General features: G+C 43.2%; 15 protein-coding genes across 21 annotated transcripts; 10 read left to right on the forward strand and 5 right to left on the reverse strand.

Moving 5' to 3' along the window:
* On the forward strand, positions 7329-11508 carry LOC110430688 (probable E3 ubiquitin-protein ligase XBOS36). Its single transcript, XM_021448495.1, has 8 exons — positions 7329-7550; positions 7641-7898; positions 9512-9571; positions 9794-9865; positions 10008-10372; positions 10499-10642; positions 10741-10847; positions 10927-11508. The coding sequence occupies exons 2-8, from the start codon at positions 7722-7724 to the stop codon at positions 11220-11222; spliced, it is 1221 nt and encodes a 406-aa protein (XP_021304170.1). The 5' UTR covers positions 7329-7550; positions 7641-7721; the 3' UTR covers positions 11223-11508.
* Positions 22453-25231, forward strand: LOC8068374 (V-type proton ATPase subunit e1). The gene is made up of 3 exons (XM_002436351.2): positions 22453-22707; positions 23951-23998; positions 24928-25231. The coding sequence occupies exons 1-3, from the start codon at positions 22610-22612 to the stop codon at positions 24989-24991; spliced, it is 210 nt and encodes a 69-aa protein (XP_002436396.1). The 5' UTR covers positions 22453-22609; the 3' UTR covers positions 24992-25231.
* LOC8069047 lies at positions 25856-27579 on the forward strand. Its single transcript, XM_002436352.2, has one exon. The coding sequence runs from the start codon at positions 25871-25873 to the stop codon at positions 27209-27211; it is 1341 nt and encodes a 446-aa protein (XP_002436397.2). The 5' UTR covers positions 25856-25870; the 3' UTR covers positions 27212-27579.
* On the forward strand, positions 35535-37632 carry LOC8069048 (short-chain dehydrogenase TIC 32, chloroplastic). The gene is made up of 5 exons (XM_002436353.2): positions 35535-36143; positions 36255-36497; positions 36583-36752; positions 36874-36920; positions 37059-37632. The coding sequence occupies exons 1-5, from the start codon at positions 35788-35790 to the stop codon at positions 37323-37325; spliced, it is 1083 nt and encodes a 360-aa protein (XP_002436398.1). The 5' UTR covers positions 35535-35787; the 3' UTR covers positions 37326-37632.
* On the reverse strand, positions 39392-41927 carry LOC8069049 (BTB/POZ domain-containing protein At3g05675). Its single transcript, XM_002437699.2, has 2 exons — positions 41634-41927; positions 39392-40934 (listed from the first exon to the last, which is right to left on the reverse strand). The coding sequence occupies exon 2, from the start codon at positions 40871-40873 to the stop codon at positions 39575-39577; it is 1299 nt and encodes a 432-aa protein (XP_002437744.1). The 5' UTR covers positions 40874-40934; positions 41634-41927; the 3' UTR covers positions 39392-39574.
* Positions 42803-46161, reverse strand: LOC8068375. The gene is made up of 5 exons (XM_002437700.2): positions 45762-46161; positions 44454-44659; positions 44124-44222; positions 43710-43783; positions 42803-43322 (listed from the first exon to the last, which is right to left on the reverse strand). The coding sequence occupies exons 1-5, from the start codon at positions 46057-46059 to the stop codon at positions 43106-43108; spliced, it is 894 nt and encodes a 297-aa protein (XP_002437745.1). The 5' UTR covers positions 46060-46161; the 3' UTR covers positions 42803-43105.
* Positions 46204-49673, forward strand: LOC8068376 (pentatricopeptide repeat-containing protein At1g60770). Of its 2 annotated transcripts, XM_021449464.1 has the most exons (3): positions 46204-46559; positions 47882-49276; positions 49420-49673. In XM_021449464.1, exons 1-2 carry the CDS (start codon positions 46344-46346, stop codon positions 49274-49276), a joined length of 1611 nt encoding a protein of 536 aa, XP_021305139.1. In that variant the 5' UTR covers positions 46204-46343; the 3' UTR covers positions 49420-49673. The 2 variants fall into 2 exon arrangements, with proteins under 2 accessions (XP_021305139.1, XP_002436399.1); XM_002436354.2 differs by having other exon boundaries at positions 47882-49668.
* Positions 59126-65319, forward strand: LOC110430709 (SPX domain-containing membrane protein Os06g0129400). Of its 3 annotated transcripts, XM_021448560.1 has the most exons (12): positions 59126-59290; positions 60722-60796; positions 61158-61278; positions 61350-61399; positions 61716-62027; positions 62166-62270; positions 62394-62851; positions 63270-63571; positions 63721-63905; positions 64227-64417; positions 64615-64748; positions 64830-65298. In XM_021448560.1, the coding sequence occupies exons 4-12, from the start codon at positions 61397-61399 to the stop codon at positions 65066-65068; spliced, it is 1929 nt and encodes a 642-aa protein (XP_021304235.1). In that variant the 5' UTR covers positions 59126-59290; positions 60722-60796; positions 61158-61278; positions 61350-61396; the 3' UTR covers positions 65069-65298. The 3 variants fall into 3 exon arrangements, with proteins under 3 accessions (XP_021304235.1, XP_021304233.1, XP_021304234.1); XM_021448558.1 differs by lacking the exon at positions 61350-61399 and having other exon boundaries at positions 59130-59290; positions 64830-65319; XM_021448559.1 differs by lacking the exons at positions 59126-59290; positions 61350-61399 and adding an exon at positions 59340-60587.
* LOC8069050 (UV-stimulated scaffold protein A homolog) lies at positions 66598-69294 on the forward strand. Its single transcript, XM_021448557.1, has 2 exons — positions 66598-67000; positions 67094-69294. Exons 1-2 carry the CDS (start codon positions 66728-66730, stop codon positions 68951-68953), a joined length of 2133 nt encoding a protein of 710 aa, XP_021304232.1. The 5' UTR covers positions 66598-66727; the 3' UTR covers positions 68954-69294.
* LOC8069051 (nudix hydrolase 14, chloroplastic) lies at positions 72284-74795 on the reverse strand. The gene is made up of 7 exons (XM_002437701.2): positions 74485-74795; positions 74289-74394; positions 74118-74195; positions 73485-73577; positions 73309-73401; positions 72997-73095; positions 72284-72664 (listed from the first exon to the last, which is right to left on the reverse strand). Exons 1-7 carry the CDS (start codon positions 74736-74738, stop codon positions 72419-72421), a joined length of 969 nt encoding a protein of 322 aa, XP_002437746.1. The 5' UTR covers positions 74739-74795; the 3' UTR covers positions 72284-72418.
* Positions 76530-78036, forward strand: LOC8068377 (protein FAM133). The gene is made up of 5 exons (XM_002436356.2): positions 76530-76807; positions 76931-77016; positions 77119-77318; positions 77421-77547; positions 77629-78036. The coding sequence occupies exons 1-5, from the start codon at positions 76636-76638 to the stop codon at positions 77764-77766; spliced, it is 723 nt and encodes a 240-aa protein (XP_002436401.1). The 5' UTR covers positions 76530-76635; the 3' UTR covers positions 77767-78036.
* LOC8069052 (cytochrome P450 704C1) lies at positions 78156-86405 on the reverse strand. 3 transcript variants are annotated; one of them, XM_021450240.1, is made up of 10 exons: positions 85934-86405; positions 85450-85665; positions 84719-85003; positions 84286-84624; positions 83630-83821; positions 80774-80989; positions 80354-80635; positions 79547-79885; positions 78737-78937; positions 78156-78371 (listed from the first exon to the last, which is right to left on the reverse strand). In XM_021450240.1, the coding sequence occupies exons 1-10, from the start codon at positions 86288-86290 to the stop codon at positions 78186-78188; spliced, it is 2613 nt and encodes an 870-aa protein (XP_021305915.1). In that variant the 5' UTR covers positions 86291-86405; the 3' UTR covers positions 78156-78185. The 3 variants fall into 3 exon arrangements, with proteins under 3 accessions (XP_021305915.1, XP_002437747.2, XP_021305916.1); XM_002437702.2 differs by having other exon boundaries at positions 83630-83830; positions 85934-86398; XM_021450241.1 differs by lacking the exons at positions 78156-78371; positions 78737-78937; positions 79547-79885; positions 80354-80635; positions 80774-80989 and adding an exon at positions 82779-83198 and having other exon boundaries at positions 83630-83830; positions 85934-86369.
* LOC8068379 (cytochrome P450 704C1) lies at positions 94497-97970 on the reverse strand. Its single transcript, XM_002437704.2, has 6 exons — positions 97549-97970; positions 97065-97280; positions 96321-96605; positions 95875-96213; positions 95221-95421; positions 94497-94782 (listed from the first exon to the last, which is right to left on the reverse strand). Exons 1-6 carry the CDS (start codon positions 97909-97911, stop codon positions 94597-94599), a joined length of 1590 nt encoding a protein of 529 aa, XP_002437749.1. The 5' UTR covers positions 97912-97970; the 3' UTR covers positions 94497-94596.
* LOC8068380 (probable aldo-keto reductase 2) lies at positions 102080-104432 on the forward strand. Of its 2 annotated transcripts, none has more exons than XM_002436357.2 (5): positions 102080-102427; positions 102521-102721; positions 103199-103371; positions 103456-103558; positions 103727-104432. In XM_002436357.2, exons 1-5 carry the CDS (start codon positions 102203-102205, stop codon positions 104063-104065), a joined length of 1041 nt encoding a protein of 346 aa, XP_002436402.1. In that variant the 5' UTR covers positions 102080-102202; the 3' UTR covers positions 104066-104432. The 2 variants fall into 2 exon arrangements, with proteins under 2 accessions (XP_002436402.1, XP_021304994.1); XM_021449319.1 differs by having other exon boundaries at positions 103977-104432.
* On the forward strand, positions 106248-109021 carry LOC8069053 (probable aldo-keto reductase 2). The gene is made up of 5 exons (XM_002436358.2): positions 106248-106586; positions 106693-106893; positions 107603-107775; positions 107866-107968; positions 108284-109021. Exons 1-5 carry the CDS (start codon positions 106362-106364, stop codon positions 108620-108622), a joined length of 1041 nt encoding a protein of 346 aa, XP_002436403.1. The 5' UTR covers positions 106248-106361; the 3' UTR covers positions 108623-109021.

Consider the following 122536-nt stretch of genomic DNA (forward strand, 5'->3'; position numbering starts at 1 on the left):
TTTATTTGGATCAAAGAGCTAAAAGGTGGATATGGACTGACAGTTTTATCTACAATGCCCTTCACCATTTTAGAGAGAGAGGACATGGTAAAATTGTCTTTAGCAATCTATTAGGCTAGAGGCATGGTAAAATTGTGGGATGGTAAAATTGTCTTTAGAAAGGACATGGTAAAATGTGGGATGGTAAAATTGTCTTTAGCAATCTATTAGCTGAGCTAAGGTAGGTAGCTAAATGATAGCCAACAATTAGCTAGGCTTGTTTGGATCCATCTTCGGCTAGCGATACTGTTCGCTGATTTGTTGCGAGAGAAAACACTGTTGAATGGCTGGTAGCGAACAGGCTAACGATAAAAAAAAAAGAAAAGAAAACGGACATGTTAGTTGTTAAATTTGCCAAGTGGTCAAAAGCGAGAGAATGCTATAGTGAATTAGCTTCATGCAGGCACGAATTCATGCAGAGTTGTTATACCCGATTTAGAGTTAATGGTAGGGGGGTTACATATGTTTACATAGATATTAGATTAGGAAGGTGACCTGCACAATTGCGCTGACTACTATATATCCTTTAATTTTTTTTATACAACTTAGCTTGGATTCTTGCCATCCGCTTTATCTTAATGTCCTACTCTAAAGCCAAAGCTTTCATTAGAGTTTTGTACGTAGTCACCAAAACTAGTTGTTCCACCATGAGTGATCTGCGTGCTTTTATCTCTGTCTATTACTAGGAGCATACTCCGCGCGTTGCTATGGAAATTACGGATTAGTGAATTGTATAGTATGATGATGTGGACTATACTTATTTATCTTGCTGGTGTAGACATTACAGATGTCATATGTGCTATTGAATTTTAGTTGTATATATGTGGTAGTTGTAACACCCAAAAATTTGTCTTCTTTTAAATAGATGAATTTGAATTAATTAAGTAATTTTTGAAGCATTGCAATATAGAAAAATAATAATTTTTGGGAAACTAAAATTTAATATAAGTTTAGGAAAATATGTTGATGCACTCATGCTGTACCATTTCATTTTCTGTGATGAATTTATGCAAAGAAAATTTATTCAAGCTCATTTCGAAAAGGGATTTGGAAAATTGTTTTGAAAAAAGAAGAAGAAAGAGCCTTCTCTCTCACCCACCCTCGGCCTTTCGGCCCAACTCCTCCCCCGCGCCCCCTTCTCTCTTTGGGCCTGGTCCAGCCAGCCACCCCCTTCCCCCCCTCTCTCTCTCCCGCTGACAGGCCGGGCCCGCCTGTCAACTTCATCCTCTTCAACCGCCCCCTCCCACTCCTTCGCTCACAGCGGAACCGCCGGCCGCATCCCCGCTCCCACATTCTCCAATTCCCCCCCACGTCTTGGCCCTTTTGGACGCGCCCAAGCTAGTGTCGCTGCTCCCACTCCTCACTTCACCCCTCCCCACCTCTGTTTCCACGCGCAAGCACCAAGAACCGTCGCCGGAGCACCGCCGCGATCCTCCGCGCGCTAACGGGCCAAACCGAGCCATCCCCACCCTAATTAATCGCGCTGGTGAGCTCCATTTTCTTCTCCGTGCGCTTCCCGATCAATTTTCACGTGATTTGGTGCCCTCTACCGTGCTAGCCGCGTGCTCCGACGTGCTCCATGGCCGCCGGCCATGGAGCGTGCTGCGCGAGCCCTTCCCATGCCACACAAAGGACAGGAACGAACTCCCCTCGCTCTCCTCTTTCTCCCGGAGTTTTCGGTTTGGGTTTTGGTGCTCCGTAGCGTCGTAACCGCCGACTCTGGTGAGCTTCACATCGCCGGCAATGGTGGGCCGCCGTCTCCTCTCCCCCCTCCGGCGGCCGCGCCCTTCCTTCTCTCTCTCTTCTTCATCTTGTAATCCTGGTCGTCCATCTCTAATTCGATGGTGAGAAACTCCCGATACCCCTTCGGGGTCTGATTTGTTAAAGAGACCCCCAACTTCTTACTAATCGCGCCCGCAGTCCTCGGCCGACTCCAATTTCAGATTAAAAATTGATTTAAATTTCATTTTCGACTTCAACTTAATTACAGTTTTGCCACTGCATTAATTTGTCCATAGAATCGTCGTTCCGATTTGACCCGTTCAAATTGCGTTAGATTCGTATTTGAATTCTCTACGTGTTGGTACCACTGTTACTGCAGTTTGAAACTTTTTATTTTTAGGCTTAGGTTTAATTAATTAAATTGCTATAGAAAATCGCATTAAATTCGTAACTTGGTCGTTTTAGCTTCAATTTTTGTGATCTTCGTATCCATGTGATCGTAGCAAGACGTAGGTTCTGTTTTTAAACTTTTCATTTTGTTTTTGTTCTGTTGGTGTACTATTCTAATTAAGGATTGTTTGCTTGTATGTTTGAACCTGGATGTGTGTTGTTATGTGGTGCCGAACGAGCGCAGACAGTGACTTGTCAGTGGGTGATCCGTTTTACTCCGAGGAGCAGCAGGACCAGCAGCAGTTTCCCTTCACCGAAGGCAAGTATAATATGGGTTCTCCTTGTAAACCTACTCATCTAATTAGTTATGCATCTGCATGTGTCTAATTTTGATAGCCCTAAGAATATCCTTGCTACCTGACTTTATATTAATGACACCAATGGGTAGATTGTATGTGGGTAGCTTTGCTAGTGCTCTAACTAATTGAGACTTCACTACCATTTTGACTTTACTAAATACTGATGTAAACTGGTATGAAGATACATGATGGGTAAAGGGCTATGGTGCAAATGACTTCGGTCAGGTTGACCTAGACCCTCCGTAAGGACTTCTCTGTAAGCGACTATCCGGGATATACAGTGCAACCTTGATGGTTATATGGCTCTAAGTTTAGCTCAGTAGTAGGATCTCATCTAACTAGTTAGAGGTTACCCGAAATGGCGCAAGAGGGGCTTGCCACTTTGGGTATAGAACTGCTTCTGTTCCTATGTGTATAGTCGTGATGGAAATGTGGATAGGGTGTTCTCTATATCTACCTGCCGAGGAAACCTCGCGGCCCTAACTGGTTAGACGAGGTCTATGGAAGGCTTCATAGTGTTCCCTGCCTGTTCACCCTAACAGTGTTAGTGGGTCTTGCAAACCCCGGGCATATGGGTAACACGACTTGCGGGAAAAGTGCACACCTCTGCGCAAAGTTTGATCAAACTGGTATACTAGCCGTGCTCTCGGACATGAGCGCCCTTGGACCCTTACGGAATAGTTGGGTGTGGATGGTTATGGTGGATGACTTATGAAATTATGACACATTAATTGCGATGATTAATATGGTTTAACCGTGATGGTAATGGTATTAACCGTGAAGGTTAACAATGTTATTATCATGTAATCATATGGTTAATCGGGGCTTAAGCAAAACTTATGACCATTGAAGGTTAAAACATTGACCAACTAAAATGCTAACTGCAGTAGCCAGTGTCTGACCTTTTTGAGCCACATAAAATCTTGTGTTATGCTTACGGAGTATGAGATGTACTCACGCTTGTCTCTGTATTTCTTTTTGGATAAAAATCTCAGATGGATAATAGATGACAGCTACTATAAGGAATTTCCAGAGAACTTCTAGGTTGGCGATCCACCAGTCGGTCGTCCTGTGTTGGAGCTACCAAGCTAGAGTTAGATATGTGTTTTATTTCCGCTTGTTGCCAGACTTTGATATTCGTTGTTGTAATAATCGCGTTGTAAGACTCTTGTGATGATAATTCTGTAATTTGTCGACTTATGTACGCGGCTATTCCTGAAGCGCACATGAGGTTTATTGTACTCAAATTTATCTTTAAATTTGGGTTTAGGGTTATTGAGGTTTTACTTAGTGGATTGCATATTGAGATAAATAGTTATTGAGGTTTTACTTAGTGGATTTTAATTCAATATGGTAGTGCATTGCTTAGGTGGATAGCTTGTATGCTTAGAGAAATAGTTAGTGGAGTTTAGGATTATAAGAGTTATAGATTGGTTAACGCCATGACTTCAAGCTATATATATATGAGCGGCTCATATGAGCCCAAGCTTGCTACAAAAACTCATGTTATCTTGCATTGTATAATTCACATTTAATTTACATCCCACTTTGTTCTTTAAGGGCTCTGTCATGTTTTCTTTTGTCCCAGATATCAAAGTTTTTCCATTAGCTCTATATATCATGCCTTCATTAGTTTCCATTTAGCTACTAGTCCTATCTTATGAATTTTCTATGCTTACTTTCTCATATTGATATTGTTTAGTTTTTCAACCACTTTTATGTGAAAAGATATTTCGAAATGCAACTTTTACTAGTACACAGAGGTAGTATACAGAAAGACGGTTTGGCGAACCGCCAACGCTGGTGGCCCGTGGAAATAAATTTTTCCACAGGCGGATAATTGAGAACCGTATGTAGAAAATAGATTTCCACAAGCGGTTCTCTTAGCCAACTGCATGTAGAAATATTTTTCTAGAAAATACGAAATCGGTTTTTAAAAATAGAAAAAAAATAATCCCAGAGAAGGCTCATTGGCGGTTCTCTTAAGGAAATCATATTTCTACGAGTGGTTTTCTTAAGGAACCGCATGTAGAAATCATGTATTTCTACAAATGGTTTTGTTAGAAAACCGCTATAAAAAATTGATTTTTACAGGCGGTTTTTGAGTCGGATCCGCTGATTTTTTTCACAGGTATTTTTTAATTGAAACCGCCTGTAAAAATATTCACCGCCAGCATAGAGCGGTTTTGTACTAGTGTTTTTTTATGAAACAAAAGAATACTTCGAAATGCAACTTTGAATCACATTTTATTCCAAGACAAAGATTCAATCACTTGACCTAACATAAAGAGGCTATATTTGTAATGATCACTAGTACACAGAGGTACTATACAGGCGGTTTGCTACTCTTTTCCAGAGGCGGATTGGCGAACCACCTGTGCTGGGTGCCTGTGGAAATAATTTTTTCCACAGGCAGATAATGTGGAACCGCCTGTAGAAATCTATTTCTACAAGCAGTTCAGTTATACCACCCGTCTGTAGAAATATTTTTATAGAAAATGCAAAACCGGCCTTTAAAAATAGAAAAAAAGATTTTAATTATAGAGAAGGCCCACTCGCTAATCGCCCGCCTGTTGCAAGTCACGCATTTTTTCGCGTAAAATCATGCGCTTCGCGGCAGGTGGGATTCAAACCTGAGACCTTGTCCTTACGCGTAGCCTTCTCTATCACTCCACCTATCACTTAGTTGTGTCTATATTAGAGTTTAGTTCCCCACATATTATCCTAAACCGAGCATATATATATTGATTATTTGAGGCCATAAATGGATTTCAATGGAAAAGTTGTTAACTATAAAGTTTCACAACATTTCAAGATCTACAACTTTTGTATTGGTAGTTTCTCCATCCGAGGTCATTTACAAAATTTGAAATTCAAATTTGAGAAATTCAAACGTAGTTTTCGATGATAAGATGATTTCAAATGAAAAACTTATCAACTACAAAGTTTCTTAACTTTTTGAGATCTACAACTTTCGTTTTGACGGTTTTTCCAAACAAGGTCATTTCAAAAGCTCAAAAATTTCAATTTTAAATTATTTCTATAAGCGGTTTTCTTAAGAAGCTGCCTGTAGAAATACATGATTTCTACAGGCGGTTTTGTTAGGAAAATCGCCTGTGAAAATTGATTTTCACAGGCGGTTTTTTAGTCGGGCAAGCCGATTTATTTCCACAAACGTTGTTTAATTCAAACCGCCTATAAAAATTATATTCCACCGCCAGCGTAGTGCTTCTTTGTAGTAGTGGATAGAATGTGTTGGTAATAGTGAAATAGAATGTTTCCTCAAAAAATAGTGAAATATAATGAAAGGTATATTTTCGGGTTATTAATTCCTTGCGTATGGCAGCAATGGATCATGTAGAAATGCAATCGTTATTTCTCCAGTCAACGTGGTAATTTCCAAGCCTTGAGAATTAACGCGATGATTTTTTGTTGGCCAAATAAAGAAGATAATAATATATGCTCACGTTTCATTTGAACAACATGATTTGACGTAGATCTTCAAATACGATAAAAAATTGGTGGTTTGGGTTCATATTCGAAATAAAGTGCCACGATATATAGTATTTCAGTAATTGTACCATCGTCACTGATATGTTTTTAAAGTAAAAAGTGATGGTCAAAATGTGTAACCAGATCGAGTGAATAAACTTTGATCACATCTAAAATTTGTTTGTACAGTAGATAGGGTACAACAAGAATGTTTTTTATTCATATGTTCTCTGTTAAGGTAAGGGGATGTTTGGTTGGAGGTGATAAAATTTAATGGATAATGTAGTATTTTCGTTTTATTTAATAATTAGTGTCCAATAATAAACTAATTATGCTCAAAAAATTTGTCTCGCAAATTATTCTCTATCTGTATTTTTAATTTTGTAAATAGATTATATATTTAGAACTTAATGCATGTATCCAAACATTTGATGTGATGAGTGAGAAAAAAATCAGCCCTAATGAAACAAGGAGTTATGTCTCTCGTACATTGGGACGCACAGAGAGTATACATGACTTCTCTTCACGTTAGCCCAAAAGTTTTCTGTCTCTGTTTTATTTTTTCCCCACATGCACATGTACTGGCTAGTACTGTTGAGCTGGCCATCATCAGAGGTGTCATATCCATTGCGAAAACCGCTTGCACGATCGATGCATTTCGTTTAACATCACGTCCATATCAAAATTAACCCACCGCTTCCTCCATACACACATTTATAATCAGCAAATCCACAAGGGCGTTCCTGCAAAACGGACCACACACTTTTCTAGTCAATACTGTACACACTAGTTACCTAATGCCTGCCTGCCCAGCTAATTGATGTAATCTCATATAAGTAGTATTCACCCAGAGAGCTAGACGAAAGAGGTTAGATAGATGACGAGAGGGAAAACCTCTCATCTCAGCCATTGCATTAGCCCTTGTTTAGTTCACAAGGTTTTTAGTTTTTGGCTACTGTAGCACTTTCGTTTTTATTTGATAAACATTGTCCAATCAAAGAGTAACTAGGCTTAAAAGATTCATCTCACAAATTACAGATAAACTGTGTAATTAGTTTTTATTTTAATCTATATTTAATGCTTCATGCATGTGACCAAAGATTCGATGTGACGGAGAATCTTCAAATTTTTTACGAACTAAACAAGGCCTAGTGGTCAGTCTAGAGAGAGTTTTTTTTTAAAATAATTTATAAGACAAATCTTTCAAATCTGGTTAATTTATAATTAAATATTAATTATTAAATAAAACAAAAAAACTACAATATCTATTAAATTTTATTAGCTCCCAGCAAACAACCCTTTAGCCAGTGTCGTATTCGTATAAGACCACCAGAGCCAGAGGGCAGGGCAGAGGGGCAGGGGGAGGCTAGCTGCCGAGCGGAGGCGTGTAGTGTACTAGTGTAGGCGTAGCTCAACAGATCGAATCGCCGCCAGGCCAGCATCTAGAGTAGCTCGCTAGCTTTTTGCCAACGCCCCGGCCGGCTCTGCTGCTCCTCGTCCTCGATCACGTTTGCAGCGTGATCGTCGAGCGCCTCCCCTTGCAACAAGGCAAGCTACTCCTACTCGATCGCTAGCTAGCTAGTTGCTGCAACTACTCGAGCTATCTACTCCTAGCTAACTGCCCAGCCGCGCCAGCAGGTACGGTAGAAGAAGAGGTAGCTCACGGGCGGCCGGCCGGCGGCGGCGGCGGCGCGCGGGAACGCATATATATATATATATATGGGCAACGCGCTGGGGTGCACGGGGCTCGGCGAGCGGCTGGCGGCCGCCGCGAGGGACGGCGACGCGGCGGAGGTGCGGCGGCTGCTGGAAGCCAACCCGGGGCTCGCCCGCTGCGCCGCCTTCGGCAGCCTCAACTCGCCGCTCCACCTCGCCGCCGCCAAAGGCCACCACGAGGTACGTGCCGACGGTGCCGTACGCCGGAGATGCAGCTGTTGTTCGTGCTTTTTTTTTTCTAAACACTTATTTTAAGCTGTTTTTCCCCCTTTCATAAAAATATAAATAGGGATAAAGTCGAAGAAAGTAGGTTATTGCACTCTTTCATTTCTCTCTCATCTATGCATTGAATTAGTTTATCAAACATTTTTTTCAAAACAGCTCAGCTTTATTTAGAAAGTTGCTCATTAAACTATTTGTAGAAAAACAGTTTTATTAATAAAGTTGAGCTATACTAAACAAGTCAACACACTCTATCTCTGATTTTTTTAATTTTTTTTACTACTACTAGTATATATATATATATATATATATATATATATATATATATATATATATATATATTATAGTTTTGCAAAACATCTGGTAGCAAAGTAAACATCATAGATTGTTTATTGTTTTTAATCTTTGTTCACCGATCTTGCTTTTATATTGATTGGTTAGTGCGTGCAACTTCTAGTAATAGGGACAAAAGAAAAAGGCAGTGTTTAGCAGTTTGAGCTTTAGCTAAATCAATACGCCACGTCTTGAGCTTGAGGAAGCGTAAACACAAAGATAGAGTGTATGAGCGTTATTAGAGCATATCCCTGACAATCTTTCCTTGTCTAAATTGACTTTTAGGTACGCTGCTTCTTCCTGCATGCATCTCATCAAATGTTCCGTGTGTGTGTGTGTGTTATATTTTTTAAAAAATATAAGCATCAGTTTATTTCCGCTGAAAAAACGTTGAAAGAAATCTCGCTCCTAAAAGAGGACTTATATTCTCTTGTCAATCAAACTTTTTGAGGTAAATTCGTGAGGTGACACCAGACCTAAAAATCTTTCCAAAACCATATATAGCCACACATCCAAGATCAAAAGATTATTTCGTTATATTAGCATGTGACAAACCAAGGTACAACCCGTGACGTGTTTTTATTACGAAGATGTAACGTTGAGCAAGTGGCCTACTAATGCGGATTACTATTTCTACACGTTGTTGTCGCCTGGTGAGCGATGACGATTGGTAATAGTAGATCCAGCCTTTTTGTTTGTTTGATTGACTCGCTCATCATTTTCGTCCTTACAAGTTGATTATTTATATCTATATAGGGTGGCACGCAGAATTAATAACTTGGACAGTGACACAAATCTACCACCACACGTATTTTTCCTTGCAGGGAATTTGAAAGGCCTGGCCTCGTTTCCAAATAAATGCTTTGAAATCTCCTCATGTTGCAAACATTTGCCCACGCCGGTGGGCAACAAAATTAATGGAAAAAAAAATAAACCGAAATGGTTTTAGTTCTTGGGTACACTCAAAATATCACACTCGTTCGAGGAAAAAAAACGCATCAGTAGACAATCAAAGCAAAAAGGACGTGCGTGACATTTTCAGACACAATTAGTCAGCTGACGTTGATCAAAGTCCCTACGAAAAGAAAAAAAATCGCTGCCAAAACGGTTGGGGCGACGACGTATAGTACCCTCCAGCTGAGCATCAACAATCAGGCCCCTGTTGTCTTGTAAAATTGTGATTCATTCGTTCGTTCGTCTTAATCCAACTTCTGTATTTAACAATGTTCTATCACCAGATTGCAGCGTTGCTGCTGGAGAACGGAGCCGACGTGAATGCCAGGAATATTTACGGTCAGGTAATTCAATTAAACCGCTCTGATCTAGCCAACGCCATTCGTTATCTTAATCCGTAATGAAAGATCGCACGGCTCGACAGTCCGAGTCTAAGTTGACCGTTGACGTTTCGAGCCGTGCAATTTTAGCTCTGCCGAACATTGCCCTCGTTCGGTTTACGGATGTGTTTAAATTCTGTCAGCCTCATGTTTTTGACTCAAAAAAACACGTGGATCAAATTGCAGACGGCGTTGATGCAGGCCTGCCGGTTCGGCCACTGGGAGGTGGTTCAGACGCTGCTGGTTTTCAGATGCAACGTGAGTGAATGCAGCACAGTGCTGCTGACAATGCTAGATTTTGATCGCTGAAATTTGCAATGCTATAGGTAGATTTGTGTGGTCACAACTAACTGATGGTGGTTTGACTTGGACACGTACGTACGGGGGGCCGGCTGAATAGGTGTCCAAGGTGGACAGCCTGAGCAGCCGGACGGCGCTGCACCTGGCGGCGGCAGGCGGCCACGTCAAGTGCGCGCGCCTGCTGCTGGCCGGCGCCGGCGGGAACAAGCTCGTGAACAGGGCGGCCAGCGGCGGCGTGACGGCGCTCCACCTGGCGGCGCTGCACGGGCACGCCGACTGCGTGCACCTGCTGATCGACGAGCGCGCCGACGTCGCCGCGCCCACGCTGCCCTGCGCCGCGTCGCCCATGGCGTCCATCGGAGCCGGGAGCACGCCGCTGCACTACGCCGCCGCCGGCGGCGAGGTCAAGTGCTGCCAGATCCTCGTGTCGCGAGGAGCCGACAGGACCGCCGTCAACTGCAACGGGTAATAATATGATTGGATTCTTTTCTTTCTCGTCCGTCCGTCCATGTCGGCGGCGGCCAGTCAGGCAGGCGGTCACCGTCCTCCTCCCATAGTCCCATGACGCTCGGATTATTCTCGGCTAGTCAGGTGGCTCCCCGTGGACGTGGCTAGAACGTGGGGGTGCCACTGGCTGGAGCACGTCCTGTCCCCCAAGTCTCACCTGCCCATCCCCAAGTTCCCGCCGTCCGCCTACCTCTCGTCGCCGCTCGCCAGCCTGCTCACCATCGCAAGGTATAGTCACGAGCTGTGGAAATTGGAAAAAAAGGCAACTTCGTTCTGATCTGACCGCGGATGGATGGTTTGGTACTTGGTTGGTGAACCACGAGCAGGGACTGCGGCCTGGTTCTCAACACGACGCCGCCGGAGGTCCTGGACGACGACGGCGGCGACGCCTGCGCAGTCTGCCTCGAAAGACCCTGCACCGTCGCAGCCGAAGGTTCCTTCGTTAGTCTCTAGTTAGTTACTGTACAAATCACTGCTTGGAGATGCTAATCTTGTTCGTTGGTTCATCACAGTGTGCGGGCACGAGCTGTGCGTCAAGTGCGCGCTGGACCTGTGCTCGGTGATCAAGTCCTACGACGTGCCGGGGATCGCCGGCACCATCCCGTGCCCGCTCTGCCGGAGCGGCATCGCCTCGTTCAGGAGACGGGCGGCGGACGAGGACGAGCCTGACGTGAACGCCGGCGGTGGCCGACGTCGCGGCGCCGGCGGCGACCATCAGGCGTCGTCCAGCCCGGAGAAGAAACGGAGCACGGATTCGGACCAGGAAATCCTCCCCCTCTTCTTTACTCCTCCCGCCGTCCTGTCCTGACCGGCATGCATTTACAAGATGCAGAGAAGCTACTTCGTCAGTAGAAATCTGCAGGGTGCAGTGCAGCATGGGTAGATATAAATTTACACAGCAGAGACACACAGATTGTTTGGTTCTGTTTGTTGATGCTTGCAGACGGCATCGGTGGATGTTTATTTTATTTTTATGGTGGTTCACATCACATGGCATTAGCTAGTGTAACATATTGGTTTGTTGTAAAAAGAAGGAAAAACATTCTTTTGCTGTAAAAAAAATGGGGTTGGTTGGTTTCGGGCGTTTTGACTCATGATCCTTTGCTGCACTCCGAATAGCACTTTTAATTTAAGGACGAATTGGTGGAATGGGTACAGGATTTGTCAACTGTATAATGTGAATGAAACTTTCATTATATATACCTATATATAAACTCTGCTTGATGCAAGCAAGCCAAATTTTACAAGCACTGTTGGAGTGCAGTGTGAAGGTAAAGGTTAACATCCCAATTCAGGTAAAAGGAGATATGGTTTGAGGATTTCTTTTCTTTTTCTTTGAGAGAGACAGTGTGTGGCTTGGGAGAAGCAGAGCACAAGCATGTATTGGACTATAGGAGTACAGTACAGGTGCCTCCTCTTTGTTAATGATGAGATTGACGTTCAGCAGAAAATCGCAAATCTGAAACTGAATCTTAGCACTAGAGCCTGCTTCAGCATTAGAGTTGTGTCACCAGCTCTTCAGCAGGTTCGGCCTGCAGGAGATCAAGCCAAGTCCTGAGGTCGCGGTCTTCGCCCAATGGTGCCACAGGGTACAGACGATTACAGGTGGGGACTTGCATAAGTGGTTCAAAACTGAGATACACATGTGGTGCCATGCATGCCGGTGCCAAGGGTCTGGTGGCTTTAGAAACCAATAATAGGGTTATGGTCATTCATGATATAAAAAAACATAAAAGTAAGCTAAAACTGCGACTGCAAGGGCAGATGCAACAAACTTCATTCTCTTCCTAATACAATGAACACAGTTCTCCTGCGTATTCAAGAAAAAAAAAGTAGCATTTTGGAATATAGCAACAGCTACACGGAAGTGGCGCTGAGCCGATATCGTGGCCCTGCCAATTTTGCAGGTTGTGTTTGCAAATTTTTTGGAAGTGTAAGACTGCAATAACATCTGCAGTTCACAAACTCAACTACACAATTTATATCCGTAGTATATGACTGCAACTGCAATAGGTTGTCGCTGAACTGTAAGACCCATAGGAACCGCCTCAAGCTCCACCAAAGAGATCCGCAGTGAGAGAACTAGCAAAGGTGTCGGCTGCTGGTTGTGGTGGTGGCTACTGAGAAAAGTGTACAAACCGAGGGACAAACTACTGTGGTTTGTGGCTGTCCAAAAGGCTGAGGCTGAGGGCCAAACTGCTTCTGCCACTGTGTGGTGCTGAGAAGTGAGGACGAAGACTGACCCCAGGGTGGTACTGACCACCATATATATCTGAGGCAAAACCTTGTCCATACATGTTTCGCTACTCGGTCTGTCCCCGAGCTACAAGTGTCTCAAAGTCTGGGAACTGCTCAGGCTCACTCTATATATGTCTGTCTCCTCCTCTGAGCTTGCCGGAAACACATCTAAACTAACATGCATCTTAAGCTCCTTTAGGTGTCTCATGTTCTCTCGGATCCTATGTGAATCGTTCTTTCTTGCTTGTCTCTCCTTGTGCACCTTCTCATGTGTGCTCTCTTGCACATAGAGAAAAATGGTCTTCAGAACTTTACGATGGACGAGGTGTCATGGTTCCTATCTGACCTAAACTTTGGAGAGTCCCACGCACCTGCTGAGGTGCTAGCTGCTATTATGCCTGTTGCTGTGGGTGCTGGTGCCTGCTGCTGTTGGCTCACCATTGGGAGCTGGAGGTGGAGGTATAGTGGGATTCTTGGTTGGCAATAATAGAGGCTTATGCTTGACATCATTCAGAATGATCCCTATCAGATCCTCTGCCACATTCTCTAACATGATCATGATGTAAGGTGCCGAGCCACAAAAGTTATGAGGGCTCTTTGATATGATCTTGATCTCCTCCCACACAAAGTCAAATACACTAAAAGGTGAGGCGCCCTCCCTCATCCTAGCAAGCAAATTTCTGATGTAGTTGGATACATGAGTATCATATATCTCTCTCTCTCTCTTTCTCTCGCTCTAAGATAAATTGTCTTCAACATCCTATTCGGAGTGGAGAAGTAAGTGTACAATACATCTACATTCCCAAAGTTTCCTTGATTTGCAGCATCATACATGAACTTGGTCCTTGATGCATCTAACGCATGCTCGCTGTGAATCCGAGGACAACTCAAGTCATTGCCACTAAAGCCAAGCACCTCAGCAAACATCTCATATGTAATGGAGTAATCTTGTCCTTCAAGTCTTCAATGCAGCTCCCAATTTCTTTGTCTTCATCAAAGAAAGCAGTAGCGAAGAACTGGGCTATCAATCCAAAAGTGTCTAGGTATTTACAAACCTGGCCTATTACCGCAATTGCACGTTGATAGGGAGCCTAGACAGACAAGCGTGAGTGAGCCCAACACCTTGCTAGAAAATCCTGCAACGTGCCTCTATTCCTTGGTCGCTACCCTAACCCTAGTGTCATTCTCCCCACAAATCCTTCGCACAAGTGACTTTTCTACAAAGAACGATAACTAGGCAAACTTGTTAGAATTAAAGGGGGCCCTAATAAGTACTACTTCTAACTTATGATTTAGCAAACCTAGGGTGAACGAGAGCTACTCAACCTAGTGATCAAGAACAACTAAGATATATCACTAGAAAAGTGAAACAACTAGCAAGGCAAACAGCCTAGAAAGACAAGTCCTACTCTTTCTACACCAAGGATTGAATTACACAACTGTAAAGCACAAGTGTAGAATGAGCAAAGCACACAAAAGAGGATGGAACAAGATATATCCTCATGGTTTAGTGATCCGACTTGCCGGCCACCTACGTCCATATTGAGGCAAGTCCAAGGATCATCGCTCCTGCAAACTGATCATAGATCAGTTGGTTGTTCCTTGTGGCGGAACTTTTAAGTCCTCGATTTGGCATAGGTGATTGTATTTTTCTAGATTTATTTCAGGATTTAACGGTGCTATGCTTTTAGTGGTAGGCGTCATCTCTGTCGACAGCGAGGCATCTGTGGTGACTTCGTGAATCTCGAGATCTGTCGCTTAGTTCTTCAGAGGTGCTCACAGAGGTAGGGTTTGCATGGTGTGTTCATAGGGGTGAGTGTACGTGTGTATTGTGGGCATGTACATTATACTGCGTAATTCTAAAGAATGATCGTTGCTCCTCCAAAAGCACAACAACCTTCAAGGCTGCCTCTAGCATGAGCACTTGTGTATGAGGCGGCTCGATCACAAGTTTCTCCAACAAGCCTCGATATCCACTATAGTGTTTATCCGCCTCTCCATCAACAATGAACCCATAGCCCCTCACAAACTCCAATCGAGTGCTTCACAGAATCACCGTCGCTCCAAGTTGTCTAGGTGGTAGCAACCACCAACAGCAACAAGAAATCTGCGGGGACACAAACCACTATTGTCACTCCAATCTTACAACAATGCAGTCTCTAGTAATAAAATGTGAGTGGAGAGGTTTCTTGAGCTCTAATGAGCATGGGGTCAATTAGGAGTGCCAAGAGAGCTTACATGTCCGACCACACCCTCTATTTATAAGCCAACTCAAGAAACTAGTCATTATCCACTTAATGGGCAGTCTTCATACTCACCAAAGGTCTCCAATGGTAGCACCAGATCCCCAAATGGTCATTAACAACTGTGTCAAAATCTAGCCATTAGGGTATCTAAACTCCGATGACCACCAAACAATTCTGGTGTGATCTCAAGCCAACTTTGCACGCAAAATAACCTCTCTAGGATTTTTACGGTACCTTTAGTCTCTAGTGTCCTACGTTGGAGGGTTTTGGTGCTCCTTTTGAGACTATGCCAGTGCTACTATTATATGGGATGTTTGGTTGGGGTTGTTAAAGTTTAATAGGTACTATAACATTTTCGTTTTATTTGACAAAATTATTGTCCAATAATGGACTAATTAGGCTCAAAAGATTCGTCTCACAAATTACTCTTTAACTATATTTTTAGTTTTATAAATAGTCTACACTTAGTACTTCATACATGTGTCTAAATATTCGATGTGACGGACGGTAAACTTTAACTCGTGAAACCAAACACCCCCTTAACGAGCATGGAAAGGTGAGGTTCACACTCATAACACCGTGCTACTGCCCTAGAACGTGCAATTAACTTTTATTTTCGTCTATATTTAATACTCTATGCATGTGCCACAAGATTTGATGTGACGAAAAATCTTGAAAAGTTTTTGGTTTTTAAGGTGAACTAAACAAGGTCTGATTATAATTGTTATTATTCCATAAAACGTAAACAAGGCCTGATTATAATAGGATTGTTATATTCCATAAAACGTACGTTCTCGATCGATATGCAGAATCCGAATCGGAAGAATTTGACGTCGTATTGGCCCTTATACAACAAATATATACAGAGATATATACTAGGGCATTAGCACGGCACGTTTACTCGTATTAGGACCGTACCGGCAAATGCAAATATATCTGGCCCTGGCCTGTAGTGCTGTGCAGACTGCAGACACAAATTGCTCGCTAGCAACAACGTAATTAATATCATCGTTGCACCATGGCAACGACGCCGCCACCGACGAAGCCGGTGGCGGTGACGACAACGATCGGGCAGTCGCTCATGTCCCGTCCTAAGAAGTGGGTCTTTGCTATCTTGATCCAGCTTCCTCCCGTCGTCGTCAACGCCGCGTGTGTCTTGTACGCTTTCCCCGGCGGTCCGTCCTTCTTCGTCAGCGTGCCATGGCGGCTGGCGCTGGTGCTCGCCTGCTGCGCCTACCTGAACGTGCCCTTGCTCGTCAGCTCCTACGCGGACCTATATGGGGTGCAAAGGGTAACTTTTAGGTGCACTTCCAAACCTTTTTGATTCAAATATTTGTACTACTTTTTAAGTTTTTGAAAGAAGTAGTATAAATATTTGAACTAAAGAGGTTTAGATTTAGAGGTGCACCTAATCATCACTCATTTGCACCCTAGACCTAGACCTGTACCTGCCGCGCACGCCGGTGGCCGTCGTCAAGAAGAAGACCAACGTAGGCATGTGCGTCGGTGCGGCCGCTATGGGCGTGGCTTGTGTCGCCATGGTCCTCCACGTCAAGGACACCCGTGTCTTGGCGGCCTGCACCGCCGTCGTCGCCACCATCATCGTCGGCCTTGTCTTCTTTTGGGTGTGGCTCTATCGTACCTACAGCGGCGACGACACATCGTTGGATCCGACTCCGAGTGGCGATGTTGCACGTCGTCTGCCCGTCTAATAATTAAATGGGTGATGATATATAGGGTTTGTTTGGCACAACTCAACTTCATTAGTAAAACTGTTTTTTTAGAAAATAGCTTTATGAGTGATTTTCTAGATAAAGCTGAGTTGTTTTGAAAAAAGTATTTAGCAAAATAGTTTCACCAACTACTTTATGCATAGTTGAGAGAGAGAAATGAGAGAGAAAACTGCAATAAGCTACTTTTTTTTCAGCTTCAGCCCAACTTATGTCTTTGTGAGAGGGGGACAGCTTCAACTATGAAACTGTTTTGAAAGTGTTTTGCAAAAAAACATCTTACGATAGCTCATGAAACTGTTATGAGCTGTACAATGTCTCGATCATTGCACTTTTACGGATAATAAGTTGGTTTATACTAATCGACAAGTTATTTCAAGCATATATATAGTCCAACAATTGCTTATAATTTTTAGTCGAGGGCACGTATCAACACTGCCTCTGTTTTGGACATGGAGTACCTTTAGTTAGTATTAAAAACAAATACTCCCTTTATACCCATAAAAGAAGTCGTTTAGAACAACGATATAGTCTCTAAAGGCTAACTTTAACTCTTTATTTTTATAAAAAATATTTATCAAAAAGTGGTATATGTATACTTTTATGAAAGTATTTTTCAAGCAAAATCTATTTATATGGTTTTCATATTTCTAAATTCAACAACTTAAAAGTTATTTATGATTTATAATCTTAATATTTGACCCACACTTTGTCCAAAACGACTTTTTTATGGGTACAGAGAGTATGCAGCAGACATTTACGATTACTATATATCCATCGTGGACTTTCCTGCATGTACACCGACCAGGTCCCACACGCCAGCCTCAGCGGCGGCCACATATATCCAGGTAGCTGCATGGAAGGCACCCCGTTTTGACTAACGCACTACCTTCCTTTTCCAGCCGCTATTCCTATTCCTCGTCGCGACGCGGGAAAAGCCCCCGCGCGCCCATCACGACCTGGTCGTACCGAACCGAGCTCGCTGGTCGACATCATCGACGGCAAAAATTCCACCGGTTTTCCACGGCTAGTCGTCGTCTCCGATCCTCCTTTGATCCATCCGTCATGTGCGGCCGTACGTGCGCCCTCACCGTGACGCAGCGCTGGCGCCCCACGACGACAAGGGCATCCCGACGACGGCGGACGCGGCCGCGGACGACGGCCCGGACACCGGGATGCCCATCGCCACGCGGCACCAGCCCTGCTGCACCGGCGTCGTCGAGGCCGCGGCGGCCGGCACTGTCGGAGCTGCACCTGCTGCAGCCGTCGTCACCGGCGCGTCGTCGTCGCGGAGGCCGAGCACGCGCACGGCGAGGTGCACGACGCCGTGGCCCCACGCGGGCGTGCCCGCCGCCGGTGCGCCCCCGCCCGCGGCGCGGCGCGGGCAGCGCAGCGAGTAGCTGAGGCGGCGGAGCGCGCGCGGCGGGCGGAGGCCGTCGAGCACGTCGGCCGCGGGGATGCCGCACCAGCCCAGCGGCGTGGCGCCGACGAGCCTGCAGGCGGGCTCGGACAGCACGGAGACGTGGACGTGGGCGCGGCCCTCCAGGAAGCCCGCGCCCACGGGGACGACGAGCGTGTCGCCCCACGCGTGCTCGCCGCCGCCGCCGCTCCCCGCCGCCACCGCCGTGCTGCAGGCCGAGCCGGGCGCGTCCGACGACGACACGGTCACGTACGGCCGCAGCCGGCGCGGCAGCGGCGAGTAGGACGGCGGCAGGCGCAGCGAGTCCGCCGACAGGACCGTCACCTCCAGCGCGACGCCATCCAAGTACCCGCCGCCGCTGCCGTCGACTCCGCCGCCGTTCTTGGTGGGCCGCAGGAACCGCAGCGACGACGACATGGCCTCGTCGATCGTTGCGGGATCAGCAGCAGCGGGCGGTCCGGCAAGCGGTAAAGCGGGCGGGTGGCCTCGCGTGGCGGTTTATACGGGTGCATGGCGTGGAGAGGAGAGGGTGGGAAATTATGAGGGAGGCGGGAGGAGGACGAGGAGCAGCTTCGTTGGCCCTCTCTTGCATGGGGGGCGCGCGCGAAGCCGCACAGAAGGTTAGGGTAGGGAGGTTAAACTAGCTAGGTGCCGGGGGGCGGGAGAAGACGCTTGGCGCGCGTTAGTTCTTGGCGTCTTCGCGGAATGAGATCGAGCTCGATCCGGACGATGGCGATGGCGACGGCGACAGAAACCTTTCTTCTTCTCTAAATTCTAATTCGTTTTCTTCTCTCGGGAGGAAGAAGAGGTCTACTACTCTAACCAATGAATTGACTGAATCAGTTCTCGACGCCTTGTCGTAATAAAATAAAAGTTTTTGAATTCGCCTTGTCCGGGCGGCGGACGGTACGGTGCATTATTGCGACTTGGAATTAATTGGAATTCAAAATTCAAATCAAACCGTCGGAATTGAATTCAAAACAGGAACGTGCGTAGGAGTAGTGCGCAGCCTCTGGGGCGGGAAAACGTGTATGTACAGTACAGGGTCGGCAAAATATTATAACTAATCCTCGTGGATTTGGAACCTACGTATTGACTTGTGCTGTACATGTGACTGCTGTTTAATTTGACGCCTCACAGCGACGTACACGTCCTACCTAGTTCAAAAGTCAAAGTCAAAACCACTCTATGCAGTAGTATAGTGTACACGTACGTAGATAGAAAAAACTAAAATAAGCGGTAAATAAACGTGACGGCGGGTCAAAAACTAATTTTTCCCGAAAGGTCGATGTAAAACATTACTTTCGAATAGACGAAGAGGGCAAGTTTTAATTTGTTTGTTGATATATATTGTTGATTACGTGATTCTCGTGGTTACATCAGCAGCAGCAGGACGTGTGGCAGGCATTAGGAACACTGCACATAGGTAGTAGGTGGGGTCAGTGGTTACACACTAACACACCTGACCAAGCTAATCATGTGAGGTGGTGGATATTTAGTATTGGGAAAACTCCATGATTTCTCTTGCGTATCGTTTTAATTAGGCCTTGTTTAGTTCACCGCAAAACACAAAAGACCTTTCAAGATTTCTCGTCATTTCGACTCTTGCGGTACATGTATGGAGCATTAAATATAGATGAAAATAAAAATTAATTGTACAATTTACCTATAAATCGTGAGACGAATCTTTTAAGCCTATTTGGACAATGTTTGTCAAATAAAAACGAAAGTGCTAGGGTGTCAAAATTCAAAAAAAAAAGATCTAAACAAGACCTTATTTTCCAAAAAATTTTTTAAGATTCTTCATCACATCGAATCTTTAGACGCTTACATTGTACATTAAATATAAATAAAATAAATAACTAATTACACAGTTTGTCTGTAAATCTTTTAAGCCGTCCATGATTGGATAATAATTAACAAATACAAACGAAAATGCTACAGTAGCCAAAACTAAAATTTTTCCCTAACTAAATAAGGCCTTAGTTAAGGATGGAGATGGTCCTCCAAATGGATATCCGCGGTTATTTTTTAGTCTAACTAAATGAACTAGATGAAAAAAAATAAAGAAAAAAATTGTATATTTAGTTCATTAAATTAGACTAGAGAAGAACCGAGGGTATCTATTTAGAGCACCGTCTCTATCTTTATTCTTAGTAGTGGCAGTATGCATGATTATTAGCACCAAAAAGGTGTTTAAAAAATGTAACGTAAAACGACCTGCTGTTCCATTTAAACCCACCAATATTGTTAGCCTTGCGGTGGCACATTGGCATCTCACAAGACCCAACTAGTCATTACTCTCTCCATTACATATATTATATATAAGACATTTTGGCTTTCTATATTATATTTTTTGTTACAAGCCTCAAAGGATTTCCCGTGCTTTTATGTACCTCTTCTTCCTCACACATGAGGGATCATAATCCACAAATACAACTAGCCGCATTTTGGAAGGCCTAGGACAAACTGGTTGTTGATGGGTTGTCAAGACTATGTATATGTTTGTGTAGTATTTAGGTATAGTCATGTCCTTTCGTGATTGAATAAAGTGATCCACTAGTTTTCTTATTTTCTTTATTTTTTCTCACTACCGGGCAAATGTTTGTTAGGTAACATTGCAAAAATTTCCAACACCTATACTTGGAGGAAAACATATATGAATATATGAGCTACCCTAACCAATTAGCAATAACTACAAGTATTAGAGGTTGGAGCTTTCAACCTTGTACCTTGATGTCTAAAGGAGATTAGAGTTGAAGAGTCCTTCCCTGTTCTTTCACAGATCATTGTCATGGCCACAATGTCATACTTGGTCTCAACACTACCTCTTGCTACACATTAATAAATTTATCTCTGAAGATAGCATAGAAGGAGCATGTGAGAGCATATTCAATGGCAAAAGGGCCAATGGAAATGAGTGGGCGAGGTGGTGAAAGGACTTATGGTTCTATCCCACATTGAAGATTTAGTGATTGATGGAGTTGGATCCCAATCAAACCGTCAAATGGGTCGAATGATTTGTCATAAGTCCATTCGGCTAAAGTTTAACACCTCTCTTTACCTTTGTTTTTAGGAAGAAAGCAAAGTATTTTTATTTGGTTTCTAAAGTGGAGTGGGAAACCAGATTTAGAGAAGTTGGAAAGATGTTGTATTGTTGATATATGCCTCTTAGCTTCAAAGACCTACAATTTTCTTGAAAATGTCGTCCTTGACACAAACAATGCTCATGACAAAGTTTTTTGTTTCTGTATTTTAATTCATTTTTCACAAAAGTAATCTTAAAAAATGAGAGTAAGACATAGCCTTTTGAATTATCAAAGATTTAAATTCTGCTACTTCAATTGGCAAATTTTTCCTTTCTAAATTGCTGAAGATTGTTTTCCACGACGCGCATCTTAGAAATCATAAAATTTCCTGATGGAGTTCGAATGTTAATAAAATATATGAAAATTATAGACTTTGTATCTTACAACATTTTTGTTTGAAGCTATCGTGAGGCCAAACATAAGCGACATAACATTCTTTAAATCTAAACATTGTAACAATTGCCATGACACTAAGATGGGTTAAAATGAAAATTTGTGATCTACATATGTACTCCATGTGTTTAAATTATAAGTCATTCTATTTTTTTAAGTACATAGTTTTTGCACAGTGTATATCTAGGTACATAGTAAAAGGTATGTACTTAGAGAAAACAAAATGGCTTATAATTTCGAACCAAGGGAGTATGTCTCACTGATCTCTATAGTTTTTAGATATTTTTTGTCTACATACGTGATAACATGAAAAAAAATACCTTTTTGTTTGAAATTGCTCTATGTAAGGAGTAAATAAATCTGCCTACCCACATAAAATCCCAAATTTAAAAGTGAAAGAGCTTGACGATATTTACAGCTTTTTTAGGTTATCAGCTTCTCATTTCAACCCAACATTGTGCCAAAATTATTAAATACAACATTCAAATGTACAAATACGGACCTTACCATCATATTAACAATTTAGAAACCAAGATACCTTTAACGAGAAGGTTGTGAGCTTCAAAGCTATATATATATGACCGTGCTCTATAATTTCATATAAATTTTATTTCTATGTATCCCATTTGAAAACTTTTTGATTTTTATGAGACACGACGCGTAGAAAAGTGAAAATATTTTTAACTGAACTGGTGGAACAAAAATCTTGCCATTTATACTATACAGCATTTACTCGAACAGTTGTTACTACAAAAACTAATTATGAAATATAAAAATAAAATATATTTTTTTAGAGAAAATAAATAAATAAATATACTGCAACAAAAAGTGAGACCGTCCCCGGCCCATAGCCCATTCTGCGTTGCCGCTCCAAGCCCAGGAATCAGTATCTCTTTGCAAGAGTCCATCTCGAGCCCGGAAGCACGCACGTGACGTGGCTGGCAGCAACTCCCTCCACCATCTCCTTCCCCTGCAGCACCTGTCGCGTCTCCCTCCCCGACCGAGCGATCCAGCGAGAGGGAGCGAGAAGCAGCAGCAGCCGCCGGAGGAGCTCGCCGAGGCCGCCGCCGAAGACGACCATGGGGTTCTGGGTTACCACGCTCATCTTCCTCCTCGCCGGCGTCGCCGCATCCCTCTTCACGCTCCTCTGCTGCAACCGCGGGCCCTCCACAAACCTGTACGCCCCGCTTCCCCCCCTCCCTCCCCTTCGATTTGATGCAGCCGGTCAGTGATCCGGTGTGGTGCGCTTGTGGGCTTGGAATTAGGCATGAGGATTTGGGACTTGGGACCCCGCGTGCGAGATTTGGCGGGTTTGACCGCAGATCGATCGATTGCGGTGATGTTGGGTTAGGGATCACGATCTAGATTTGGGTATTGGCTTAGTTTTGGAGAAGATTTTTCTTTATGAGATCCGGTGACTAGCCTTCTGTTGCAATCAAGCTGATTGGACTCAGGTTGTAGGAGCTGTAGATGGGGAAAAAGCCCCAAACATTGTTCTAGCAGACCTACACTTGTTCTACGTTAGCTTGTAATTCGTCACGTACTAGTATTTAAGTTAGCGTCCAAGTTTGAAGCTAGGTTTTTGTTACTCATGCACATTTTAGTTACATTGCTAAGATAAATTATAGGACTGCTATAAGAAGGTTATGCATACATGTCACTGCAGATGAATATTGCTGGCACAATTTGATGTGCACAAATATGTTAGGCTAGTTGGTTCAGTCTTGAAAGGTTAATGCCAGCTCTTCTGAAATTCGGCATGGAAGAGCCTTGGCTAAACTTGAATGCGTTAACTCTGAATACAGAGCACATTTTAGCCACTTGTACATGCAACTAGTACATGGGAACAATGGCACTTCATGCATTTTGAGATCTAAGTGGGAACATGGGGCTTAAAAGTGGCACATTATGTACATGAATCACAGATCTTAGAACAGCATCAATGGCTAGAGTAATAGGTGTGTGCTTTTATAGTTTTTCACAAGTTATGTTCTGCTTTTTCCGCCCCTTAAAATTGGTAACAGAAAATTCTCCTCACTATATAGATTTAGGATGTGAAGGGGAAGAACTGTAGCCTCTTAAGTTTGTGTGGCTGCTTTAAATCACTGTAACAGTTGCACTTATGTGCTTTCATGGATATTATATAACCCATTTCAGCTTCTTAGTTATGAACTTATTATTTGCAAATATACACCATTTGTTATTCTTATGTTCTTTCTTTGAGATCTTTTACTTATTTTCAGCAATCATCCTCGAACTTTTCTGTTACTATCTGGCTATTATTATCTTTGTCTTGCAACAATTTTGGGATGTTTCAGAAATGACAAGTTATGAGTGTCCTTATTTGTAACTGTTGACTAAATTATAAATGCCTGAAACTATAGCATATTGATTCAAGTTCTCTGACTTATTTTGTGCAGATTCCATTTGACCTTGGTGACTACAGCTGTAATTTGTTGTTGGATGATGTAAGTTCCTATCCATGCTTTATTTTACTTCATAAAGTTGTCTGGCTGTTGAGGTTACTGACAGCTCAAAAAGTATCTGAAAATTGGGCGCATGTGAATATTTAGGCCGCTTACATATATGAAGTAATGAATAGCAAACGTACTGAGCCAAACTGACGTCTTATGGTTAATAGCCTATTTTCGAAAGGATCCTATATGAACTAAACAGTGTTTTGTAAGGCCAACAGCAAAACTGGGCAAATATGATGGGATGGTCACTAATGTCCCAGTAATATACAGTTAATCCTTTTTAAATTAAAAAAAATGCATAATTTCATCATGCTGTTGATTTGGTAAACAATCTTTCAACTAGTTTTTGTACTATAAGTGTGCCCACTTTAAAATTCTATTGATCATGCAAATACAATCATAATGAAAAGTTTGTTATGCATTCAACATTCATTTTTTTACAGAGTAACTGTTTCTTAATTAACTAGACGAAGGATGTGGTGGAAGTGCTAGAAACTGGAGACATAGTTCACATTTTCGGACTGCACCTTTTTATCTGAGTGTTTTTGTCCCTGCTTTCCAGGGGGGTATGTGTAGTACTCCATTCCAAACTATATGACGTTTTGGCTTTTTTAGATACATAGCTTTTGCTATGCATTTAGATATACACTATGTCTAGATATATAGGAAAAACAATGTATGCAGAAAAGCCAAAACATCTTATAATTTGAACGGATAATCATCTATATTAGTTGGAAAGATGGAAATGACATCAAAAGGATGTGTAGAAGTTTCTTGAAAAATTTCCCAAAAGATGACACATGTTTTCTGCTACTTATACCTTCATCCCTGTATCATTCAGTTTTTTGCTCAATAAACACTCTAGTGGTATTGCGGCTCCTGCATTCTTTCGCTAATTATGTACTAATGTTTCTCTGTAGGTATGCAATCGTTTACCTTGCTCAGATGAAGCCATTGATCAACCCCATCCTGAGCGGAGAGTGAGCTCTGTCTCTTCATTAAACAGAATGAAAGCTAGACCTGCTGTACCATTATTCAGTCTGTGAACTTTCTATTCATTTTGGCGCACCTGATGAAATAAATAAACTGCCATGAGTTTTTTTGCTACTCTGCACTCCAGACATTGAGGAGGCTCGCTGTGATTAGTGTATGCAATTGTATGATATACGCAATAATAAATATCTATGTGTCGCTCCTGTGCTTTTATTGGAATGTTTTTTGTCACGTGATTGTCTGCTTGAATTGGAATTGGGAACATAAAACGATGTAGCACGATTTGCTGTTTCAGTGGGTGATTTTGACTTTTGAGCTAAACATTTGTTGGTGGCACTGGTACACTGCTAATGTCTGCTACTTTCATGATTGAAAGTTGAAAGTACACCTGCAAAAGATGTATTGTTTGATTGACGTTTAACGATGACTTGATCCACGTTTTCCACATTTTTTTTTCTAAAGCTTCATGGCCCAGCTGCGACTTGGCGCTTCGAACAATAGAGTTGCCATGCGATAGTACGTTAATACCAATCGCATCTGCACATGGTCTTCACAGAAGTTTGTTTATTTATTTATTCTTGTTAAAAACTGTTAAGCTTTTTGAGGAAAACTGCCGAGTTTTCTCTCGAGCTATATAGAAGTGACATGCGATTAATACCAATCACAGATTCACTTTATATGGAGCGAATTTCATGATATAACAAATCAAGCGGCATATAACTTAGCAAGAAGAGAGATGCAGTCAAAGTAAAATTGTATTTGGGACGATAAGCCTTTCGTTTTATCCTTGATCTTCTTGTGAACGATTGAATAAAGTCAGCCATATTGTTTCTATAAAAAAAAAAACCAATCACGGATTCACCTCTGCACATGCGCCTTGACACAAGCAGCCCAGATCTGAAGCCCACAGGTTTTTGGCCCAAAGCCCATCCAAGCCTTTTTGTCCATCTCCCACTCCACTCTCCTGTGCTTGCTGCAGCGTCCCTGCTTTCTCCTTCGACCCACCACTCAGTCAGATCCAGTGATCCACCCACCTACCAGCTCCGGCCGCCGGCGATGGCCGTGTCCTTGCCCTTCCCCGTCCCGATCCCGCCGGCGCTCCTCCACGCGGCCGCGGCGCTCGCGCTCGCCGTCGCCGCCCACTTCCTCCACCTCCCCTCCCTCTTCCTCTACGCCCTCCACACCTACATCCACCCGGACGCCGTCCCCTCCAACACCCCGCGCGCCGTCCTCCGCCCGCCGGGCTCCAACGCCGGCCCCACCCAGGGTTCCTCCAAGCGCGGCGCCGCCAAGGACAAGGACCCGTTCGACGCCACCTCCGCGCAGCTCTACCGCCTCCGCCTCTCCCACGCCACGCTCGCCACCCGCCCGCACTTCGCTGCCTACCACCTCGCGCTCCTCCTCCCGCTCGCGCTCCTGCCGCCCGCGCTCCTGCTCCCGGCCGCCACCGCGGCCTCCCCGCTCGCGCCGCTCGTCCCCGCGGCCTACCTCTTCGTCGCGCTCCTCCGCCACGTCGTCGTCCCGTCGCCGCGCCCCGCGCTGCTCGCCGCCGCGCTCGGCGCGCTCCTCGTCACCACCCTGCTCTCCTCCAGCCCCTTCGCCGGCGCGCTCGCGTCGCTCGCCGCGCTCCCGGCCGCGCGGTTCGCGCGCGCGTTCTGGCTCGGCACCGACCAGCCCCGCACTGCGCTCGCTGTGCTCTCATCGTCTGCGCCGGCGCGACTCATCCTCCACCTTGCCGTCCTCGTCTCCTCTGTGGCCACGATCCTACGGTGCTGCGGGTTCGTGCATAGCGCGGAGCAGGAGGCGACGCTGCTCGCCGCCGCGGCTGGGCTGCAGCTGCTGGCGGCGCGGCCGGCCGTGCAGATGTACCTCAATGAGGCTGTGTTCTGCTGGTACCAGCGTCTGCATGCGAGCCGCGCGCCGGACACCGAGTACGGCCGGGCCAAGGTTTTCTTGCACAACCACCACCTCTGCGCCGTGGCCACGCAGCTTGTTGCGCCGCCACTGCTCGTGCTGTCGCTGCTCGCATTGTGGCGGGTGCAAGGGAAGGACTTCTTTGAGGGCGTGGAGGGTCTGTACTGGCTTGTTGGATGGTCTGTTGCCATGAAGGAGGCGGCATTGCTTGCGGCCCGGTGGGTCGTGGCTGTATGGTCGGCGGCGACGGTGATCACGCTCGTGTGCTACAAACGTGGATGGTTATTCGTCTTGTGATCGATCCTTTCTTCGTTTGTTCCCTGCCTGCGTGATTGGTTCATATGGAGACTGGAGTTGTGTACTTGTGTTTGATAGAGCGAGATCCCAACCTGGATCTCTGGAGTTTTGGTACCACGCACAAGTTTTTTGTGTGCACTGTTTTGTTGCAAGAGAAATATTGGATCAAATTCTTTTGATTTGCTTGTGTCTGTTCTTACTGGAGAAACAATTTGAGGTCAGATTTTTTTCTCCCTTTGGGGTGGAGTAATGTAACAGAAAACTGACTGGCCAGTCACCCTGTTGTACCCTTTGATTGATGGATATCAATGAATCATATTCTTCCTTTTTATCATCAGAATGCATATGTTGAAGAATATCATGTCACATATTTATCTATGTGATTTTGACTACTTTGTGTAATTTGCCACTTCGATTTCAAGAAAGAAAGATGCTTTTGTTTTGCATGCTTCAATTAGGTATGTTGCGACTGCATCTTAATATGTATCCTGATTCTTGAGTGAAACTGTCAACCATATTGATTCAGCCAATGCCACAAGGTAGTCTTATAAAGATTCTTTTTTTGTGAAACCAACACATTATTTGAAATGTCATAATTTAGGACGCTTTGTCATGACTTCTGCACAATTTGTTCAAGTTTTCCAGTTACCTTATTTTGCCCAAATGTTCACATTCGCACCTGTAAAACATTCATGTGAAGAATCAATCTTAGCTTTCTACATATGTGCCTTGTCCTTGCGATCTTATAATATGTAAATGTTTTGAATTTGGTATGAAATTTATGCTCATTCTGATCTTAAAGTTTTGACCATTACCTAAACTCACATTCTAAAATGAAATGATTCATCACTTAATGCTATGCAGTCTCTCTCGTCTCTCCTGTAGTAGTTTTTAACAGCCTTCTTTGGTGGGGAAACAAAAAAAGAGGAAACCAGAAACACTTGTGTTTGCATTGCACAAGTGTTACTTTACTGCCTTCCAGTCTCTCCTTCACATACTTTTGACAAGGTTGATTATGCTTTAACCACCTATTGTGTGCTTACTGAGAGTCTAAGCCTTCATCATCATCTTGCGTCTTTCAGCTGAAAACCATTAAGCATAATCACTTGGCAGTCACATATCATTAGGCTTAGTTTATGGTTTTGCAGGGTGCTGGATGTTGGAGCACTATGTTGATCTACATGTTGTTCTTTGACCTGATCACTTACCTAGTTTCTATGAGCAAAGATTTGAGTTGATCTACATGTGCTTCTTCATGGCAAAAAATGCCTTTCGGTCAGTGCACGCGCCCAACTCTCTTTTGCATTATTACACCATGCATGCTCTTGATCTTAGCCAAAAAGTTCAGGGAAGGGGATCAAAGTATTGTATTGTTATGCCTAAAAGGAACAAGTATGGGGTGCGTGTTTCGATGGAGTCCGCGAAGAATGGTCCAAGGTCCAAGTCTGTATGCACCAAGGAAGAATCTTAGGGGGTGGAGACGAGCATACTATTATTGTATATTTGTATGAGCAAAACTAGAGCTGCTCTGATTTGGAACACACTGTTTCTGCATACTTAGTGGAGAGTGGGGCAGGATTAAGATACAGTCATCGTCACCAGATCATTTGCCATTGGTTTATGTGCGTGTTGGAAGAGCAGGTGACAGCAGGAAAGGAAATCTGATGGAATCCCTTATCCTTGGGGATTGCTGGTGCCATTCGAAGTACACTTCTAGTCCACTATCTCTCTCCTGTTTCAAACTTATGTTGCAATTAGTGTATTGTTAACTGTTATTTTCAGTGAGAGGATCATAAATTAAGTATAAGAGAAGCCGAGATAAGATGCCTGTATAGGAAGATAACTGAAGGAAGCTGATGACAATGATGAAGAAACCAGTATTGATTGATCAAAACCAATTCATCTGGCATGAATTGCCTTGATTTAGATACCCAATCACCCACATGGTTCTTGGTTTTGCATCTAGTATTATTACTGCAAAAAATGATATCTGGCAGGTATCTTACCTTGATTTGTATAATTTGTTTTAGTTGTATAATCTACATGAGAAGATTAATCATGATCAGCACTAATATGTATACAAAAGAAATGCCTATGTGTAAAATTATGTATTTCATCCTGCCGTCAAAATTTAGGATGGGCATGTGTATCTTTACATCCTACAGATTTTTTTTCTTACACAACATGCTGCGTAGCAGAGTAGGTCCTCCGGTAGTCATACTGCTTTCTAGGACCTATAATAATAAATAAAAAATAAAGAAGAGAGGAAGGATTAATTGGACTCTAAACAAGGTGCTAGGATTGAGCAATGATTGCAACAACCATTTGTAGCCAAATTGGGCATCACCTTCATAGCTGATGCAGCATCTATCGCCATTTGCAATTGTTTATCACCTATGGCCTCATGCCAAATCTTAGCACATTTTGTTCTATTTTCTTGGCTTTAGCATAGTAACATAGGAACAAAAGGCAAAACAAGAGTCAAGCGTATTGTTGCTCAGAGGGGATCCATCAAAGTGACACCTTACCAAACCTTTTTGATGCGATTGAGAAATTGGGTGTACTACTTCTACTGTTACTGACCAGAGAGATTATGACATTTTGTTGTAAATAAACTCTAATAGCTCGAGCAGCATTTACAGTCTCATTGACCAGCCTAAAGTACCTGTAAATAAACTGAAAATGACATGGTTTGAAGTTTCAACCAGTTGATAGCAAAGTTGATGGTGCTCTACTTTGCTTCAGGGAAGCTGAGAAAAAAAAAGAACCAAATTATTACAAACCTTATCCTATTACTATTCTGCACCAATAATGGGAATATTATTTTTCATAAAAACCATCTCCTATTAGTGTGGGAGAGATTACCTTTTGCATCAAGAAGATCTTCATGGGACCCTCTTCCAGAAAAGACTCCAATGAATCACAAGACAAGAGAAAATGGAGGATCACCTTGTACACTTCATTCCAATCTCTCTTTTATCTAGAAGGTTTTTTTTGTGCAGAATCAAATACCTGATTTTTTATGTACAGTATATAACTGCATGATTTTCACATGATGTTCCTTTTAAGTATCTTGTAATACCCTTCTACTGGTCATCATGATCTTGTACAACAATAAACATCACCTGGAAAATCAAGCTAAGGGAGATTAAAGAGAAAGTACATAAACAACACAACAAAATCATTGAGCAACTAACTTCTTTTTGTTACTACTGCAACCACGCACCCTCTCTTACATATATAAAAACATATTAAAAAAAAGAAACCACGCAGACTCACAAAAACAATTCCAAGAAAATCTCTGCGCAGATCCAAAGCCCCCACCACAACTTCTATTCTTGAGGCGCAGTCTCCATCAGCTTTTTTTTTTTGCCATCTTTTTCATGGCCGTTTGAATTTGTTTTGGCAAATGTGACCTGCTCCTCTTTGCTTCCCAGTCTTGGAGCTCGCTGCTTGCTCCCCACCCACCACCACTGGGCTCTTTCAAATTTTAAATTCGATTAATTTGAAAGCCCAACTGAAATCAAGCCCACCGGCCACGATTATCTAAGGACATCTCTTTCAGTTCGGCAGGACCTTTTAAATTTCCAGACTCATTATTTTGAAATGATAGGAATCCTTTTAGGTCAACAGAATTTCTTTTTAGGTTTGGTCTTTAAGTTAGCATATTAATAAGAAGAGAAATTTTGAAGTACAACAGGGAAAGCGTTTCTTTAATTAGAACAGTGAGCATTGAGCACATAGTAATTGCTCACGAATAGGGCTTTCCTAAGCCTGACTCCTTGTTTCTTCAGTTAGCTAGTTGATTAGAGCCAATTCACTTGCTAATGTAAAGGGCTCAAAAGACATTCTGGCTTGAACATACTCGAAGAGAAGGAATCAGTTCACAAATATCACAAGATGATGTAGCCAGTGCTACCAAGAGCACATCCACTTGAGTAACAAAACACACGACATATATAAAGAACATTATTGCCAATTGTAAAGGTAGAAGTTCATCCATGAGAGGCAGAAAAATGCATGCCGTCGCCTCTAGATTACGGCACGCCTAAATCAATAGGTCCTTTAGGTCGTCGCTCTTCTGTAATCGTGCCTAGAACTGGAGCCTGCATATTCCCTAAACACAATCGAGTGATAAATAAACTTTTTCGTTTGTAATTATCAAAAACAACATAATTTCTTGTGAGATGAGATGGCCAATACAGTGTGAATAATGAAAGCCTCTCTTTTCAAATTGAAATTACGATTTTGCCCCAATGTTTAGACCACCGATTAAACAAAAGTCATCTATATTTATTTTGTTGGAATGTGATTTTAGACCAACATATTAATTTGGCACGTTATGTTATTAGGTCGACTAAATTAATAATGTCTATTTGTTAGATAACCATTTGTCGCGATCGGTGGTAACATTAAGTCCACTAGGTAGATAGATGGTGAACGGGTCCTATCGGCTGGTCTATTATAGTGCAGAGGATATAGATCAGAGAAGGTCATATGTACCACACGTAGAAGATTGGATGACTTTTCTAACACACATGTTTGTATTTTGTGCAAATTATTCTTTCTATATATCTGTAGGAAAAAAAAGAATCCACTACGATGACTTCTTGTCATTCTACATATAGATATATCTACTATAATTACATCTTGAATGCATTTGTGGATATACATGTAATGACGGATATAAAAATTTATCGAAGAGGGAGGATCAAGTCATCTTCAACCTCTAAACCCCTTCGTCCTACCGCTCCCCTGTCCCACCACCACTAGACCATTCCCGCATATGTACACCCAAATCGATAAATATATGCTTACACATATGTCAGTGTCTGTATTCTAAAAATGATAATAAAAATTGTTAGAGTAATTGGGCCAGGCCCATTTTTCTATTCTAATAATTCAATAAACCTCAAAGGCCCACAATTAGTGTTAGGTGCAAAAGTGATTAGTACCAAATGGATTAATCACTAACAAGGCAATCAACTTAAATAGTGAGCCTTGGGATGCTCCAATAGACAAGTTGAGGAGGAGAACCGGAAAGCCACACGCGCGCCACCGCCCGCGTGCGCGACGGGCCGTGGGCTGGCCTTGGCCTTGGGGGAGGTTGAACGTACCTACGCCACCAACGACAACACCGCAGGAGGCGGTAACGACATCAACATGCCTGGTGGCTCACTATCCGCGGGTACCGGAAGTGCCACGCTAGGGTATAATGCCAATACTCTCTATGCGCTTTATTTTGTTTGTCTTGCTGAAAGTAGTAACAGTATCAAATATGAAGCTGTCACTTGCATGATACTTGTATTAGTATATTGGTTATCGTTTTTATGGAATAATACATGGTGTAAAATGACTAAATATCCAACAAAAACAAGTCTAATCATATATCATTAATAGATATAGTGCGAAAATGGTATTAGGGAAGAGTAGGCAGTAGTGGGGCGGGGCCGGGCCACGAGCACGCGCGGCACGATCACGATCAGTTGAACCCCGGGCACACGTACGTACAGCTCGTGTGGTGGATGATGAATGCATGACCCGCGCCAGTTGCGCACACGCGGCGATCAACAACACGACAGGCATGTGGATTATCGGAGGCATATGTATGGAGCACGCACGGGTGGAACACGAGACAAAAACACGCCGGGCCGGGTCGCCCGATGATGCGATAATATGCCTGCCTGCCTGCTAGCAGCTAGTAGCTCGATCTGGATCCCATCCAGAAGGCGACGTCTCGATCGCATGCATGTCCACAAGGGGTCGTCATCGTCGATGCGGCGCCATTATAAGACGACGACCGGCCGATCGATGATCCGATCCCATCATCCATCCATCCATCCATGGATATGATCCCCGGCCCGTCTACGTCTTTTGCATATATTTAGTCTATTCGTTTGAGTTTATTTGTAACCATTCAACGGATATTTTCTCTCGTATTTGTCTTGCGTGCGCGCGTACACTAAACAACATGTAGTACTTTCTCTCGATTAACGACCTGATTACTACAGCATCTATATACACGGTAGCGCTATTCTACACCGCAAGTCAAAATTTAGTAGAAAAAATACTAAACAGTACTGAGCAAACGTTTAATATCATTCATGACTACACTTAGAACCTAAAATACTAAAAAATAATGAAACATAAGTACTGAACAATACTGAATTTTGTTCAATACAATAATTTGGTTTAGAATACTATTCTACACCTAGGATGTAGAATAGCATATACATATATACACACACAACACAATACACATGGAACCAAGAAGACGACATGATCGAGCAACCTCGAGCTTGGCTCGTTCGGTTGCGTTCCTTGCGCGGTGGAATTTGTGTATACGATAAACTGTATTTCTATAGATTTTCTTTTTACTTTATTTATAGATATAGAATTTGTCAATCTATAACGACATTGGACCTATTCACTACGGCTGCAGGGCTTTTAGTTCATGTATAATTACTTGACACAGCATATATAAGAACAAGTCCTTTGTCAATAATCTCAATGTGGCGGCTCATTATCATATACCAAATGTTTATAAAAATAGAGTTTGCATGGGTTTTGTATCTAAAAAATCATGCGTATTAAGCGGTTTGTTTTCATGTTTCAATTTATTTTATAATTTTATAGTATATATAAGAAAAATAAAAAGACATGATTTTTCCCTCCGTCTTTGAAAGCTACCTTCCAATCCAAAAATGGAAACTAGAAGAAGCGGTTTTTTTTTGACGAACCGCATATACAAGGCTGTGTGCCAGTTTGTGCCGCAGGATTCAAAGTTTTTAGATTTTGGGTGTAACTAAACAAGATCCTGCTACCTCCATCCACACACACAAAATATAATTAAAGATTTATACAAGTCAAACTAATGTAACTTTAAATAAATTTATAATAAATAGCATTACTATTTATGTGTCCAATTAAATTTACCATAACTGATATATTTTATAATTAGTTTAATGATGCCATAAATGTTAGTATTTTTATATAATTTTGAACAAACATTAAATCATTTAATTCCTAAAAAGTGATAATTGCATTCTATAGGAAGGAATATCTATCTATCAGTCTGACTAACTATCTCTAAAAGATGAATCAAACACATTATATGGCCAGCGCACACAAAGGTGTATTTTTCTCTAATTTATTCTATCGCCTCTATATCTATATCTATATCTATATCTATATCTATATCTATATCTATATCTATATCTATATCTATATCTATATCTATATCTATATCTATGAGATTTTTTTGAGCCTGTTCGCTTGAGCTTATCAGCCGAATCTACTAGTCATTCAACAATGTTTTTGTCTCACAACAAATCAGCCAACAGTAGCCGAATCTGCTAGTCATTTGATAGTGTTTTTGTCTCACAACAAATCATCCAAGAGTACTTTCTGCCATAGATTATCAGCCAAACGAATAAGACGACGCGTTTGGTGCATAAAGATTTTTTTTTTGTCTGGTGCCTTGTGCATAAAGATGTGTTAAGACATAAGGCCAGTCTCAATGTATAGTTTCATGACACAGTTACCAAGACTATAAACTAGGTAACCGAGCCACATGAGTTTCATGGGGATGAAACTTCTTTCTCATCTGATGAAACTCCTTCATTCAATGACCCTGCCAAGTCAGCAATTGTGCTTATTATGTCACACCCTATTTAATATACATGACACTCTCATGAAACATGCATTGAGACTAGCCTAATAGTTATCTCGATTCTACGGTGTATTGAAACAAAGATTTTTTTTTTTGGGTCTATTACTCTCTTCTGGGTCTATTTGTCTCCCCACTCTCATGTGCATAAAAGTTATAAGTTTTCATGGAGACATGATAAGTTTGAGATAAACACCTTAATTAATTTATTACTGTATCAACAGACCTCACGACCCATGGATCGAGTTAAGAATAGCACGTGTTAAAAAAAAAAAGACATATACTGTAGTAAAGAGCTCGATCGGTTACAATGTATTGAGACGACAGACGACGCATTACCGATGTTTCGTCACAACTCACAACCTATATATCACAACCTACGGATACGATAGCTAGTATATATATAAATAAGAAATAAAGCAAACTTGCTACTAGTATATATATAAAAATAAATAAAGCAAAGATATTGCTAGTGATGGCGAGATGAAGCTTGACGCGCACAGCTCCGTCGCGCGCTGACTGACACGCCCGCGCGCACGCACGCCCGCGCCGCGGCGATGCCACTACTGACAACCCCATTCATGCATGCAACCTCCGATCCTGTATGTATTATTGTTCCCCGTACGTGCCAGCAAATAAACAAACAAACAAACAAACCATTCATTTCTGAGGCTGGAGCCCAGGCCCTCCCTCTCCCTCCCCTCTCTTTCCAGTGCAGCTGCGCTCGCGATCGAGCAAGAAGCGCCACCGCCACCGCCACCGCCACCGCCACTCCACTCCTCTCCCGCTGCTCTATCTATTTATACCCCCTACGTCTCCTACCTCCAGCGTCCACCTTCTCTAGCATATATAGGCGGCATAGCTATCTATATCCTACAGCGGCTGCCTGCTACAGTACCGATCGATCATGCTCACCTCGCTGCGGTACCTGGCCGGCACGGCGGGGCCGAGCGGCTTCGGCTCGCGGACGACGGCCGAGGAGGCCACGGCGGCCGGCCGTGACCTGGCCCACATCACCGCCATCATCACGGGCGCCACGTCGGGGATCGGCGCGGAGACGGCGCGCGTGCTCGCGAGCCGCGGCGCGCGCCTCGTGCTGCCGGCGCGGAGCCTCAAGGCCGCCGAGGAGGCCCGCGCGCGGGTCCGCGCCGACTGCCCGGGCGCCGACGTCACCGTGCTGCCGCTCGACCTCAGCTCGCTCGCCTCCGTGCGCCGCTTCGTCAAGCGGTTCCTCCACCTCGGCCTCCCCCTCAACCTCCTCGTGTATGCTGCTGGCCTGCTCCTCCTCCTCCTCCTCCTCCTGCTGCATCCATCACTAGTCCTCCCCTCCTCCATGGTCGGTCGCCTGCTGCTAACATATATATACACGTGCAGCAACAACGCCGGCAAGTACGCCGACCGCTTCGCCGTGTCGGAGGACGGCGTGGAGATGACCTTCGCCACCAACTACCTAGGCCACTTCCTGCTCACTCGCCTGCTGCTGGACAAGATGGCGGAGACGGCAAGGGACACCGGCGTCGAGGGCCGCATCGTCAACGTCTCCTCCACCATCCACAGCTGGTTCCCCGCCGACGACGACGCGCTCGCCTACCTCGACCGCGTCACCCGCAGGAAGATGTGCGTGCTCTGCTAGCTGCTCTGTTCCCCCGCCATCTGAAGCTAGCTCTGACTCACTCACTCACTGGCCTCACCAATGCAACAGACAGTATGATCCGACGAAGGCGTACGCGCTGTCCAAGCTCGCCAACGTCCTGCACACCAGAGCGCTCGCCGACCGGCTCAAGGAGATGGGCGCCAACGTCACGGCCAACTGCGTCCACCCCGGCATCGTCAGGACCCGTCTCATCCGCGACCGCGACGGACTCATCACCAGTACGCCGCCTTCTCTTCTTCATATGTTTTTTTTTTAACCCCTGATCGAACAGAGCTATTGTTGGTCCGGTTGAGGAAGCTAGACAGACGATCTCATGTCATGCATGCATGCTTACTGCAGACACAGTCTTCTTCTTGGCGTCCAAGCTCCTCAAGACGATTCCACAGGTCAGTGTTCACCACTCGCCTGATGATCAATCCTCTGCCCCCTGTTATATATATGCTGCTCTGCTCTGCTCTGCTCTGTTCTGTTCCATTGGTCTGTCAGAGCTCTGAATGAAATCGAAGCATCGTTCTTTCATTCAGGCGGCCGCGACGACGTGCTACGTGGCGGTGCACCCGGCGGTGGCCGGAGTGTCAGGGAAGTACTTCGCCGACTGCAACGAGGCCTCGCCGTCCAGGCTGGGCGCCAGCAGCGAGGAGGCCTCCAGGCTGTGGACCTTCTCTGAGAACATAACGGCAGAGAAGGTTCAGAAGACGACGAGTAGTGTCCATGTTGTCAGCACTGGATTATTCGGGCTCCAAGCACAGAGCTCGATCGTCCCAAACCGCGCCATGGCCCTTGCAGCGTAGGAGCCTCGAGATCTGCAAGTTTTGATCGCCTCCAGACCACCGATGTGCCCCTGATGAGATCACACATCCTGAAACATGTATGGAGAAAGTAGTATATCAGTCAGTCTCGGAAACCAGAGGAGATAGCAGTAAGCTAGCAATATATAAACATACAGAACAAAATCATAGTAGTATATGCCTTACATAAATATATATACTCCAGTGTAGCTTTATGCCTGCTTGTAAATATATAGCAAGTATATGCTAGTGTGTAATTGGTATTGCCGTCTGCAGCTGCAACAGTTGAAGCATGGGTTTTTCTCCTCCATTTCAGCTTTTGGTTTGAACTGTTCAAGACAAAGATGCACCTCATCAGCACAGTTTTTCCTCCCGTCGTCCATGTGTTGCACTTGCACTAGATTAGATTACACTAGATCAATGTTTTTCAACTCCACTAACCAAGGACAATGATTCCATCCATGGCACTAGATACTCTCCCTTTGGCCCCTTTCAGTAGTGGGCTTCACTATTCGCACGTCGTCATCTCTAATCATGCCTGGCATTAGCATCATATAGATAGCTTGTTTGTAGCTGAAGAAAAAGGGACCATGGATTTGGTTCTCAACCACAACAGGAGCAGTTTGCTGAATTTTCTAACGCGCCATGCACGGCGGCAGCACGCCAGCACGGGTGAAGAAAGGCAGCAGCAGCAGCAGCAGCAGCAAAGGAAGGAAAGAATCAGAAAGAAGGTTAAACATGCATGCTTGCAACTCAAGCTCCACTATAGGTCTGCTGCCAATTTGGCAATAGTTGACTAGGTAGGGGCTCATGGCACTACTCTACTCCTAAGGCGCGATTACTGTTCACACTTGTCAGAAAAGGGAGACCATAAAGAACAGTAGAACACACATGATCTATTAGGTAGAGGATTAAAAAATGATGGGCTGGGAAGACTCATTGTACCTCTAACTAGTTGTTAAACACCCCCTCTTTATGTTCCACTAAGAGGAAAGCCTCTTTCTAGGTAACCCTAACACATCAGGAGATAGAAGAATTAAGCTGGACACTTGCAAGCAAGCAATCATCCCTTGATTCCTTGCATCATAAAAAAGGTCACTTTCTACCAATAAGTACACAACTAAACCTACTAGATGTACTTAAAATCAAGTGATTGGCATGATTTAGGATATCATTAGCACGAGATTGGGCTCATGATGGCTGCGAAAACTGTTGATGATTAGCTGAAAGGCACAGAAGATTCCTGTGCCATAACGGGACAACTTAATAATGCACCGCCTTTCACAGAAGTGCCAAATCCCAAATGGTTCGGTTTGAAATGGCTAATGATGTATGAATGAATAAACAGATCAGTAGCTCTAGCTGGATTAGGATGGACCATAATTTAGTCCCACTATTTGAAATCAAGCAGTTTAATGAAGACAATGATCTCTATCAACTAAAATTCACAACCTATCTGATGGACCACTTTGTTAATTAACCTGTGCAATAGCTCTAAAGAATGACCTCCCTCGTGCTTGGCACGGCACGGCAATCTTATGACAAATTTTGTTTTCTTGCAAGGTGTTATCTGCATCAAAAGAATACATCTTAAAGGGACCGTATTTATTTTCCATTTGAGTAGCAGAGCAGAAGAGTCTAAAACTCCACCAAGAGTAGACTACCGTCAAGGCATCACGGTCATTTTTTTTTTCTGTTGATTCTACCAGTGCCCGTAACTTCATGTTAACGGATCTTCTCAAAAGGAATATAACTGTGCATTAAATTCTTAATGCACATCTATTTTCTAGATGTAACAAGATTAGGCTATTTTCCTTACTGAACATAAGCTGACAGACAGTCTACAGCGCCTGGCTAGTACTTCATGAAGTCCTCCAGGGTCAGTCCATGCTTAAGCAGTTCCAGTAAGAACAGGAGTAAAAGATCTGATTGGAACTGGGAGCTGCACACATGCACCTTCATAAGTTCAGAACCTCTTAACCTAGGTAACGAGGTAAGATAGTGGAAAAAGGATAAACGGTAGTTGCTCCCTGAACTGTACTCTAAAATATCTCAGTAAGTACAAGAAATAGATGAAAGTCAGTTCATATTTCCGAAGAAAATTGAACACTGCAATAAAACTAAAGTTTATAAAACATGAGCAGTTGCTTTACAACATACAACAATGGGAATATAGTTGGCATATACTTGGTACCAACCGGCTAGTTTAGCTGATCAGAGGCTACAACAAAAAGATCAAATTAACAGTAGTTTTACAAGCTAACTGTGGGGTTGCTAGATCCATTTAGTCCTCCCACAAGCCTTCTCTTTGCTGTTTTAGTGCGATAACACCACACCTCAAATGCCTCGGTGAGATCAGGGTACCTGAACTGCTCTGCATTCTTCATCCACTCTGACAGGATATCAGCCTGATCATCAGATGGCAATGCTAACACCATCGAGACTATTGCACTCTCAATATTCTGACACATGTCTGAATCCATCTGCAGAGATGTTTCATCCTTGCTATTTTCATCTAGCAAAGGTTTTGTCATTTGAATATAAGGAAGCCATGTCTTCAAGAGATGAACTCTAGATGATGCTGGGAGAACCACTGTGCCATAGCCAACAGCATCCAGGGCCTTCCCAGTTACTTCGATAAGCTTTGCCTTGACAGCCCACAAGCCTGAGCTATACTTCTTGTCGTGAACCACTGAAAGAATATGGTCCGAGATTTCTGACCAACCAGAAACAAAGGCGTGCATCATCTCAATCTTGGCCAACAGATTCGCTACCCAGTCAATGTCAGCTAAGCTACTCAGAATCCCTTTCTCTGCTAGATCAGGTGATTGATCAAACTCAGTTGCCAACAGATCAAGTCCAGTCCTAAGTCCGGATAACAGTTTTGTTGTACCTTCCTGCACCACAGATCTGACATCTTCATCCATCGTAACCAAAGCAGTTTCATCATCTTCATGGATCATAAAGTCAATTTGCTCCTGAGCAGAAGTCTTGAGGTCATCCAAGAAAGGAGGGAATGGTGTTTCCATGCACGTAGCAAATCGTATGGCAGAGATGAAAACATTCTTAACAGCGTCTGCACTGGGAGCATGCAGCCGAGCTAATAAAGACACTGCATCTGAGCCAAGGCTCCGAGCTACTTCTAAAATCTCCTCCTCCTCATTTTCATCCCATGAGGCAGCTTCAATGTATGCAATACATCCTTTGGTAACCAACTCACATCCGAGCGAATTTGATGCTCGAAGAACACCAAGAGCTGATTTAACAGAATCAAACGAATCGACAACTGATTCTCCAGGAAGATACATTAACTTCAACATCTTGACATAATGGTCATATTCAGCTCTTGGGCACTCAATTTCAATGCAACTATTAGAACGGATATCATTTTGACCAAGCCGGTCTGCAAAATACTTGCTGTTTTGGGAAAGAACAGATGAGTGGCAGGAAAACCATTCCGGCTGCTCATCAATCAGTTTAAAGCAAACACGGACATCACTTGTAGTATGGTCATCAAAGTTGTACCCTTCAACTAGTTTGACTGGCTCCATATTTCAGTTGAGATCACAGGTATCCTTTCTCCATGTTTGTTCACAACAAAAGTCCATGAAACTGCAGAAAAAGCAGAGAATTAACTGTGTCAGAAAAAAGAAAGTGCTGGTTATAAAGCCTATAGCACCACCGACACAAACAACATATTTGGATTTTTATGAACATTGCATCATTGTGTGACACAGTAGCAAAACTTAAATATGAGTCAAGTGCCAACATTCAGGAAATGTGGCAACTGCTTTTACAGTAATTTTGGCTACAATAATCCATTTTGGGTATGGGCACAGCATGGAAACTTCTAGTCTTATAAAATTTGAACCATATGATTTTACAAGTATATTTAATGCATATCACGATGTTGGGTTTTTCTGACTTGCTTCTATTGAAAAGATAGTCCATTTCCTTGTATTTCAACAAAACCTCAGTAAATGCCTAATTTCTACCTCTCTACTAATGGATTTTATTAAAAGAAGCTAGGGTATTAAACACTTTGAGTCGAGACTTGAACTAGCTACATACTAGTAAGTAATAAACTATCTCGGCTGTCTTTGCTATTTTAGCACTAAAACAGCATGCTGTGCTTAGGGGCAGATCCAGTAAAGGGACATGGGTGTACACATGTACACCCAATAATTTTTGCAAAAACTTCGAAGTTAGGAGGATTGTCAATCAAATAGCAAAATAGCTTTAGGTTAGGGTTTCGGTGCTCAGCTTCGCACAGCATAAGGGAAGGGAAAGGAAGAAAAGGGGTGGGAGTACCTGGTGGGTGCTCGTCGCCGGCGAAGGGACCAAGGAAAGCCTCAGCACCTGGCCTAGGGCGGCGGCGGCCCAACAGTCGTCTGGGAGCGAGAGAGAGAGAGAGAGAGAGAGAGAGAGAGAGAGAGAGGAGGCGGAGGGAAGAGGGATGCAGCGGACGGAAGGGGAAGAAGACGCATCGACGGCGGAATACGCTCCCGTCGGTCCCGAGTCGGCCCGCGCGTCCGCCCGGAATCTCCGTGCGGAATCGTGGCTTCAATGCTGATAGAGAGGAAAACAAGAAATTAAATTTTTCTAGAGTTTCCAATACAATTTTTTTTATATATAGTAGAGCACATTAAAAATAAAAAAGTACAAGTACCTAGATACAAAAGTGTTTATCCTATTAGTTTATTTTTTTTATTATTTAAATCGGCTAAAAATTGATAAATATATAGTAATTCATAGAAAAAACTAAAAATTATAAAATAAATTTTGTTCAGCTCTGTAGATCCATGCCGTAAACAAAAAATATCAAAAATTTTATTATATTTTTTTATGGAGATACTTACCTATACTTTTTAGTGTAAAATTGACGACCATTTTGCCAAAAATTTTAGATGGTGTTTAGTTCTATTCTGCAAAATAGTGGACCAAATCCAAAAACAAAATTTACCCAAATAAGCAACTAAACATGCCCTTTATATCAAGAAAAGTGCATTACACGAGTCTCGACGATTGATGCTGCATCAAGATCAAAGGGTGTATACATTTGCCTTCAAAACTCTGCCATTAAACCGCGATGGTGTAAAATTTTAGGATGTCATCGGATATTTTATATACGGTGTTCGGAAACTAATAAAAAAACAAATTGCAAAATCCATCAATAAACCGCAAGTCTAATTAATCTGTCATTAGTGCATGTGTTACTATAGTACTTTATTATCAAATTATGGACTAACTAGACTTAAAAACTCGTCTCACAAAGTATTCACAAAATGTAGAATTAATTATTTTTTAGTCTATATTTAATACTTCATGCATATATCCAAATATTCGATGAAATAGGATGTAAACTTTTAGAAAGGAACTAAACAAGGCCAAAGTAGTACAGTACTAAATACTAATGCAGTGCGTGCCAGTGTACTGAATAGAGCACAAGAACTGACTCTATTCCGTTTAATCAGGTAAGGTATCAATAACATTCACTAGCACATTGGATTAACCACTTTTATTTGAATCACAGGTACAACAACTCATATCTACCGCAACAAAATGAATATCTTAAGGCTTTCCTAGTGTCTCCCTAGTGCATTGTTCTCAAATGGAACTAATACAATCCTTTCAACAAAGCTTACTAAAAAAAGTAGCATAAGAATGACTTTACACAGAAGAGAGTGACAACAAAGCTTGCATGGACAAAATGGAGCATGCAGCTCAGATTAAAGACATCAAATCGTCATCACCCGTAAGTTACACAGATGAAGGCACCAGTCCTAGTAGGGTTCCAAGGATTCCACAACTCTCATTGCTTGTATTTGCAAGGTCGTCTGCCTTTGCTCCGCATCCAAGGTGGAGCCAAACCGGCTTGCTGCCCATATAAGCGATGCACACTGCTCACCAAACAGATTTTTCATTTGTTCATGTATGGGAGAGTTTTCCTTCACATAAACATGTCCAATGAGCAACAATAGGAACTCCCCGCATTTCAATCTGCATTGAAGCATCAAGTCAAAAAAAAAAACTCTAGGTCATTTCAAAATAGAAACCAGTAGGTGCTTTGGAGAAGCCATCACAATGTCAAACCTCAACTTTTCAGAGATAAATATATGCAAAATAAAAATTCACAGAGGTATATAAAGCTTTGTCAAGTGGGAACCTTTGTCAAGCCACCAACAGAATAGTTTAAGTGTCTCCTTTTCCATTTGATCATTTCACTTGTTTATGTTTCTCAGTTCACATGACTGATAAGAAACAGATAGATTGATTCACCAGAATGATATATTGTTTATATGCACAGTGAAAAGAAGTTACATTCAAATTATGAAGCTAGGCATTGAGACAAAAAGAGAAAAAAAGATCTGAAGGAACAATACTTGCCTTATATGCTTTTCCACTTGCACATCCTTTAAAAGTTCAGCAACCTTTTCAAGCCCACTGTATTCCTCGAAATCCTAGAGAAGTAGTCATATAAATTATAGATAAGCTGAATCACAGAAGCCAGAAACAACCAAGGATACCAATCTATTAACAGTTTTATGATTCTTTTCTTAATTTTTCATAAGTCTTGGCCCATGCAAAACATGCTTTGAAAGAAAATCAACCAATCTACTAAACAACAGCAACACCTGAACACAAACACATTTCAATCATATTAGAGATATTTACTAAATTATTTTCGAAAAAGCTGTCCTACATTCACACCTGTATACTCATCTTAAGTTGACACAAAAAACCAAGTTTCACATATACAAGATTAGAAAATTAATATTTACGTAAAGAGGCAAACCATACCATCTGATTGGAGGGTGAGTCCAACATCAGCGATATCAGTGTGTCCAAGCAAACTCCTTGCTCAGCTGGACCTCGGCTGGCTAATATATTCAAGAGTACCTACACCAAGTTAAGTTAACAACTGGTCAACCTAATAAACAATCGGTCCAAAACTACATATGGGGATGATATCCAGTTAAATTGTGGTTTATGCTTGAAAAAAATGCCTTCATAGTTGAATAAGAGTTACTGGTTTATTGCCAAAAAGAACAGAACTTCCTCGCAGTGATCTCATCTCACTGAAACCCAGAAGTAATAGGCAATAATTTATCAGAAAAGGATTGCGATTACCTTCACAGCCTTGTATTTGTGGGCCAGAGCTGTGCATCGGCTATATAAAAGGCAACAACCTTCCAAGACTCTAAGTGCAAGAGCAATTTCGGAATCTGTAGGGGGGCTTGTAATCTTCATTGGTTCCGTTCCAAATATATGATCCAATGTCACAACAGGGTCTTGCTTTGGTTGATGCAATGAATTCTGAAAGAGAACAGGAATAACTGTAGTAGACATAAGTTCATCAGTAAGTGCTGCTTTCTCAGGTATAAGCATAAGAAACTAAGAATTATATCCAACCAAATGCCTGAGCATATTAATGTCTTTTGAGATTTAAAATTGCGAACTTGATATGCGCATTACAACAAGAATAACTACTCCATTGCAACAATGTTCTCCTGAATTATACTCAGAGAAAGTTAAGCTAGATCACTAGATGTGAGAATGATCATATAACTCCAAAAATTGATCTACAAGATACGATTCCCACACGAGGATCCACCTTATTTGGCCGTTTCGTTGTAACGGTCAGACAATAATGAGAAACTCAAACTACATGACCATACAGGTAGCTGCAATAATGAGAAAAGCAAATTAAAGATTTAATAGGTTTGTTTATGTTATAATACCAACACACAGTTACCACTACCAGGTGTGTTCTTCCCTTGAGAGCATTATAATGGGACAGAGCAAATGCAGTCGTTATTGCATTGGCAACAATTAAATGCAATTCAGGAAGTCTGGAACGATCAAACAACGCCATTACTAGTTAATTTTTTAAACATAATGGGAAAGGGAGCTGCCTATATCTATATAATTAAAAAAAAAGGAGTAAAAGCACCAGATAAAGATACAAATGGAAAGAAGAAAAAAAATACCAACACTGCAGCTTCCTGGACCTCCAGGCTACACTATGGATTCCACTCTTCTGACTTGAAGGGATATAATAGCTACATCAAAAGGCTGTTTGGGGGCATCTATTACCTAATGCTGAATCTTGGGCTCTAACTAATGAGCCTGAGAGCGTTTCATTGATTTAATCTCCACTACTTATCTTACGATCTAGCAAGAGCAGCGGCGCTGCTCCTAACTTACCGCCTTTTTTTTTAACAAGCCAGCACTACATAGTGCCAATTTCATTGAGTAGATAAGAGTTCTAAGTCTTTAGATTGTGTTCAAGCATTATTCATCAGATTTCAAACAGCCATTGACCATTCCATAAGAGTTTGGTGTCACCTAAAGACATTACATTGCGTAGCCGCACACAATTACCCAAAATCCAAATAAATCGCGTCAGATCACCGAAATGGGGCGGAGGAACGATACCTTGGAGATCAGGGATGGATTGAGAGTGGCGGAACAGGAGCAGCCGCGCGTCGTCGGCCGCGGAGGCGGTGGAGCGAAGGAATCCGAGCAGGCTGCGGAGCCCACGCGCGCGGAGGAAGGAGAAGTCCGCCTTGGCGTCGCGCAACCCCGAGCGCAGCGCTAGCGTCACCTCCCGGTACAAACGTCGCCGCGCCAGCGCATCCGCCAGCTCCCGGCCACTGCCACTTCCTCCTGCCCCATCAGTGGCCGACGAAGAAGACCCATCCTGTCCTGCCGGCTCCGCCTCCTTCCGACTCATCCCCGTCGCCTCCGACCGCCGGCGACGTCGCCCCCCCTCCTCTTCCTTCCCCGTCTTTCACAGCTCGCTATTTTTTTTTCTTTCCCGTTTTACCCCTGGCTCGTGAGGAGAAACCGACGCCTTGTTATTTTCAGAGCCCACGGCCCATCAAGGCCCAGAAAAGCCCAACGCGATCACACGAGCGGGACTGGGGAGTAGTGAGAGGGCGAGCTCCTCCCTGCGCCGCCGCCAAAACCCTCAAAACCCGAGACGCCGGCGGCGAAGAGGAGAGGGCGGAGGCGGAGATGGCGACGCGGGTGAAGGACGTGGCGCGGCGGTCGACCAAGAAGTACGTGGAGGAGGCGCTGTACCGGCGTCTGTTCCGGAAGGGGTCCACGCCGCAGGCGGTGCGGGAGGAGGTGGACGGCTTCCTCGACAGCCGGAAGCGGGCGTTTAAGTGGGAGGTGGGCGTTTGCGTCCGCCGGATGCGGCGGAACGCGCTCTACCGCCCGGCGCTCAAGGTCCAGCCCTTCCTTTGTGTATCTCATTTCGTGATCTCGGTTTGGGCCTCATGAAATAGTGATGCTGTGTGTGCTCCTGTTGCTAGATCTGATCATGGGAGTAGGATTTGGAGTGGGGACAAATTCTGTGAGATGTTTGCTGATATGTGCTAGTGCGGTGTGACTCATTGACAAGATGAAATTTCTTTTCTTCCAAAAATGTCTCTGGACTTGGAATGCTTAATTTGATTTTGGTAGTTGGAGTATGCAAAGAAATATTTCATCTGATTGCTAGATTGCTAGTGGTGGGGAAAATGTGACCGGAATAGGCTTGAACATTGGGAACCATACTCCAGGTCACCATTGTTTGTTTTATCATTGTGAAATCAGTACAGTTGCATGCCATGCAAAATAGTTCTCAGCTATTTTTTGGATGTCATATGTGAAATTCTTACTGCCTTCTCTGACGTTTGGATGTCATGTGTACTTAGAATTTTAGGTGGACTTGTATAGCTGGTTATTGAGAGCTAAAAACTGTTAGATTGGCACAACACATGGATTAGTTCATATTCCTTGTTATGCAATTACTCCCATTTTGTTGTTCAATAAAGCTGCATAACTTGTGGCACTGGTCTTTTCATTGCTATGGTTAGCTACTTAGCTGTACTGATTATATTTTATCTGATATTTTATCCAATGACAGACTTAGGCACTAGTTTCTTGCTGTTCACTGTTCAAATCAGCTCACTCTTTTTCTTTCCACTTGGTACATTGTTTTCCTAATGACCATGGTTGCATGCTCAGATTTCTTTTGTGTCTCATAGGAATCATGCTATTCAACTTAATCAAAAGTGCTTTCCATATGTTTGGCTTCTCTTCAATAAATTATCAGTATGTCAGGTTTTTCTGCATCATTTCATCTTGTCAGCTTTTTGTGATGTTTGCTGATCTTTGAAGAAGTTTATTCGTTGTCTAATGCTGCAACTCTAATATTCCCTTAATGAAGCTTAAGATGCTATGTAAATGGTCCTTTTCTAAATCTAGCATCCCCCAGATTTTTTATGTGCTTTGCGCACTCAGGGTGAACCTTTTCTGTTTTTTTTTTATTGTGCAACTAAAGAACCTTTAGCTAACTGGGAAACTGACATTTCTAGAGATGCTATATTTTTTGCCTGAAATTTTGTTGATATTAAATATGATGTGATCATTGGAGTTAATGTTCAATGTGGACATTCAGATCGAAATCATTAAGTAATTTTGAAACTTGGTTATTTGCTTGTGATTGTTCTGAATTTGATCGACAGGGTTTACATGGATCCTCTCTCTTTTGTTTATTGATGTAGCTTTCTGAAGTTATGACAAGAAGAGGCATGAATCCTACTGTTAGTGATCAAGCAATCTGCCTGGATCTCATTGCCAAATCGAGAGGCATTGCTGCTGCCGAGAAGTACTTTTTGGACCTCCCAGAAACGTCCAAGACTCATCTTACATATGGCGCTCTTCTCAATTCTTACTGCAAAGAGTTGATGACTGAGAAGGCCGAGTCCCTTATGGCGAAAATGAGTGAGCTCAACTTTGCTTTTACTGCCATGCCCTTTAACAGCCTAATGACTATGTACACCAAAGTTAACCAACCTGAGAAGGTCCCTGGTATCATTCAGTACATGAAGGCAGATGACGTATTGCCACATGTCTTTACTTATAATGTTTGGATGAGGGCGCTTGCAGCTCTCAATGACATACCAGGGGTTGAGAGGGTGATTGAAGAGATGAAACGGGATGGCCGTGTTGCTCCTGATTGGACAACATACAGCAACCTGGCTTCCATATATGTTGATGCTGGGCTGTTTGAGAAGGCAGAGGCTGCTCTTAAGGAGCTTGAGAAGCGGAACACCAGCAATGACGTGGAAGCCTACCAGTTTCTCATTACATTGTATGGGCGTACACAGAACTTAGTGGAAGTTCACCGTGTCTGGCGATCACTGAAGCGGAATAACCCTAGAATGGCAAACATGAGCTACCTTAACATGATTCAGGTTTTGGCCAACTTGAAGGACCTTCCTGCTGCTGAAGCCTGTTTCAAGGAGTGGGAAGCCCGGCACATCCATCCACCCAAGACCAAAGCAAAGGACTCTGGGGCAGATAATATATCCACTACAGATCCAGAATCTTCAAGTAACCTGCCTAATAATCAGTCTGGCATCAAGGAAACTGGGGATGAGGCAGCGAAGGACCTCCAACTGAAGCATCCAAAGTATGACATCCGGGTAGCAAATGCTATGATCAAAGCATACATTGCTGAGGGCATGCTTGACAAAGCTGTCGCCGTGAAGAAGCGCGCCAAGATGCATGGCGGAAGACTGAATGCCAAGACATGGGAGATCTTCATGGAGCATCACCTCAAGACGGGGGATCTCAAGATGGCCCATTGGTGTGCGGACCGCGCGATGAAGAAAGGGCACAGCAGCGGCAGGATCTGGGTGCCGCCACCCGCGGTGACGGAGACCCTGATGAGCTACTTCGAGGAGAACAAGGATGTTGATGGGGCCGAGCAGTATGTGGAGTCTCTGAAGAAGGTGCAGAAGGATCTGGGCACGCCGGTGTTCGAGCCGCTGTTGCGGACGTACGCTGCTGCCGGGAAGAAGTTCCCTGGGATGCGGCAGCGGCTGAAGATCGAAAACGTGGAGGTCGGGGAGGAAACGGACCAGCTGCTTGACTCTATCTGCGCCGATCAATAGGTGTTTTTTTTTCCTTGCCCGTTATGTTCGTCTCAATAACAGCAGGATTGTTTCAGGTGCTCGGCTATTTGTTCTGCAAGAGCTGTGTGATGCCTGTATGTACTCTGAAATTGAGCCAACGTTTCTGTTCTTTTCGCCATCAGGTTCTGCTGGCGCGGGGATGGCATTGAACTGCACCCCCATACCATTCCAGTTGTTGGCTCAGTTTAGGCGTGTTCAACCTAAGGTCTTTGTTTTTCCCTGTTTTCTTTTCCCTGCGCCGATTTGATTTTTGGTATCTTGTACTGTTCTCAGCTGAAGCCAATTGTAATACAAGTCATAACAAAGCCTGGTGCTCTGCTGATGACCTGGCAGATTGATCCTCATGTGCTACTACTACTACAGTACTACTACACTACTACTCATCGTGCATGTGTACTTGGTGGGCGTCGAAGTGAGCCCCTCTTTCCTGCTCCGTGCACGATTTGAGGTGCAGGCCTTGTTTAGGCCTCGTTTAGTTTGTGAAAATTTTTGCCTTCGGCTACTGTAGCACTTTCGTTTGTATTTGAAAAATATTGTCCAATCATGGACTAACTAGGCTCAAAAGATTCATCTCGTAAATTACAGGCAAACTGTGCAGTTAGTTTTTATTTTTATTTATATTTAATGTTTTATGCATACGTTTAAAGATTCGATGTGACGGGGAATCTTGAAAAATTTTAGAAACTAAACAAGGCCTTAGTTCATCCAAAAAAGCAAAAAGTTTTCAAGATTCCCCATCACATCGAATCTTGCGGCACATGCATGAAGCATTAAATATAGACAAAAGCAAAAACTAATTAGACAGTTTAGCTGGAAATCGCGAGACGAATCTTTTGATACTAGTTAGTTCATAATTAGATAATATTTGTTACAAACAAACGAAAGTGCTACGGTACCGAAATCTTTTCGGAACTAAACAAGGCCGCAGTTGATATGCGATGGATTTTGCTGGCATGATAGTCAACGGAATGGGCAGCAGTAGGGACATCGTTTATTTTTTGACCACGATCGGATCGCACGTCGCGGCCAGTTCCATTCCCATGCTGATTTGATACGAGTGGCCAGGGACAAGGGAAGGCTGGCCCAAGTTCAATAAACTGGGTGGTAGGTGCCTGATGAGTGATGATTGATCACTTCCGGGCCTTGTTTAGTTTTCGAAGAAAAAAATTTAATTTTATGATACTGTAGCACTTTCGTTTGTTTGTGATAATTATTGTCTAACTATAGACTAACTAGGCTCAAAAGATTCGTCTCGTCAATCGACCAAACTGTGTAATTAGTTTTTATTTTCGTCTATATTTAATACTTCATGCATGCGTCTAAAGATTTGATGTGACAGGAAATCTTGAAAAAATTTGGGTTTTTGGGTGGAAGTAAACGAGCCAGGAAGATGAGAAGATCTTCCTTATCGGTAACAGTAATTTACGCGCAGAGAAGCAGTGTTGTTGACTGCTGAGAGGCCAGGGAACATGTACTCTCTCCATTCACAAAAGAATGTAATTTTCATATTTTAAAAGTTAAACAGTTTAAATTCTGACTAAATTTATACGTAGTATAAAAAAATGATAATATTTATAATACAAAATAAGTACCACTAGATTAGTTATAGAATGTATTTGTATCATAAATTTATTTAGAGACATAAATGTTAATATTATTTAGTATAAGTTTAGTTAAATTTGAATTATTTTGATGGATGTGGATCCTATAATTACATTCTTTTTAGGCCTTATTTAGATGTAAAACTTTTGGAATTTTGACATTGTAGCACTTTTGTTTGAATTTGTGAAACAGTGTCCAATAATGGATTAACTAGGCTCAAAATATTTATCTCACGATTTACAGGTAAACTGTATAATTAGTTATTTTTTTATCTGTATTTAATACTTCATACATGTGCCGCAAGATTCGATTTAACTGGAAATTTTGTAAACTTTTGGAATTTGGAAGGAATCTAAATAAGCCCTTTGATAGAGGGAGCACTACACTGCACAAGTGCACCCACGATTTTTTTTTATTTTTGAAAAAAAAACCCTCTTCCTGTTTTGCACACGACACACGAGAAGTGCAGCACCCAGGCACGATGCGCCCATCTCGTGATCTGGCTGGCTGCCATTGATTCAGCCAGATCAGATTCGTTGCATCGGCGTCGATGTATGGTCGTGCAGTGCCAGTGCATGATCGGAGCAACTAATTACACTTGTAATTTACGAGACAATTAGGCCTTGTTTAGTTACATCCTAAATCTAATTTTTTTCAAAATTCTCTGTCACATCGAATCTTCCGACACATACATAAACATTAAATATAGACAAAAAAAGCTCCCTCCATCTGAAATTATAAGTCATTCCAAAAATATTGGAGTGTCAAAGCATCTCAACTTTAACTAAAATTATAGAGGAAATTACAAATATTTATAACATAAAATAGGTATACTATAAAAATATAATTAATCAAGAATGTAATAATACTAAGATGACACCATAAATATTATTATCTTACCCTATAAATTTCGTCAAACTTGAGATGGTTTGACTCTCCAAGATTCTTGGAATGACTTATTATTTGGGATGGAGAGAGTAACTAATTACACTTGTAATTTACGAGATGAATCTTTTGAACCTATTTAATCCATAGTTTGACAATAGTTACTAAATACAAACAAAAGTACTAAAATACTCAAAAACTTTTCACCTATGAAACTAAACAAGGCCTTAGATTTGGCCTCTTCAGCCCTCAATCAACTACTCATGTATGGCACTGACATGGCACTATGGCAGCATGTCACGCAGAATCTATTCGCTGCATCGTTTCTGCTGACGTTGATTTGTTATGAAAAAAATATTATTTTATGGCTGAAAAAGTATGACTAATTTTGGTTAATAAGTCTAAACCATGTTTAGTTCTAATCCACGCCTTATCGTATCGAATATTTGACACATGTATGAAGCACTAAATCTAGTTAAAAATATAACTAATTGCATAGTTTACATGAAAACCATGAGATAATTCTTTTAAGCCTAATTAGGCCGGTCTCAATGCATAGTTTTATGGCGCAGTTACCAAGACTATAAACTAGGTAACCGAGAGCACATGAGTTTCATGGGGATGAAACTCCTCTCTCATCTGATGAAACTTCTTTATTTAATGATCCTGTCAAGTCAGTAATTTTACTTATGTGACACCCTATTTAATGTGTATGACATTCTCATGAAATATGCATTGAAACTAGCTTTAGTCCACAATTAGCCATAATTGGTACAGTACACATATGTTAATGATGGATTAATTAGGATTAATAAATTCGACACATGGTTTTTAAGCGAGTTAATTAATTAGTTTTTTAATTAGTATCTGAATACCACTTCTGATATCTCATGAAACATTCGATGTGACAAAAAAAACTTTTTAACCACGAATTAAACAAGGCTTTCAGCAAGGAGGTTGATTAACTAGTGTTTGTACACCGGACACGCAGATTTTTGTGCTGGTGTGGTAGTAGTAGTTATTCTCTGGACATAGGCAGGCAAAATAGTCTTTTCGTTCGGCATGCCGAACATAGGCCTTGTTTAGTTGATCTTAAAATCAAAAACTTTTTAAGATTTTTTTTATATTATACATGAGCATGATGAATCTTTTAAGCCTAGTTACTCTATAATTAGATAATATTTATCAAATAAAACTAAAATTGTTACAATGTCAAAATCAAAAAACTTTTCGCAAACAATGCCATGGCCTTGTTTAGTTCACACTGAAAACCAAAAAGTTTTCAAGATTCCCCGTCACATCGAATATTGTGGCACATGCATGAAACATTAAATATGGACGAAAACAAAAACTAATTACACAGTTTAGCTGTAAATTACGAGACGAATCTTTTGATCCTAGTTAATCCATAATTGGATTATATTTGTCACAAATAAACGAAACTGCTACAGTACCGAAAACTTTTCACTTTTCGAAACTAAACAAGGCCTAAATGATTTATTTAATGCTCCATGACCCCCGAAGCGAACAGGCTCCAAACTCCGATTCTGAATGATTGGAGCCTTGCAGCGCAATGATTTGTATGCACCGAGATGCGGTCCCCCTACTCCCGAAAGAAAAAAGGCCTCACTGTTCACTGTGCGCGGCCGCGAGCGCGTGAGGCAGCAGTACAGTACGAGTAGTAGCCAGTAGCCGCGCCGTCCCGTCCTGTCGATGTCTCCGGAGATCGCCGCACTCCGTTGGCGCGCCCACTTGGAACGTCCAGCCAGTGCCAGTCAGCCACGGCGCCCCGATCCCATCTCGCCGAACTCCACCAAACGGAGATGGATGGACCCACCCCACCCCAGCGCAGCGAGTGACGCGGTGGCGTGGCGGGGGGCCCTACCGCCTGCGTGTCCGGAGTCCGGGACGCTGCGGCGCCGGAGCAGCACACGTCGGCTCCGCGCGCGGGCAGCCGCACGCTGCTCTGCTTTGCTTTGTCGCCCGCCGGCCCGCCGTCGCTTTCCGCCAAGCCAACGACCAGACCACCGTGTGCGCGCGCGCGCCGGGATCATCACTGCCGAACCCGAAAGCCTTCAGCATCACCCATTACTCTTCGGATCCGGCAATTATTTCTCCGGCCGGTTCCTGTCGCGACCCCAGCCAGATCGGAATGGGGATGGGACGGCGACGCGATACGCTACGATATATGACGGAGGCGTACGTGTTCAGCGTGCAATGTATAAGGTCTTGTTTAGATCTATTTTTTTTTTATTTTTTTCGTTTTTATTTGACAAACATTATTTAATTATAGAGTAACTATATTTAAAAGACTCGTCTCACGATTTACATGCAAACTGTGCAATTAGTTTTTGTTTTCATTTATATTTAATGCTCCACATATGTACCGTAAGATTCGATGTGACAGAAAATTTTATTTTTTTTTTTATTTTTTGGAGTGAGCTAAACAAGGCCTAAGTACTCCTAGTTCAGTGGTGGGCAGGCCGTTGATCTGGATCGGTTTGTTTTCGTCTCTGGCTCTGGCCACCACCTGATGCTACAGAGTACCGTTAACTAACACATGAGGGCCGGATTATATTAGTATTCAACTGCGATGTCGGTTTCTGTGGTACGAGCGGCTGGACTTCTCTCTCGTGTCTCTGACCACATATATGATTAACATATGGAAGCCGCCGCCGCCGTCGTCGCCGTCGCCGTCGTTGTCCCGGCCGGCCTGGAGCAAGCTGCGGGCAGGTGCAATTTTGCAGGCAGCTGATGCTGATGCGGGCGGTGCGGTTGGTTCTTCACGTTCCGATCCCGCGGTCGACGATGACAAAAATCATGGCATGCATGTGCTACGGCCTACGGCGTACGTGCTGCAACTGTTGCGCCACGCGCGCGGCGGGCGGCGACTAATCAACGTACGATCGCGTGGTTAAATTAAGGTCAAGGGGGTCTAGTCTCGATCAGTCCGCATGCTCGAGCTGAGATCATGCTCGTGTCTCACGACCTATGATCCATAATTTTCCAGGCCACTCATGACTCTCAGGCCTGCTTCGTTCCTGAAAAGAAAAAAAAAGGGTATTATAGTAATTTCATTTGTATTTTATGATTATTATCTAACACTAGCTAGACTTAACTCGTAAATTACAAATAAACTTTATAATTATTAGCTGCAAGATTTGATGTGATGGAAAATAATAAAAAAAAAAGAGGTAGCCGTGATTTGCTGTCGCTGTCCCGTCCGTGCTGGCGTGTGCCGCTGTCGCTCCAAGTCGGCACTTGTTGGGTCCCAGTCCATCGCTCGCCAACGTTGCTCTGCCTCTGCATCTACCTGCCGCGGAGGGGCTCACCGAGGCAGTCGCACCGCCGAGCCGGGACGCTGCGAGTGGCGGCGGGCAGCACCCAACAACGCCTGCCTCCCTCGCCGTGCTGCTCGAGGCTCCTCGTCGTCTAGCTATCCTCCAATCTCCATGCATGTCGGCACCTGGGTGAGGAGGGATGGAGCGGGAGCTGATCGAGGCGCGCGGGGACTCGAGAGCTTTGGCGGGGCTCGCTCCAGGTCCAGGGGGTGGCTCGTGGCTCCTCCCACCTGCAACGACAAACACGGGGGGTGGCGCCACCAGCCACGTGTACGGTGTACTAGGACCCTCCACTCCACGGCCAAAATTTCACTGACAAAGACTTTCGTGTACTTTTGTACTCAACTCTAGAATTCATATCAGTTAAACCTTTTTAATTTTAACTAATTTTATAGAAAAGAGCATCAATATCTATGATATAAAATGGGTATCTTATGAAAATATATTCTATGATAAATCTAATGGTATTAATTTGGTACTATAAATCTTAGCGTTTTTTTTTCTATAAATTTGGTCAAAGTTTTAAAAGTTTAACTTAAGACAATTTGAGAAGTTGCAGCTTTCAGGGACAGAGGCAGGGAGTATACTCATCCCGACCACGTAATAAAAAATAATAATAATACATGAGGAAAGATCGATAAATGCAGCCAATAATAATTAGGCACGGTTTGGTAGAGCTTTTCTCCACCTCTTGTCCGCAGAGGAATTTCGACCTTGTTCAGATGGAAATTTTTTTTAAAGTTTGACACCGTAGCACTTTTGTTTGTACAGTATTTGATAAAGATTGTCCAACCATGGACTAACTAGGCTCAAAAGATCCGTCTCGTGATTTACAGGTAAACTGTGCAATTAGTTATTTTTTTATCTATATTTAATGTTTCATGCATATATCTAAAGATTCGATGTGATGAGAAATCTTGTAAACTTTTAGAATTTTGGGTACATCTAAACAAGGCCTTAGTATGAGAGCCGTTTGAAGCTATTTTTAAGGAGTCCTGTCAATGACGTTGAACGTTTCAGAACGTTTCTATGATAAACCATAACAGAAAGTATTGTTGGTTAATTTATTGTGAGAGAAACATTACTGAATGACTGACATATTCGGCTAATAAGCCTAAACGAACAAGACGGCATGCGGCTTTGGGTACTAAGGATGAGAATGGTGCTCTAAACAGATACCCGCAGTTCTTTTCTTCTGTAACTAAGGCCCTATTTAGTTTACCACCCAAATTTTTTTTATCCATCACATCGAATCTTTAGACACATGCATGAAACATTAAATGTAGATAAAAAATAAACTAATTACACAGTTTGGTTGAAAATCGCGAGACGAATCTTTTAAGCCTAGTTAGTCCATGATTAACCTTAAGTGCTACAGTAACCCACATGTGCTAATGACAGATTAATTATGCTTAATAGATTTGTTGTCTTGCATTTTCCAGATGAGCTATGTAATTTGTTTTTTTATTAGTTTCTAAAAATCCCTCCCGACATCCTTCCGACATATTCGATGTGACACCAAAAATTTTTTTATCTCCAATCTAAACAGACCCTAAATGAAAAAAAGAGAGAATAACTACAGATATCCATTTAGAGGGCCACCTCTATCTTTACTGGGTACTCAGGATCTTACCAAGCACACTCTAATTTACTGTTCGAATGACTGTTGATATTGATATTTGATTTATTGTAAAAAAAATGTTCGAAAAATAGTCCTTCAAAATCCGAGCCATCCACGATTTAGGGCTTGTTTAGATCCAAAAACTTTTTGGATTTTGACACTGTAACACTTTCGTTTTTATTTGACAAATATTATCTAATCATGGAGCAACTAGGTTTAAAAGTTTCGTCTCGTGATTTATAGATAAACTGTGCAATTAGTTATCTTTTTTATCTATATTTAATGTTTCATGCATGTGTCGTAAGATTAGATATGATGAGGAATCTTATAAAGTTTTGGGTTTTTAGAGTATCTAAACAAGGCCTTAGAGACGCGACATCCACACTGTACCAGGATCACATAACGTGACGTGACGTGCGCTTGGATGCTTGGACCCTTGCGACAGAGATCACGATGCAAGAGACATGGGCCTTGTTTAGTTCGCAAAAATTTTCAAGATTTCCCGTCACATCGAATCTTTGGTCGCATGCATGGAGTATGAAATAAAGATAAAAATAAAAACTAATCACACAGTTTAACTGAAATTTGTGAGATGAATCTTTTGAGCCTAGTTACTCCGTGATTGGACAATGTTTGTCAAATAAAAACGAAAGTGCTACAGTAGCCAAAAAACCAAAATTTTACGAACTAAACAAGGCCCACAAATGTACTCTACTGTATGCGGGGCTAGCTTCACCCATACCAAAGTTGGAGTACGGTACTAGTGAAAAACGAAACCGAGACGTGCTGTCTCTTTTTCTTTAAGCTGTTATTCTGTTATAAAGCCTTTTGGTGTGTGCTCAGTTCCTAAAACCTAACTGAAACAATCATTCATCCCAGTATCCTACCCCAAAAAATAAGAACAAACTGCAAAAGAAGATGAGGAGAGCCACGTCATTGCCACATCGAATGTTCCGTCGTAAGAAAAATACAGAAATAGAGAAACATTCTGGCGTTTCATACCGAATCTAACAGATTTCAGCTATACTTGGTCTTTAGTGAGGGACTTTAAAACCTATTTGGGCCTTGTTTAGTTCTCAGAAAATTTTATAAAAATTTTCAGATTCCCCGTCACATCAAATCTTTAGACGCTTGCATGAAGTATTAAATATAGACGAAAATAAAAACTAATTGCACAGTTTGGCCGGAATTGACGAAACGAATCTTTTAAGTCTAGTTAGTACATGTTTGAATAATATTTGTCAAATACAAACGAAAGTGATACTATTCCTATTTTGTAAATTTTTTTGAACTAAACAAGGCCTTGATCTATTACCACTAAAAATTAGTTACCTAGTAGTTATTAATAGGTGGATGGATATTGAGTCAAAGATGCATATAAACATTTAGCACCTCTATTAACAAAACTACAAACCTACTAATAGAACTAATAGTTAGCTACCCTCCAACAATAATTAGCATGTTATTAGCAGATATGTTTAGATCCATTAATACTAATTTTACCTGCTAACTTTTAGTGCTAATGGATACAAACAAGCTCTAAGTAAGAGCAAGTTTGGATCCATTAACACTAAAAAATAGTAGCTAAAATTAATATTAGTGAATCCAAAAAGACCTGCCAATAAACCTGTTAATTATTAGGTAGAGGATTGCTAACTATTAGTTCTATTGGTAGGTTTAAAGTTGCTAATAGGTGCTAGTTCATGTGCACCTTTTACTCACTATATCCTACCACCTATTAACAGGCGATTCAAACAGTCTCTAACTAAAAATTAGCAACTATTAGCTACTAGCTAGCTATTTTTTTGTGTAAATGGATCCAAACAGACCCGGAAAAAAAGCTAAAGCTACCTTTGTCTTCTTGAAACAAAACGTTAAACGAACAATTTTTGATAAAACATTTTGACAGGAGGAGTAAGATTCTGCTTACCATGCTTTGTTTGTCAAACCAAAAATTACAAAAAAAAAGGGAAAAGCTTCACTTTTGAGTTTTGAGTGAGGCAACTCGAAGCTGCTAGTGCTAGCAGACTATTGCTGGCAATGCAGTGGCATAAAAGCAGCAAAGCGTGCCAAAAAAAAAAAGAGAAATAACGCGGACCACTAGTAGGCTAGCCCGCCGCCGTGCAACGGCACGGAACGGCGCTGCAGCCACTCGGTGCGCTGACGTGGCCTACGAGCTTTCGTCCCCAAAATGGGGACGTGCACGGACCCGCCACCCGACCCGACCCGACCCGACCCGACCGATCCAATCCAACCAGCAATCCGCGGTGCGAACGCACCCGCACGCGCACGGTCACCGCCAGCGACCCGCGCCGCCTCCTCGCCGGGGGCGGGGGCGGCTCACAGCTCACGGCTGCTGCCACCACCCCGCGTCCGTCTCTCTTCCAGCTCGCGCGCCTGGCTATAAATACCCGCCTCCCGGTGGCCCTCGCGCGCCCTCCATCCCTGCCGACGGCCTCCCCTTCCCCTTCCCCTGCCACTCGCATCCGCCTCCGGCTCTGGCCCAGCGCGCCTGCCCGCGGCTCTCCGCTCTGATCCTCCTAGGTAACGACGAGGCTCACCGCTCACTCGCCCCCGCCCGTGAATTCCTGATTTCCCACCTTCCTTTCATCACCCTACCGCTCGCGCCGTGAATCCGTGATCTCTCGCCCGTCCTTTTCGGTATTCCGTTGGGTTCGTTCAGTACTTCAATTTGGGAGGGTGGGTTGCGCTGAGATGCCGGTGGGCTTGTGTGGATGGTTTAGACAACAACGACCTGCGTTGAGGAGTGTCGATCTCGAGGGCACTGTATCGTATGCCTCCGGGATGCCATGGGTACGGCAGGTTGCTTGGTTGGCGAACAACACCCAATAAAGCTTGTTCCTGTGTTACAGAGTTTCGATGTTTTTGGGCTGGGATTATTGCTAATTTGCTATGGAGATTACATCCCCTGTTGAGAGGGATTGGTTCGGCTTTAGGTTCAGCGAGATTTCCTGTTTCCTGTTCCAGAGCTGAAACCCGTTGTCAAATTTGTTTCCGCATCGCTTTGTCCTTAATTTCAGTTTCAGTTCCAGGTTTGTTTGTTTTGGTAGGATGGTGTTTTGTGTTAAGAGATCCATGACTGTCACTCTTAAAGTCCCAATTTGATTGATTTCGAGGCAGTGTCTCTCAGGATTGGGTCTACGGTTATGTTGTGCTGTATTTAGATCTGGCATGAACTTCAACTACAATCATCAAGATTGTAGTTCTTCAGTAGTTCTAGCCTTCACTGCACCCAAATTGCTTTGGGTGGTTTCCAGGTTATGGATTTTAATATGGCCGCATGGGACCTTTATGCTGATTCTTCTACTGTCAGCTGCATGTGCATCACAAGTTGATGCAAAGAAAAAGATTAAAAGGGTAATCGATCACATGATTGGTTGAGAAGTTGTCATTATTCAGTAAGACAAAATGGACTTCGGTGACTTGTTGTCATCTTTTGCCTTAAGTGACTGCGACACAAAAAATCAAGTTGTGGTTGCCAAAGTTTATTTGTGGTTCTCCATAATTGGTTCTCCCTTCAAAAGGACTAGATAATAAGGCTGTGGCTGTGCCTTGTTTTGGTTGGTAATGGTATCTAAGTGCTCTATTGCTATAGATATAGATGGTATTTTAGGTTATTCCCACGTGTAGTAGCGTGCGCAGATGCGATCATCTCAAGATGGATTGTACTCATATATTCGTGGAATTATTGGTAGCTTTTGTGTTGGGCGTTTCTCATCTTAGAGTGCAGGTTCCTTGGCGTTGCCTTATTATGTCTGTTGCTTTGTCCCATGTAAAGTGGTACTGAGTTTTACAGCTGACTTTACGCTAAACCGAAAACGTATGTCCAGAGAGACAACCTTGCTCGTTGACATTTTTATTTGTTTTTATGGCACTCACATCTCAGCAACTACCACTAGTATATTTTTTCTTTGTCCGTTTGTGCTGCTGACACAATGCTACTTTCATTGGCAGATTATAGCATTTAAAAATCAAGATGGTTAACTTCGGGAAGAAATTGATGGCAGATCAAATTCCAGAATGGAAAGGGTACTGCTATTCACATTTGTATAAGATTCTGTTATACTTGACATTGAACCAATCTATGTTACTATAAAGTTATGGGTTCTCTGAATAGCATCAACTTCCAATTCATTCAGTGGCTTACCTTTTCTTTTCGAATTAACTTATCGTGCGTGCATTTACTGAACAAATTGATAACCTGGTAATGAAGCATTGACATTGTTCAACCTTTGATTGCCTTGTAATGGCATTCATGGCCATGCTGCCTTGTAGTTTTGACACATCGTGCTTTGTTGGTCTCTGCTTAGTGTACTCCTTAGTGTAAAAGATTTCATGCTGGCATCCTTAGTTACCAAGCTTGACCGTTGTCTCCATGCCAATGTTTCAGATATTATATCAATTACAAGTTGATGAAGAAGAAAGTTAAACAGTATGGCCAGCAGCTCCAGCAGGGTGAGAAAGATCGTCGTCGGGTTCTGAAGGATTTCTCGAAGATGCTTGATGATCAGGTACTGCTATTAAATAGAAATCTGTGCAAAGTCTTCAGTTCAAAAACTTCCTGATCTGCTTTAACTTGCAGACTTTAGCTTCTCTCTGGATATTTAACTTGCTGATTGTAGCATCGACATGGTGAGCATGCATTATCCATATCTGACCTCTGTATGCACTTGCATGTTCAACAAGACGGTGCTATCTACGTAAATGACTAGTTCAGAAATACAATGCATCATAAATACTATAAGAAGAGTTGACAATTTCTTCAGAAACTTACTTTGTGTACCTTTTTTTTGAAGTTGAAGCTTCGGTACATAATTCATGTACTTTTTATATGAACTAATTTGTAGTTCAGCCGGAATCATTCTTGGGTTGATATTGGTGTGAGCAATTATATCCAATTGTTCCTACTGGGGTCAGTGTATTAATCTCTTATTCTCTGTTTACTCAGATAGAGAAGATTGTCCTGTTTCTGTTGGAACAACAAGGAATGTTGGCAAGCAGGATTGAGAAGTTAGGAAAGCAAAGGGCAATACTACAAGAGCAGCCAGATATATCTGGCATTGCTGAGTTACGAGAAGCTTATAGGGAAGTTGGTATCGACCTCATCAAACTTCTCAAGTTTGTTGATCTTAATGCAACTGGCATTCGGAAAATTTTGAAGAAGTTTGATAAGCGTTTCGGCTATAGATTTACTGATTACTATGTGACAAGTAGATCAAATCACCCGTACTCTCAGCTGCAACAGGTCTTTAAGCATGTGGTAATGCACTAACTCCAGATTTAGTATCATTCAAATCTGTTGCAAGTTTATTTGTACTTGACATGTTCTCCTCCTGCTATGGTCTTGCCTTTACAATCCACGACTTGTCAGTATACCTTACCTGTTCTATGCAACCAGGGTGTAGGAGCTGTTGTAGGAGCTTTGTCACGTAACCTTGCTGAACTCCAAGAACGTCAAGGAAGCTACTTATCTATTTATGATCAGCCATCTTCTGCTCTTAAGGTTTATTTCTCTTGTAAACTACTGATGTGATACCATTTTAAGAATATTTTCCTGTTCATTCAGTAGATTAGAAGCTATACTTGAGACTTGCAGCTGAAATTTTTTGGTTTTGATCCCTTGCAGGACCCCATCATTGATATGATAAATTCCTCAGTTGATAAGTTGACAAGGTCAACTAATTTTCTTCGCTTTTTGGGGCAACATGCCATGATTGCGGATGAGGAGTCTCCTAGCACTGCAGGAGAGGAAGAAATAGAAGATCAGAAATACCATTTCATGTCTCTTATGCTGAACCTGGTGAACACATTCCTTTACATGGTCAACACATACATCATTGTGCCAACTGCAGATGACTATTCAGTGAGCCTTGGGGCAGCTTCTACTGTTTGTGGTGTGGTCATTGGTTCAATGGCTGTTGCGCAAATTTTTTCTTCTGTTTACTTCAGTGCATGGTCCAACAAGTCATATTTCAAACCACTTGTTTTCAGTAGCATTGTTTTGTTCTTGGGGAATGTATGCTATGCAATGGCATATGATATGAAGTCCCTGACAGTCCTTATTATCGGCCGTTTACTCTGTGGGTAAGTATCCTGGCACAGAATCACAGTTGAGAACTTCAACTATACAGTCTGACCAGTGTGCTTCTGATTATTTGGTTATATCCTTTCTTGCATAAGGGCTTAGGTTTAATGGTTAATTATAAATTGTAGTGGAGGATCGAACAGAAGGAAAATGGTTTCTTCTCTCTTCAGTAGCCAGTGTCCTTCATTTTCAGAATTGAGTTCTTAAGTAGAAAGTGTACTGTTTCATGCTAGTGCTGAACATTAGGATACAATTACAAAGATCTCAAGTAATGTGATTTCTCATGACCTTTTTTTAATGACAAAGAATCTTGCAACTAATATATTTTACTTGACTTTCAACCCTGATTTTGCGTTTATGTCTTTTCAGAACTGCTCTATGTTTTCATGTTCTAATGTGTTCAATATTTTGATACAGGATGGGTTCTGCAAGAGCTGTCAATCGTCGATACATTAGTGATTGTGTCCCTGCAAGAATACGCATGCAAGCTTCGGCAGGATTTGTTAGCGCAAGTGCCCTTGGCATGGCCTGTGGGCCAGCGCTAGCTGGTTTACTTCAGTGGAAATTCAAGATCTACATGGTTACTTTCAATCAATCGACTCTACCTGGTTGGGTGATGGCAGTTGCATGGCTATTGTATTTGGTTTGGCTATGGGTCTCATTCAAAGAACCAAACCGTGCCACCGAGGTGGATGAAGCCTCCCAGAATCCTGCTTCTGGTAAGTCCAAGATTTGATGTGTTAATTGCCTTTCATTACTCTATGTTGTTCACTTATAAGTAGAGTTTTCAGATCCACTAATTCAGGAAGGTGTCTGATGATATGATCCATTCTCTTGTGATTTAATTGTATGTTTATCACGATTACAGGACAAACAGTTGATATTGGACGACTAGAGAATGGACTTGCACAGCCTCTGCTCACGGATTCTGTAGATAAACAAAATGAAGATGAAGATGAAGAAGTTGATGATAGTGAAGAAGCTGCAGATGATTCTCGCAAACCTGCAACATCAATTGGCTCAGCATACCGATTACTTACCCCGTCAGTAAAGGTATCAGAGTGTTGTTACGCCAAATAACCGCTTCTCTTGATTAGCTACTTTACTTAATTTCCTGAGTGTTTTTTTGAATCCCAGTAAATTACTGAGGGATTGGAAATAAGCTAGATATGTTTCAGTTTCACTAGTTCTTGCACTATAGATGGCCTATATAGCTTTTGATTTGTACAGGTTCAAAGAAAAACCTTTTGTCTACCCCATACCCATGTGAGGGTTTTCGAATTTCGATCACCTCATTCAAGCAAAGCACGATGTTATGCTGTTGTAAGCTTCTACTTCTGGACGTCTTGACTCAGTTGTACTTTGTTCATACAGGTCCAGTTGTTGATATACTTCATGCTTAAATATGCAATGGAGATTTTGCTTTCAGAGTCAAGTGTTGTCACCAATCACTATTTCAGTTGGAATACAAGCGCAGTGGCAATTTTTCTAGCAATCCTTGGGTTGACAGTCCTTCCTGTTAATGCTCTTGTTGGAACATACATCAGCAATATGTTTGAGGACAGGTTTGTGGATCTTTCATGCCTCAGTACAAGCATGGTTTACGGCCTTATCCTTTTCGTTTTATTGGGTATATTAACATTGGTCAGTGACCAACTGACAATTTGCTCACTACTGTTATATACACACCTCTCTGCCCTTTTTTGTATTTTCGAGGGATCCTACAGCTCTGCCTTAACAAATTTGTTGATGTTTTTGCCAGGCAACTCCTCATGGTATCTCAAATTACGTTGCTAGTAGGCATTATTTTCAGCTTCAAAGTTACGAGTACATACTCTGTTGTCCAGTATGTTGTCTCAGCACTTGTCACATTTGTTTCTGCCGAAGTTCTTGAAGGTAAGCAGAACTCCATTTTTTTTAAAAACTATGTTTCTCCTTGGCATTGAACCAAATCTCTGATCTTATTGGCAAATGCAGGCGTGAACCTTTCCCTCCTATCAAGCGTGATGTCGTCCCGCCTCTCCCGTGGCACATACAATGGTGGTCTCCTCTCGACGGAGGCTGGGACCCTGGCGAGGGTGGTCGCCGACTGCACCATCACTGCAGCGGGGTACCTAGGCGTGGGGATGCTCCTCAATGTCACCCTGCTACCATCCCTGGTGATATGTGTTGCGTCCATTGCCTGCACCTTCCTGACGTATAACTCGCTTTTCTGATGGAGCTTCATGATGTATTTGTGTCATCATGATTCGTTCCATATTGGCGCAAATCAAGGCAGCTGGGACGCCATTGCCATTGCCCGAAGGGGCTGTTGTATTATTGTTATTATTATATGTGCGTCGATTCGATTGCTGTAAAGTGATAAATTGATTGCAGCTAGCCAGCTACTGAACCGGGCCTTGCCCTGCAAAATTTTGATCGCTTTTATCCTGCCGTTTATCATAAATACATGTCCCAAATTATGGTACTCTCAGTCTCGACTGGTCTGGTCGCCGTTGCGAGATGATTTTGAGAATGGAGTCTGGTACCACGAGAGTATGAATTGGTTTAAATCAGGGCAAAAGCCAGTGAAAACTTCAACCATGCATGAAAAAAATAAAGAAATTGAAGTGTTATTCCGATAGTCATGGAAAAATTGAATATTTTAGAACACTAATATAATAATTAGCACTAGTGGAGAATTGCAATTTATACCAACAAAATAATTAGTTGTCTTATAGAAAATTGCAATTTATACCAGCAAATAGTTAGCTGCCTTACAGAATTTTTAATAATTTAGACAACGACTCCAATTTATTTTTGCACTATTTAAATTTTTAAAATTTAGACAATGACCAGTCCTTTTGAAACATGTCCTATTAAAATTTAGATTCCAATAGTTTAGACAAAGGTCCATCCTTTTCAAATATGTCCTATTAAAATTACAATAATTCAAACAATGACCCGTGAACAAATTCGTATTGAAGTAACATTGAATAATTCAAACAATGACTTCATAGACAAGTTCATATTGGAGTAACATGGTGACTGACTCTATATCTGTGAGTTTTGGTTAATAGAATATTCTTATTGCCATATGATAAGCACCCTTACTACCACGTCAATAATGATCATCAAGAATATCTAGTTTCACTTGCCTCTAAAATCTCAAACAACATGCATAACTACTATAAAAAGCTTCCATAAGTCTCTAATTTTATTTTGCCTATACAAATCGGATTTTTAGAGGCGGTTGAATGCTTTTACAAATTGTTGTGCAGAAATCATAAATTTGGGCTAAAGAAATAGCAATTTTTAATCCAGGAAGATCCCATAATGCAGCTTACGAAACACACGGTAGAACTTCCGATACACGTGGAACTTCTATAGGATAACCTATAGGAATCAAACTTTCAACATTTTATAGTCCAACAAATTCCTATGTCAACATCGAGCCTCCTCTGTTTTTTTTTTCTATCAGCAGTCTCAACACAGGCCCATAGTCGTGGTATCTTTCGATGACTTTACGTTAGATATGTATGGACAGATGAAACTAAACTTTACGAAGAGCAAGGATATATCAACTTAAAACCCTAGAAAAAGATTTTCTCTTAGGTGATTGAAGTCACTCTGAAAATGACTTAGAAGTTAGTAAAACCTTTTTTCTTAGGCGATTGAAGTCAACCTGAAAATGGCTTAAAAGTTAGTAAAACCCTGGAACAAGATTTTCTCTTAGGCAATTGATCATATCCAAATGAACCGACATCAATCCGGCTCGGGCCCACAAGCCAGAGAGCAAATCTGATCCGAAATCCCCGGCTTCATCGCTGCCCAGAAGTCGCATCCAGCACGGCGATCGATTTCCTCTTGTCCGCCTGTCCCAGTGAATCGCCGCCATGCCGCGGCCGACGGCCTCCTCCTCCTTCGCCAGGGGCCGGGCGCCGCCGCGGCCAGCGGCCGAAGCTGAGCTGGGTTCCGACCCCTCCTCATCCCCGGCAGCGGCGGATTCCTCCATGGCGTCCCTAATCGAGCGCGCCACCTCCACCACGGCGCCCGCCGTCGACCCGGTCCTCCTCCGCGCCATCAAATCGTCGGCCCGTGCCTCCGATGCCGCCATCCAGGACGCGTTCCGCCTCATCCTCTCCCTCATGTCGAAGCCCCACTCCCACGTGCGTAAGCCTTCCGACACCTCCCTCTCCCCCTGCACAACCAATCCCAAAATTTCACCAAACCCTAACGCTGTGATCCCCTCCTCGGTGCAGGTGCGGCTTCTCGCCTTCAGCATTGCCGACGAGCTCTTCATGCGCTCCAAGCTCTTCCGCTCCCTCCTTGCTGACTCGCTCGACGGCTTCCTCCCGCTCGCCGTCGGGTTCCGCCGAGCGAACCCGCTCCCGCCGCCTACCGCGTCCGCTGCCTTACTCCGGAAGGCTGCCGTCCAGGCGCTCGAGCGCTGGCACCATCTCTTTGGCGCGCACTACCGCCAGCTCCGCCTGGCCGTCGAGTACCTCAAGGAGTCCGCACGCGTCCATTTCTCTGGTCTACGGGCTACTGTTGATGCTCGTGCAGCTCGTGAGGCTCGCATGCAAGAGATCTATGCTGCCAAGGTTGAGCAATTGCGTGAAAATCTTGCATCAATCAAGGCAGAAATTCGGTCCACGATGGATGAGATTCGCAATGGGTTGGAGATCATCCGTGCTGAATATAAGAAATTTGAGGGTTATGTGAATGACGAGGATGCGGAGGAGGAGATTGCATCTATGTCAATGCGGAGCATTAGAATGGCGTCTTTGATGGCTGGAGAGTGGGTGCCTGAGACTCAGGAGAATGAGGCAGTTTTTGATGCACTGAGGGAAGCACACCGGTTGCTTGTGTCAAAGCATTTGGTCACGGTACAGGAGTGGATAACTGTGCTTGTGAGGGTCAACCTTCCAGACAACCGTTTCCGAGATTCTGCATTGAAGGATTTCATTGATGTTAAGAATGAGATAAGGGCTGTGAGAGATCGTTGCAATGACCTTGGTCTTGACCTTGATAATGTTCATAGGCGGAAGAGTGACCAAGAGGAAGAGGACAATGAGTTTTGGGTGGAGGGAAACATAGAGGCACCAAATCGTGCCAGAGTCCAGAGCAGTTTAGATGTTGCAAGCACTAGCAAGGACACCAGGAAGGGAAAGTGTGTGGTGGGTGCAGTGTCTGACATTGGCAAGGCACCAGTTGCAGCTAATGGAACGAGAAATCTTGACCCACAAAAATCAGAGCTCTTTGCTAAAGCCCCTGTGCTGCCATGGAGCTCTGTCTTTGATCGGTGGGGCTCAATTGGGGATGCACACGTAAACCAGAGGGGACTCGAGGTCGAGAGTCATTGGGGAAGAGTAGATAATGATGCCACTATACCTGCAGCAAAGATTGCAGAGTTGAATGTTCATTGCTCAATTTATAGAGAAGCCCCAGTTGAGATCCTACCATGTCATGCCCCTCTGAAAAAAGGAGGACTTTGCCAGAGAAGGGATCTTAAGGTATGTCCTTTCCATGGACTGATTGTCCCACGTGACACAGAAGGAAATCCAATTGAACAGAACAGTGGTAGTTCTGATGCAGAAGTAAATCCTGTTGAGCACTTAGACATAGGAGGGCATTCAAATGAGGTTAACGGAAACAGCGATGGTGATTATATGGAGGAAACCTCTTCAAGAACGACAGGTGTCAATAATGATTATGGTGACATGGCTGGAACTCGTGATCTAGGTAAAATTACTGCAGAACAGTTAGCAAGACAAGCAATTAAAAATGTCCGGAAAAGAGAAATGGATCGCAAGGCACAGGAAAGGGCCCAACGCGCAAGAATCCGTCAGCACAATGAAGATGTTCTGCGAGATGCAGCTCTTGCTTCAACTTCCCATTCTGCGGCAGCCTATGAGCAGCCTCCAGGAGCACAGGGTCGACGAGGACGCCGAGGTAAGGCAAAGGCACCAACGCTGGCATCAATGCTGAAAAAGAAAGTTACCACCAAAGACAGAATTGCAGAGAGGCTTCTGAACACTCGAGCCACAGATGCCACAATAAGGGAGGTTTCTCATAATGAAGATATGAGCTACAGGGAAGCATTTCCAAATCAGTGGTAGCAGAAGCAGTTAGTTCTTGTATAGGCTGGGTAAACACGATAGGAACGACATCAATGTTGTTTATTGGTTCATAATTATCAGCTAAATAATACTTATTCTGTTGCTACCTAGATCAGCACAAAACTGTGACCGTGAGTATGTTTTCTGATATTCTGTTCTTGTACAGTTGGCAGGATAAATTCCTTGTATATTTCCCAGTGTTCAGTCTCATGTCTTTTCGAACTGATACTACTCTTGCATTTCAAAGTGAACTTGTTTGTAAAACCTGTAAACCGTGCCCTGTTAAGATGTACTCTGCACGAACCAAGTAATCAAATTGGCAATGGATTGAACAGCAGGCACTTAACGACTCCTCGTTATCAACTTCCAATTCATTCAGCGGCTTACCTTTTTCTGTTGGAATATAAATTATCTTACGTTCATTTACTGAACAAATTGATAACATGGTAATGAAGGATGAGTCTCCTAGCACTGCAGGAGAGGGAGAAATAGAAGATTAGAAATACCATTTCATTTCCCTTATGCTGAATCTGGTGAACAAATTCCTTTACATGGTCAACACGTACATCATTGTGCCAACTGCAGATGACTATTCAGTGAGCCCTTGGGGCAGCTTCTACTGTTTGTGGTGTGCTCATTGGTTCAATGGCTGTTGCGCAAATTTTTTCCTCTGTTTACTTCAGTGCATGGTCCAACAAGTCAAACATATTTGAACCGCTTGTTTTCAGTAGAATTGTTTTGTTCTTGGGGAATGTATGCTATGCAATGGCATATTTTTTTCGAATTAGGGAGCACCCCATTTCCATTGCATGCGAGCGGAAATACATGAGTTTTTAGGACTGTTTAGAAAGCAAAGAGGGTTCAGAAACAACAAAAGGAGGTGAAGAGTTTGAAACTCCCGCATCACAAAACAACCCACAGACAACTAACAAAGCAGATAAAAGGCTTCCACTTGCAAACTGCATATCCGCTAGCTTCCTCCGGTCCCATCAGTGCCCAGAGTCTTGCTCTGTGTCGTCATCTTCAGCAACATCACGAAACCTGTAAGTCTGATTGGTCCCTTGATGCTTCTCATTCAGCAGCTTTACAGCAATTCTGAGCATAGCATCCACACCCTTGATCAATACTTCTTTATCCACCTCTTTTTGAAGACCTGGCCAGAATTTCATAAGCGCACAAGCATGACTCACATCGCAAGCGGATTATGCAGCTTAGCCCCATCAAAACATATACGATTTCTCATTTTCCAAATCGCCTAGCATATAGCAGCGATTCCAACTGCGTGAAATTGCTTGCCATTAGGAATCCATCTTTCACACCAATTCCAGCTTTGTTGAAAACAGATCGGTATATTAGAAGCACCTATGCACGTGGCAACATACAATGTGATATGAAGTATGGAGGAGTTCTATAGATAATAAGGGAAGCAGGCGGATTAGTTCCGTTGGCATGCAAGGCATTTAAGTCAGGAACCAGGCCTACATGCAAACTAACACTTCGATTTAGATTTAGCTTTGTTGAGTAATTGTCCAAGCTTTTGGTTGGACACTGTTTGGTCTCCATGAAACATGCCTATCGGCATCCCTAACCGCGACTTACAAATCCTCGTTCGTGTGAAATTTGCATACGCGCGCCCTACAAGAAGTCATGCATGGAGGGAGTAGGAGGTAAGGACATATATCTTCTAGAACTCTCATGCCTAGGACGTAGTCAAATTTTGACAATCGACGCAATAAACTCATTTGCAGCACCCAATTTCAGTTGACTCTAAAATCTCTAATTCTGTTCTGGGTTAAGGAAAATAGAAGCTCAACATGATTAATTAGGTAAACTCAACAAGATCCATTAGAGACAGAGCTGTTGGAGGTAAGCAGTGATAAGACACAAGCAAAGGCATTTAAAACTAGACAGATGCAAGTCCAGTAAGACAGACGACAAATGTACACAACAACGACAGGTAGCTTAACGGCAATTGGGATTGACAGGCAAGATGCTTGACAGGCAACGAGCGATCGATGCAGCAGCTAGCAAGCAGGCCATCTCAATCGATCAGTTTCCCGGTCGACAGAGTGGCTGGACGACGCTGGATGGACACCGATCGAGCGCGACCGGCCGGCTGGCGGCCGATCGGCCCCGGGATTCTCCATATCGACGGAGGCCGGCCTCATCGTGGCCGGGGAATAGGATAAAGTTGATGGTAGCGGAGGAATCTGCAGAGGAGGGATATCCATGGTACAAACCATGGACCAGCGCATCATGCATCCATTGATAGGGGCCGGCCGGAGTCCATCTCTCAGTCTCATATGCCATTCTGCAGCATGGCATATGCCGCGCCTCGCCAGCCTACTGATCGATGGACTCTATAAGAGCAGCGCGGACCGGACACACGAGGAGGAAGCAGAGGAGGAGCTAGGAAGAAGGTGCTATACTGCTAGCTATCATCATATCATCCATGGAGGAGCAGAGCTGATGGTTTTCTGACGACGACGACGACTGCAGGACTACTAGCTACGTGCAGGCTGAAGACAGTTGTAGGCAGCTCTCCTCTGGCAGGCGGTCATCGTCGTCGTCATCGACGGCTGGTTCTGTGTTCATCCGGATCCATCGTGCAGCCGTGCATGCATGCAGTAATATTCGGTTACATGCATGCATTATGCACGCACGTACGTCGTCGTCCTGCCAAAGGAGAGTTGCCCTGCGACTGTCTCCAGCTTCCTTTCACTCAAACAAGATCCATCGACCGGCCAGCCAACGCCTCCTCCTCCATTATGTTGGGCGTACGTAGTCGTCAGGTAAGAGTACTACAACACTACTACTACTACGTCGTAACGTCGTTGCTTCATTCAGTTCAAGTAGGTTACTAATACCACTCCATCATATAGAGTATGCACGTATCTGAAAAATCCAAATTTGTTATCTCTGACCAGCCGTTAGTCTGGTTATATGAAAAGTTCATACTATAAAAGTGGCCACATTAGATTAATTTATAATTACATACAGTTTCTACTAATTAATTATCAAACTTTTTTTTAGACCAAAGGCATTCATCCAGCTTTATTAGAAAGCACCCATCCCTCCGGATACTCGGGATTCCAGTTTACAAGGAGCAAGGAGTCAAGGAGGGTGTTGCTGCTCTGCTTCCAGCCAAACCAAGCAACCGCTTGCCGGCCAGGTCAGGGGCAGCTGCCGAGTGGTGGTTTGAATCGTATAAAAGCCGGCCAGCGAACTGGGCGAAGTGCGAGCCCCGAATGACCAGTGAGTCAGCCACACCGCCACAAATCAGCAACAATGCACAAACGTACGCCCATATCCCAAGCTACTCCATAATCCAAACTCCAAACTAAATCTTTATGTATATAATAATATATGATTTTGTTTCACAAGTGTCGTTCCTTCAATTTTACAGGCAACTACCCATCTGTTACAGTTACAGCACAGCACAGTGCAGTGCTAGCAAGCAGGTCTTTACAAGTTGGCCGACGGCGGATGTGGCAGCAGGCCTTCCCTCTTGGCCATCTCGTACAGGGCTATCGCGGAGAGTGCTTTAGCATCGCCGGTCGACCGCCAGAGCTGGCTGTAGGGAACCACGCGCAGCTTGATCAGCTCACCATGGTCGCGCAGCCCGGTTTCCTTCCCCTGGAGCGATCTTATGGTCTCCTCGTCAACGCGGCCCCTGTACAGGAACAGGCCGATCTCTTCGTCGCAGCCACCCTAGTAATGTACAGAGGCGTCAGTCTGAATTAGCAGGAATCAGAATGCAGTGTTTTTGAAAGCAGGGTTCAGAACATCGGCAAGTCCCAGGTTCTTGCTTACGGTTCTAGTATTTCTCAACTAGCCCTGCTTTTGATTCGTCAAAAAGATTGCAATCAAGTACTAATAGCTAGCGCTGGTTTAGATCTCTGTGCAGCTTTTATCATCAATTAAGTTGATTTAGATGCTTTTTATGTGTACAGAAATCTGATTCTTCAGGGGGGAAATAGTGATTAACCAGGTGAACAGAAGTTTTGGCAGACAGTAGCAAAAGGGAAATGCTGGCCAGTTACCGGTGATGGTAGCATTCGACCTCCGGTAGCCGGGTCCAGCAGTGCCGTAAGATCAACCATGTCTTCTATATTCAGCTTTATACCAGTCTCCTCTTCCACCTGCCAGCAATTAAGGATCACCACCACAAGAATATTGTATGCAGTTATTAGTACTTTACAGATTCATATGAAATTCTGACTACAACAGCAATGTATTATGGCTTGTGCAATCTGAACCAAAACCAGGCAAAAGCAGCACCCCAATGCTGGCTAATTTCCTATAGTACTATGCAAATTTCATTGCATGCTCTATTCAGAAGTCAAGATACTAACCTCACGGACTGCGGTGCCAACAAAATCACCTTTTTCATCATCTAGCATCCCAGCTGGCAGCTCCAACAGGAATTTTCCAACAGGAACTCTAACCTAGAATTTCGATAGCAGTCAATAGGTGAATTTGCTTACTGAATAAATCCATGTGCTCTAAATCATGCTATGGTACACTATACCTGCTCAGTAAGCACAGCATATGTTTCCCCCTTAGACTCCAAAAGAATCAACACGGCAACCGCAGGTCCTCTTGCAAAGACAATTCCTGGAACCTATATATACTGTCAAAAGATGGTATGAACTAAACCATCATCCTGCTAGTGCTACAAAGTAGAGACCCCGCAAATCGATTTAAAGGTGAAAAATTCATCAGTGGATGCAGGAAAGATATTGGTATATCACACATAGATTTTAATACACGTAATATTCAATGCCATAGTCAAGACTGAAAAGCAAAGTCATCACAAAATTGAAAATACACTTCTAAAGTGTGCTTCAGCCTGTATATTCAGCATAAGCAAAGGCTGGGCCACATCCACCCTAAGCACCTATCTATTCTACTCATTTGCTGCACCCATCTATCTCTATCCATTAGCTCCTCACCAGTACAGCAATACATTATCAATTTAAAGGGGAAAAGAAAGAAAAAGTACAATCACATATGGTGTGTTTACTAGGAGAAACACCTCACTATTAACCAAACTCTGATGATAAATTTGGACTGCATAGACCATCATTTTTAGTCCTAATTGACCATTCTAGGATCCAAACAAATGTACAACGATACCAGAAGGAACATTTCAACCAATCACCTTGGTTTTCGTTTCCTCGTCCACGATGTCAGCTTTGAACTTGAGAAAGCCCACCCGTTTCCCAAACGTGTCAACTCCCTGAATCACAAATCCAGACGCAAACGAGAGCAAATTGAGCAATGTCATGCAATCAATCAATTAGACCGAGCCAGCCGCACAAATGCACATCACCTGGATGAGGACCCGCGTAAGGCTCAGCCTCCCGTAGGTGAGGACGCCCTTCTCCGACTGCAGGTTCCGCAGCCACTGCTTGAACAGCGACGACTCCACCGCGTTCCTGCGCTTACCAGAGCCCGCAGCCAACAGACATCAGCGAGCTTTCCAATTCCACCAGACGGAACCGGAGAAGTGGACCCCAAACGCTGACCTGAAGTCCGCCTCGGGGAGTCCCGGCGCGCCCACGACGAGGACGGGGGCCGCGGCGCCGGGCACCTCGACGGTAGCGCTGGGCGGCGCAGCGGCAGAGGCGTCCGAGGAGGCCATCCGTACACCTCGGCGGCGGGACGCTGCTCGTGTGGTCGCGGGAGGGGAAGGGAGAGGGAGAGGGAGACGCGGCAACGGCGACCGGCCGCGGAAGCGAAGGAGACACTGCGCACGCGCACTCGCGGCCGGCAATGCCATGTGGGGCCCAGCGAGTTTCTGGAAGCTTCCGCACGTTGAGCAATTGCAAATCTCGATGGGCCGGCCCAAAGAGCATGGAGGCTAAGGCCACAAGGGCTTTCTACCCAGGTTCGGTTCCCAGGCGTGTAGCGGCGGACTTCGGCTCAGGGCCTGTTTGTCCGTAATTTTTTTACCGTGAATATGTTGATTCTGTGAATTGTTAATTCTATATAAAATGAACTAGAGAGCTCCGAGCTAACGAAGTACTAGCTTTTTCTAATTATTATATGTATAGAGTTTATCCTAGAGAAATATTTTCTCTGTGAATTATTAATTCTATAAAATAAATTGGAAAGCTCCAAGCTAAAAAGGTACTGGTTTTTTTTTTCTGACCACTATATGTCTAATGTTTATCCTAGAGAAACATTTTCAGTCACATAATCAGCATCCACGAAGAATTCGAAGCAAAACAAGCTCTACCAAACAAGCTGATCAAGTGTTACCTCTGTCTACAAAAGAATAAAATTCTAGTATCCGTGCCAATCAATCTAACTCAAGTTTGACCAAGTTTACAGTAAATTGTTTTTGCATTTAGTTGTCCAAATAAATTTATTATGATATATTCTATAACTAATTAAATGGTACTTATTTTATACTATGAAAAATACTATTTTTTATATAAACTTAGTCAAAGTTTAAACGCCTTGATTTCTCGAAAAGTAAAAATTGCATTCTTTTATGGACGGAGGGAGTAATAAATACATACTCCTAACTATAAAAATAAATACATGTACAATTATTTAGCACTAGTCTTCTAGGTTATTACGCTGAAGCTTATTTTTGGCATCCTATAAGTATGAACACCACCCTTCGCAAAAAAAAAAAGTATGAACACCACAATACCCCAAGGCAAAAGAATAACCTATATTGATCTTGGTAACATGGCTGGAGATGGAAATGAGGAGGTCTATGATGCCATCAATGATGGTTTATATTCGCTAACTATGTGGTACGTTGCACTCATTTGTTGTCCATTATCTATGTACTTTGTGTAGATGTACAATGAGACACATGGACATAAAAAAAGAAACCTTAAAACATATTTATCTATTAGGAATCACGGACAAAATGCAAGGTTACAAAACAATATATATACAAGAGACAAAGAACCATTCCAAACAAAACTTTTCATCAAATCTAGCGCCAAGTTCTAAGCCCACACCTCTAGTTTTTAGGTACTTTTCTATGAGGGAGGGGGGTATTGGTTCTGATTTTGTACTCAATTGCAGCGCTTGGATGAGCACAAGACATCCATTTGTGGAGGCATGTAGGCTTTTAGAGTCTAGTGCTATGTGTTTGTTTGCTTCTCATGGTCGGAGTTCCATTTATTGTCTTGGACGTTAGGAGTGGTTCCTTGGTTTTTCGCTTTAGTGTGCGCTTGTAATAATTATTCAGATTCTTTGCTCCTAGAGGAATGATGAAGCCGGTAATTTGTGTTTATTATCTAAAAAAATTCCTCCTCTAACTCCATGGACTAAAAACCTTTCCTATAGTCACATGGTGAACATTTTTCTAGTGGAGCTTTAAAAACTTGGAGCAGTATCTTCTGGGCCTTTCTGTCGCCATATTGGTTGTTTTATTTGAGAACAGAAAAAAAAACACTAATTGACCTGCTGAAAATCCATAAGTAAATGCAAAAGGGCTATAGGCCCATATTGTTGTGCTTACTTGAGCTCAATAAGAAATGGGCCTAAGACCAACACAGTCCCACCACAGCCCACAGGCCCATGACTAGGCTACTGCCCTCGTCGCGTCTCGTGCACCGCCGCACCACGGCGTAGACGGCGGCGGCTGCAACGAACTAACCAGCGAGCGAGAGAGCAAGCGGGCGGCGGCGGCGGCGGCGGAGGAGGAGGAGATGCCGGGAAAGGGGCAGCGGCGGAGGGAGAAGAACTTCCAGGCGGCGCACGGTGGGGACACGCGCCTGCCCCCGCCGCCGAAGCACCGGGAGCTCGAGGCCATCCCGTCCAAACTCCGCCGCCTCATCGCCTTCCAGAACAAGCACAACGCCAACGCTGACGCGTCCTCAGGTGCCTATTCTCCTAGCCTCTACCCGGCGCCGCAATTAGAATATATAGATGATCTGCTCAATCTCCTGTTCTACTCCCTGACTTGACATTGTGCGCGTGCTGGTGATGGTGGTTGCTGCACAGGAGGTGCTGCCGGGAAGCAAGACGGTGGGTTAAGGAAGAATAGGCCGGCAACAGAAAGGACCCCAACAGAAAAGGCAAAGGACAAGGTACTTCCGCGGTGGAGTAGTGTGAAATTCGACCCTGCTTGTTAAGAATGTGATGTGTTAATCGGCATTTTCTCTTTCAATTCAATTTTGGTGTTCATGTAGAAAATTAAGAAGCAGATATTGGAGGCTCCTGCTGATAGCAAAGCATCAGAGATTAAAGGCAGTGAAGATGGTTCAGCTGCCAATGAGAACGTGAATGCAGAGGGAAGTAAGGGGAAGAGAAAGAGGGGAAAGGCTAAGGACCTTCGTTTCGAGGAACTGGACAAGAACATCTCAGTCTCGAAGAAGCAAAGAAGGAAGCAGTGAGTTCTCTAGTACTGCCCTATGCATTTGATCTAGACTCCATCTGTTATATCGTCATTAGAAGGTGTAAACAATGCGACATGCCCTTCCATAAATTTCAGACATCTGAATGAGAAGAAAAAGAAGCGCAAGGGCAATAAGGCAGAAACTGTTCCAGACTTCCCTGGGCGTGAGAAAGTCAAATTTGGTGAAGTTGTTCAGGCTCCACCGAAGTTGTCATTCCCGAAGGTACTTCACGTCGCTCTATATGAACTCCTTTTGTGTGATCTATATTCTGGATTACACATCGATGGTTCTATACTTTTCTAGGTGAAGAGCGCTTTAGATGCTTCCCGTGAGATGCTAAGGAAAGAGGCTATTGAGAATTACAGAAATATTAAAGGATGGACATCAAGGCCTGGACTCAAGCTTCCAACACTAGCAGAGAATACATTCTTATCACAATAAATATTTTGTCTGTTTATTATATCATCACTTAACAAGCTTACTCTGTTTATACAGAGAAGTTTAGAGTATCAATTTTGTAATCTGTACCTTCATGTAGGCAATTCTGAAACAGATATTCCTGTCTGGATTCCTGTCTTCTTTTGTGTATTTGTTTTTCCAATTGGATCAGTGTTGTGTTCTTGCCAACAGGGTATTATGTGATTAAGAAAGCAGATACTGACTGTTTGATCAGTGGCTTGGATTTTGGAAAATTGTCCATATTTGGTTCTAGTCCATTCTTTGAGATGGCAATTGGAGCATAATAAACTCATTATTTGGCATCACAGTGATTTTTCCCCCCAACCTCCCCAAAGTACAGTTGTGGATTATATACATGTCGCCAACAGTAATAAAGGATTAAAAAAACTTATTTTGGCATTTCAAGTAGAACGTGGGTATGCATACAACTGGAGTCCTTTATCCATGTGGAGGGTAAACATTGTTTTGTATGTAGCATCCTTGGATTCATCTGCCAGTTTGAACCTGAAGAAGTGTATCAGGGTGGCTGCCATGATCTTCATCTGCCTATATGCAAACTCTTTCCCTAAGCAAATGCGGGGCCCCGCCTGATCATTGAAGAAAGCTTCATTAAATGCAAATGGTTGCCTTAAAAAAATTTGAACACGGGGAAATGACAGACACCCTCCTAGGTGAAGGCTAATGAAATTAGCTTAGGTTGTTTAGATAGTTTGAGAGCTGATAGTAGCTTCTAGCTTGGCCTTAGCATGATTTATTTCCCAACCGGGCCTTAGCATTGGCCTATAGCAAGAGAACACAATTTGAATGCCACTATCTGCTATTATTCTAAACTTTATCTGTTCCTTTCTAATTGTCTATGAGAATCTAGGTAGTACCTAGTAAAGACATGTGATTATTGTTAGATTTATGTTCTCTCTGAACATGTGAGAGATGACTAGTGAGTTATACTTACATTGAAGGACACAAACTTGTAAGGACTCTCTTGCTGGAAAACTCCATTCACAATCCATCTTTCTGGCTTGAAATCTTCAGCATCTTCACCCCAGAGGTATGTCATCCTCCCCATTGCATATATCATGTAGTTCATTCCATCTCCTTTTATCGCTTTATAGCCATTAGGTAGTACATCATCTTCTTCCACCATCTTACCATCCTGTAAGAGTGCCACAGAAAATTTCACGAACGAAATTTGTAAAATGCAAGTCTGTGTAAATAAAAGAAACATGGTGTTACATAGAGCTTTTTTATTTCCTTCATAGTGGCATACTTATAATTGACTGATTGATTTTCTGGTTCCATATATGGAGTAATCTTGAGTACAAATTTCCTTAAACTTTTTGAAAGTATATTCCTGTAATTGTCCTTTGATACCGATTTGTCCCTTTGTGGATAAAATCATTCCAAATGCAGATTCAACTTGCCGACAGCTAGTAGCAACTTAAAGGTGGTTTAGAATATCTAACTTCTAGTAATTTTACATGGAAATAGACCATGCCGTTTCCTATCTCTGGTAGTCTTTAAAAATCCATGCTGATTTCTGAAGACTACTTTCATGTATTTGTAGTAGTTATAGTATTTTCACCCCAAACCATCTAACTAATATCTTTTGTAGTTAGCTAGTTAAGTTCATACTGGTAACAAAGGACATCCATTTTTCATTACGATGGAGATGTTAATAACACATTGTAATTAAGCTAAATCATGATCAAATTTGTTTGCATGGACCCTAGTCAAGGAATAGCCTACAGAGGATTTATTGTACCACTGGAACAGCTGGATACAGCCGTAGTGTCTCAGAGATTGCAGCATGGAGGTAGGGCATTTTGTCAATTGTTCCGTCATTCAATCTTGCAGTGAAGTCTTCTGTGTTGTTATCTTCCTCAGCCCACTTAACGGACTCCTTGATTTCGAGGGCAACTTTATCCTGCACTATAGGATTCTTGCAAAGCATGTAGAAGAACCAGGAGAGTGTGTTCCCAGTTGTGTCTTTCCCAGCAATCAGAAAATTGAGGACTATGTCACGCAGGTAGCGATCATTGATCGTTTCAGGGTCCTCCTTGCTTGCTATTATGAATCTTGATAGTATGTCCTCTCTGGCTTTCTGCATGCATCATAAAGGTGAAGATAGAGTTCAGTTAAGAGAAGATGTTGCAGAAGTAAAACTGTGCAGTATACTCTGGATGCTGCACAGACTTTCTGGAGAAGTAAAACTGTTGCTGAAGTAAAACTCTGGATACTAACACTAGATTCAAAAGCTGCTCAGACTTTCTGGAGAGTACATGCTCCACAAGACATAAGAGCTGATAAACAAAATCACACCACCTTTCAGATATGATTTACATGAAAATTTAGGTGGTTTGCATATGATGCATGACATATTGATCCTTCAGCAGATCTAAAATTGTCCATCTTGTTAGGATGCAAATATCTCGTGGCTAGACATAAAGATCTCTTATTTTAGTGCCAGATTGAGTTTTCGTCATCAGGTTGTTAGTAAAATGCATATAGCAACACAGAAGGCATACACGTCGACAAGCTTATATTCAGGTTAGAGTTTTGCAGCCCTTACATTATCTCGCCCACTCATTTGCTCTCTCTTTTGGTGGATCAACTTCATCACGAAGTCATCAATGATCTGAATGTTCTTTTTAAGCTTCGCTTCTGATCCAATGTTGAAATATCGTTTCAGCTGCCAGAACAGATCGACATATCGGTGGTAGACAAGAGAGTTTGCCTCATCAAAGGCATTGCTGAACTGAACACTAGATTCATCTGTTCCAGATAGCGTATTCAGCTCAAAACCAAATCCCACTTTGAAGATTGAATCCATAGTTGTTTTCATCAAAAGATCCTGAAAAAGGATGCATTAATATGATCCAATTTTTCTATCAAATACAAATATTATGTATCACTTAACTAACATCTACCAATATGAAGGTATTTACAAATTGATAATATATATGCACTTTCATGTTAGTCATGTAGGTACCTGCATGTTTAGAATTGTTCTGTTAGCTGCTGCAGATGATATCTTATCTGTCAGTCTTGTAGCATTCACTCTGAACACAACGCTGCTGAATTCACGTAGCACTTTGGTTGAGAATTCATGACTTGCCAGCTTCCTCTGGTGCCTCCACTTATCCCCGTCTATTGCAAAAATTCCATCCCCGAAGAGATCCTTCATAATTTCAATATTGTATGCTCCCTGTGTTTTTGCCTCAAATAAGTTCAATATCATGTTCATATGGTCATATTGTGATAGCCTGTCATATCTATCTAAGTAAATCAATTGTCTATGTAGTTAAGTAGCTCAATGATCTGACGGATAAGAATGAAAATACACTTTAAAATAAGTTTAAGGCTGATGAATAATCTACTTTAATTTAAATAAAATAAGTTCAAGTCTGAAGATAATTTATATTTCTTATGCATGACGATGTATTGAGTATTAACTTTTTTTGCTTGCAGTTTACTGTAGTGTTCTCGTTGAATGAAGGTAAGTGTTGTTTTAAGGTAATTTCAGTTCAGATTGCTGAAGTTTTGACACCATTTGATGCAGGATTTAGGCACCTGGCACAGAAATTGAACTATGTGCTGATCTAAGACTGATGGGGGGGGGGGGGGGGGGGGGTTAAAAGAATTTTATGGGCCACCTTGCTGTATTTGCTGAAACTGGTCTTGAGAACATGCTCAACGACAGCAGGGTCAGCCGTGAAGAGCTCGCTGTGTCCAGCGTAGACCAGCCTGCAGGTGCGATGCGCCAGCGCGTACTTGACATGCTCGTCGAACAGCCTGTCGAAGTTCTTGAGCTGCCGGAACATCGTTCCCATGAGCGGTGGCCGTTCCGGGTCTCTCCGGGCGAACTCTCTGGCGCAGAAGACGGCGAAGGACGCGACGACGCACAGGACGTAGAGGGTGAGTACCAGCAAGGCTGCGGCAAGAGCTGAGAGCAGGCACAGGCCTGCCGGTGCGGCGAGGGAGGATAGCTGGGAAGCCATTGGATTTGGAGCTGGAGCTGCTGTGGTGCAGGAGGTGCTTGCTCACTCAGAGAGTCAGAGTCAGAGCAAGTTGACCCAGCTCGTGTTGCTCTATTGATGGGAACAAGAAGTATGCTACCGCGCCGTACCAAATGGACTATACTATGCCGTGTTCAAACTTGAAACTCTGCAAAGGAACAACTACAGAATGATATCTGCATCGAGGTTTGTTGAGACTTTTGTGTTTGGGGAGGGGGGAAGTAAATTGAGACTGAAGAATGAGGTGAACCTCTTTGACCTGGAGGTTTCCAAACTGGATTTAGAAGACCATTTGGTGGGAAGAAGTATGATCTTTAATCTTTATATATAAGTATGCTCCTCCTTTTACAAGAAGGCATGGATAATAATTTTAGAATTAAATTATTGCTGCCTTGTGTACAAGATAAAGACTAGGACAACGAAATGGATAGTATAACATTGAGTCAAGGATCAGTCGGCTTGGAAAATCGTCAGCATGGCCGTGGCAGCAGTTGGGTTTGTCTGTGCAGGGGCAGCACGTTTCCTTTGGGTCCAAAGAAGATGCCGTCATGCAGTGCGTGCTCTTATGAGTTATGACTTCAGCTCTGAGACTTTTTGCACAATTTGTTTCTACTGTATATACAGCAAAATGGTATTATCGGACTCATCGGCAAAGGTATACTTATATATCGCAAACCAACAGTTTGGGCCTCTCAATACCAAGAGGCAGCTACCGTGGCCCATCTGGATTAACTACAGCAAAGCACCCGGGAAACATAATTACTTTCAGCTCAACGAATATCAGTGCCGGGCTAACTCACGTGCTCGCGGACCCGTTCTCGTTCTCGTCCTTGCTGTTCTCTTGCATTTTGCAGTTTCTTTCTATTATTACTGTAATGTTCATGTGCAGAGATTGCTTGGATCTTCATGTTACTGTTAGCAATGGGTATCATGCGATTAATAATAAGAAATAAAGTATACTTCTCATTCGATGGGTAGTTTCGTTTCGATATCTTTTTTTTTGAAAGACCAATATATGGATCATGTTTGATCCCATGCTATTGGGATGGTAATTACCAATTCATTAAATAACTTAATTTTACCTAAAACTGTCCCATGCTCATGCTGCTTCATTGCTCTTGTATGTACTCACAGTGACTTGCTAAAAGGGGGCAAAACACTAGTGTCATTTGTGGAATATGCACGTCAGCAAAGGATATCTTGTTTGGGGGTCTATGCTGAACGTGGGTATGCATACAAGTGAAGACCTTTGTCGATGTGCAGGGTAAACATGACTTTGTATGTCGGTTCCTTGGATTCATCCTCCAGTTTGAACCTGAAGAAATATAACAGGGTAGCAGCCATGATCTTCATCTGCCTGTACGCAAATTCCTTCCCCAAGCAGATGCGGGGACCCGCCTGATCATGGAAGGAATAAGCTTTGTTAAATTCAAATAATGGTGATCTGAAAACCAATGAAATTATCTTTGGTCATCTTAGGAACTTGATAACTTATGAACAATTTCCATGATTTTGTATTGGTGGATGTCTTTGTAGCACCCTACTCGTTCTGTAACTGCAATTGAAGCGATGGTGTGTCATTTGTCGCTACTGACAATGGGGTAGCATGTCATCTACTTCAGTATCAATGCAATGTTGTGCACCAGTTATTCAATTGTACTCAAGCAGCACAAGGTAACACCAGAATACCACTAGTTATTGTTGTTTTCTTAATTTTCTTTCTAATTCTCAGCGCTGATTTGGGCTCTGCTTGGCATTGACCTAACTAGAACTGGACATGTTTATATTGTAAACATATAGGAACTTTAAGCCCATGGCGAGATACTTACATTAAAGGCTGCAAACTTGTAAGGGCTCTCTTGCTGGAAAACTCCATTCACAAGCCACCTTTCAGGTTTGAATTCTTCAGCATCCTTGCCCCAGAGGTATGTCATCCTTCCCATGGCATAAATCATGTAGTTCACTCCATCTCCTTTAACCACTCTATAGCCATTAGGCAGGGTATCATCTTCATCTGCCATCTTACCATCCTGAATGTGGATGCATGCCACAGACAAATATTAGCACGTATGGCATTGTCATTCTCGTCATTGTATTATTAATTTGATTCAAGAAACTTGAAAATGTGATAGTGAATGCATATTCCCTCTTTCAGTTAGGTTGAGCTCTGAATTTATGATATTTCCTTATGCAAAACCTCTCAGCAATTTTTGCCATTGCTCCCAACATCCCTTACCATCCCCATCAACTTTTCAGAATAACCAAGTTTTTGTGAGTAAGATCCACAGGTCTGATTATTAATTTATCATCTTACCGTATGCTAAATAAACCTACAAATTAAGCTATTTCTTTGTCACCATCATTATCTATATGCAATTATCTAACATTTTCATGATTATTTATTGTGTAAGTAGGTGCTCATTGCCAGATCCAAAATTTAATTGGGTCTTTTCTGTACAGGAATATCCTTGGAAGCTATTCATACCACTGCAACAGCAGGATACAGACGTAGTGTCTCAGTGATCGCACCATGGAGATAATGCATGTTTTCAATAGCACTTTCATTCAATCTTGCAGTGAAGTTCTCAATGCTGTTATCTTCCTTGGCCCACTCAAGTGACTCATTAATTTCAAGGGCAACCTTATCCTGCACCACGGGATTCTTGCATAGCATGTAGAAGAACCAGGTCAGGGTATTTGCTGTGGTGTCTTTCCCGGCGATTAGGAAGTTGAGGACTATGTCACGCAGGTAACGGTCATTCATCGTTTCAGGGTCCTCTTCACTTGCTAATATAAATCTTGTTAGTATGTCCTCTCTGGCCTTCTGCATGTGTCAAAGAGGAGATAACAAAGTTTATACCTTGCTAAAAGAAGATAATTAAGCGAAAAAAGTTTTGATTGAGCTTCTTATCCCTTACATGGTCACGTCCATTCTTCATTTTCTCTCTCTTTTGATGGATCAACTGAATTATAAAATTGTCGATGATCTCAATGTCCCTCTTCAGTTTAGCTTCTGAGCCAATACTAAGAAACCTTTTCAGTTTCCAGAATATATCAACATATCGGTGGAAAACAAGAAAGTTTGCATCATCGAAGGCCTTGCTGAATTGAATGCTAGGTTCATCTGAACCAGATAGTGTGTTCAGCTCAAAACCGAATCCCACTTTGAAGATTGAATCCATAGTTGTTTTCATCAAAAGATCCTGAGTAAAATTGCATTATGGTATTGACTTGCAATCAGAAGGGTAAAGATAAGGAGAACTTGCAATAGAATGGGTACAAATAAGGATAACTAACAGGTTAGTATCTGAGCAAATACTTGAGTTCTTTTAGTAGCATGTAGTTGAGCTTGTTCAAGTTCAAGATACTGAGGAACAAGCTTACTTCCTCAAACAATGAGCTGTTTTTAAAAGTAATCGTTATGTTTGTATACTTGTTCAGAGAACCGATCGTAGTTGAGCTGTGCTTACATGTTGGCTCCATCTTTCTGCAACGAACTGCTAGGCTAAATTCAGATTAGATATAGATTTGACTCTGCTTTGCCTTCTAGGTAAATTAGCTAATTGGAAACATAGAATAGGCTACAGCTACAAGTATTACCATTGTAACTTTTCATTTCTATGAATTATGATAATACTTATAAAAGTACCTGCATGTCTATGGAAGTTTTATTGGCTGCTGCCGATGAGATCTTCTCTGTTAGTTTTGCAGCATTTGTTCTGAACACACCACTGCTGAAGTTGCGAAGGACGCTGGTTGAGAACTCATGGCTCGCTAACTTCCTCTGGTGCCGCCACTTCTCCCCGTCGGTTGTGAAAATGCCATTTCCAAAGAGATCCTTCGTGATTTGAGTGTTGAAGTCGCCCTGCGGATTATGTTTGAAAACTGTACGTCAGAAGTGTGCATATGCTCAAATTTTCCAGAGTTATTCAATTTACCCCTTTGTTTTTCTAAGGTTAACAAACATAAGTAATCTGGCCAACTTGAACATGAAAACACAACACTAAGAATATCCAATTTATGCTCTACTACTAATACTTTCATGAAACATGGTATATGCAAACTGTATCATGTTATCTGAATATAGAATTGAACAATATTATAGCAGTGAGGGGAGAAACGATGAATTCTACCTTACTGTATTTACTGAATCTGTTCTTGAGGATATGTTCAATGACTCGTGGATCAGAGGTCAAGAGCTCACTGTGCCCAGGAAAGAGCAGCCTGCTGGTCCGATGGGCAAGCGCGTACTCCACATGCTCATCGAAGAGCCTGTCGAAATTCTTGAGCATCCGGAACATAGTCCCGACGAGCGGTGGTCGATCACGAGCTCTCCTACTCCAAGCAAACTCTTTGATGCAGAGGACAGCGAAGGACACAAGAACACCCATGATGTAGAGGGTCATCGCCAGCAAGGCTACGCTGAGAGCTGAAAGCAAGTACAGGCCAGTGGTTGCGGCGATGGAGGAGAGCTGGGAATGAGAAGCCATTGGAGCTAGCTGCTGGCTGCTGCTCCCTCAGAACAATATTATTACCATTTGTTTGGTTTGGCCATTGACCATTGGCACCAAGATTTAATTATCCAACAGGCGAATCATGTTCACGAATACTTAATACTGACGTGATGGCACGACAAATCATTTGCAGATTTCTAAATCATTTGCAGATTTCTAAGTCCTGTAAGGATCAGTGGGAGACTTCTTTGCATATATGGTCTTCCGTCCATCCATTTGTGTTGGCCTGATCTAATCTGGGTGTTTGGATCTGGTGACTAAAGTTTATTGAACATTAGTATGTTAATCACTAGGACTAAACATGACTTAATTATAAAACTAATTATACAGTGAAGAATAATTTACGAGACGAATCTATTAAGCCTAGTTAATCTATCATAAGTATCTACTGTAGCACTACATTATCAAATCCAAATTATAAATTAATTAGGCTTAATAGATTCATCTTGCAAATTAGTCCTAATCTATGTAATTAATTTTATAATTAGTCTATGTTTAATACTATAAATTAGTGTACAAATATCTGATATGATAGAGACTAAACTTTAGGAGTTGGAACAAATCAAATTTAATAAAAAAAGGCAAAAAGGGAGAGGCCACCACGCCATGGATGATGATCTCGACTCGATCGGGATCCTGTCCCCAGCGGAGGGCGGTGCAACGCTGGATCCGTCTAGATCTGCCCCGGTGCAGTTCGTGGCCACCTCTGACCACACGGGGAAGGGGCGGTCACGCCTCACACGTACTAGGTGTTATCTGCCGCTATCCGTTGGCCGTTGCCAACAACAACACTGTGCCTTAGCCATCTTAAGGGCTTGTTTAATTCTAATTTTTTTGCAAAATGAATACTGTAGCACTTTCGTTTCTATTTGACAAATATTGTCCAATCATGGATTAACTAGGCTCAAAAGATTCGTCTCGCAAATTACAGGTAAACTGTACAATTAGTTATTTCTTTAATCTATAATTAATGTTCTGTGCATGTGCCGTAAGATTCGATGTGATAAGAAATCTAAAAAAATTTGTAAAATTTTCTGGGATCTAAACAAGGCCTAAGATTCTTGAGCCCTTTTTCTTTGAGTCCCTTTTGTATGGTTCTAGACAGCTTCAGCTTCCACCTCCAAAAGCCTACAAAATACTATTTATAGGAGCTAAAATTCTCTCTCCTTCCTCTTCCTCAAACAAAGGGAGGAGAGAGAGTTTATACTCTAGCCCTAGCTCTCTAGCTCTCCCTGTTACGGTGTTGGATTCAGAGTTTAGACTTGAGAGCTGAAACAATGGCACACAATGGCCGCCACATTTCTGGTTCCGGTGGCCACAGACACATTCTCATTCTTGTCCTGCTGTTCTCGTTAGCCGGTGGTAGCGGCAGCGAGGGTGTGACGCCTCTTTGCGTATTACGGAGTGTCTTGCATTATGCGGTTTCTTTCTATTACTGTAATGTTCATGTGTAGAGATTGCTTGGATCCTCATAGTAAGGAATAACGTATACTTCTCATTTGGTGAGTAGTTTCCAAATGTGTCGATATCTTTTTTTGAAAGACCAATATATAGACCATGTTTGGTCCCATACTATTCGGATGGTAATTAGTTAGAGTACATCAATTCATTAAATAACTTAATTTGAAGCCCTAGGATAGAAAACAAGCCACATGTCATCTATCGTGAGGTGGCTCTAGGCGACACACTCCCACTGCCAGGGGACCACCACCGTCGGCTGCTCATTGGCCGCCGCCGCCGCTCCTCGCATGCGGTGGCGGCGGCTGTGGTGGCGCTCAAAAAGGTAGCCTTCCGCATCCCTCTTCCTTCCCCTTCCTCTTTTTCTATCGCCCACCACAAGCTCCACTAGGAACAATGGCTTTTGGACCAAATCCACCTCTGCAGTCGCCGAATCTATCACTCCCCCTAGATCTGATGCCTCCAACCAGATCCAGCCACCCTGTGTCGGGGCATGGGGTTGCTAGACGCGTTGGCTAGATCTGGCCATCTTGTGGCTCGGCGGTGCTGTGGCGGCTAACGTCATCAGCACCTGGGAGGTCGCAGAGACAAGAGTCAAGACGCCTATGAGGGTGTCCAACGGCCTATATGTGGCAGGGCACCGGGGCTCACACTCGCGGTTACTCACCGGGCCTGCCAACCTCGTGGCTCATGACAACCGGATCCAAGAGCTAGGTGGCCGGGGCGGTTACATCCCATGCTCGCTGGCGGCAGTCTATAGGGCCGACGCACGGGCATCCACTGGATTCACACCTCTAGGGCTACGACTAGCCTTCGACGGCTCGAGGCTGGGCGGCCAAGGCCAGTGCGCCCCCGACGCCCAGTGGGCTAGTTGCCTTGTGTTCATGGCAGCCAGTGGCCGAATCTATGGCCATGGCTTGGGGCAGCCACAACTACCTCTACCCAACAATAGAGTCGGTGACCCTGTTGCTGCTCTTGGGGCTGGTGGGATCTATATGACTTTTTGAGTGACACCTTAGCTCGCCTTTGGTCGGGCCAACGACGGTGACACCTTGGGCGCCACATTCCTCCTTGGAGGCATCGTTGGTGAACTCTTGCTCCCCGTCGGTGGCTTCTAATTCAGGGCGGAAGCCCCACTTTACATGTTGTATGACCAGCGGCGATGGCATCCACGGTTCTACCCTTGGGCACCACTCCCTTCTTGAAGGTGTTCCTGAAGAATTTGTCGCCTGACCCCGTGTGGTTGCCGGCTCCCGTGGCTCCTTTCGTAGTTTCCTGGTGGAGTTCCTCATTGTGCCTATCCTGCAGCAATTGACCTTGCCATCGTCTCTAGGCTTTCACAGCGGATGCTTGTGCCGCAATTGGTTGTTGGCCTTCCTCTGGCAGATGCTTTGTTGCCAAGTAGGTCATGGTCGTTCCCCCTATAGATGCTTTGCCACAGTGGGCATCTTCTTCATTGGCGGATGCTTTGTCGCCGTTGTCGCTAGTTGCACGCCTCTCTTCGCTAGTTGGATACTTTGCCACCAGGTAATTGTCTAGTATGTAGGCAACCATCGCGTTGTTGTATCCTATCTTGCAGGCACAGTTGGTAGGTTTTGGGTGTTGAGGGCGGCCGCTCTTTCTCTCCTTTATTTTCTATATCCTTTGTTGTATCCCAGGTCACTAATTGTCGGGTACTATAAACCGGGGTACCCTGACAAAGGGCATAAAAACGACAAAATCCTCCCTTCCCCATGAGACATCACCAAGTTAGATCGAGATGATTCCACCTCGGCCCAACAAAAAAGCCCAATGAGGCAAAGTAAGGATCACGACTCGCTCGAGCCTTGGTCTCGAGCGAGTCCTACGCCTCGCCCGAGCCCCGGCCTCGAGTGAGATCTACGTCTCGTTCGAGCCCCGGCCTCAAGCAAGATTCACGCCTTGCCCGAGCCCTGACCTCGGCACGGACCACCTGTTTCAAGCTTCCCATACAGGGTGACCGCACTGCGGATGGGACATGGGCCACGCCTCCACCCATACTGCGGTAGGAAGTGACACCCATTGTGCTACCAACTCCCATCCCTGTTACACCTTACCTTTGCCACTGTGAGTACGGCCAGACAAGGAAGGGGATGGAAGATGTTAAATCTCAGCACTATTGCCATAAACAAGCGTCACTACTTCTTGACGCAGGACGGAGAAAAAAGGCTCGGAGGGGATTGCCACAACCCAAAATAGGGCTCGGCAAGGTTACTATAGGGCAGGACATGAAGATCTACTATGCAGAAGACGACCTTGCACGATCAACAAAGACGACCATGCTGTTGCCATTACTCCGAGGACAGGATGACCAGCCACTACAGCTCTGACGCCGCACTCCCTCTATGTACTAGGAGTAAAAACTGAGTTCACACATGTAAAATCCACCTCCCCTTAAGACTATAAAAGGGGAGGTAGGGCATCGTCTAGGGGCACGACCAACACAACACAACAGACAACAGCCAACTCATAACCACAACACATCTGAGAACTCACACGAGCTCTCAACCACCGACAAAGCCGAGACCTGGGACACCTTCCCTCTCTCGCAACTCGCTTGTAACCCCTACTTCAAGCACCTTGGGTGCAAGATAATACAAGATCTGAACCTCGCACTGGACGTAGAGCAGCGTAGGGCCAAACCAGTATAAATCTCTTGTGTCCTTGCATCACCATCTGGGTTCTAGGGCACACAGACTCGATCACTTGTTAGTGTCTGGATCACGTGTCCAGACGCCGACACTAATCATTAGCTTGGTGGTTTGTAATTTGTGCCATGAGGGCTCTCTTGTGGCAGAACCTCCTGAATTAAGTGGCCCACATGCACCCATCATTGTCTCAAAGACTTCTGATCGACGTGCACGAGTTCCAAATGACTCAAGAAGTCTGTCGGGTGTCCTCGGGAAACCCGAATCATCCACGTTACATTCTTTCCAGGAATTCCCTCATTAAGCATTACAGTATTACACCATTTTCATAGATAAGATAAATCAGAGTAAAAGCGGAAAGGTTACATAACATAGATTGAAACTTAAGTCCAAAAGTTACAAACCATAAGTATTTAGTACATAAAAGGTTCGGAACTTTATATTACATAAACCATAAGTCACACAACAAGCTTTACTTGCCCAAGGTCACACATCAGATTCATAATCATCACTCTCCTCCACAAGAGTGAAGAAACAACGACCATCAAAAGGTTGATCAAAGGGTTCACCTGCAACATGGGTTAATAAACCCTGAGTACAAAAGTACTCAACAAGACTTAACCGACTAGAAAAGAGGTGAAGACTCAGGAATGCAGGCTATAAGGATTCAAAGTAAGGCTTTAGCAGGATCAAAACATTTCTTTTGCATAAAAGCTTACTAAGAGTAAAACCTACTTTCAAGTTTTAACTCAAGATTATCATTTATGACTAACCAAATTATTATCAAACTTTCATAAGCAAACCACATCTTTCTGATACCAAAGAATTCATTTATTACTACGATGATGGTGTGAGGATTGAGGCTCCATTTCCGAGGAAACACGGCGATTCGAATCGATTAAACCCAGCTGGGGATTCAGTACCACACGACATATGTAGAATTTAATCTTGCATATGTCAACCTTTTCTATAGATCCTCCCATACAAGAACGGGTCCAGCGTCACCCGAGAGTACAGTACACCACCATCCTACAGCCAATCTAGATGTTTCTCGGTCATCTCAGATCCGTAAGGTGGGTACACGCTACCCTCGCCATCTCTCCACTCCCAGTACGCGGTTAGCCGTTCTCAAGTATCGGAATAGCTATAGGTAAGGCTTACCATCGCATGTGGGCTGTACTCAAAGGTCTCAAACACAACAGGCCATCAACGGAACGGTCCTTAATCGACACAGTTGGAGACACTACTTTAAGACTCCATTCTTAAAGCAAGTCCACCGACCGGTCTCAAGTTGAACATTATTGACCATAAAAATATTCCACAACAACCCTTCAAACTTTCTCATTTGAAAACCTATCTAATAAGCAGGGCTAAGCATACTAAGTATTTTCATAAAACAAGTATCAAGGTTAATATTGAAATCATCAAGGTAGATAATGCAGCAAATAGGATTCACTCAACTCCTATTCACCTAATGCATCATATTAACTCAAGTGATATAAATGACTTTATGAAAATAAAATGATAGGGTTTAATGTCCGGGGCTTGCCTTGGCCGGAAGGGAAGTCCGACAACTCAGCAAAACCAGATGGATTTACAAACTCAGAAGCAACCCACTGAGGACCAGATTCCTCTGGAGCGTAGTCTACACGTAGAAGTGCATATACATGATCAATTAGATGCTCATGACATGATAAAGACAGGTTACATGTTCTTGGATGATAACAATAAACATAACTACCTCGAGTACAACTTACCTTCACGGTATAGAAACAAACTAATCTAGCTATCAAAGCATAGATTACTACTAAGCAAATTTTATCATCTTCATTAAGTAGTGTTGTGTAGCTATCAGACAACAAAGATCATTTATATGAAATAATCCATAACCAGGGAGCATATCATGCTAAGTAACCATTGGTTGTCAATCAATCCAAAATATCACTCAAATCCTAAAGGGATTAATTATTTCTATTTCTTTTATAATCATTTAAATAGCTTTATTATGGCACAGATCATACTTTATCAAAAATAGCTGAAATTATTCCTGAAGCTAGATAACAGTAACACAAGTTCACATGTCAAATTTCATGATTTTTGGATATACCCATAAATTATTAAAAATCATGGAAGATTTATTTATTAATAAACAGAGGCAATTTATATATACCTGCAAACTATCAGAAAATAAAATCTAATATTTTTCCTGTATTTTAATAAATTTATAGAACCCACACAAAAATTTTTATAATTTTTGGATCAGTACAAAATTTACTATTCAAATTCAAACATCAAGCATTTTTAAACAAAAAGGAAAAGAACACGAAAAAGAAAAAGGGTACTGTGCCGCGCTGGCGGCCTGCTTGGACTCGGCCCAAGTCGGCCCGCGAGTTCTCCCGCGTCGCGCGCGGGCGCTCTCTCTCACGCGGCCACTGACGGGCGGGTCCCGCCCGTCAGAGGCGCCTTCTACCTCCCGCCACCGCTCCGGTGAGCTCCGGCTCCGCGCCGGTGAGCTCCCGGCCTCCGCGGTGGGGTGGGTTAGCATCTCCGGCTTCTCGCGCAACCCCTAGGACACACGGGACAACCTCTACTCCCTCCTAACCTTCCTGCTCACGCTCATGGCGGACGACCTCCTCGGCCGAGCACACGCCGGCCACCACGGGCGAGTAGAACGTGCATAGAGAAGCGCAAAAGCATTAGGAGCTCACCACGACTTCAACCGAGCAAAAAGCAGCAGCGGAGAGGGTCGGAGTGATGCTGGCCACGGTGGAGCGTCCACGGCGGCGTTTCGGCCGGGGTTGGAGAAGAACGGCTCGGGTGGGCGCTATAGCAGGGTAGAGCTTGAACTCAGGGGCGCAAACGGTTGCGGGGTTCCTGGCGGAGTTGGGAGCGAGAGCTCGGGGGTGAAGAAGCTATAACCACGGTGAATTTTTGTGGCGCAGAGGGGTCGTCGGCGTTGGGTGAGAAGAAGAAAACAAGGCGGCCGCTCAGGGGGATCACCGAGGGGAATGGATGAGCACGTCTGGGCCTTGTCCACTTCACGGCGGGCTCGCGCAGCCAAGCAGCTGCGTGGCCGGGTGCATGGCAGCGCGCGCGAGAGCGGCGCCTGCCCGCCCTGCAGCCGCAGTGGACGAGCTCGTGATCCCCATTGGATCACTGTAGCCCTCCCTTATCTCCTCTCCTTTGTTTTATATGAAAAATCGCCCAAAAGTTGAACTGGAGCCAAATTTTTGCCAAAATAAAACTTGTTCAGAATTTTGAATGCTACAAAACATCTTTAAGGGTCCAAGGCTGATTTTAAATGGAAAGGGACGAATTTGAGCCAAAAAGTCTGAAATTCAAATCTCAAATTGGGAAAAATTCCAATTTTGAATTGGGGCAGATTAGAATTTCCAAAATTACTTTTGATTTTCCAAAACAACTTGAAAAATTCCCAACATGAAAGTTGTTTAACTTTTTGAGATCTACAACTTTTATGTTGGCCACTTTTCAAGATTCCAAATAGATTTTGAATTGGAGATTCAAATTGGAAAAGGGGACAATTTCTGGAAATCTGTATTTTCAAAATTACTTTGAATTTTGTACTGAAACTTCAAAAACTCAAAACACCAAAGTTGTACATCTTGACAAGATCTACAACTTTTCTTTTGAACTCAACTTCAAATTTGGCTTGGTTTTTGAATTGCACAAAAGGGGGCAAATCCAGGGTTTTAAAATTAGGGTTCTTCCCCCCTTAAGCTCTCGGAAAACTTTCACCCAAGGGTTTTAATCACCAACACAAGCATCCAAACACAATATAAGCACACTTTAATTCCTAAGCACATTCATCCAAATTAAACTTATTTTAAGTTAATGCATTAGGGTGTACTTAACAAATATACTATGCAATACTCATGATGACATGATCCACTTTTAGTAACCGTAACATCGGGGATGTTACATCTCTCGTAGATGCGTCGTGTAATTCACTACTCTCAATGAAAAACGGGCTATATTCCCCGATCGTGAAAAGAAGAATTTAATTTTACCTAAAATTGTCCCATGCTCATGTTGCTTCATTGCTCTTGTATGTACTCGCAGTGACTTGCCTAAAGAGGCTGGCAAAACACTATAATTTGTGGAATATGTACATCGGCAAAGGATATCTTGTTTGGCAGTCTATGCTGAACATGGGTATGCATACAAGTGAAGACTTTCGTCGATGTGGAGGGTAAACATGACTTTGTATGTCGGTTCCTTGGATTCATCTTCTAGTTTGAACCTGAAGAAATGTAACAGGGTAGCAGCCATGATCTTCATCTGCCTGTATGCAAATTCCTTCCCCAAGCAGATGCGGGGCCCCGCCTGATCTTGGAAGGAAGAAGCTTTGTTAAATTCAAATAATGGTGGTCCAAAACCCAATGAAATTGTATTTGTCTTGTCTTAGTAACTTGATAACAAATTCCATGTTTTTGTACTGTTGGTTGTGTAATTGAATCGTTCAATAACTTGATAACAAATTCCCTACTCGTTCTGTAATTTGAATAATTGATGTGTCATTCGTCACTTCTGACAGTGGGGTAGCATGTCATCTACTTCAGTAGCATTGCAATGTTGTGCACTAGTTATTCAATTCTACTCAAGCAGCACAAGGAAACACCTGAATACCAGTTGTTGCTGTTTTCTTATTGTTGTTTCTAATTCTCAGTGCTGCAAGGCTGTGCTTCGACCTAACTAGAGCAGGACATGTTTATACTGTATAAAAAAACTATAGGACCTTTAAACCCGTGGGAAGATACTTACATTAAAAGCTGCAAACTTGTAAGGGCTCTCTTGCTGGAAAACTCCATTCACAAGCCACCTTTCAGGTTTGAATTCTTCAGCATCCTTGCCCCAGAGGTATGTCATCCTTCCCATGGCATAAATCATGTAGTTCACTCCATCTCCTTTAACCACTCTATAGCCATTAGGCAGGGTATCATCTTCATCTGCCATCTTACCATCCTGAATGTGGATGCATGCCACAGACAAATATTACCATGTATCGCAATGCCATTCTCGTCATTGTATTATTAATTTGATTCAAGAATCTTGAAAGTGTGATAGTGAATGCAAATTCCCTCTTTCCATTAGGTTGAGCTCTGAATTTCTGATATTTCCTTACGTCAGTAGCTTTTGCAATTCCTCCCAAGAACCCTTACTATTCCAATCAAATTTTCAGAATAACCAAGCTTATTTTTTTTCTTGAAAGAAAAGAATAACCAAACTTTTTGTTGAGTAAGATCCACAGGTCTGATTATTAATTTATCATGTTACCATATAGCGAGTATGCGAAATACGCCTACACATTAAGCCATTTTCATAATTAAGTTATTGTATTAGGTGCTCATTGCCAGATCCAAAAATTAATTAATGGGGTCTTTTCTGCACAGGAATATCCATTGAAGCTATTCATACCACTGCAACGGCAGGATACAGACGTAGTGTCTCGGTGATCGCACCATGGAGATAATGCATGTTTTCAATAGTACTTTCATTCAATCTTGCAGTGAAGTTTTCAGTGCTGTTATCTTCCTTGGCCCACTCAAGTGACTCATTAATTTCAAGGGCAACTTTATCCTGCACCACGGGATTCTTGCATAGCATGTAGAAGAACCAGGTCAGGGTATTTGCTGTGGTGTCTTTCCCGGCGATTAGGAAGTTGAGGACTATGTCACGCAGGTAACGGTCATTCATCATTTCAGGGTCCTCTTCACTTGCTAATATGAATCTTGTTAGTATATCCTCTCTTGCCTTCTGCATGTGTCAAAGAGGAGATCGATAAAATTGAACTTAGAGGTAAAACTCAATGTTTATACCTTGCTAAGCAAAAAAAAATATGGATTGAGATTCTAAGCCCTTACATGATCACGTCCATTCTTCATTTGCTCTCTCTTTTGATGGATCAACTGAATTACAAAGTTGTCAATGATCTCAATGTTCCTCTTTAGCTTAGCTTCTGACCCAATACTAAGAAACCTTTTCAGTTTCCAGAATATATCAACATATCGATGGAAAACAAGAAAGTTTGCATCGTCGAAGGCCTTGCTGAATTGGATGCTAGGTTCATCTGAACCAGATAGTGTGTTCAGCTCAAAACCGAATCCCACTTTGAAGATTGAATCCATAGTTGTTTTCATCAAAAGATCCTGAGGAAAGTTGGATTATCGTAACTCGATTTGCAATCAGAGGGGTAAAATAAGGAGAACTTGCAATCGAATGGGTAGTAATAAGGATAACTAACAGTTTAGTATCTGAGCTTTGTACTTGAGTTCTTTTTAGTAGCATGTAGTTTAGCTTGTTCAAGTTCAAGGTACTCGGGAACAAGCTTACTTCCTCAAACAATGAACTCTGTTTAAAATTGATCGTTATGTTTGTTTAGTTGTTTAGAAAACCCATCGATATCTCAGTTGAGTAGTGCTTACATGTTTGCTCCATCTTCCTGCAACCAACAGCTAGCTAGGCTAAATTTAGATTAGATGTAGATTTGGCTCTTCTTTGCCTTTTAGGTAAATTAGGTAATTGAAACACAGAATAGGCTGCAGCTACAAGTTATACTATTGTTTGTAATTTTACATTTTTACAATAATACTTAGAGATAGAAGTACCTGCATGTCTATGGAAGTTCTATTGGTTGCTGCAGATGAGACCACCTCTGTTAGTTTTGCCGCATTTGTTCTGAACACACCACTGCTGAAGTCACGAAGCACTCTGGTTGAGAGCTCATGGCTCGCTAACTTCCTCTGGTGCCGCCACTTCTCCCCATCGGTTGCGAAAATTCCATTTCCAAAGAGATCGTTCATGATTTGAGTGTTGAAGTCGCCCTGTGCATTTGTTTTGAAAACTGTCAGTGTCACAAGTGTGCACAAGCTCAAGTTCTCCCGAGGTATTCAGTTGGCCCCTTTGTTATTTTTCAAGGTTAACAAATACAAGTGATCTGGCAAACTTGAACGTGAAAACGCAACACTAGTAATATCCAGTTTATGCTTTGCTTACTGATTCTGTCATGAAAACTACCTTACTGTATATGGAATTGAACAATACAGTAGCAGTGAAGGGAGAAGGAAGATGATCTCAGGCAAGGAGACCGACCTTACTGTATTTACTGAAGCTGGTCTTGAGGATATGCTCAATTACTTGTGGATCAGAGGTCCAGAGCTCACTGTGCCCAGGATTAGGAAAGAGCAGCCTGCTGGTTCGATGGGCAAGCGCGTACTCCACCTGCTCATCGAAGAGCCTGTCGAAATTCTTGAGCATCCGGAACATAGTCCCGACGAGCGGTGGTCGATCATGAGCTCTCCGACTCCAAGCAAACTCTTTGATGCAGAAGACGGCGAAGGACACAAGAACACCTATGATGTAGATGGTCACCGCCAGCAAGGCCATGGCGAGAGCTGAAAGCAAGCACAGGCCAGCGGTTGCGGCGTTGGAGGAGAGCTGGGAATGAGAAGCCATTGGAGCTAGCTGCTGGCTGCTGGCCTGCTGCTTCCTCAAAGCAATATTATTACCATTTGTTTGGTTTGGCCATTGACCATGGACATCAAGATTTATTTATTTATTTATTTATTTATTTATTCAACAGGCGAGTCGTGTTCATATATAAATAATACTGATGTGATGGCATGACAAATCATTTGCAAAATTCTTAAGTTCTGTGGCTCAATGGTAGACTACTTTTGCCTTGAGACTGTGTCAATAGCAACCAAGTTCTCAAATGCATGTAACTGCTTGGTCTTGAAGTATTGACAGGGAGTTACAAGCTTAGGGCACTCACAATGCAGACTCTATCATAGAGTCTAAAGTTATTTATTACCTCAAATAATGTGGACTTAGAGTCTAAATAAGACTTAGAGTCTTATTTTTTCTACCTCTTTCTTCAATAAATATGCTGCCACATCAGCAAAATACCATCAATAATATGTAATTAATTGTCTTGGACTCTGTAATAGAGTCTTGCATTGTGAGTGCCCTTACAGCACCAAACGAACCTGTGTTAATCCTTTGAGTGTACTCACAATGCAAGACTCTATCACATAGTCCAAGACAATTAATTACATATTATTTATAGTATTTTGCTGATGTGCCAGCATATTTATTGAAGAAAGAGGTAGAAAAAATAAGACTCCAAGTCTTATTTAGACTCTAAGTCCACATTGTTCGAGTTAATAAATAACTTTAGACTCTATAATAGAGTCTGCATTGTGAGTGCTCTGATAGTGCAGTTAATTAGCTAGTCTTTCGGTTGGGCAGCAATGGGTGGCAACAAATTAAACTTGATAGAACCATTGTCAACGACGTACAGTTATTTGATAGCCATCTTCGTCATGGGTGTTGCCTTTGTTTTTCACTCGTGTTTTTCCTGGGAGCACTGCACTCTACATCGAATACGTATGAGCTCTACCGCTCAATTAAAAAGAAAAGCTGTAAAAACACACCCTGGAGTCCGAGGACAGTGGGGATGGTGCTTTAAATGGATCCCGCGGTTCTTCTCTAGTATAACTAAATAAACTAAATATACCGTGGTTCTTCTTTAATGTAACTAAATAAAGATATTTAGAGAGTCATCTCTATCCTTATTCGACACACATATAAAAGCGGATAACCCATGGACTGACCATCAACGGCTACTGTCAAAGCAGCTGCAACCTACCTTTAGCCAAAGCCACCATGTGAGAGCAACTCCAAGAGTTCCCCAAAAATATAACCCCCAAAACTTTGTATTAAGAGCTCTCTTAAATAATTATTTTCTAAAAGCTAGTTTCCTCCACAGCAGCTCCCCAATATTTTACACCCAAAAATATTTTGAACTTGCCACAACGTCAGTTAGTTGGATGAGGATGGGGCTAGAAACAGAATTAGTTGGATTGGGACTTTTGCATCGGCTTGACTTGTTCCGTTGGCCAACTGTTCCATCCTTCGTAGCTCCTCGAGTCTCACCTTTTCTTATGAACGGGAGAAGGAGCACGGAAATTTTCTACCAGAACGGGGCGCGAGCACGGGAAAAGAAGCACCGAAGAAGATTGGGGGCACACCGTCGGTCTGAACATATGAGGGGCGCAGGCTCAATTTTCCAGAGCCAGCAAATTTTGGGAGAAGGTTTGAGGAGCTGTTGGACCCATAGGTTTTCTCCTAAGCACGCAAGTTTTAGTTTTGGGAATATTATTAGCCTTCTCTTGGAGATGCTCTGACCCCCTCGTGCACACAGATAGCACCCACACACATGAACATGGGAGGCTTTGTTTAGTTCCAAAATTTTTTGTTAAAACGATACTGTAGCACTTTTGTTTTTATTTGATAAACATTGTCCAATCATAGAGTAACTAAGCTTAAAAGATTGGTCTCGCGATTTATAGACAAACTGTGTAATTAGTTTTTATTTTTATCTATATTTAATACTCTATGCATGTGCCGCAAGATTCGATGTGACGAGAAATCTCGAAAAGTTTTGAGTTTTTAGTGAACTAAATAAACAAGGCCTGAGCTATGCAAATGCAATGCAATCCTTGAAGGCTTTGGGGCTCTGGATTTCCTGTGAAGGTCCTAATGTCCAAGTGGACTTCTTTTATCCCAATTCCATAAATAAAGACTCTAGTCCTACGACCCAATAAAAAACAATACATTTTATTCTATTACATTATAAATGAGGTATAGACTGCGCGCTGTGCGATCAGCAGCCGGAGACCACCGACCACTTGCTGGTGGCATGTGTATTCGCGAGGGAGGTCTGGCATCGCCTCTTATCCGCCATCGGCCTCGACCAACTACTTCCGTCGGGCGTTTCAAGGCTGGTGGACTGGTGGCAGGAAAGCCGCGCCTTCCTACCTCAGCAACCTAGACGAGGCTTCGACTCGCTCGTAGTGCTCGTCTCTTGGACTCTCTGGAAGGAACGGAACGCCAGAACCTTCGACAACATCAGTTCCACGCCTACTCAGACTCTCGCCAAGGTCAAAGAGGAGGCGAACGCGTGGCTCGCAGCAGGTTTCCGCGGCCTTGCTGCCTTCGGCGCACTGCTTTAGTTCGCGCCCGGACGTTCCGTGTAGCAAATCAGCTTTAGAACAGGGTTACGACTTTCAGCAGCGCCGTTTGAGCCGGCGACTTCTGTGTGGTGTTATCAGCGCTCCTTGGCACCTCGCCATGGAACGCTAACCTGTACTTTGCTTCTCCAACTTCTCTTAACGAAACACGTGCAGCGCACGATTTCGAAAAAAAAAGAATAAGCATTGCGGGGCACACTACAAGCCCGGTTTCGTTTCTGTTGAGAACCCCCGCTGCCCAAGCCTACTTGAAGCTATAGATAGTGGGCCTAATCATTCTCGATTTTTTACTTTTGTCCTGTTTAGATTGGAGATGAAAAATTTTTGGATGTGACATTAGATGTGTCAGAAGAATATCGGGAGGAGTTTTTAGAAAATAATAAAAAAACAAATTACATAGCTCGTTTGGAAACTGCAAGATAAATCTATTAAGCATAATTAATCTATCATTAGCACATATAGGTTACTGTAGCACTTAAGACTAATTATGGACTAACTAAGCTTAAAAGATTCGTCTCGTGATTTTTAACCAAACTGTGTAATTAGTTTATTTTTTTTATCTATATTTAATATTCTATGTATGTGTCCAAAGATTCGATGGGATGGATGAAAATTTTTTGGGTGGGGAACTAAACAGGGCCTTTGGCTATGCTAGGCCAAGGTCTTAGTAATAATAACCAAAACTAATAATTAAATTAATCTTTTTTTATTGAACTATCGTAGTAGCTTGGTTTTTCTCTCTCTCTCAACTTCTAAAATCTAAAATTATTAAAATTACCTCATTACCCGAGGTGGTTTTCAAGACCCTAAAAATCCAATAAACACGGGATAAGATTTTCTAAACCATGACAAATATCTTTAAGCTTACTACTAAAACTTTGTGAAAAATCCTAAAGATATTAAGACAGGAGATACCTAAATAAGATTGAAAATATAGCTTCTAGTAATTATATTTAGCTCTAGGAAAATGAGAAAATATCTATAAAATTATCAAAACATTCTAAGGCCAGTCTCAGTGGCCTGTTTCAATGTACTGTTTCCAAAACAATGAAACAACCTTCACAATGCATGAGTTTTACCTTGACGTTTTCTAGGCTGGGCAAAGCATTTAATTACTGCAAAATGATTGGATCACATGCAATATGGTGAAATGATTTAGCCCTCAGTGGGGATTTCATCCCATTTCACCGCGTGGAAACAACGTCCGTAGAGTTTCACTATGGTGAAACTACTTCTTTCTCTCTCCTCTTCGTTTCATGCAAAAAGTGCAGTTTTGTTAACATAGCGCTCTAATAAATGTGCATGACATCCTAGTGAAACCCCTCACTGAGACCTGCACCTGCACATCAGCTCTTACTAAGGCCTTGTTTAGTTTGTGAAATTTCTGGTTTTGGTATTTTTGTTTATATTTGATGGTTATTGCTCAATTATAAATTATAATTGAGCTCAAAAAATTCGTATTATAAATTATAGACAAATTATATAATTAATTTTGTTTTTTATTTATATTTAATATTTTATATATGCAAAAAGAATTGATATGACGGAAAATCTTAAAAAAAATACAACTAAACCGGCCTAACATGTTTTGGCTCACATGTGCAGTGGACGTTGACATCCAGCCTCTCACTCTTTATAGTCAACGGCCGGGCGGCGGCGAGATCGAGAGCATCGAGTCATCGACGGCCGACGAGCATCTTTCAGCACCTGCCATGGCTGCCGCTTCCGTGTCCGTCCCTCGCATCAAGCTGGGCTCGCAGGGGCTAGAGGTCTCCGCGCAGGGCCTCGGCTGCTTGGGCATGTCCTTCTTCTACGGTCCGCCCAAGCCGGAGCCCGACATGATCAAGCTCATCCACAACGCTGTCGCCACCGGGGTCACCCTCCTCGACACCGCCGACATGTACGGTCCGCACACTAACGAGATCTTGCTGGGCAAGGTCGGTTTTAGATCTTTTTTTTTATCGATTTCTTTGGCCATTTTCAAGTTTGCGCTGAACATGTTTGATGTAATGCTTCTGAATTCTGAGAAGGCGCTTGAAGGCGGGGTGCGGGAGAAGGTCGAGCTGGCCACCAAGTTTGCCGTCTCCTACGCCGACGGCAAGTGGGAGATCCGCGGTGACCCAGCATACGTGCGGGCGGCGTGCGAGGGCAGCCTCAAGCGGCTCGGCGTTGACTGCATCGACCTCTACTACCAGCACCGCATCGACAAGAAGGTGCCAATCGAGGTCACGGTGAGTGCAGTGTACCTATATATGATGAGAGGACGGTGTGCTGGCATATGATGGCAAGGTCTCTCCAATATGTAATCTCAATCGCCATTCACCACCCTGAATTTAACCCAGAAACAAAAGAAACCTCATTTTGGATCCATCGTATTCTTGTGAGAAGGGCGTGTCTAGCAGACCTCCCTCCCACCCTGCTTAGCAGAGCTCAAACTCCAAGAACTGGTGGAGATAATAAAACTAATCTGGTGTAGACACCTCTTTCTTGCAGTAACTTCTTGGAGTTTTCTGGGGTACCGTTGTATGTACCATGCAACTGGATCAAACACTAGTTGCTGTCGTTTTTGGCCCATTCACATTACTGGCAGTCCACATATAATGTTCTGTTTATAGTTTTCCTTTCCCTTACAATCCACACTGCACCCTGTAAACCATGAACTATTTCCTTTTAGATAATTGAGTTTGTCTTTCTTTTCCTGTTGCTAGATTGGTGAACTCAAGAAGCTAGTGGAAGAAGGAAAGATAAAGTACATTGGGTTATCTGAAGCATCTGCATCAACAATCCGAAGAGCTCATGCAGTCCATCCTATCACAGCAGTACAGCTTGAATGGTCATTATGGTCTAGAGATGTGGAAGAAGAGATAATTCCCACTTGCAGGTATTTTCATGAATAGTCAAACAATGGAGTTGTGCAGTCGATAAGTAGGAAGCTTATTTCTGAATTATCACCTTTCTATTTCAGAGAACTTGGAATTGGAATTGTAGCTTACAGTCCACTAGGCAGAGGGTTCTTGTGTAGTGGAGCAAAACTAGTTGACTCACTGTCAGAGCAGGACTTCCGCAAGGTGAACTCAAACTATTACCTCCTTAATTTTAAACATTTCCTTGATCTTAGATACATTGTTGGATTCTGGTCATGTATATACAAGGGTCCCATCCACATTGCTTGAAGAAAAAGAATTTGAAATAATTGTCTAATGCCTCTTTGTAACAAGGATTTGAAACTTCTGCAGTATATGCCTAGATTTCAACCAGAGAATATTGACAAGAATACTAAGATATTCGAGCGTGTGAACGCAATGGCAGCAAAAAGAGGATGCACGCCATCACAACTAGCATTGGCTTGGGTTCACCATCAGGGAAACGATGTTTGCCCCATACCTGGCACAACAAAAATCGAGAACTTCAACCAGAATGTGGGGGCACTGTCTGTGAAGTTGACACCAGATGAGATGGCTGAACTCGAGTCGTATGCTGCTACAGGTGAAGTCTTGGGTGACCGTTATGCTGAAACTACCAACACCTGGAAGGACTCCGAGACCCCGCCATTGTCTTCTTGGAAATCTGAGTAGCCAATCTGGTATCTTCAACTCTATCACGGTCACATTGCTGTATCTCCAAACTGTCGGACTGCAGAAGATGCTCAGGTGCACTTTGGAAAAGCATCCATATGATGCTTGCCTTATTGCGAGCTATGAATTTGGTACTTAGTGTGTATTGCATGCCTCGTTTCGTATCAAGAGTATTTACCATGAGTATAGATTAAAGGTTAAAAGCACTGGTTCGATGAATGACCATGTGCATTTGTATCAAGAGTATTTAGCATGACTAGCAAACTGAATTTTGTAATAGTTGTAAAAAAAAATGTGATTGTAAAATGTACTAGATGTGGTACGCTCATGCAAACATAACTATAGGCAATTACTATTGTATACTCCATCGGTCGGCGCATGAGCTCCTTTCCATTCATGTTCGCTTAGCTGGTAGAAAGTTTTTGTTCGCTGATTTGTTATAAGAGAAAACATTGCTCAATAATAGATAAATTTGGCTGATAAGCTCAAACGAACATGCTATTTTGGTTCTTTACAACCATGCTTCGGTCAATGCTTCTGGGATGGTAATTAGGGCATAGAAAATCATTGGTCACCTTGCATTTACTAAAAAAAATTGTCACATGCTTTCTTTCATTATTCTTCTATACTATATAAATACTTTTGGGGTTATATTTAGCATTATTCTTCTAGAAGCTTCCAAAAGTTATATTTAGCTCTAGGAAAATGGGGACATATATATCGAAAAAAAATCCCAAAACATTCTGAAAAATGAATAACACATTTTAAAAAGAGTAAAATACACTGGCGGCCCTTTAACTTGTCAGCATGTGCCACTTTGGTCCATGAACTTGCAAACCCGAAAAAGTGACCCCTGAACTTGTCCACCTGTGCCACTTTGGTCCATGAAGTTGCAAACCCGAAAAAGTGACCTCTGAACTTGTCCACCTGTGTCACTTTGGTCCATGAACTTGCAAACGCGAAAAAGTGTCTCCTAAACTTGTCGACCTGTGCCATCTTAGAAAAAATATCCTCTAAACTTGTCGACCTGTGCCACCTTGGTCCATGAACATGCAAATACAAAAATAACACCAGCTGCATGGCACTGTTCTGCCACGTGGCCGCCTCTGGTAGGCCATGCATGGCACCGTTTATGGTGTTGACATCAGTGATAATGGCAGCACTTCTTTTTTAATTTACGAAATTGATATATTTTTATTCATAGCGTCAAATATATCAAATAATATATCAGTTTGTTGCATTTATTAATTAAAAGAGATAATTTTAAAACAAGCAAAAATTATTCGTTTTCTAGGTTTTATATTTTTCCTAGGCAGAGTACATCATGAAGAGGCTACACAAAATATTTCATGAATTTAGCATTTCACTAATAATTAGTTATGAAATAAACAAATATTTGTTGACGCGTTGAAAGAGCCTTTACATGCATTGACCAAAGTGGCACAGGCCGACAAGTTCAAAGGCCACTGTTTTGCGTTTGCAAAGTTCATGGACCAAAGTGGCACAGGCGGACAAGTTCAGGGGTCAGTTTTTCGGGTTTACAAGTTCATGAACCAAAGTGGCATAGGCTGACAATTTAAAGGGCCGCCAGTGTATTTTACTCTTTTAAAAACTTCTCCTAATAAAAACACGAGATGCGTCCAACATGGATGAGATCAACATTAACGTATGTTGCAATCATGTTGGCTGTATCCCATATTTTAGTTGTAGAAAGTTTTCAAAACACATTAGACATTGATTAGAATGAGATCAGGAAGACAATTTTCTTTTTCTTTTGGAGTTCAAAGGCCTTGTTTAGTTTGCAAAAAATTCAGTTTTCAGCTACTGTAGCACTTTCGTTTTTATTTAACAAATATTATCCAATCATGGAGTAACTAGGCTCAAAATATTTATCTCACAAATTACAGATAAACTGTGCAATTAGTTTTTATTTTCATCTATATTTAATGCTCCATGCATACGATCAAAGATTCGATGTGACGGATAATCTTGAAAACTTTTGCGAACTAAACGAGGCCAGAAATCTAAAGTCTGATGATAGTCAGAGATTTTTTCTTAAAAAAAAGACCCTTTTGTTCTTATTTGAAACTGCAACTGACATCAGCTCTTACTACATGTATATAGGCTCACATGTGCAGTGACGTCATGACATCCAATCCACTGGCCGCTGGCACAGAGGGCCTCTCACTCTTTATAGCCACGGCCGAGCGGCAGGCCACCGCATCACCCCCTCACCACCGAAGGCACCAACCACCCGAGAGCATCGACGGCCGACGAGCATCTTCCAGCACCTGCCATGGCTGCCGCTTCCGTGTCCGTCCCCCGCATCAAGCTGGGCTCGCAGGGGCTCGAAGTCTCCGCGCAGGGCCTTGGCTGCATGGGCATGTCCGCCTTCTACGGTCCGCCCAAGGCCGAGCCGGACATGATCAAGCTCATCCACCACGCCGTCGCCGCCGGGGTCACCCTCCTCGACACCTCCGACATCTACGGCCCGCACACCAACGAGATCCTGCTGGGCAAGGTCGGTCCGCTCGAGTCTTAGATCCCTGTTGTTGTCGATTTCTTCGGCTTTGTTTTTTCAGTTTGCACTGAAGATGTTCGATGTAATGCTTCTGATTTCTGAGAAGGCGCTTCAAGGCGGGGTAAGGGAAAAGGTGGAGCTGGCCACCAAGTTTGGCCTCTCCTTCGCCGACGGTAAGCGGGAGATCCGCGGTGACCCAGCATACGTGCGGGCAGCGTGCGAGGGCAGCCTCAAGCGGCTCGGCGTCGACTGCATTGACCTCTACTACCAGCACCGCATCGACAAGAAGGTGCCGATCGAGGTCACGGTGAGTGCAGTGTATCTTCCCCACTGGATTCCTTTGTTTGGTAGCTGTGGCCTGTCAGTCTGTCACCAATGGATGGTCGATGTGAACATACAAGTGGAAGCTGGAAATGCCGGCCGGGGCATATTCTTCCATGACAGTTAGTGGTGGTGGTTGGTGGAGACAGGTTTGTTGGAGGTTGGTGTCTACAACGTATGAGTGGTTATACTAACATAAGGGCCCTTGTGTAAATTTGGCAAAGATGCCGTGCTGGCATATGACGCAAGGTTTCTTTTATGTAATCTCAATCACCATCCTGAAGTTAACGAAACAAAAGAAACCTCATTTTGGATCCATCTTATCTCTTGTGAGAAGGGTGTGTCTAGCAGACCTCCCTCCCACCCTGTTTAGCAGAGCTCAAACCCCAAGAACTGCTGAGGATGAAAACTAATCAGATGTAGACACACCTCTTTCTTGCAGGAACTTGTAGGAGTTTTCTGAGGTACAATTACATATACCAGCAACTGGATCAATCATATCAGATGCTGTACCCATGCCTTGGCAAACACTAGCTGCTATCATTTTTGGCCCATTCATATTTATATTACTGTCAGTTCAGTAGTTCACATATGTTGTTTATAGTTTTCCTTTCTCTCACAATCCACACTGCACCTTGTAAGCCATGAACTATTTCCTTTTAGATAATTGAGTTTGTTTCTTTTTCTGTTGCTAGATTGGTGAACTCAAGAAGCTAGTGGAAGAAGGAAAGATAAAGTACATTGGGTTATCTGAAGCATCTGCGTCAACAATCCGGAGAGCTCATGCAGTCCATCCTATCACTGCAGTACAGATTGAATGGTCATTATGGTCTAGAGATGTGGAAGAAGATATAATTCCCACTTGCAGGTACTTTCATGAACAGCCAAACACTAGGGTTGTGAAGTCAATAAGTAGGAAGCTTATTTCTGAATCACCACCTTTCTGTGACTATTTCAGAGAACTTGGAATTGGAATTGTAGCTTACAGTCCACTAGGAAGAGGGTTTTTGTGCAGTGGAGCAAAACTAGTTGACTCACTGTCGGAGCAGGACTTCCGCAAGGTAAACTAAAAACTTTTTTTTCTCAAACACGCAGGAGAGCTGCGTATCATTATATTGAGAAGAAAAAAGGGTAACACAACCACAAACAAAAGTAAACACCAGCACCAACACACACCACACACGCCACTCTAATGTATGCATAATACTTGGTTCAGCTGTCCTTAATTTTAAACATTCCGTTGATCTTAGATACATTTTTGGATTCTGCTCATGTATTTGATATATACAAGGGTCCCATCCAAATTGCTTGAAGAAAAAAGAATAAGAAATAATTGTGTATTGCCTCTTTGTAACAAGGATTTCAAACTTCTGCAGCATATGCCTAGATTTCAACCGGAGAATATTGACAAGAATGCTAAGATATTCGAGCATGTGAACGCAATGGCAGCTAAAAAAGGATGCACACCATCACAACTAGCATTGGCTTGGGTTCACCATCAGGGAAATGATGTTTGCCCCATACCTGGCACAACAAAAATTGAGAACTTCAACCAGAACGTGGGGGCATTGTCTGTGAAGTTGACACCAGATGAGATGGCCGAACTTGAGTCGTATGCTGCTGCAGGTGAAGTCTTGGGTGACCGTTATCCTCAAATGGCCAACACCTGGAAGGACTCTGAGACCCCGCCATTGTCTTCTTGGAAATCTGAGTAGCCAATCTGGTATCTTCAACTCTGTCACCGTCACATATCTCCAAATTGTCGGTCTGCAGAAGATGCTCAGGTGCACTTTGCAAAAGCGTCCATATGATGTGCTTGCCTTTTTGCAAGCTATGATGTTTGGTACTTGTTTGTATTGCATGCCTCATTTTGTATCAAGAGTATTTACCATGAATAGCTTGAAGATTTAAACCACTGGTTCAATGAATAACCATGTGCATTTGTATCAAGAGTACAAGTAGCAAACTGAATTTTGTAATAATAGTCAAAAGTGTGATTGTAAAATGTACTAGGGAATGTGGTACACTATACTAGCGTGCAAACATATTGTATTCCATCCATGGGCGCATAAGTTCCTTTCGATTCTGTTTCTTTCCTCAATGGTATCCTGCAATTGTTTGCCCCAGTCTGCCATGCTTTTTTGTTCTTTACCATGCTTCGTTCAATGCTTCTGGGATTGTAATTAGGGCACAGAAAATCATTGCTCATCTTACATTTACAGAAAAAAGTGTCACGTTGTCACACCCAATTTTAAGGATAAAATTGAATGCAAAACCTTATGTGTGCCCAGAGATCAGTCACACATAAACCGACAAATTATAGGGAGTATCATCACAAGTGTTTCATACGTAACGATATAACTCAGAGTCTTTACACAAATATAGCGGAAAAATAAAAGATAACTCTTGCATGGAAGCTCCATCTCACAGGCACGTCAACTGGTTGACCACAAGTCTAGAAATCCTCAGGGAAATACTGGTAGTAGTCATTACCATTGCCATCTGTTACCCATCCGGGATTTTTATCCAAATAAAGAAAATAAACAAGTGTAAGTACACCTCGTACTTAACAAGTATAACAGGGGGTTCATGAGGCTCAAAGGCTAGACATGGTTCAACTGCATGTAGCTTTTAGTTGTCACAATTTTAGCATAAGAGTAGCATCAAGTTGTCAAGACCCATAGTAAACTCATGATCAGGTAAAGTGAATAAAGAATAGCATAAACAGCATATTAACAATAATAACATTTAATGAATTGCCATTAGTGTTCATTTATTCTGTATTGGTCCAAGGCCGCTCGTGACCGTGAGCACGGCTGATATATCAGTTTTACACTCTGCAGAGGTTGTACACTTTCACTGTGAGTCGTGATTTACCCTTTCGCCCGAGGTGATCAGCCCCTTAGCCCACTCCCAAGGAAGACCGGCAGGGTTCACTATGAAGCCTTTCAAAGGTTCGTCTAACAAGTTAGGGCCGCTAGGTTTCGTTAGTCAGTCCGTGTGACTCACCCGCAGGAATCCACGGTCTGCTATCCCCCACTTGCGCCACAAGGGTAACCACTAACAAGCTAGAAAAGGTCCTCATACTGAGCTAAAGCCAGAGCCATATAGCCCTCACAGTTGTACTGTAAGTCCCGGATGGTCAGATACAGATAAGTCCTTATGGAGAGAAACTAGAGCACCATAAGATAGCCCAATGCTCCAGCCCTCTTATCCAAAGTTGCTAAAAAGTCATCTTTTAATGTTTATTGCATAATTCTTTAGTCAAATTACAAGATCATGGTTTAGTGGAGCACTAGCATAAGCTACCCAATGCAAAACCATAGGTGACAAGGTATAAGATCAATACTAGGAAATCCTTATCAAGGAGACACATGCAATATGATTTGTGTGATTAAAGTTATTAGGAAACAAGGATGATCCCATGCTATACTTGCCTTGATCACCCTGGTCCTGCTGATCCTGCTCGTAGAAGTACTCTTGTTCACCCACGAACTGCTCACCGTCTACTCGTAACCACCACATCAACAACAATCATCCAAAGGCAACCATGCAAAGCAAACAAGCCTATTATTAGAACAGTACACCAACAGTAATAAATAAAGATAAAAAGTTTATAAAACGAATCTACAACGCCCTATGATCACACAGACGTAAAGATCACGAAAATCGGAGTTATAACGAAGAAGTTATGATTTTCCAAAGTTTTACTTTAAATAAATAATAGATTAAATCTAAACTCAGATTTAAAAAGTTGAAAACTTGTACTACAGTAGCATTAGACTATAGATTATGCGAAAACGAATGTAACGCAACTTGAACGGATTAAATCGGAGTTAAAACGAAGTTTTTATGAGCAAAATAGATTCGATGGCAAAACTGTAAATCTGGGAAACTTCTTTTTGAACTGCGCGGCTGAAATACGTTTTCCAACTTGGAAAGCGTAAAACGGGAAAGCGTAAAGGACTGCGGGTTATAACATAAAAAAACGCAGGGGGTTTTCTGAAAAATAGCCGGCCGAAGGGGTATCCTTCGTTTCTGGCCGTTGGATCTCAAACCGATGGCCAGGATTAGATCGGGGGTTGGGGAGGGGAGCTGGCCGCCGGAGTTGGGGCCGATCCTGGCGGCGCCATGGCCGGAGTTGGCCGGCGTCCATGGTTTTCACGATTTAGAGCACTAGGAGATAAACCAAGGGCACGGGGGCGTAGTGGAGCTCACTGCGAACTCACCTAAAGCAAATAGAAGAGCTGAGTTCAACCCGGGAGCGCCCACGACGGCGGAGAGCGGACGGCGGCCCTGGAACAAGTTCGGCGTGTGTTAGCGATGGGTAGAAAGCAGTAGAGCGCGAAGGGAAAGTCTCTGCGACTTCGCACGACGGAAACGAAGCCCGGTACGTCGCTCGCGGAGGCTCGAAGGCGCTGCAGCGGCGGATTGAGGATGCGGCGGATCTCGGCGGCGGCTTTGGCAAACTCGGTGCGGTGGCTGCGGCTCGGGATGGATTGAGGGGCTAGCGGAGCTTCGGGGCGGTATATAAAGCACGAGAATCGGGCGCAAACGGGGCTTGTTCGCGCGAATCGCGCACGGTTGTTGAACTCGGCTCGTAACCAGCTCGGACTCAAGGAAGAAGGCGGTTCCGACAGGTGGGTCCCGCCCGGCAGTGGCACAGCGCGCGGGACCGACTTGTCATCCACTGCGGCGAAGGGGAGAGGAGGCGCGCGCTGGCTGTCCTCCTGGGCCGCGAGGTGGGCCGACCTGGTGCTGGGCCGAAACAAGAAGAAGGGGAAAGGGGGCAGGCAGGCCGCGGGGGGGGGGGAAAAAGAGAGGGTTGGGCCAAGCCCAAGTCGGGTAGGGAGAGGGAAATGTCCTTTTCCAATTTTCCAATTTATGTTTTGCTCAAATATTTTGAAAAGAAAAACAAAACCAATTTGAAAAGAAAAACTTCACACACAAAAATACATGCAGCAGCATGAATGCACATACATGTTTCTAAATCCTATAGTGAATTTTATTCCAAAAATTATTTTCTCACTATTCTTTAGTGCCCACATCAGATAATTAAATCAATTAGCCTATTTGGAAAAGTGAATTTTTAGGGTGTTACAATTCTACCCCCCTTAAGATGAATCTCGTCCTCGAGATTCGGTTGGTGCTTACTCAAACAACTGAGGATACGATTTTCTTAAGTCTTCTTCTCTTTCCCACGTAGCCTCTTCCTCGGTATATCTATTCCACTGTACTCTGCACATTCTGATGACCCGACTCCTAGTGACTCTTTCTGCTGTTTCCAAAATTCGAATCGGATATTCTTCATAAGTAAGATCTCCTTTAACAGTTAATTCCTCTATCGGTATCTGCTCTTCTGGCACTCGCAAGCACTTCTTAAGCTGTGACACGTGGAAGACATCATGCACTCCTTTTAAACTCTCAGGCAGTTCCAACTGGTATGCCACTTCGCCTCGCCTTTCCAACACTCTGAAAGGCCCAATATACCTTGGTGCTAACTTCCCTTTCATGTTAAATCTTCTCACACTTCTCATAGGGGAAACCTTCAAATACACATAGTCTCCTACTTCAAAAGCCAACTCTCTTCTTCGTGTATCAGCATAACTCTTCTGCCGAGACTGTGCTGCTCTCAAGTTCTCTCGAATTATTCTCACCTGCTGTTCTGCATCTCGTAACACATCTGGTCCAAACACTTGTGTTTCTCCCGCTTGATTCCAAAACAACGGGGTTCTACACTTCCGGCCATACAAGGCTTCAAATGGTGCCATCTGGAGACTTTTCTGATAGCTGTTGTTGTATGAAAACTCTGCATATGGCAAACTCTTATCCCAACTCGTCCCATACTGCAAAGCACATGCCCTCAGCATATCTTCTAAAATTTGATTTGTCCTCTCCGTCTGCCCATCAGTCTGAGGATGGTATGCTGTACTAAAATTCAGCTTAGTCCCCAGAGACTCATGCACTTTCTGCCAAAAGTGAGATGTGAACTGGGTACCTCGATCAGATACTATCTTCCTGGGGACCCCATGCAAACACACTATTCTTTCCATGTACAACTCAGCTAATTTTGGTCCACTATATTTGGTCTTGACTGGGATAAAGTGAGCAACCTTTGTTAACCGATCCACTATTACCCATATAGAGTCATAACCTTTCTGAGTGCGGGGTAATCCCACTATGAAGTCCATACCAACTTCCTCCCACTTCCACTCGGGGATCTTCATTGGTTGCAACAATCCTGCCGGTCTCTGATGTTCTGCTTTGACCCTCTGGCAAGTATCACACAAGGCGACATACTCCGCAACATCTCTTTTCAGGCCATACCACCAATACTTCTCTTTTAGGTCTAGGTACATCTTAGTGCTGCCAGGGTGTATAGAATAAGCGGACTCGTGTGCCTCCCGCAGAATTGCCTCTCTAATAGACCGATCCTCCGGCACACATAGCCTTTTCCCAAACCATAGTGTCCCATTATCATCCATTCGGAAACCTGGTGCCTTTCCGATCACTATGTTTTCAGCTATCTCCTTTAGCTTTTCATCCTGTAACTGACCCTTTCGTATTTCTTGCTCCAAGGTAGGTTCTATTACTAACTCCACTGCATTAATAACAAAACCCAAGTTCAAATGTGAAATTTCAGCACACAACTCCTCAGCCATAGAGGCTATTTGCACCTCGTTGGCATAGCTCTTCCTGCTTAGGGCGTCTGCAACTACATTTGCCTTCCCCGGGTGGTAGTGTACCTCCAAATCATAATCCTTGATCAGTTCTAACCACCGACGTTGCCTCAAATTCAGATCCGACTGTGTGAATATATACTTCAAACTCTTATGGTCCGTGTATATGTCACTCTTATGACCAATAAGATAGTGTCTCCAGATCTTCAAGGCATGAACCACTGCGGCTAACTCCAAGTCATGAGTAGGATAATTCAACTCATGCTTCCTCAACTGTCGGGATGCATATGCCACTACTCTTCCTTCTTGCATAAGAACACACCCAAGTCCTAGACGGGATGCATCACAATATATGGAGAAATTCTTGCTTAGATCTGGTAGTACTAACACTGGAGCTGTAGTCAACCGCTTCTTCAACTCCTCGAAATTTTCTTGACACTTCTCAGACCACACAAACTTGGCGTTTTTCTCAAGCAGAGCTGTCATTGGTTTGGCAAGCTTGGAGAATCCCTCAATGAATCTTCGGTAATAACCAGCCAATCCCAAGAAGCTGCGGATTCCACTCACATCGGTAGGTGGTTTCCAATCGAGCACATCCTTCACCTTGCTTGGATCCACTGCTATTCCTCCATTAGAGACAACATGGCCTAGAAAGGAAACTTCCTTCAACCAAAACTCACACTTGCTTCGTTTAGCATATAACTTGTGTTCCCGAAGCTTCTGCAAGACTAACCTCAGATGCTCAGCGTGCTCTCGCTCAGTCTTGGAGAATACCAATATGTCGTCAATAAACACCACCACAAACTTATCAAGAAACTCCATGAACACCTTATTCATCAGGTACATAAAGTAAGCAGGAGCATTGGTCAGACCGAAAGACATCACTGTGTACTCATACAAACCATACCGGGTTGTGAATGCTGTCTTTGGTATATCAGTGGCACGAATCTTCAGCTGATGGTATCCAGAACGAAGATCGATCTTGGAAAACACACAAGCACCTCTCAACTGATCAAACAAATCATCAATTCTAGGCAATGGATATTTATTCTTGATTGTGACCTCATTGAGTGACCGGTAGTCTACACACATCCTCTGTGTACCATCTTTCTTATCGACAAAAATCACTGGTGCCCCCCAAGGTGAAGAGCTAGGACGTATGAACCCTTTTTCCTGCAACTCCTTTATTTGTTTCTTGAGTTCTTCTAATTCTTTAACCCCCATTCTATATGGACGTTTAGCTATAGGTGCAGTGCCAGGTAATAATTCAATAATAAACTCAATGTCACGGTCGGGTGGCATACCTGGCAAATCATCGGGGAACACGTCTGGGAACTCATCAACAACCAAGCCCTCCTGATTGGCACTGTTATCAAGCTGGTTCACTGTAGCTGTTGGCTGAGGCTGAACTGCAACTTCCACACAGATTCTGTCCCCTTTTGGTGTTGTTAGTGCAACTGCCTTTCCTTTACACTGAATTGATGCATCTTGTTGTTTCATCCAATCCATTCCCAGAATCACATCTATACCAGATGCTCTCAACACAATTGGACTTATCTTGAACTCTACCCCCCTTAAGTTTAAAGTAAGCGGGAGGCAACTATAAGCAGCTTGCATACTTCCCCCCGGTGAATTTACTAATATGGGATTCTTCATGGCACATAAGGGTAGGCTATGTATTCTAACAAATGCTTGTGATATGAAAGTATGCGAAGCTCCAGAATCAAAAAGAACAGATGCGGGGATAGAGTTGACTTCGAACGTACCGAGCATAACTTCCGGTTCCTGCTGTGCTGTCTCAGAGGACATATGGTTCACTCTTCCAGTGTTGGGAGCTGACTTCTGGTTGCTATTTTGCTTCTGGGGGGTGTGCTGATTTTGTTTTTCAGGGCAGTGATATGATAGGTGACCCTCTTTACCACAGCGGTAACACTTGTTGGGGGTGTTAGGGGCGCTAGTCTTCATCGGAGTGTTACTGGGCGTACCCTGGCGTGACGTCGGCTGATTTCCCTGCTGCTGATTCTGCTGATACTGCGGGCGCTGCTGGAACTGATTGCGCTGGGGGTACTGACCACGATTCCACTGTGAAGGTGGTCCTTGGTACCTTTGCTGAGAGCCTTGCTGCTGGTTAGTGCGTTGACGAATATTACTTCCGGAGGCCTGTCCCTGCATCCTCTTCCTTTTAGCATCCATCTCCTTACGCTTGTTATCCACCACGATAGCACGGTTCACAAGTGTCTGATAGTTGGGGTATTCATTGGACATCAGCTGGAGTTGGAGCCCATCATACAATCCCTTCAAAAAGAGGCGCTGTTTATCAGCATCATTAGCCACCTCACTGGGAGCATAGCGCGACAACTGAGCAAACTTGTCCCTATACTCCGGAACTGTCATAGAACCCTGCTTCAAATTCCGGAACTCCTCTGCCTTCAGTTCTATTAACCCTTCAGGTATGTGATAGGACCTAAAGTTCTCCTTGAACTCCAACCATGTGATAGCAGGTGCATTGGGAGGTCGTCCATACTCAAACGACTCCCACCACGTCTGAGCTTCTCCCTGAAGTTGTCCCGATGCGAACAACACCTTCTGCCTATCATCACACTGTGCTATGTTGAGTTGCTTCTCCACTGCTCGAAGCCAGTCATCTGCCTCCAGTGGGTCAGTAGCATGTGTGAACACAGGGGGATGACCTTTCAAAAATTCACCCCGCTTATCACGCGGTGGTGCTCCTCCGATTGGGTGATTCTGTTGGTTGTTCACCAGGGCTTCCATAAGCTGCGTCTGGACTGCTAGTAGCTGTTCAATGGTGGCGGGTGGGTTGAGTGGGACACCCCTTCCACGTCCTCTACCTCTTGGCGGCATCTGTCATAACATTAAAACTTTAGAAACTCCCAAAATATAGACTTTCATACACAAGTTACAATCCTGAAAACTTTCTGTGTGAGTCCAGTGCCAGCAGTTCAGTAAAACGATCATAACTTGAGATATAAAAGTCCAACAGAGGCGAAACTTTGATGGTTGGAAAGCTTAAGAAATTGCCTACAACTTTTATTTAGAACACAAATTCAGATTCGGACATTAGATTAGCCATAAACTGTCTCCAACCGAAACTGTCCCAGAACTCAAACTGCACAGGAACCTCTGTTTTCAACATTCATAACTCTCGGCTTAGATCAGATAAAAAGGTGATTCCAGCGGCATAGGAAAGATGCTTAAGTCTAGTTATTCCCATAAAATTTTCATAATTTTTGGTCGAACGGATTTTTCTGGGTAAAATTATTAAGACAGAAAGGTTTAAGGAACGAAAACAGGAAAGACAGATTTTTCCAACCCAACTATTTATTCATTAAACCTTAATCCTTAATAACCTAAACTATGGAACTTGTAGACATGCCTACAATGTCCCAGCACTCATTACAAAGATCCAACTCACTCATGAACATAATAACAAGCAACTAAGCATAACAAAAGCACACCACACTAACTTGACTCAACTCACTAGCGCTTCTAACGGCTTATTACAAATAGGGACTTCCAACACTAAGGGCGTGGTTCATAGTCAAGTTTTCCATAGATCTTGGGCTGTCCTTCCCTCTCACGATGCTCGTCAATCATCTTGTAGCACCTCTTGAGAGCCTTCCCTTGTGCTATCACCATGTCTTGCAATTTCAAATGCTTTTCCACCATCTCATGAGCGAAGTACACCATCACTCGGGAGACTGGGTCCAAATCTGTTGGCTCCAGCATTCCCCATCCGTGTTCCGGGTCCAGGCGGGGTAGATAACGGTGTATGTCCCACCGCATGTTACCGAAACGCTGCTCACGGAGGAACAAACATGCTGTGAAAGCTGCTTCCTCCATGCTCTCTTCCATGGTAGCCCTATGTCCATCATGACGGTAGCCCCTGTCCTTCAAGTAGGCATCTTTCTCCACATCTTTGGGAAAGATCAGCACCTTGGACTTCCAGTAGGTGTTCTCCAGGGGGTGTGTGTACTCAATGCAGGAATACTCCACCACTGCATCCCAGTCAGAAAAGTAATTCTCCAACATTCCCACTAGTCGGTGATGTGACGGAGCGTTGCACGAAGCCTTGTGGTACACCTTTCTAGTCCACCCTATGGGAGGGGACTCATCATCTTCAGCAGGTCCATCTTGTGGTGGTGATGGGGGTTGACCTCCTCCGGGAGCACCTTCTTCTTCATCATCGGAAATAAGTATGAACTCCTGGGGCTCCTCCTCTGGTTCAGACTCCACTTGCGATAGCTCTGGCCCAGATGCTTGCTCTGAAGGTGGTGGGGTCTCCTCATGCTCCGGTGAACTCTCCTCTTGCGGCTCCATAGGCTCGTATTGGTAACGAGGTGGATGGTACCCTCCAGTGGAGATACGGGCGGTCTTGTTGGCACGAACCATCTATAGAATGGACCGGAGAGAAGTTAGATTAGAATCGATGATTTCATAATAGAATAAGATGATAGAAGCATAAAGTTTTTAGAAAATAACAAGAGCAAGATGGTAAGCATGAATGTAGAGAAGAAAAGACTACTGAAACGACCGTTTCTATCTAGGCTTGCGTCCTACAGTCAACACGGCTCTGATACCAATTTGTCACACCCAATTTTAAGGATAAAATTGAATGCAAAACCTTATGTGTGCCCAGAGATCAGTCACACATAAACCGACAAATTATAGGGAGTATCATCACAAGTGTTTCATACGTAACGATATAACTCAGAGTCTTTACACAAATATAGCGGAAAAATAAAAGATAACTCTTGCATGGAAGCTCCATCTCACAGGCACGTCAACTGGTTGACCACAAGTCTAGAAATCCTCAGGGAAATACTGGTAGTAGTCATTACCATTGCCATCTGTTACCCATCCGGGATTTTTATCCAAATAAAGAAAATAAACAAGTGTAAGTACACCTCGTACTTAACAAGTATAACAGGGGGTTCATGAGGCTCAAAGGCTAGACATGGTTCAACTGCATGTAGCTTTTAGTTGTCACAATTTTAGCATAAGAGTAGCATCAAGTTGTCAAGACCCATAGTAAACTCATGATCAGGTAAAGTGAATAAAGAATAGCATAAACAGCATATTAACAATAATAACATTTAATGAATTGCCATTAGTGTTCATTTATTCTGTATTGGTCCAAGGCCGCTCGTGACCGTGAGCACGGCTGATATATCAGTTTTACACTCTGCAGAGGTTGTACACTTTCACTGTGAGTCGTGATTTACCCTTTCGCCCGAGGTGATCAGCCCCTTAGCCCACTCCCAAGGAAGACCGGCAGGGTTCACTATGAAGCCTTTCAAAGGTTCGTCTAACAAGTTAGGGCCGCTAGGTTTCGTTAGTCAGTCCGTGTGACTCACCCGCAGGAATCCACGGTCTGCTATCCCCCACTTGCGCCACAAGGGTAACCACTAACAAGCTAGAAAAGGTCCTCATACTGAGCTAAAGCCAGAGCCATATAGCCCTCACAGTTGTACTGTAAGTCCCGGATGGTCAGATACAGATAAGTCCTTATGGAGAGAAACTAGAGCACCATAAGATAGCCCAATGCTCCAGCCCTCTTATCCAAAGTTGCTAAAAAGTCATCTTTTAATGTTTATTGCATAATTCTTTAGTCAAATTACAAGATCATGGTTTAGTGGAGCACTAGCATAAGCTACCCAATGCAAAACCATAGGTGACAAGGTATAAGATCAATACTAGGAAATCCTTATCAAGGAGACACATGCAATATGATTTGTGTGATTAAAGTTATTAGGAAACAAGGATGATCCCATGCTATACTTGCCTTGATCACCCTGGTCCTGCTGATCCTGCTCGTAGAAGTACTCTTGTTCACCCACGAACTGCTCACCGTCTACTCGTAACCACCACATCAACAACAATCATCCAAAGGCAACCATGCAAAGCAAACAAGCCTATTATTAGAACAGTACACCAACAGTAATAAATAAAGATAAAAAGTTTATAAAACGAATCTACAACGCCCTATGATCACACAGACGTAAAGATCACGAAAATCGGAGTTATAACGAAGAAGTTATGATTTTCCAAAGTTTTACTTTAAATAAATAATAGATTAAATCTAAACTCAGATTTAAAAAGTTGAAAACTTGTACTACAGTAGCATTAGACTATAGATTATGCGAAAACGAATGTAACGCAACTTGAACGGATTAAATCGGAGTTAAAACGAAGTTTTTATGAGCAAAATAGATTCGATGGCAAAACTGTAAATCTGGGAAACTTCTTTTTGAACTGCGCGGCTGAAATACGTTTTCCAACTTGGAAAGCGTAAAACGGGAAAGCGTAAAGGACTGCGGGTTATAACATAAAAAAACGCAGGGGGTTTTCTGAAAAATAGCCGGCCGAAGGGGTATCCTTCGTTTCTGGCCGTTGGATCTCAAACCGATGGCCAGGATTAGATCGGGGGTTGGGGAGGGGAGCTGGCCGCCGGAGTTGGGGCCGATCCTGGCGGCGCCATGGCCGGAGTTGGCCGGCGTCCATGGTTTTCACGATTTAGAGCACTAGGAGATAAACCAAGGGCACGGGGGCGTAGTGGAGCTCACTGCGAACTCACCTAAAGCAAATAGAAGAGCTGAGTTCAACCCGGGAGCGCCCACGACGGCGGAGAGCGGACGGCGGCCCTGGAACAAGTTCGGCGTGTGTTAGCGATGGGTAGAAAGCAGTAGAGCGCGAAGGGAAAGTCTCTGCGACTTCGCACGACGGAAACGAAGCCCGGTACGTCGCTCGCGGAGGCTCGAAGGCGCTGCAGCGGCGGATTGAGGATGCGGCGGATCTCGGCGGCGGCTTTGGCAAACTCGGTGCGGTGGCTGCGGCTCGGGATGGATTGAGGGGCTAGCGGAGCTTCGGGGCGGTATATAAAGCACGAGAATCGGGCGCAAACGGGGCTTGTTCGCGCGAATCGCGCACGGTTGTTGAACTCGGCTCGTAACCAGCTCGGACTCAAGGAAGAAGGCGGTTCCGACAGGTGGGTCCCGCCCGGCAGTGGCACAGCGCGCGGGACCGACTTGTCATCCACTGCGGCGAAGGGGAGAGGAGGCGCGCGCTGGCTGTCCTCCTGGGCCGCGAGGTGGGCCGACCTGGTGCTGGGCCGAAACAAGAAGAAGGGGAAAGGGGGCAGGCAGGCCGCGGGGGGGGGGGAAAAAGAGAGGGTTGGGCCAAGCCCAAGTCGGGTAGGGAGAGGGAAATGTCCTTTTCCAATTTTCCAATTTATGTTTTGCTCAAATATTTTGAAAAGAAAAACAAAACCAATTTGAAAAGAAAAACTTCACACACAAAAATACATGCAGCAGCATGAATGCACATACATGTTTCTAAATCCTATAGTGAATTTTATTCCAAAAATTATTTTCTCACTATTCTTTAGTGCCCACATCAGATAATTAAATCAATTAGCCTATTTGGAAAAGTGAATTTTTAGGGTGTTACACACGTGCTTTCCTTCATTATTCTTTTATACTATGTAAATACTTTGGGGTTCAGTCCATAAAAGAAAAGGATGCGGCAACTTGCTTGCCCGTTTCATGCAGAACGTGGGTGTGCATTGTTTTCCATCTGGAGGGTAAACATTGTTTTGTATGTCGGTTCCTTGGATTCATCTGCGATCTGCCAGTTTGAACCTGAAGAAATGCACCAGGGTAGCAGCCATGATCTTCATCTGCCTGTATGCAAATTCCTTCCCCAAGCAGATGCGGGGGGCCGCCTATTATCATGGAAGAAGGAAGACTGGTTAGATGTTAATGGCAGGTCGGGCTCCACCCGTTGTCGCCACTGCCTTCAGATACTTCCTTTGATAGCTGGTGGGAAAAGGCTAGTGGAGCAACAAATGGATTGATACAAAAAGGTCTCAACTCTCTCATTGTGCTTGGAGCTTGGACTCTTTGGAACCACCGGAATCGTTGCGTTTTTTATGGTATTACACCTAACCTTGGTGGTGCTCTCACCCTTGCTGGAGAAGAGCGCCAGTTGTGGAATCTAGCAGGAGCCAAGGGTCTGTCTTCCTTGACAGCCCCTCTTTTTGGTGTTTAAGTTAGTGCTAGTTTTTGGTCATCCTTTGCCCTTTTTCAGGCGCGAATGTAATTCTAGGTTTGTGTGGGGTTGTGTGTGGTGTACTGGTGTGTGTTGTAGGGCTCTAGCCCCCTTCTTTCTTCTTAATATAATGAGACGCAGTTCTCCTGCGTTTTTGAAAAAAAAGACTGGTTAGATGTTAATGGTTGTCCAAAATCAATGAAATTACAGACCATCGTCTTAGGAAATTAGTGAAGACATTTTGCCACATTTCCTATTATATTGTAGGTGTCACTTGCAGCAACTTGATGTTAGCTGCAGTACTCATTCTAAATTTGAAGCCATGATTTATCAGTACTGACAGTGAGGTAGCACAGTTTAGATATGTATTTGATTGCATGGAGTAAAATCTAGGCATGCTTTGTAGTAGTAAAAATATAGGCCCTTTGAACACTTGAATGGATCTGTCCCTGGTAATACTTACATTAAAATATACAAATTTATAAGGGCTCTCCAGCTGGAAGACTCCATTCACAAGCCATCTTTCAGGCCTGAATTCTTCGGTGTCTTGACCCCAGAGGTATGTCATCCTCCCCATTGCATAAATCATGTAGTTCATTCGATCTCCTTTTATCACTCTATAGCCATTTGGTATTACATTATCTTCATTTTCCAACTTACCATCCTGCATGGACGCCACAGAAAGTAGGCAATGCCATTTTTTTCTATAAATATGTTTTATTGCAAGAATTAAATAGTGGCTTAGCATCAAGTTGAGCTATTGATTCTGTCATTGATTCTTATGGAAAACCGGTCTGCAAATTTTGAGATGGCTTCCTTCAACTCTTGAAGCCTTCCCATTAACTTTCTTAGACTAACAAGTTTCAATATAAGTATGCTTAA

The sequence above is a fragment of the Sorghum bicolor genome, chromosome 10 (genome assembly GCF_000003195.3).
Source record: "Sorghum bicolor cultivar BTx623 chromosome 10, Sorghum_bicolor_NCBIv3, whole genome shotgun sequence".
Classification (NCBI taxonomy): Eukaryota; Viridiplantae; Streptophyta; class Magnoliopsida; order Poales; family Poaceae; genus Sorghum; species Sorghum bicolor.

Coding starts and splice junctions, on each gene's coding strand:
- LOC110430688 (XM_021448495.1), top strand. CDS start 7,722: ATGGGCAACGCGCTGGGGTGCACGGGGCTCGGCGAGCGGCTGGCGGCC. Junction 9,866..10,007: donor TGCTGGTTTTCAGATGCAAC/GTGAGTGAATGC, acceptor CCGGCTGAATAG/GTGTCCAAGGTGGACAGCCT. Junction 10,373..10,498: donor ACCGCCGTCAACTGCAACGG/GTAATAATATGA, acceptor TCGGCTAGTCAG/GTGGCTCCCCGTGGACGTGG.
- LOC8068374 (XM_002436351.2), top strand. CDS start 22,610: ATGGGGTTCTGGGTTACCACGCTCATCTTCCTCCTCGCCGGCGTCGCC. Junction 22,708..23,950: donor CGCGGGCCCTCCACAAACCT/GTACGCCCCGCT, acceptor TATTTTGTGCAG/ATTCCATTTGACCTTGGTGA. Junction 23,999..24,927: donor GTAATTTGTTGTTGGATGAT/GTAAGTTCCTAT, acceptor GTTTCTCTGTAG/GTATGCAATCGTTTACCTTG.
- LOC8069047 (XM_002436352.2), top strand. CDS start 25,871: ATGCGCCTTGACACAAGCAGCCCAGATCTGAAGCCCACAGGTTTTTGG.
- LOC8069048 (XM_002436353.2), top strand. CDS start 35,788: ATGCTCACCTCGCTGCGGTACCTGGCCGGCACGGCGGGGCCGAGCGGC. Junction 36,498..36,582: donor CGCGTCACCCGCAGGAAGAT/GTGCGTGCTCTG, acceptor CCAATGCAACAG/ACAGTATGATCCGACGAAGG. Junction 36,921..37,058: donor TCCTCAAGACGATTCCACAG/GTCAGTGTTCAC, acceptor TCTTTCATTCAG/GCGGCCGCGACGACGTGCTA.
- LOC8069049 (XM_002437699.2), bottom strand. CDS start 40,873: ATGGAGCCAGTCAAACTAGTTGAAGGGTACAACTTTGATGACCATACT.
- LOC8068375 (XM_002437700.2), bottom strand. CDS start 46,059: ATGAGTCGGAAGGAGGCGGAGCCGGCAGGACAGGATGGGTCTTCTTCG. Junction 43,784..44,123: donor ACTCACCCTCCAATCAGATG/GTATGGTTTGCC, acceptor CTACTTCTCTAG/GATTTCGAGGAATACAGTGG. Junction 43,323..43,709: donor CAAGTGGAAAAGCATATAAG/GCAAGTATTGTT, acceptor GCTTCAATGCAG/ATTGAAATGCGGGGAGTTCC.
- LOC8068376 (XM_021449464.1), top strand. CDS start 46,344: ATGGCGACGCGGGTGAAGGACGTGGCGCGGCGGTCGACCAAGAAGTAC. Junction 46,560..47,881: donor TCTACCGCCCGGCGCTCAAG/GTCCAGCCCTTC, acceptor TTATTGATGTAG/CTTTCTGAAGTTATGACAAG.
- LOC110430709 (XM_021448558.1), top strand. CDS start 60,744: ATGGTTAACTTCGGGAAGAAATTGATGGCAGATCAAATTCCAGAATGG. Junction 60,797..61,157: donor CAAATTCCAGAATGGAAAGG/GTACTGCTATTC, acceptor CCAATGTTTCAG/ATATTATATCAATTACAAGT. Junction 63,572..63,720: donor CTCCCAGAATCCTGCTTCTG/GTAAGTCCAAGA, acceptor TCACGATTACAG/GACAAACAGTTGATATTGGA.
- LOC8069050 (XM_021448557.1), top strand. CDS start 66,728: ATGCCGCGGCCGACGGCCTCCTCCTCCTTCGCCAGGGGCCGGGCGCCG. Junction 67,001..67,093: donor TGTCGAAGCCCCACTCCCAC/GTGCGTAAGCCT, acceptor TCCTCGGTGCAG/GTGCGGCTTCTCGCCTTCAG.
- LOC8069051 (XM_002437701.2), bottom strand. CDS start 74,738: ATGGCATTGCCGGCCGCGAGTGCGCGTGCGCAGTGTCTCCTTCGCTTC. Junction 74,395..74,484: donor CTCCCCGAGGCGGACTTCAG/GTCAGCGTTTGG, acceptor TGGTAAGCGCAG/GAACGCGGTGGAGTCGTCGC. Junction 72,665..72,996: donor GTCGAATGCTACCATCACCG/GTAACTGGCCAG, acceptor GTACATTACTAG/GGTGGCTGCGACGAAGAGAT.
- LOC8068377 (XM_002436356.2), top strand. CDS start 76,636: ATGCCGGGAAAGGGGCAGCGGCGGAGGGAGAAGAACTTCCAGGCGGCG. Junction 76,808..76,930: donor CAACGCTGACGCGTCCTCAG/GTGCCTATTCTC, acceptor GTTGCTGCACAG/GAGGTGCTGCCGGGAAGCAA. Junction 77,319..77,420: donor AAGAAGCAAAGAAGGAAGCA/GTGAGTTCTCTA, acceptor CATAAATTTCAG/ACATCTGAATGAGAAGAAAA.
- LOC8069052 (XM_002437702.2), bottom strand. CDS start 86,290: ATGGCTTCTCATTCCCAGCTCTCCTCCATCGCCGCAACCACTGGCCTG. Junction 80,990..83,629: donor ACAAGTTTGCAGCCTTTAAT/GTAAGTATCTCG, acceptor GCAAAAACACAG/GGAGCATACAATATTGAAAT. Junction 78,938..79,546: donor TGTATCCAGCTGTTCCAGTG/GTACAATAAATC, acceptor GCACTCTTACAG/GATGGTAAGATGGTGGAAGA.
- LOC8068379 (XM_002437704.2), bottom strand. CDS start 97,911: ATGGCTTCTCATTCCCAGCTCTCCTCCAACGCCGCAACCGCTGGCCTG. Junction 96,214..96,320: donor TGAAGAATGGACGTGATCAT/GTAAGGGCTTAG, acceptor TGACACATGCAG/AAGGCAAGAGAGGATATACT. Junction 94,783..95,220: donor ACAAGTTTGCAGCTTTTAAT/GTAAGTATCTTC, acceptor TTCCAAGATCAG/GCGGGGCCCCGCATCTGCTT.
- LOC8068380 (XM_002436357.2), top strand. CDS start 102,203: ATGGCTGCCGCTTCCGTGTCCGTCCCTCGCATCAAGCTGGGCTCGCAG. Junction 102,428..102,520: donor ACGAGATCTTGCTGGGCAAG/GTCGGTTTTAGA, acceptor AATTCTGAGAAG/GCGCTTGAAGGCGGGGTGCG. Junction 103,559..103,726: donor CAGAGCAGGACTTCCGCAAG/GTGAACTCAAAC, acceptor AAACTTCTGCAG/TATATGCCTAGATTTCAACC.
- LOC8069053 (XM_002436358.2), top strand. CDS start 106,362: ATGGCTGCCGCTTCCGTGTCCGTCCCCCGCATCAAGCTGGGCTCGCAG. Junction 106,894..107,602: donor AGGTGCCGATCGAGGTCACG/GTGAGTGCAGTG, acceptor TTCTGTTGCTAG/ATTGGTGAACTCAAGAAGCT. Junction 107,969..108,283: donor CGGAGCAGGACTTCCGCAAG/GTAAACTAAAAA, acceptor AAACTTCTGCAG/CATATGCCTAGATTTCAACC.